Source organism: Leptodactylus fuscus, chromosome 1 (genome assembly GCF_031893055.1).
Source record: "Leptodactylus fuscus isolate aLepFus1 chromosome 1, aLepFus1.hap2, whole genome shotgun sequence".
Classification (NCBI taxonomy): Eukaryota; Metazoa; Chordata; class Amphibia; order Anura; family Leptodactylidae; genus Leptodactylus; species Leptodactylus fuscus.
Window position 1 is genome coordinate 185,705,539 of NC_134265.1, and position 144,179 is coordinate 185,849,717.

At 42.7% G+C, this 144,179-nt stretch overlaps 2 protein-coding genes across 4 annotated transcripts; one reads left to right on the forward strand and one right to left on the reverse strand.

Moving 5' to 3' along the window:
• Positions 1-14,878: 14,878 nt before the first annotated feature.
• Positions 14,879-34,127, reverse strand: LOC142212569 (THAP domain-containing protein 2-like). 2 transcript variants are annotated; one of them, XM_075280533.1, is made up of 5 exons: positions 34,002-34,113; positions 31,970-32,115; positions 30,555-30,645; positions 21,229-21,424; positions 14,879-16,905 (listed from the first exon to the last, which is right to left on the reverse strand). In XM_075280533.1, the coding sequence occupies exons 3-5, from the start codon at positions 30,620-30,622 to the stop codon at positions 16,615-16,617; spliced, it is 555 nt and encodes a 184-aa protein (XP_075136634.1). In that variant the 5' UTR covers positions 30,623-30,645; positions 31,970-32,115; positions 34,002-34,113; the 3' UTR covers positions 14,879-16,614. The 2 variants fall into 2 exon arrangements, with proteins under 2 accessions (XP_075136634.1, XP_075136641.1); XM_075280540.1 differs by lacking the exon at positions 31,970-32,115 and having other exon boundaries at positions 34,002-34,127.
• Positions 34,128-34,298: 171 nt separating this feature from the next.
• Positions 34,299-79,352, forward strand: LOC142212174 (uncharacterized). Of its 2 annotated transcripts, none has more exons than XM_075280438.1 (6): positions 34,299-34,346; positions 52,516-53,642; positions 58,190-58,359; positions 76,286-76,412; positions 76,535-76,643; positions 78,910-79,352. In XM_075280438.1, the coding sequence occupies exons 2-6, from the start codon at positions 52,582-52,584 to the stop codon at positions 79,249-79,251; spliced, it is 1,809 nt and encodes a 602-aa protein (XP_075136539.1). In that variant the 5' UTR covers positions 34,299-34,346; positions 52,516-52,581; the 3' UTR covers positions 79,252-79,352. The 2 variants fall into 2 exon arrangements, with proteins under 2 accessions (XP_075136539.1, XP_075136538.1); XM_075280437.1 differs by lacking the exon at positions 34,299-34,346 and adding an exon at positions 44,790-45,201.
• Positions 79,353-144,179: the final 64,827 nt, after the last annotated feature.

The window sequence follows — 144,179 nt, forward strand, 5'->3', positions numbered from 1 at the left end:
CCTCTACCTCCTCTTACCCAACAGTCTTGTCCTCCTTCCACCCAAAATTCCCAATCTTCTCAGAACAATAACCCCAACTGTCCCTGCTCCCCAGAGCTGTTCTCCCTTCCTTTGACTGTACCGCAACCTGCCCCTCCATTTCGCGATTCCACGGACCTAACAGACGAGTATCTGTGTCCAGATGCTCAAACACTAGAGTCTCCTCCATTCCATCTCCGGTCGATTTGGTGGCGGATGACCAGCAACCCACCCTCATCGACGACGATGAGACGCAGTTGCTGTCAGGGCAGCCAGTTGACATGCGCATTGTGCAGGAGGAGGAGGCGAGACAGGAGTTGGAAGAGGAGGTGGTGGACGACGAGGACACCGACCCCACCTGGACAAGGCAGATGTCAAGCTGGGAAAGTAGTGTGGATGTTGAGGCAGGTGCAGCACCAAAAAGGGTAGCTAGAGGCAGAGACATGTCCAGAGGCAGAGGTCAGCTGCTTTGCCGAAGCCAGGCCAGACCCGGAATGTCCGAAGATGTTCCCTTTTGTACCCAGCCCAGAAAAACTCCCCCATCGAGGGCACGTTTCTTGAAGGTGTAGAGTTTTTTCAAGGAATGCGCCGAGGACAGATATAGTGTCGTCTACACAATTTGCCTCTCGAAATCGAGTAGGGGCCCTGAGAAGAGCAACCTGTCCACCACTTCAATGCACCGTCATTTGGAATCCAAGCAATGGAATCAGTGGCAGGCAGCAACGGCAGGACAAACGTCGCCCGCCGTTCATGCCACTGCCTCTGCTCACAGTGCTGGCGATGCACTCCAGAGGACGAGCCAGGACATCACTTCATCTGCCTCCGCCACTTTGTTGACTTCTCCCTCATCCTCCCCTGTTTCTGTCTTATCTCCTTCTCCTGCACCATCAAAGGCACCATCAGGCGCTTCTTTACAACAACCCACCATCTCTCATACATTGGAGCGCCGGCAGAAATACACCGCTAACCACCCACCCACGCAAGCCTAGAACGCCAACATCGCTAAACTGCTGGCCCAGGAGAGGTTGGCGTTCCGGCTTGTTGAAACTCCCGCCTTCCCGGACCTGATGGCAACTGTGGCACCTCACTATGCCGTCCCTAGCCGTCTCAACTTCTCCCGGTGTGGCGTCCCCGCCTTGCACCAGCACGTGTCACTCAACATCAGGTGGGCCCTTAGTTCCGCGCTTTGCTGCAAGGTCCACTTGACCACCGACACTTGGACAAGCGCCTGTGGTCAGGGATGCTGCAGTGCTTATCTTTAATGACAGGCAGGGTGAATGTGGTGGAGTCTGTTCCCCGGGTGCAAACTGGGGTGGCCTATCTCCTCTCCCAGGCCAAAATTCATGGCAGGAGTAGACTGAAACCCTACGACGCTGCAACCTCCACCACAGCTACTAGCGGCAAACGCTAAAACACTGGTGTGGGGAGACGTCAGCAGGCGGTGCTGAAGCTCATCAGCTTGGGGGACAGACAGCACAGTGCCTCCGAGGTCAGGGATGCCATCCTGGCTGAGATGGCATTTTTTTTTCCCTGCTACACCTGGGGCCTGGCATTTTTACGCCTGTGATAATGGCTGGAACCTGGTAGCGGCTCTGGAGCTTGCCAGCCTCCAACACGTTCCATGTTTGGCCCACGTCTAACCTAGTGGTGCAAAGTTTTTTAAAAACATACCCAAATGTACCGAAGCTACTGTTGAAAATGCGGCGCTTGTGCGCCCACTTTTGCAAGTGCACAGGAGTCGCTGCTAGCCTAAAAACACTCTAGCAAGGCCTACATCTGTCCAAACACAGGCTGTTGTCCGTCATTCACACACGCTGAAACCCTACAATACCATATCTTGAGCAGGGTGTGTGAGCTGCACAGACCTTTGATGGAGTTCCATCTACAAAACCCAAGGGTTCCTCAAAGTCAGCAACCAAAGTTTCTGCACCATGAGTTTCCAGGGGTGGCAGAGTTATGGCTAGGGGAAGAGGCATGGATAGGGATGATGTCTAGGGGCAAAAGCAGTGTGGATGTGGAGGCAAGCTAAGCAGGAAAAACTGGGGGTACAAGCTAAGGCATGGACTGGGGTGATGTCTAGGGGCAAAAGCAGTGTGGATGTGGAGGCAAGCTAAGCAGGAAAAACTGGGGATACAAGCTAAGGCATGGACTGGGGTGATGTCTAGGGGCAAAAGCAGTGTGGATGTGGAGGCAAGCTAAGCAGGAAAAACTGGGGGTACAAGCTAAGGCATGGACTGGGGTGATGTCTAGGGGCAAAAGCAGTGTGGATTTGGAGGCAAGCAAAGCAGGGAAAATGGTGGCTAGAGGCAAAGGGATGTCCATAGGCAGCAAGGGCAAAGATGCAAAACTCTCCCGTTTCAAGAATTTTCCTGACTTGTTTCCCCACAAAACATTCCTGGGAGGAGGGCTGAAACACCACCCTCCTCCTCCTCCGCTGTTAGATTTACCCCAGCTACGAGCTGAAAACGCTGCAACACTGGTGTGGGGAGACGTCAGCAGGCTGGGCTGAAGCTCATCAGCTTGGGAGACGGACAGCACACTGCCTCTGAGGTCAGGGATGCCATCCTGGATGAGATGGCAATTTGTTTATCCCCGCTGCCCCTGGGGCCAGGTTTTTTAGCTTGTTGGAGGGCTCTGGAGCTTGCCAGCCTCCAACACGTTCCATGCCTGGCCCACATGTTCAATGTAGTGGTGCAATGATCTTTAAAAACATACCCCAAATTAGCTGAGCTAAGGGTGAAAGTGCGGCACTTGGACACCCACTTTCCCAAGTCTACAGTACCTGGAGCTAGCCGCAATACACTCCAGCAAGGCCTACATCTGCCTGAAGCACCTACTGTTGTGCGAGGTCACCACACGCTCTAACCCTAGATACCGTATGTTCAGCAGGGTGTGTGAGCAGCAGAGACCTTTGATGGAGTACCAGCTACAAAACCCAAGGGTTCCTCAGAGTCAGCTCCCTCACTTTCTGCACCATGAGTTTCCATGGGTGGCAGACTTATGGCTAGAGGCACAGGCATGGATAGGGGTGATGTGTAGGGGCAAAAGCAGTGTGGATGTGGAGGCAAGCTAAGCAGCAAAAACTGGGGGTACAAGCAGCCGGTGACATCATCACTGACAAGCACAGCTGTCTGTCAGCTGACAGGCTGACTTTCACCAAAATGAACAGACAATGGATAGACTCATCATATACATGTCAGTTACATGACAAATTTAGTGCAATTTGCAAGTCCAAGATGGTTTGGAGATCTGCGGAGAGGAATCTCACCACCTCTTGCGGGTGCCATCATTTGGAAGGCAAGCCCTGGGCTCAGTGGGTGAGAGCAAGCGCAGGATAATCGTCGTTTGGCCTGGCGGCCACTGCCTCTTCCACTGTTGACAGGGCTGGCGCTGTAGTCCAGACCAGGAGCCAGGACACCTCCACATCTGCCTCTGACACTTTGGGGAGTTCACCCTTATCCTCACCTTTTCCTGCCATTTCTCCTTTTGCCCGCGCCATCATGCGCCTCTTCCCAGCAACTCCCCATCTCCCAAGCCTTTCATTTCATGCTAAAGTACAGCGCAACCCACCCACATGCCCAAGGCTTCAACGGCCTCATCTCAAGAAATCTGGCCCAGGAGATGTTGGAATCCCGGCTGGGGGACACTCTGCCCTTTTTGGGCAGAGTGTCTACTGCGCCACTGCACTGTGCCGTCCACACCAGCACTTTCCCCCAAACATGAGGCGGTCCCTAAATTCAGCGCTTAGCCCTAAAGTTCCATGTGACCAGTTACGAATGGACAAGTGCATGCGGACAGGGACGCTACCTTTCAATTTGGGCACAGTGGTTGAATGTAGTTGAGGCGTGGACCGGGTCGCAAAATGTGGTGGCCTGACTTGTCTCCCCACACAACATTCCTGGGAGGAGGGCTGAAACACCACCCTCCTCCGCTGTTAAATTGACCCCAGCTACGAGCTGGAAACGCTGCAACACTGGTGTGGGGAGACGTCAGCGGGCCGTGCTGAAGCTCATCAGCTTGGGGGCCAGACAGCACACTGCCTACAAAGTGAGTCATGCCATCCTCGATGAGACGGCAATGTGGTTTTTGCCACTGCACCTGGGCCCAGGCATGTTGTCATGTGTGATAATGGCCGTAACCTGGGATTGGCTCTGTAGCTTGGCAGCCTGCAACATATTCCATGCCTGGGCCACGTTTTTAACTCATTGCTGCTAATCTTTTGAAAAAGGTACCCCAATGTTCCTGAGCTACTGGTGAAAGTGTGGCGCTTGTGCGGATAGTTTTTAAAGTGTATAGTTGCCGCTGCTAGCCTCTATGCACTCCTACAACGCCTGTACCTGCTGGAACAACGGCTGTTGTGCGACGTCTCCACACTGCTGGCACTAAACATATCATGTGTTGAGCAGAGTGTGTGAGCAGCACAGACCTTTGATGTAGTTCCAACTCCAAAACCCTCGGGTTCGTCAAAGTCAACTCCCTCAGTTGCTCAACCATGAGTGGCCATGGGTGGCAGACTTATGTGAAATCCCATCCCATCCATTGCACTGGACACGAAACATTAGCATGCGCTCAGCACAACTTCGGATATGGCAGATGCGTTAAGCAGGGTGCAGGGTACAACACAGACCAGGCCCGAGCACCAGGAACAGGTGTTAGAAATACTGCAGCATCTGCCATTTCCTTCCAATTTTGGGGTTTTGGACCCGCCACCGACTTGTCTGGACCTAAGTGGGGATCATGAGACACAGTTGCCATCAAGGCAAGCTGTGGTCATGTGTGGTTTGCAGTAAGGGGGCAGTGCGCAATTGGAAGAGGAGTTGGTGGATGACGAGGCCACCGACCCCACATGGACAGGGGTGATGTCTAGGGGCTAAAGCAGTGTAGATGTAGAGGGAAGCTAAATCAACAAAAAACCTGGGTAGAAGCAAAGGCATAAACTGGGGTGATGTTTAGGGGTGAAAGCAGAGTAGATGTGGAGGGAAGCTAAGCAGCAAAAACAGTGGGTAGAAGCAAAGGCATGCAAAACTCTACCCTGTTGGAAGACTTATTCCTAGGTCTGGAACACGTTAATGGCCCCCCTGGACAAATTACTGCCACTCAGGGGCCTAGTGTCACCAGGAGGGACAAGTATAGGCGCATGTTGTGGGAATACCTGGCCGACACCAGCTCTGTCCTCTCCGATCCCTCTGTGCTCTACAGCCTAAACTTATTTTCTCATCTTTTTTTCTGAACTGCACATCTCTTGCCTGCTTCCTTTGGGATCTTAGAAATGGTGGTCCACTTCCACAGATGGTAACTTCAATAGACAGTGTAACGGGAGTAGCTGAGGGATCGCTGTCTTAACCACTTTTTGGCACAAAATTAACTTCCAAAGCCAAATATGGTGCAAGTATATGATGCAAGGACACCTACACACCTATCTCTGACACATTGGGGAGTTCACCCTCATGCGCCCTTTTGGCCTGCACCATCATGCGCCTCTTCCCAGCCACTCCACATTTCCCAAGCTTTTCATTGCAGGCAGAAGTACAATACAACCCACCCCCATGCCCAAGCCTGTAACAGCCTCATCGATAAACTGCTGGCCCTGGAGATGTTGGTGTTTGTTTATGCTTCTGGAGACCCAGGCCTTCCGTCAGCAGATGGCAGCTGGGGCACCTCCCTATGCTGGGCCTAGCCGTTACTACTTCTCTTGGTGTGCTGTCTCTGCCTTGCGCCTGCATGTGTCCCATAACATCAGTCGGGCCCAGAGCTCTGCGCTTTGCTGCAAGGTCCACTTGACCACCGACACATGGACAAGCGCCTGTGGTCAGGGATGCTGCAGTGCTTATCTTTAATGACAGGCAGGGTGAATGTGGTGGAGTCTGTTCCCCGGGTGCAAACTGGGGTGGCCTATCTCCTCTCCCAGGCCAAAATTCATGGCAGGAGTAGACTGAAACCCTACGAAGCTGCAACCTCCACCCCAGCTACTAGCGGAAAACACTGTAACACTGGCATGGGGAGATGTCAGTAGGCCGTGCTGAAACTGATCAGCTTGGGGGACAGACAGCACAGTGCCTCCGAGGTCAGGGATGCCATCCTGGCTGAGATGGCATTTTTTTTTCCCTGCTACACCTGGGGCCTGGCATTTTTGCGCCTGTGATAATGGCTGGAACCTGGTAGCAGATCTGGAGCTTGCCAGACTCAAACACGGTCCACGCATGGCCCACGTTTTCCAACTTGTTGGTGCCATGTTTCTTTGAAACCTACACCATTGTGCCTGATATACAGGTCAAAGTGGGGCCATTTTCGTAAGTGAGAACTAGCCTCTGCTAGGCAGAAAACATTCAGAGCACACTCCTCTCATCTTCGCACCGTTGGCTGGCGGAGGAAGACGAGGGGGTTGGAGTGGCATCTGATGTCCCTATCCCACACGAGGCTAGAGGGTGCACTTCAGTGCATCCCATTGCTTCACCACAAATGGTGTGAAGGGGAGTGGAAAATGGAGGAAATGGAGAGTGACCCTTACAGTTGGGGCCAGCAAAGGCATGCCAAGTAACACACTGGCACACATGGCTGACTTCATCTTGGGTTGCTTTTCAACACATATTTCACATCATGAAGAACAAATAATACTGGATTTTTTCAAGCCTCGAACCCCGGTCTAGGTCTAATGTCTGTTCCTTTCTTATATTAGGGGAGAGGGAAAAAAAATTACTTCAGTGATACGTTTAGCGTACATAGACTGACTATTAATGTGTATCCCACTTAGTGTTGTTAGGGTTACACACCGTCACAACCTGGCTAAAGCTTCTATAGCTGTTAATAAAGTCAACATAACTTTACGGTATCCAAAAAGACAGCTGGTACCGACAGAGAGCAAGACAAATGTCACCCAAAGCTGTGAGCTCTGAACACCCACAGTGACTTTGGCGTCATCATCATTATAAGGGAGTGGGTGGTAATAAATAACTTGGCAGTGCCTAAAACCCAAAAAGCTTATACAACTATATTTACATTAAGATACACAAATGAAACTTTTCAGTAGCATGTCATGAGACAAGCTGATAAGCTCTTCCTTTGTGCAGTGCTATTTGAAAGTTAAACGCTGCCTTTATTTTAATTCTGGAGAAGGTGCAGACATTAGATTTAGAACATGTTGTCTTCATTGTCCAAATCCTCTATATAGGTAACGCGTTTTTCGGGCCGAGCTGTCTGGGAACGAGCTGGTGCAGCACTGACAACCTGGGTGAATATGGCAAGAGCCTGAGATGTAGGGTGAATGAATCCCCAAATTATTTGTGGAATTCCCAGTGAGACAATGGCACTGTATACCAGTATTAAAAATTGTGGGTGCACATAACCCCCATATATTCTTTGAATTCCCAGTCAGACAATGGAACTGTATAGCAGTAGCAAAAATTGTGGGTGCACGTCACCCCAATATATTCTTTGAATTCCCAGTCAGACAATGGCACTGTATACCAGTAGTAAAAATTGTGGGTGCACATAACCCCCATATATTCTTTGAATTCCCAGTCAGACAATGGCACTGTATAGCAGTATTAAAAATTGTGGGTGCACGTAACCCCCATATATTCTTTGAATTCCCAGTCAGACAATGGCACTGTATAGCAGTATTAAAAATTGTGGGTGCACATAACCCCCATATATTCTTTGAATTCCCAGTCAGACAATGGCACTGTATACCAGTAGTAAAAATTGTGGGTGCACATAACCCCCATATATTCTTTGAATTCCCAGTCAGACAATGGAACTGTATAGCAGTAGCAAAAATTGTGGGTGCACGTCACCCCAATATATTCTTTGAATTCCCAGTTAGACAATGGCACTGTATACCAGTATTAAAAATTGTGGGTGCACGTCACCCCAATATATTCTTTGAATTCCCAGTCAGACAATGGCACTGTATACCAGTATTAAAAATTGTGGGTGCACGTAACCCCCATATATTCTTTGAATTCCCAGTCAGACAATGGCACTGTATAGCAGTATTAAAAATTGTGGGTGCACGTAACCCCCATATATTCTTTGAATTCCCAGTCAGACAATGGCACTGTATACCAGTATTAAAAATTGTGGGTGCACATAACCCCCATATATTCTTTGAATTCCCAGTCAGACAATGGCACTGTATACCAGTATTAAAAATTGTGGGTGCACATAACCCCCATATATTCTTTGAATTCCCAGTGAGACAATGGAACTGTATAGCAGTAGCAAAAATTGTGGGTGCACGTCACCCCAATATATTCTTTGAATTCCCAGTCAGACAATGGCACTATATACCAGTAGTAAAAATTGTGGGTGCACATAACCCCCATATATTCTTTGAATTCCCAGTCAGACAATGGCACTGTATACCAGTATTAAAAATTGTGGGTGCACATAACCCCCATATATTCTTTGAATTCCCAGTCAGACAATGGAACTGTATAGCAGTAGCAAAAATTGTGGGTGCACGTCACCCCAATATATTCTTTGAATTCCCAGTTAGACAATGGCACTGTATACCAGTAGTAAAAATTGTGGGTGCACATAACCCCCATATATTCTTTGAATTCCCAGTCAGACAATGGCACTGTATACCAGTATTAAAAATTGTGGGTGCACATAACCCCCATATATTCTTTGAATTCCCAGTCAGACAATGGCACTGTATACCAGTATTAAAAATTGTGGGTGCACGTCACCCCAATATATTCTTTGAATTCCCAGTCAGACAATGGCACTGTATACCAGTATTAAAAATTGTGGGTGCACGTAACCCCCATATATTCTTTGAATTCCCAGTCAGACAATGGCACTGTATAGCAGTATTAAAAATTGTGGGTGCACGTAACCCCCATATATTCTTTGAATTCCCAGTCAGACAATGGCACTGTATACCAGTATTAAAAATTGTGGGTGCACATAACCCCCATATATTCTTTGAATTCCCAGTCAGACAATGGCACTGTATACCAGTATTAAAAATTGTGGGTGCACATAACCCCCATATATTCTTTGAATTCCCAGTGAGACAATGGAACTGTATAGCAGTAGCAAAAATTGTGGGTGCACGTCACCCCAATATATTCTTTGAATTCCCAGTCAGACAATGGCACTATATACCAGTAGTAAAAATTGTGGGTGCACATAACCCCCATATATTCTTTGAATTCCCAGTCAGACAATGGCACTGTATACCAGTATTAAAAATTGTGGGTGCACATAACCCCCATATATTCTTTGAATTCCCAGTCAGACAATGGAACTGTATAGCAGTAGCAAAAATTGTGGGTGCACGTCACCCCAATATATTCTTTGAATTCCCAGTTAGACAATGGCACTGTATACCAGTAGTAAAAATTGTGGGTGCACATAACCCCCATATATTCTTTGAATTCCCAGTCAGACAATGGCACTGTATACCAGTATTAAAAATTGTGGGTGCACATAACCCCCATATATTCTTTGAATTCCCAGTCAGACAATGGCACTGTATACCAGTATTAAAAATTGTGGGTGCACGTAACCCCCATATATTCTTTGAATTCCCAGTCAGACAATGGCACTGTATAGCAGTATTAAAAATTGTGGGTGCACGTAACCCCCATATATTCTTTGAATTCCCAGTCAGACAATGGCACTGTATACCAGTATTAAAAATTGTGGGTGCACATAACCCCCATATATTCTTTGAATTCCCAGTCAGACAATGGCACTGTATACCAGTATTAAAAATTGTGGGTGCACATAACCCCCATATATTCTTTGAATTCCCAGTCAGACAATGGCACTGTATACCAGTATTAAAAATTGTGGGTGCACGTCACCCCAATATATTCTTTGAATTCCCAGTCAGACAATGGCACTGTATACCAGTATTAAAAATTGTGGGTGCACGTAACCCCCATATATTCTTTGAATTCCCAGTCAGACAATGGCACTGTATAGCAGTATTAAAAATTGTGGGTGCACGTAACCCCCATATATTCTTTGAATTCCCAGTCAGACAATGGCACTGTATACCAGTATTAAAAATTGTGGGTGCACATAACCCCCATATATTCTTTGAATTCCCAGTCAGACAATGGCACTGTATACCAGTATTAAAAATTGTGGGTGCACATAACCCCCATATATTCTTTGAATTCCCAGTCAGACAATGGCACTGTATAGCAGTATTAAAAATTGTGGGTGCACGTAACCCCCATATATTCTTTGAATTCCCAGTCAGACAATGGCACTGTATACCAGTATTAAAAATTGTGGGTGCACATAACCCCCATATATTCTTTGAATTCCCAGTCAGACAATGGCACTGTATACCAGTATTAAAAATTGTGGGTGCACATAACCCCCATATATTCTTTGAATTCCCAGTCAGACAATGGCACTGTATACCAGTATTAAAAATTGTGGGTGCACGTCACCCCAATATATTCTTTGAATTCCCAGTCAGACAATGGCACTGTATACCAGTATTAAAAATTGTGGGTGCACGTAACCCCCATATATTCTTTGAATTCCCAGTCAGACAATGGCACTGTATAGCAGTATTAAAAATTGTGGGTGCACGTAACCCCCATATATTCTTTGAATTCCCAGTCAGACAATGGCACTGTATACCAGTATTAAAAATTGTGGGTGCACATAACCCCCATATATTCTTTGAATTCCCAGTCAGACAATGGCACTGTATACCAGTATTAAAAATTGTGGGTGCACATAACCCCCATATATTCTTTGAATTCCCAGTGAGACAATGGAACTGTATAGCAGTAGCAAAAATTGTGGGTGCACGTCACCCCAATATATTCTTTGAATTCCCAGTCAGACAATGGCACTATATACCAGTAGTAAAAATTGTGGGTGCACATAACCCCCATATATTCTTTGAATTCCCAGTCAGACAATGGCACTGTATACCAGTATTAAAAATTGTGGGTGCACATAACCCCCATATATTCTTTGAATTCCCAGTCAGACAATGGCACTGTATACCAGTATTAAAAATTGTGGGTGCACATAACCCCCATATATTCTTTGAATTCCCAGTCAGACAATGGCACTGTATACCAGTATTAAAAATTGTGGGTGCACGTAACCCCCATATATTCTTTGAATTCCCAGTCAGACAATGGCACTATATACCAGTATTAAAAATTGTGGGTGCACATAACCCCCATATATTCTTTGAATTCCCAGTCAGACAATGGCACTGTATAGCAGTATTAAAAATTGTGGGTGCACATAACCCCCATATATTCTTTGAATTCCCAGTGAGACAATGGCACTGTATACCAGTAGCAAAAATTGTGGGTGTATATAGCCCCAATTCTATTGCTAGGGGACTTGCAGGGTATTTCTGAGGTGAAGGTGGGGGGGCACACCGTTGGAACGGGGATTTGGGGTGTATATATGGGGTATACGGGAATACACTGTCAGTGTGTTCCATTCAGGATCCTGGGAAAGCTGGGTTGCGGCGATTGAGCCCGTCAGTGCCATGTTACACTGACAAGCTTCTCCCTGGAATTGAAGTTATATGTAAGCCCAATATATTCTTTGAATTCCCAGTGAGACAATGGCACTATATGGCAGTAGCAAAAATAGTGGGTGTATATAGCCCCAATTCTATTGCTAGGGGACTTGCAGGGTATTTCTGGGGTGAAGGTGGGGGGGCACACCGTTGGAACGGGTATCGGGGGTATATATCGGGTATACGGGAATACACTGACAGTGTATTCCATTCAGGATCCTGGGAAAGCTGGGTTGCGGCGATTGAGCCCGTCAGTGCCACGTTACACTGACAAGCTTCTCCCTGGAATTTAGCTCTTATAAGAGCTGTTGGTTGTCTTCTCCTTCCTATCCTAGCCTGTCCCTGCCTACCCAGAATCTAACCCCTAGCTAACTGGACGGAAACCTCCGTCCTCGGTGAATTGCAAGCTCAGAATGACGCGAAGCTGGGCGTCGCTGTTCTTTTAAATTAGAGGTCACATGTTTTCGGCAGCCAATGGGTTTTGCCTACTTTTTTCAACGTCACCGGTGTCGTAGTTCCTGTCCCACCTACCCTGCGCTGTTATTGGAGCAAAAAAGGCGCCAGGGAAGGTGGGAGGGGAATCGAGTAATGGCGCACTTTACCACGCGGTGTTCGATTCGATTCGAACATGCCGAACAGCCTAATATCCGATCGAACATGAGTTCGATAGAACACTGTTCGCTCATCTCTAATAAACAACTCTATTATTACAATCGTTTAATGTTGCATTTGTAATTTTGATTGCAAAAAGCCTAATAAACCTTCTCAAAATTAGTATGCCAATGACGGCCTCTCCTCAGTGGTTATAGACTTGCCATGTGCTTCTAAAGATTACATTCTGTACAATGCAGTTTTTGTGATGAATATGATGGCAGGCATCCATTTAGCAACAAAATAATCACAATGGATGTAAATTCTGTTATTGGCCTACTAACCAAAACAAGAACAAATACAATTTTACACATGTAAAACATAAATGTCCTGCATGTTCTCTTTTGATCTGCAGGGAACTCTGGAGCTCCACATTGTTTGTCAGAGTTTTCCGTTTCCATCATACAAATAATAGTATTGAAGTGATTTATCCTCTCCATTGGGCCTCGTCACAATTATAGAAGAGTAAAATGAGCTCAATATTCAACATCTTATGAATTACAGTTATTTGAATAAATATATTAATGAAATTTCATATATACTGTGTGCAATTAATAGTGGACATAAATATTTTGCTGTTCTATCACAACCTTTAACCCCCTCAAGACTGTGCCAACTTTTGTTTCTGCCCACATTCCTAAAGCCATAATTTTTTCATTTTTGGGGTTTTGTTGCTGTATTGTACAAGCTATATTGTTTTTATTTTTCTGGTGAGTTAGGTATATGATGGCTTTTTTGTGCAGGATGAGATACATTTTGTACATCATTCTGGGATACCTATAACTTATTGTCTACACTTTACGCTTTCTGGGTCAATTAAAAAAATATCAATCAATCATAGCATTTCTTTTTTTCTTTCAACTGTAATTTTTATTGAACGAATTTTGAGAATACAAAAAAACTAAATAAAAACAGAACAATGACCAAAAATAAGGCAGACACATAACCATTAGTAAAAACAAAACCATACTACATCAACCGTGAAATAAGTATACCAGGGAGGACAAACACAACAAAGGGAAAACATAGAAGGGGGGGGGATCAGAGACCATTCAGAGCACAATAAGACAACCATACAGCCTGAAATGCATCCAAGGTATTGTCGAGGCAAGCTGTCAGAAACTTCATACCACGGATATCTTTTATATAGGCCACTAAATCAGGGCCAAAGGGAGGTGAGGCCCTCTTCCAATGGAGAGCAAAGAGCGTCTTAACAGCAGTACACAGGTACAGGAATAATTTAGATGTCTGCTTACCCAGATAGACAGGGGGGAGATTTAGTAAGTAGGTGAAAGAATCCAAAGCATTTCTTTTTAGCATTTAAATTTTTTTTTGCCAGTCACTGTACAGCATAACCAACAAATTACCTTTAATCTATGGGTCAGTATGATCAAGGTATTACCTAATTTACATCGCTGTTTTTATGTGTTACTAATTTTAGCAGAAAAAAAATCTATTGTTTTTGCATTGCTATCTTTTGAGAGGTTTGATATTTATAGTTTTCAGTTGACAAAGCTAGTTGAGCGTTTATTTTTTATTTTTTATTGGATGACCGTTGCATTTTTTTAAAGGGGCTCTATCAGCAAAATCATGCTAATAGAGCCCCACACATGCGTGAATAGCCTTTAAAAAGGCTATTCAGGCACCGTAAATGTTATATTAAACTCCAGTCCCGTTTTAAAATAAAAGCATTAAAACATATATGCTAATCGTACCTGAACGTGCACCATGAGCGGGGATGCACGATGCTACGTCATCTTCGGGCATGCCTGCCTCTTCTGTCTTCTTGTAGTGACGCCCTCTGGTCCGTGTCTTCTTCCGTCTTCTTGTCTTCAAATCCCGTGCCTGCGTAGTAGCGCTTCTCTCCGAAGCACTACTGTGCAGGCTCACTTGCCAGTCCCTGTAGAACTACACGAGCATACTGCATGCTCGCGAACTGCCATTAGGTAAAATGGCGAGTGAGCCTGCACAGTAGCACTCCGGAGGGAAGCGCTACTACGCAGGCGCGGGATTTGAAGACTTTGAAGATTTAAAAAGGCTATTCAGGCACCGTAAATGTTATATTACACTATCCCCCATTTTTAAAATAAAACCCTAAAAAAGAATGTGCTCTACTTACGCATCGTGCACTGTGGGCGGGCATTCAGGGTGTGTCTTCTTCTTCATCCACGCCTCTTCTTCCTCCGATGTCCTCCGGTCCCGTCTTCCTCCGGCGCTCACGAGCTGACACTGATATAAAAAAATGACCTGGGCGCATGTGCAGTAGCATGCGGCTTCTACTACGGCTACTGTGCAGGCGCCCTGGCCATTTTTTCTTCTTTATCAATGTCACTTCGCGAGCGCCGGAGAAAGACGGGACCCAAGGACATTGGAGGAAGAGGAGGCGTGGATGAAGAAGACGGCGCACCCTGAATGCCCGCCCAGCGTGCACGATCCATAAGTAGATCACATTCTTTTTTAGGGTTTTATTTTAAAACTGGGGGGTAGTTTAATATAACATTTATGGTGCCTGATTTTGCTGATAGAGCCCCTTTAAGTTTCAAAGCTGTGACGACAACTTCTATGAATTTTAATAGCAACCATTTCTGACTGTCTTTTTAAAAAGAGAGCTAGGGAAGAAATAAACTAAACAAAGGTTTAATAGAATTCTTGCAAAACAAAACCAAAAAAAAAAGACAATTCGTTGATTTGTATTTATTGGTGATTGTTTTGACATTTACTAAAGACAAAGACATAGTACAATAGAATAGCATTAGATCAGATTTGTAGGAAAAAAAAAAAAAACTGTTATATTTGTGAGTAAAGGTAAGTCAGATTTGTAAAGTGGTTAGGTTATCCCATGGAGTACTAGGGCAGATTTATGAATACTATCTGCATAAAACAGCTGCTCATATCAAGCAATCCCAGCAGCGCCATCATTTCTTATAGTGCTTTGAAAAATGATAGCTATGCTGTTAATGGTTGCTGTGGGCAACCAAATTTAATTTTATTTTTTTAAAAAGAACATATTCATAAATTTGCCCCATGTTTAGTTGAATGAAGCACTAATATACACATAAATGTGCACAACTTTTGGTGCAAAAATGTTTCATGGGATAACCTTTTTAAGGCTAAGGCCCCATGGGGCGTCCTGCAGCAAAAAAAACAAAAAAACAAACCGTGGTGGCTACGCATCGCGATTCTTCCCGCAGCGCTTTAGACAAAGTTTGCAGAGGTTTGCTCTGTGGACTGTTTCAATTATACCAATTGGAAACTGCAAATGTTTCCGTAGGAATAATGGGCAAGTCCGCACTGCAGTTTTTACTGCAAAGTGTAAAACGCTGCAATTTTTCCCCATGGTGTTTCCACTGCAGACAAATTGTGGTGTTTACATCCTGTGGAGCCCCGGCCTAATACTGACTTAATCACAGAACGACGAGAAAAAAAAAAGGATGGAGGTAGTATTACCTTATATAGAAATTTGTAGTAGGTTATGTTTGGTACTGCAGCTCTGCTCCATTTAGGTGAAGTCAAAAGTTGAGCTGCAATACCAGATTCTCGCCACAGATAACTGTGGTGTCATTTTTAGGAAAAAAAAAAAAAGAAAAAGTCTGCTTTTCTTTCCCCAATCTAATACATTGCTTTAAATTCTGGCATAATTCATCACATTATTAAATATATTGTCCCCAAGTACATCAGGACAGACAAAAATATATACAGTATATATACCGTTCACAAAGATATATTGCCAAGTTTGTATTGTGAATGTACATTTGTTTCATGTATCAGTGTAATGCACGTGCAGATATTTAACGTGTACATAGACATTCACTGGATTAAATCATCAGATATTGATTTTTTTTTTTTCTAGCAGGGGCCTCAGACATAAATCTGTGTTATGGCAAAACCATAAGACTGAAACATATCCAAAAGGCAAAGAGAATTAGCTTGTTTTTATCTATAGGGTTATACTACAATTTTACCCTTAGACATAAGTTTGACTTTTCTACCTCTATTCACATTTTGGGCTGTTATTCAGTGCAGAGTTCAATGTAGGAAGCCATAGTAAAGACATTTAACTTTATTGCCTAGATCAGAATTAGACTTCCCGAACAATAGTTTAAAATGCCTTTACTTGTGAGATATCTAGTCAATACTGAGTAAAAGATAATGCAACACCTCTCTTCATACAGCAAAGACAGCATTATTAAATGGAGATCATGAAATATACCGTTATTTTCCTTCAACAAGTTTGAGATTTGGATCAATCCACACATAAAGTAAAGGATTAAAAAGTATAAAACTCTGTATGTACATAGCCTTACTAAGGAGTTTTGTTTTTTTCAACAAACGCATATAGATACAGTTGAAGCAGAGTATCAAAGCACTTATACACTCTAAGGACAAAAGGGGAAAAAAAATTAAAACAAAAATTATAGTCTCTACACTGGATCTTCAGTTAAGTCAAGTGACTGGACCTTGAATTTCAGTCTCCGGAACTTCTGCTGGGTGATCTTCAACCTCCTTTTCACATTATGAAGGCTACTTAAAGCTTCATCAAGCCTCTTTTTTAGAGCCTTGGGACTGTCTGTAATACAATAGTCATGTTCCACTGTAACACGTTTGTCAGCTGGCTCTGAAGTAGGGGTCTTCTGTGGAAGTGAAGAGGGTGGAATGGTAAACTTCTCCTCAGCCTCTTCAAACATTGGAGTAAAAATTTGAGATTTTCGATCCTGTAGGCATAAACGAAAGAAGCATACAAGCTGAATGCAGTAAACTTTTCTTCACCGTGCATGTTCCCAAAGTGCTTAAGCAGACTTGTGTCCACAATAAGACATAACTTAATTTACTACAAGGACAGGTCTGTATATAATATAAAGTAGACAACACATAGGATAGCCATCATGTTTAAAGGGATTCTATCATTAAAATGCTATTTTTTTTCTCACTAACACAGCGCCGTTCCAGATGAAGATGGAGGCGGCGCTGGAGAGTTCTCTCACAGCATTGGGGACTCCCCCAGTGCTGTTTGAGTGCTGGGGACCGCCCCCCAGTGCTGCAAGAGAACTCATTTGCATACCGAAGAAAACCGGGATTTCTACCGAACGGCGGCGCAGAGAAGACATCTAAAGGTAGGAAAAGAATAGTCTTTCTATTTCTACATGTTAGTCAGAAAAAATAGCATTTTAATGATAGAATCCCTTTAACGCACATTCATTTGACAGCCATGTTGTCATACACGTGTGCTAGATTTAGGCTGGTCGTACACGACCGTATTGGTTTTTGTGGTCCGCAATTTGGTGATCAGCAACTTAAGTGTCATTTCAAAATGTCATTCCACAGACATCCGTGTCCATCCGCACACGCCCATAGAGTTCTATGGGACAGTCCGTGCCTGATGTCCGTAACTTTGCGGACCTGCGGTATTCAGTGCGGACCATGGTCACGGCACAAAACACCATGGATACAATATCTGGTGGTATAAGAGGCCGCACTGAATATAATGTGTCCGCAAATGGTCCGCAATTGAGAACCCACAATTGCAGACCATTTGCGGACTAAACTTACTGTCGTGTAAGACCAGCCTAAGTCGAGAATGAATGTATGAGAAAACTGGTGTCAGATAACTCAAACCTTAAAGGGGTTTTCCCATCTCATCCTTTCAGCCAGGCTGGATGTAGTGTCTGCTTCTAACTTATTATATTTTTCTCCCTCCTGCTGAACAGGACAAACAACACTTATACAGATCAGACAATCTGCAGATTCTTGTACAGAACAGGCTCAGCGGTATCTGAGTCTTTCCTTAGAGAGATAACAGACCAGTCTTTATCAGCAAAACTGCAATTATCTGAAGCCGTGAGTGATGGCACTCATCCTATAGATCTGTGGTTATAGCAACACAGTGTAAACAATGGGAGGAAGAAATTCACATACCAGGCAAACAAAGCAGAATTTCTAAAGTAATATATTTAGAAAATGGCTTCAATTTACATAAGTTACCAGTATAGATAGGATTCTTGAGATGGGACAACCCATTTAAGCACAAAAGAATCTGGCCACGGAAATCCACCTGCCTGAACCTTATCACTTCCAACATTTGCTATTGGGGGAGAGTCAGAATAACCCCGCAAACATTAGACTGTCATAAGGTCCCACCAACATGTACCTAATGTGTATGGTCAGCTTAAAAGCTACATAATAGGCAGGAGAGAGTAGATTACAGGCACAAACAGACCTATAGGTGTCATGTGTGGACTACAATGCGAAGATAAGAGGACACATCCACAAGAACAATGGCTGATACAGAGATTTATTTATTGCCTTAACTGCATTTACATCATGGCCTGTGTACCTTAATATACCCAGGAGCACACAGTACTTGAATATCTCAGTTTGATTGTAAGGTTATTACACTTATTTCTCTGGACATAATGTTTGATTGCTTGATACAGGTAACAATATAAATCAGTCAGCATCAGCACCAATTTGGGAAATGTTTACTTTATTGATCAAGTTTCATTAACTTTTCTTGCCATCCTTTTCCTGTTACGTTCTAAATTTAGCAAGGTGCACTGGACATTATAAATTAAGTTTCCTTTATTCTGCAAGACTATACGATAATGATGATGCCAATTATATTCTATTTGTTTTTTTATGTTGCTCTACTGTTACACAATAATCTCACTTATTTGACAACAAGTTGTTTTGCTTGCACCATATTGTGAGAGCCTCAACTTTTATTTTTCCATCATCAGAGCTGTGTGAGAGCTTGTTTTTTTCCAGAAACGTCTTTTCTTTTGGCACAATTTTGGGTGACTTTTCAGTACTTTAAAAAAAAAAAATATATATATATATATATATATATATATATATATATATATGAAGAGCTCAACGGAAAAATAGACTAAGTCCAAAAATCAATATTGTGAGAAAAACGAAATTTAAAGTTTTAGCCTAAAGCAAACGGGCATTATTGTGGAATATATCTATCCAATGTAATCAGCTAATGAACACCGTTAATCCTAATCATAAATTGTATTATTTATTAAAAAAAATTGCAGCTTCATGTATAAATATATATTATTTAATATTATTAATTACTACTATTATTTATTATTATTAATAATTATTACTATTATTTATTATTATTATTAATTATTAGTTTAAATTATTGATAGTTTCTAAAATGGAATTTTATTATTTATAGCACTAATGCTGTGGCTCTGAAGGAATACAGCTACTTCTAGTCTAGATCTTCGGAGCTGCTCGAACAGTCAGAGGTGGAGACTTGTTTTTGCTTCTTTTGTTTCTTTTGCACAGGTAATGAAGCAAAGAAGCACTGCGCATCTTTGCTGCAGAATTTCGACAGAGTTTGAAGGTCGTCAAACTTTGCCTTCTTTATTGGAATCAACCCACCATACAGCTGTTGTGGATTCACATGAGTCTGCTGCTCTTTTTTTCTCTTATTCTTTTTCTTCTCAGTCTGCTGAATGTTGCCCAACCATATAACGGTACTGCTCATGCAGCCATTATAGCCTTTTAAACAATAAGACAAAGTTTTTACACCAATATAAACAACAGACCGGAAGTCACGATTTCAATGAAAAAATGACCAACGAGAGTGAAGTAAGTAAGTTTGTATTGGACTTAGGCCATTATTCCATTGAATGTAAATTCTTCTGCATTGAAATATATGGACTTAGGTAATTAATCCTAGGTACCTTGTAAACCCAATGCATAGAACGAGGTACAAAGAAGCTTTCTAGGTAATAATTTGAAATATGACAAAATGTGGACTTAGGCCATTTTTCCGTTGAGCTCTTCATATATATAGTCAGGGTCTGGGGTTGCTAGGTGGGGTGGCATAGACACACAAGTCCAGTTTCTTTAGTCCAAAACATAGGTAGAGTTTTATTTTCACTCAAAAAGATAGTGCAGCAACAAAAGGAAACAATACAAAAATAAATACCTGCCCGGCTAGGCTCTAATGAAACATAGAATAGGTTACTTCACCTAGACTAAGAGAAATCCTAAATCCAGTTGAATCACTCAGGACACAGCTCCAAAAATATGACCTCTCTGGTTTGGCACTCCAGCCAAGCTCTGTCTCCAGTCTGTTGCTGGAGCTGACTTCTTAAGCCTCCTTGACAAGGAGACTCTCAACAGCTGAGTCGCTGCCGGAACATCCCCAAAGTGTGGACTAGAGGTGGGTGGAATAACAGGTCCCACTACCAACCTAGCTGCCATTCCTAAAAATCCAGCCCAGTAACCGGAACTTTGAAATAACACTCAGCAGACAGAATTATCTTCTGAGAACCAATCTTTCTGGAGTTTTCTCATCTCACCCACCTTAGTAGTTTGGGTGAGATCTACACCCCCTCCATTACTTGGCCGGCCATCGGCTTGCAATATATATATATATGTATATATTTTGGAGGCATTGTGGCCAACATCAGCAATTTTGTTGCTGTTTTTTTATTTTTTAGGGCATGCACCATGTGGGTTAAATAACATTTTTATAGTAGGGGTTGTTAGGATGCAATAGCACATATGGCTATTTTTATTTATTTATTATTTTTCAATTAAAAACATATATATATATTGGGAAGATTGCAATTTATTTGTTTTATATTGTTTTATTTATTTTTTTACATTCACACAGTCTCTAACTGGGACTACATAGCGCGATTGCTTCAATTGTACATTAATATGCGGCAAAGGCTTATAGATATAGCTAGAAGGCTGATGTGGGATACTTCACTGGATCCCCTATCACCATGGCAGCGTATTGACACCCCACATTCCCTTGGAGAAAGCACACAGAGACCCCTTAGATGTTATCAACATTATTGAATATTCAGTGGCACAATTACAAATTACAATTTGTCCTGCAAAAAAACAAGCCCTCATTTGACTGAGAAGAAAAGTAAAGTCACGGCTTTTGGAAGGCGAGATGTAAAAATTCTAAAAAAATCTATCTACCCTTTTAGGTTTCTTGGCACTATACATTTACATAGCTAGGGGTCATAAGGAGTTAGGAACATACAATTACATACCCTTCTGATTTTCCCAGGGAAAGCAAACACAGTTGGCACAGCATCCACCCTAAGCCGAATGGTCTGACCTGTCCGGTCAAAGCAGTATTCTTCGAAGTGATCAGAGCACAGCACTGCTTTAGAAGATGGTTTAAAGGTATCACGTCGCATGTTTGTAACCCATATTTTCAGAATCTCTGGTCGTCCATGTGGAAACCTAAAGAAAAGATGTATTGTTCAGTTGCACTATACAGAAATGTTGCAGACTAGCGATGAGCGAACACTGTTCGGATCAGCTTATCCGAACAGCACGCACTCATAGAAATGAATGGAAGCACCTGTGACGCCGGACGCCGGCAAAGTCAGCGTCACAGGTGTTTCCACTCATTTGTATGGGAGCGTGCTGTTCGGATCGGCTGATCCGAACAGTGTTCACTCAACTCTATTGCAGACTTATGTGACATTGCAGAAATTTCTCAACCTTCACACACCAACTTTTTAGTGTAAAAAAGCAAACACTGTTTAATTATTTCTGTTATTGCATAGAGGCAACATATTCTGTAGCACTTGACAGTTTTTGCAATATTTTGTGGTTTACTGTTATCCATGGCACTTTCTGAAATTAGAGTGGATATCCTACAACCAATAATATTTCTATAGTTTACTCTGGAAACAAAAATTATAGCTTAACCGGTTCCCGACCGGCCCCTGTATATTAACGTCAGCACGGCATGGGCTCCTTGCCGTGCCGACGTTAATTAACTGATCCTTGAAGACTGGGGATCGCGTCTCCCCAGGTGTCGGCAGCTCCGTGAACACAGCGCAAGATGCTGCTGGTGTTCACGGAGACTTGATCTAAACCTGATTGGTTCAGGTCCCGGTCACGTGATCGCTGTGAGAACCAATCAGGTTTAGCTAAGGGAAAGTTTGTTGTAGTAACAAACTTTCCCGGGTTCCTGATTGTGTAAAGCACTTTCTCTCCTCTGATCTCTCTGTCAGAGAGAGATCAGAGGAGAGAAAGTGATATACCGTTACACAAGCACTCATCCCACACATCCCCCATTTTAATTAATTTCATTAATAATTATAATAATAATACATTTTATTTATCTAGCGTTAACAATTAATTTTTTTTCATTCATTTAGGTAGGATTTAGGGCTAGGGAGATTAGGAATAGTATAGATTAGATAGGGTTAGTAATTAATTACTTTATTAGTATAGTTAATTAATTATTAGTATATTTAATTCATTATTTATTAGTATAGTTATTAGTATAGTTAATTAGTATAGTTAATAACGTAGTTATTAGTATAGTTAGTACTTAGTTTAGTTATTAGTTAATTCATCATTAGTATATTTATTAGCGTAGTTAGTAATTAATTGTTAATTAATTATTTATTAGTACAGTTATCAGCGTAGTTATTAATTAGTATAGTTAGCAATTAATTAGTATAGTTAGTACTTATTAGTGTAGTTAGTAATTAGTACATTTATTAGCGTAGTTATTAATTAGTATAGTTAGTGCTTAGTATAGTTAGTAATTAATTAGTATAGTTAGTATTTATTAGTGTAGTTAGTAATTAGTATAGTTAATTGATTATTTATTAGTACAGTTATTAGCATAGTTATTAATTAGTATAGTTAGTACTTATTAGCATAGTTAGTAATTGGTATAGTTAGTACGTATTAGTGTAGTTAGCAATTAATTAGTATAGTTAGTATTTATTAGTATAGTTAGTACTTATTAGTGTAGTTAGTAATTAGTATAGTTCATTATTAGTACAGTTATTAGCGTAGTTATTAATTAGTATAGTTAGTGCTTAGTATAGTTAGTAATTAATTAGTATAGTTAGTATTTAGTGTAGTTAGTAATTAGTATAGTTAATTCATTATTTATTAGTACAGGTATTAGCGTAGTTATTAATTAGTATAGTTAGTACTTATTAGCATAGTTATTAATTATAGTTAGTGCTTAGTATAGTTAGTAATTAATTAGTATAGTTAGTATTTAGTGTAGTTAGTAATTAGTTTAGTTAATTCATTTTTATTAGCATAGTTATTAGCATAGTTATTAGCATAGTTAATTATTTGTATATTTATTTATTTGTGTAGTTATTAATTAGTACAGCTCGTTTATTAGTATAGTTATTGAATAGTTATTAATTAGTATAGTAATTTATTATTAGTAGAGTTAATTTATTATCTTAGTTAGAGAAATGGCGCAGAAATTTTACACTGCAGAAGAAGCTTATGCCCTTTTATGTTCTGACACTGAAGAAAGTGTGTCAGAAAGTGATGATAATTTTGAGGGTTTTTCTGACAGTGACAGCTCAGACATTAGCGGTCACTCTGGTCCATCTTCAGCAATGACCAGGACCGGAGAGGCAGAGATGGCTATTGGAGAAATGTCTCCAAATCAAGCCGTGATGCCCAGTACCAGTAGTACGCCTACCAGCAGGGCACATTTACAGGGAAGTTTGCCGCTGGATGTAGCTTTTCCCAGCTGGGCAGCTTCTGATTCTGCCACTCCATTTATCCCTGATTTTAAGGCCACCCCGGGTACAAATGTGGATGTGGAAGGTTTTATACCATATAAATTTTTCAGTTTATTCATTACAGATGAATTTCTAGAGTATATTGTTGCCCAAACAAATTTATATGCCTCCCAATTTATCTCCCAGAATCCACGATCTTATTATGCCAGGCAAAATATATGGACGCCCACAAATCTATTTGAAATTAAAATTTTTTTAGGCCTCACACTAACTATGGGGCTTGTTAAAAAGCCGACCATTCGCTCTTACTGGTCGACCCGTCCTGTACATGCCACCCCAACCTTTCCTGCCATTCTTACCAGGACCCGTTATGAAATACTTATGCGATTTTTCCATTTCAATGATAACAGCCAATGCCCACCTAGAAGTGCCCCAGAATATGACCGATTGTACAAAATCAGGCCCATCCTCACGATGCTCAGTGACAAATTTTTAAAACTTTATTCCCACAACACAAAACATTTCTGTTGATGAGTCCCTTGTAAAATTCAAAGGGAGACTGCACCTTAAACAGTTTATTCCATCTAAGAGGGCAAGGTTTGGAATAAAATTCTACAAAATGTGTGAAAGCTCTACAGGATACACATCAGCTTTCCGCATATATGAAGGGAAGGATAGGCAGCTAAATCCACCTGGATGTCCGCCTTATCTGGCAACAAGTGGCCGAATTGTTTGGGAGTTGATTGGGCCATTTCTACAAAATGGCTATAACCTGTACGTGGACAACTACTACAGTAGTATACCCCTTTTTAAAGCATTAGTTCAACAGAACACAGGGGCTTGTGGGACCATTCGGAAGAATCGCCAGGGATTTCCACAATCACTGGTTAATGAAAAATTCAAAAAGGGGCAGTCAGGTGGTGTTCGCAGTGGAGAGCTACTTGCCCTAAAATACAAAGATAAAAAAGACATCTTTCTTCTTAGCTCAATCCACACTGATGCCACAACCTCAGTTACAGAGCTAGGTTCCACAGCCCCAAAGCAAAAACCAGTAGCAGTTATGGATTACAATAAACACATGGGGGGTGTGGACCTTGCGGACCAGGTGCTACAGCCGTACCAGGTATCCAGAAAATCATATACCTGGTACAAAAAAGTAATTGTTTATTTGTTTCAGGTGGCCACATATAATTCGTTTGTTTTATATAAAAAGGCAGGAAATTCAGACACTTTCCTTGACTACCAAGAAAAGGTAATTGAAAGTCTTATTTTTGCAAATACTTGCCCCCCACATCCTCTTCAATCTGAAGATGTCAAAAGACTGACAGAACGACATTTTATTGCACCAATTCCCCCAACAGAATCAAGAAGGTATCCTCAGAGAAGATGCCGTGTATGTGGCAAGAGAGGAATGAGGTCTGATACCCGCTATTATTGTCCAGATTGCCCGTCACAGCCAGCCTTGTGTATCAATGACTGTTTTAAAATCTTTCACACGGAGCCACGCTTTTAAATCACTTGTGTTAAAAATGCACGCTATATACATTTCTTGAGAGGTATAATTTATAAAATGGGGTGACTACAAGAACCTTTTGGCGTCCAAAAACTTGTTTCTTTAAATCTACACTTCAGAAGCTAAAAAGTGTAGCACCCCTTCCTTTCTGAACGCTACTGTGCACTCAAACAGAAGTTTACACCCACATACACAACTTTTTTTTTACCTGGCATAACCCACTTAAGATTTTAAATGTGCATGTCTTTTTAAACTCAATGGGCACTAAAATGGCATATTTTTTACTTTGCATATACATTTTTGGGAAGCACGTGAGCACAAAATACTAATCATACCCCTTGATAAATTCCTTGAGGGATGTAGTTTTTAAAATGGGGTCCTATTTTGGGGGGGTTCTTATTTATTTGGAATCAGAGCCTCTCCAACTGCCCGCCAAACAGATTCCAGCAAACTCTGCCCTCCAAAATTCTAACAGTGCTCCTTCCATTCTGGATCCTACAGTGTGCCAATACATCATTTCACATCCACATGTGGGATATTTCTGTAGTCGGTAGAAAATGCTTAACAAATTGTGGGGTGCATTTTCTCATTTAATCCCCTGTGGAAATGCAAAAATTGGGGTTAAAGCAACATTTTATGTGAAAAAATGTCACTTTCCGTTATAAAGGCCCAATTCTGTGAAACACATGAAAGGTAAAAGTGCTGACTATACCCCTTGATACATTCCTTGAGGTGTTTAGTTTCCAAAATGGGGTCACAATTTGGAGGTTTCTACTATTTGTGCACCTTGGGGGCTCTGCAAATGGGACATGGTGCCTCATAATTATTCCAGCAAAATCTGGCCTCCAAAACCCAATTAGCGTCTTTCCGTTCGGAGCTCTGCCATGTGCCCATACATCAGTGTACCAGCACATATGGGGTATTGTTGTGTTCAGTAGAAATTGTGTAGCAGTATGTGGGTTGCAATTTCTCCTTTAACCCTTTGTGAAGATAGAAAATTTGGGGCTAAAGTGATATTATATTAGAAAAAAAATCATTTTTAATTTTCACGTCCCAATGATAAAAAAATCTGTGAAACACCCGTAGGGTGAAAGTGCTCACTATACCCCTGGATACATTCCTTGAGGGGTCTAGTTTCCAAAATGGGGTCATATTGGGGGGGGGGGTTTCCACTGTTTTGACACTTCAGGGGCTCTGCAAATGCGACATGGTGCCTGAAACAGATTCCAGCAAACTCTGCCCTCCAAAATCCAAATAGCTCTCCTTCTGTTCTGGACCCTACAGTGTGCCCATACATCATTTAACATTCTCACATGGAATAGTTTCATGCTTGGGGGAAATTGCTTAATAGAATTTAGAATGCATTTTCTCCTTTAACACATTGTGAATGTGTAAATTCTAGGGCTAAATGAATATATTAGTGACAAAAATTTAAAAGTGTAAATTTGACCTCTATTTTGTTTTAATTGCTGTGAAATGTTGAAAGGGTTAAGAAACTTCCTAAATGCGGTTTTGAATTCTTCCAGGAGTGAAGTTTTTAGAATGGGGTGATTTATGGGGGTTTCTATTAGAGAGGCCTTTCAAGACCCCTTCAGAACTGAACTGGTCCCTTGAAAAATGTGTTTTAAAAATATTCTTAAAAATTTGGAAAATTACTGCTTGACTTTTAAGCCTTATAACATCTGAAAAAAATGAAAGGGCAATTAAAGTTTGATGCCAATATAAAGAAGAGATATGGTAAATTATATTTAGGAAGTAATTTGGATATTATGACATTCTAGATGAAAGGCATGCAATTTCAAAGTTTGAAAACTGCATTTTTTTCAAAATTTTCACCAAATTTTCTATTTTTTCATAATTAAAGACAAAACATATCGACCAAAATGGACCACTGACACGAAGTACAATGTGTCACGAGAAAACAATCTCAGAATCACTATGATAAGTTAATGCATCTCAAAGTTATTACCACTTAAAGTGACACATGTCAGATTTGAAAAATGAGGCCTGGTCACGAAGGTACTTTTAGGCTCTGTCTTGAAGAGGTTAAAGAGGACCTTTCATGGTTTGGAGCACATGTAGTTTTATATACTGCTGGAAAGCCCTGAATTCAGCGCACTGTCGGCTTTCCCGACACAAGGGCGTTACCTTACCATCAGAAGGGCGTTTCTGACACTCAGTCAGGACCATCCTTCTGTACAAGCAGCGCCAATAGCGCTGTGCTCTGAGACCGGGGAGGAACGCCCCCTCCCCTCCTGATAATACTAGTCTATGGACGAGTACTGTGAGCAGAGGGAGTGGGCGTTCCTCCCCGCTCACACAGTACAGCGCTATAGGCGCTGCTGTGGAGGAGGACGTTCCTGACAGACTGTCAGGAAAGCCCTTCTGACTGTAAAGAGCTACGGTACCAGCACCGCTAGCTCTTCACCTGTGGCACAGATCGGGAAAGCTGACAGTGCGCTAAATTCAGAGCACTGTCGGCTTTCCAGCAGTATATAAAACTGCATATGCTCCAAACCATGAAAAGTCATCTTTAACCACTTAGCGACTGACTTATAGACTTTCTTCATCTGTCATTAATGCCTTTATGCTATTTCACATACATGCACGTCAGGGAATATGGTTCGTTCCCGCATTCCCACGTGCCTGTAAGAAATGGAGATCGCACGGGCTCTGCTTCGAGCAATCACCATGGGAGCCCGGCTGTATCTGACAGCCAGGCTCCTGCTATAACAGGGGGGATCCCCGCTGTTTAACCTTTAAGGTGCAGGCGGTCAATAGTGACCACCCCATCTTAAGTGTTTAAAAGTGGAAGTAAAAATGCTGGCGACATCGTGAGCCGGAGTTAGCTGTAACACACAGCTAAAATCCTGCTCCTTAACCTCCGATCAAAGCTGCACTTCAAATCAGGGGTTTTAACCCTTTGAAAGCAGCGGGCAAACATGTCCGCCATATCCAATGGGCTCTGCCGTCTTAAGGGGCCCCTGGGCACTCCCTGCAGTGAGATCGGAGGGTGTGTGTGGGGGGGGGTGCCCATATGAAGTATCTGGGGTCTGTATATATATATATATATATATATATATATATATATATATATATATATATATACACATACACATATACACACACACATTTTGAACTTGCTATCATTCGACTGCAAGTCCCATAGACTGCAATACAATTGTATTGCAGTCTATGGGAGATGCTCAATATTATAATAATAATAATAATAATATAATAATAAATTTTATTTCTATAGCGCCAACATATTCCGCAGCACTGTACAATTTGTAGGGTTCAAATACAGACAGCTACATAACAAAGAACGTCATTTCACACAATGGGACTGAGGGCCCTGCTCGCAAGAGCTTACAATCTATGAGGTAGAGGGGGTGACACAAGAGGTAGCAGGGGCGGTATTGCTTATGCAGAGGTCAGACACTTTTGTAATAGAGGTTACTGTCATTACACAAACATAAAACTTTATGAGCCGTCAACAGTCGTGTCCTTTAACATGTGGATGGAGCTTGGACATATAAAGTTATCCTGAGATTACATCACATCATGTGGGGAAATGTGGGAGCGGGAACAGAGGAAGGTTAAGGGTTTACATTAGAAATTGTGATAGGCCTGTCTGAAAAGATGCGTCTTTAGTTTGCGTTTGAAGCTGTAGAAATTGGGAGTTAATCTGATTGTCCGGGGGAGAGCATTCCAGAGAAGTGGTGCAACTCGGGAGAAGTCTTGTATACGAGCATGGGAGGTTCTGATAATAGAGGATGTAAGTGTTAGGTCATTGAGTGAGCGGAGAGCACGGGTTGGGCAGTAGACAGAGATGAGGGAAGAAATGTAGGGAGGTGCGCCATTATGGAGAGCCTTGTGGATGAGGGTGATAACTTTATATTTTATTCTATAATGAATAGGCAGCCAATGTAGCGACTGGCACAGACCAGAGGCATCGCTGTAGCGTCTAGCCTGATAGATGAGCCTGGCCGCTGCATTCAGAATAGATTGTAGAGGGGAGAGTTTAGTGAGGGGAAGACCGATTAGTAAGGAGTTACAGTAGTCAAGGCGAGAATGAATCAGAGAGACAATAAGTGTCTTTAGTGTATCTCTGGTAAGGAAAGGGCGTATTCTGGAGATGTTTTTGAGGTGGAGGTGACATGAACGAGCGAGTGATTCAATATGAGGGGTGAAGGAAAGGTCTGCGTCAAACATGACCCCGAGGCAGTGGGCCTGCTGCCTAGGAGTTATAGTAAGGCCTGAGACTGCAATGGATATATCAGAGACAGATCTATTAGATGGTGGAAACAGTAGTAGTTCAGTCTTGGAGAGATTTAGTTTCAGATAGAGTGAGGACATGATATTTGAGACAGCAGAGAGACAGTTGCTGGTGTTCTGTATGAGTGCAGGGGTGATGTAATGGGAAGATGTGTATAATTGGGTGTCATCAGCATAAAGATGGTACCTGAAGCCAAATCTGGCAATGGTTTGTCCAATGGGGGCTGTGTAGAGAGAAAAGAGGAGGGGGCCTAGGACTGAGCCCTGAGGAACCCCAACAGCAATATTATTATTGAGGCTGGTCAGGGGAGGCTCCCGTGTAGCACAGTAACAAGTGGGCTAGTAGTAACACCAGTAGTAGTAATGCCTGATCGCGGGCATTAGCTCTTAAGACTTGTGGCTGCTTTTGCACAGCGATTGCCATAGCTATCGGGTCTCCTGTACAGTGGAGACTCGGTAGCTATGGCAACCGCTCTGCAGGAATGGCCGCCATCTTTAAGACCCCCGGGTTCCGCTTACCTGCACAGCTCTTCTTGGTCCGGTCCTCTGTCTTTCACATGTCTTCAGAGCTGCGCCCCCCCCCCCCCCAGACTAGTATTGTAGAGATGCAGGGAGTAGGCGGGGCTTGGTGCAGCTGGAGAGTGTGGGCAGGGAGATGTGAGTACATCACTCACGTCTCCCCTCCCAGTACCCGCTCACACTCTCCTAAGCCCCGCCTTCTCTATAATACTAGTCTAGGGGGGCGGAGGTGGGGCGCTCTGAAGCCACATGAAGGACAGAGGACCGGACCAGCAGAGGGCAGCGGCAGCAGGTAAGTTGAGCGAAGTTCACGAGTAGATAGATATTACTGTACATAGACAAGTCAATGTACAGTAGTATCTATCTACTCTTGAACTTGCCTCGTCGTCCTCACAGCAGCGCAGCAGACAGATGCTGCATTCGGACTATAAGACGCACCCCCATTTTCCTCCCATATTTGGAGGAAAAAAAGGGCGTCTTATAGTCCGAAAAATACGGTAAACCATAAGAGTACTATCAATTTGTACAACATTACACATACCGGTGAAAGGACTTTCCACATCCACGTGTCTGTCGGCTTGTGCAGTTGATTGCAGCACACGCAGGCATTGTTAGATGCCATATAAAGCAACCTGTTGTGACAAAATGGAAAATGTACTTAGCAATCAAGTAATACATTTGTCTAAGTGTGGGCTGGATAATTTTAAGGGGTTGTCCAGCCAAGAAATATTACGTTGACAACAGCATATTTCACTATGTGCGATATGGGTTACCTCTCTTATCTAGTATACAGCAATTTGCTCAGAATCGTGACCATCTTCTGCCTCTCCGCGGTGAGTCCTACATGTTTCGCCGTGGAGAGGCAGAAGACGCACACGGGTGGTCTCTTTGCAAACCCATTCAAGTGAATGGGTTTGAAAACTGACAGCCGGGTTTCTGTCTCCTGTCCAGTTTGTGCAGAAGACAGAAACCCAAAAGCAGAGACCGGATGCAGGTGTGAACCCGCCCTTATATTTAAAGAGGAACTTTTTTATGTCCTCAGGCATATTTTGTTTTATATACTTCTAGACTAGAAAGCCGACTGCGCTGAATTCAGTCCACAATTCCATAGCGTTTCCATCCGGTGTACCATCACAGTTTCCATGCACATGACCTATTGGGCCTTACTATGAGGATTCCCTGGACTCTAGTGCCACTAAAACACTAACCTAGAACCCTTTCATCTTTTTTCATGGAGCTAGGAAACATAGACTTCAAAATTATGCCAAACAGCTTGAGACTTCTAAGGGTATGTTCACATGGTGGAATTTGCATTCCACGTGTGAACATTATGCGTGGCTATAGCTGCAACGGGATGACGGTGCAGTGCAAATGAATGGGCCTAATCATAAGGGAGCCTCGTATCACGAATGACACAGCTGATTCAGCCACGGAATCCGCAGCAAGAAGGGTCATCTCACTTCTTTTTCCACTAATAGCTAGCGGAAAAAAGAAGCAAGCGGCTCCCATTGAAGTCAATGGGAGCCGGTTTTGGCAGCGGATTTTGAGGTGGATTCTGTGAACAAAATCCACTGCCAAAAAACTCTGTGTGAACGAGCCCTAATTGTGAGAAGTACCTCTATGCAATGAATCTGGACATTGGACACCTACATCACACATACCCTATGATGACCATTTCAGACAGACAATGAAAAAATTTATAAAATATATCTGGGGTGGCTAAGTAAATGAAACTTGTCTCGTGATTTACAGATGAGCACAAGAGGTTAACACAAGATCACCACCTTCTTCCCACTAATCTAATGAGAATGTATGAACAAGTTACCATTCTTGCATTTCATTTGCAGCAATTTCAGAGACTAAAATTCCATATCAGTCAGAAAGATTCAGAAGTCAGAAGATTGCCTTGATAAATGTAACTGTGTCATTATATAGCTGGAAAAATCAAATACTAACCGGTAACAAAAGGTATTTAGAATTTTTGCTGCTCTTTCTCAAGAGCAGTCATAACTTTTGCTCGCTTTCGTAGGTAGGCCAGAGTTGGTAGAAGACTCAAATCTATTCAACAGCCATTAAATGGGAAAGGGTAAACTTTACCGTTCCTGCCAAAATAAAAGAAAGTCGCATAAAAGAAGACATTCCAAGCACATGTGAAGATTTGATCCTGAACAGTGTTTAATGTGACCCTATACACAATATCTCCTAGTCACCCATTTTTGCGGTTCGTAAAAGTCATCTCAAAATGATCCAACAACTGTCGTTTAAGGGGGCTCAGTTTCTCTTTCTTGTGCTATCTATATACAAATGCCTACAGTGCTGATACATATATATGTGCTGTACAATAGGACTTGAAGCCTTAATACGTCTCTGCTATTGTACTTGATTTGCAGTAATCTGGTGTGGTTGTGGAACACTGTAGTTTCTGTTTGATGCAGAAGACACTTGCGCATGTTTTTTAACAGATGAAAGCTGAAACTTTCTCCTCTCTTTTGTACCCATTTCAAGTTTAGGCTTTAAAAACTGAATGCGCACTACCCTCATGAGGATGGATTTCCACACAGCGTCTTCTGGAAAAAAAATATGGCTCGTTTTTATCTTTCTTTTTTTCTTTTTATAGCCAAAAGCAGAGGTACATTCAAATGAAACAGGAGATATATATGAAGGACTTTTTCTTCTTGTTGAATCCACTTCTGTTGTGACTCAAGATGCCGATTTTCCAAAAAATGCTGTGTGTGAAACCATCCTATGGCTAAGGTCACACATCGCAAAAATGCTGTGGAATGTCCACAGTGAAATTGGGAGGTTTTTTTTTGCAGCTGATGGCTGCAAGTGACAGAAAGAGTTCACAAAGAGAAGGCAACAATGCTTATACCTATCCTTGGCTTCCTGATAGCTGTATATGCTGTGTTTACAGCTATGGGAGCTGCCATATTGACTCCTCTGAGCCTTGCAGTGACATGTACGCTAGGAGGGAAAACTATTTTAAAAATTATTTGTGAAGCACTTTGTGCTATAAAAAAAAAGAAAATACAAAGAACATTTTCGCAATATTAAAAGAAAAATGCAATAAAAATAAATCCCTACAGATCACCAAAAATGCTGCAAAAATTATTTGAATACCCCAAATTACAAGAAAGCACACGTACCAAAAACCCCCCCAAATTTGTCCTGTCATGAAGTGATTAAAAAGGAACTGTTGTGGTAATCAGCTGATCCTTGTGGGTTTGGCTTTTCAGAACAAAATCTATGTTTTCAGCACTGATGAAGGTCACTCACTGTAAGGCTTAATGCATTTGGGACCATTCACAGCTTCTGATCTGTTTGTTTTTCTCATCTGTTTCTAGGAAAGTTGGATGACAATATTATGATTACATAAACCCCTTTGGCTAGAGAGGGGTTTCTGCTGTGCAATTTATTTGATGATACCCAGATTTGCTGGTGCTGCTATAATATATATATATATATATATATATATATATATATATATATATATATATATAAATAAAAAACACCATTTCCTTTCAAGAGAGGCTGGATGAAAATCTCTGCTGGAGAAGGTCTGATAACCAAATTGGGTGTCACCCAGCTTTTCCAGAAAGAGAACTCACTAAGAAATGGTTAGCTAATAGAAGGATTTCGGGTCCTTTTAGGGAGATGGTAGCCACTTGTGTTTATCTTCTCCAGTACATGTGTAACATAATGTAACTGTTTGTAGCAGGATGGAACATAAAAGCGACATGTAACATATGACCATCCTTCCTATCCGTGGCAAGCTGCAGAACTGTCTCCACCAGCTCTGAAAGCATCGTACAGGGCACATGGCTATAGGATAGGCATCTACTAGTCTGCTTCATTGACATACACATAACTACACTTGCAATATTAGCAGCGGGACCCGTATATTCCACTACACATTACATACGTCTACATATATATATATATCCTATATGGCGACCGCACCTGCTGTCCCCAACCTCAGCTAACTCACCGCTGTCACAGTCGCCTCGTATGCTTTACAATCTGTTTCCTGCTGTATTACGACAAGACATTACATTTTGGGGAGCCTCGAAGCAGGGTCAGGGTGTACCAAAATGGCGACCGGGATCAACTAAAAAGACCCAAATGAGAGGGCAATGGCGTTATCACGTCCCTTGACGAAATCAACCAATCAGGTTCTCTGACGAAGTATCACGTCCCTAAGCAAAACATCTTTTTTTTTTTTTTTTACCCCCATACTGAACTTTATTAACAAGCACACCAAAGGAACAACTCGCGTCAGATTGCGTCAGCATGTCTGGGGTGGGAGCGAGGCTGCAATGGGAAGTGAGCAGAGGTGAGAGCCTATAACATATAACATGTGTGTGCTCTGATGCTAGTGGCTAAGGGAATGGATCTGCCTGTATGTAGCGTGTTTGTGGCGGGTAACACTGGGTTCGTAGCGATTCAGTCATGTGAAAATATTTTAGGGATGAATGAATGTTTCATTGTGCATATACTTCTATTAGTCCAGATACAGAGTATATTTATTTTTAAACATGCCTTCTGTGAAGGATTTATAGAGTAAACAGGAGCAACCAATCAAAATCCAGCTTTCATTTTTGGCAGGCAGATTGGAAAGTGTAAGCACTCGCTTGATTGGCTGCTATTTCTTCAGTTGATGTCTGAGTTAGTACAAAAAGCTTAATATAAGTGTTTATTCACACAGCAGGTGTGTGCCGGAGTATTTTTTAATAGTCTGTGGATTATGGATATATTCACTCAAATTTATTTATTAATGTTTTGCTTGACCAGCCTGTTAAATAAATGAAGCCAAGTCTATGAGAGATCTGTAAAACAGATTAAACTGAAATGTGCGCTCAGCTATGAAAAACCTTCTTTTTCACAAGCGTGCACACAGCCTTATTGTGAGTGAGCTCTTAGGCCAGGGCTAGACATCAACTTTAGTTACAAACCCTGTTGCACGACCGAAGATCGCTGGGTTGCTTGGCAACTCCTTGAAGAATGTAATTGAATTGCGTTACATTCTGACCCTTAGTGTACCGCAAACATTGTGCGACTATTTTATGACTAGAAGTTGCAGTTGCAGCACGATAGGAGTCGTACAGACAGTGACCTCTCAGGCCGTTCACTGAGGCAGCTGACTGTCCTCAGCAGTCACGTGTTGCTGGGACTTTTGCCTCTTGTCTACGCTGCACCAAGAAGACCAGACCACACTGGGAGGCATCGGAGCATTGGGGAAAGGTGAGTATAAATGTTTGTTGTTTTGTTTTTTTTTGTACACTTTTTTTCATTTTCTTTGGCCTATTTTAAGATTAAGTTTAATGTCCAGTTTTGCCTCGACAACTCCTTTAAGGGTGCCTTCACACAGTGTAGCGCGCCGCTCCTTTATACAACTGTCCGAGCGCGGCGATTCAAAACAGAGCCCATTAATTTCAATGGGTGCCGATATACGCGCGCTAACCATTGAAATCAATCGGAGGCTTTTTTACCTATTGATTTCAATTGTTAGCGCGCGTATATTGGCACCCATTGAAATCAATGGGCTCTGTTTGAATCGCCGCGCTCAGACACACGTATACGTGTCTAAAGGAGCGGCGCGCTACGCCGCGTGAAGGCACCCTTAGGCCGATAGTTTCATAACTATCACCAGTTGAAAACACATATAAATATCTTAATTCTGACTGTGTTTTCAGATGATGACGATATCTAGAAGAACTGCATGTGACGCTGGGTTCACACCAGCATTTGGTCTCTGTACTGAGGTTTCCGTCTTCTACCAGCAGAAGATGGAAACCTGTCAGACCGGGTCCGGCCATGACCGTGGTTTTTTAAACCGGACACAAAGTCCTGCATGTCCGACTTTGTGTCCGGTTAAAAAACGGTTTTGCTGAGGAGAGTATAAAACACTCGCTGGTGCTCACGGCCGGACACTTTCCAAACCCATTCAAATTAATGGGTTTGGAAACTGACTGCAGTTTTCCGTTTCCTGGCCAGTTTCGTGCAGGAAACGGAAACCTGTATAAACGGAGACCAGGCGCAGATGTGAACGAGCCCTGAAAGGTTTGAATCTCCTTTTCAGTACGAGGTCGGAAGCACATTTCTATGCTTTATATATAACTATTTTAAATGACTATTCCTGACCCTCATTTTCATTTCATTATAAATATTTTTCCTGGTACACAGGGAGAACGAAGGGAAAGAATAAATAAATGCAGGATTTCACAAAAAGGAGCAAAAATTTCTTATCCAAATAATTTTGTATGGGGCACAACACATTTACTGCTCCCTTCATGTTGGGAGGTAAAACACAATAACTCCCTATTGAAGTATTTTGAAGTGTACAGTTGTATATAGTATTCTTTATGCATGTGGCTGGTTAATGGGGTTGCCCAAGAGTTGATATTGAGGGCCTTGCTCAATATGAGATTGTTAGTGCACTCACTCGTGCTGCTGTATATGTACAGTGTGCGTAGCTTGATGGAGTAGCTTGATGGAGACAGCTCCCTACACTGTGTAATGGCCCTGCTGCTTTATTTCAGGATGTCTATAAGACTGATGCAGAATCATGCAGAAAATGTTTGAGTGACAAACAGTGAGGTCAGCTTACAATACTATGCAAAAATTTAGGCAGGTGTATAAAGTTCTGTAAAGTAAGAATTCTTTCAAATATGAAAGTAATTATTTTGTCAATTGATTAAAAAAAAAAATTAACCGGTTAAGGACCGCTGGCCGTAAAATTACGGCCAGTGATCCTGGTACCTAAAGACCGGCCGATTGTAAAAATACGGCCGGTCTTTAGACTCCATTTTAGAGGGGATCGCGCGTCCCCCCGGCGACAGTCCCGCCCCCACTACCGGCGTGGGACTTGGTGAACATGCCGGGGACCAATCTGATGGGTCCCCGGTTACGTGATCGCTGTGACAGCAAGTCACAGCGATCCGTTCTATTTACAGTAGTGACAGCTGCTTCTAAGTCTCCTCCTTCTCCTCTTCTTCTCACACTTAGTTTCTTTGTGAGGAGAAGAGAAGAAGAAGCGATATATATAGAGCAGCAGCTGTTACAAATCACTTATACTTTGTTTCCACTGCCCAAAAACCCCTAATTCCCACCCCATATCACCTTATACATAGATCATATACTGTATATACAGTGCCTACAAGTAGTATTCAACCCCCTGCATATTTAGCAGGTTTACACATTCGGAATTAACTTGGCATTGTGACATTTGGACTGTAGATCAGCCTGGAAGTGTGAAATGCACTGCAGCAAAAAAGAATGTTATTTCTTTGTTTAATTTTTTTTTTAAATTGTGAAAAGTTTATTCAGAGGGTCATTTATTATTCAACCCCTCAAACCACCAGAATTCTGTTTGGTTCCCCTAAAGTATTAAGTAGTAGTTCAGGCACAAAGAACAATGATCTTCACATGTTTGGATTAATTATCTCTTTTTCCAGCCTTTTCTGACTATTTAAGACCCTCCCCAAACTTGTGAACAGCACTCATACATGGTCAACATGGGAAAGACAAAGGAGCATTCCAAGGCCATCAGAGACAAGATCGTGGAGGGTCACACGGCTGGCAAGGGGTACAAAACCCTTTCCAAGGAGTTGGGCCTACCTGTCTCCACTGTTGGGAGCATCATCCGGAAGTGGAAGGCTTATGGAACTACTGTTAGCCTTCCACGGCCTGGACAGCCTTTGAAAGTTTCCTCCCGTGCTGAGGCCAGGCTTGTCCAAAGAGTCAAGACTAACCCAAGGACAACAAGGAAGGAGCTCCGGGAAGATCTCATGGCAGTGGGGACATTGGTTTCAGTCAATATCATAAGTAACATACTCCACCACAATGGTCTCCGTTCCAGACGAGCCCGTAAGGTACCTTTACTTTCAAAGCGTCATGTCAAGGCTCGTCTACAGTTTGCTCATGATCACTTGGAGGACTCTGCGACAGACTGGTTCAAGGTTCTCAGAACTGATGAGACCAAGATCGAGATCTTTGGTGCCAACCACACATGTGACGTTTGGAGACTGGATGGCACTGCATACGACCCCAAGAATACCATCCCTACAGTCAAGCATGGTGGTGGCAGCATCATGCTGTGGGGCTGCTTCTAAGCCAAGGGGCCTGGCCATCTGGTCCGCATCCATGGGAAGATGGATAGCACGGCCTACCTGGAGATTTTGGCCAAGAACCTCCACTCCTCCATCAAGGATGTTAAGATGGGTCGTCATTTCATCTTCCAACAAGACAACGACCCAAAGCACACAGCCAAGAAAACCAAGGCCTGGTTCAAGAGGGAAAAAATCAAGGTGTTGCAGTGGCCTAGTCAGTCTCCTGACCTTAACCCAATTGAAAACTTGTGGAAGGAGCTCAAGATTAAAGTTCACATGAGACACCCAAAGAACCTAGATAACTTGGAGAAGATCTGCATGGAGGAGTGGGCCAAGATAACTCCAGAGACCTGTGCCGGCCTGATCAGGTCTTATAAAAGACGATTATTAGCTGTAATTGCAAACAAGGGTTATTCCACAAAATATTAAACCTAGGGGTTGAATAATAATTGACCCACACTTTTATGTTTAAAATTTATTAAAATTTAATTGAGCAACATCTTTTTGGTTTGTAAGATTTATGCATCTGTTAATAAATCCTGCTCTTGTTTGAAGTTTGAAGGCTCTAACTTATTTGCATCTTATCAAACCTGCTGTTAGGACTGTGCGGAAACTGCGGCCGAGGGGTCGGGTCGCAGCCCGTCTCTCTGCGGTAGCGTATTGCAGCCTGTCACTTCCCCCTTGTGCCGGCACTCAGGTTTAGCAAGGGTTAAACCCACTTGCAGCCGGATGGTGTGGTCAGGCTGTGACTGACAGTCGTATCGACCAATAACCTCCGCCTTGGGCAGCTGGCTTGGCCGAAAGTGGACCGCCCTTTCCCTTTATAAAGAGGGAGGTTCCTCAGCCCGCTGCCCTAATGTCAATTCACAAATGCACTGCGTGTGCTTAGGCTAGCTAGCTAGGTAGAAACTTTGTTAGGCAGTTTGGTAGTTCAGGTAGAACTCTATTTCAAAGAAAGATTTATTTCAAGAAAAACGTTAAGTTGGTAGCTGCTAGGTGTGCCTCAGGAAGCCACTGTGTGCACACTAGCTAATTGTGGGCAGTCTAGCACCAAAGTGCTGTCTAGACTGAGTCCTTGTGCGGCTGTTCTGACCTGCACAGGCCGCTGTGATTTAACAGAACGAACTAGGGTGTGTAGAGGGCTGGCAGTGACGTCTAACTGTCAGACCCTGTTCACACCAGGGCGCTTCTGGGGTCCAGAGCCCAGCGGGCTCCTTTTGGGTTTCTTTTGTTAGTTTTTTTTAATAAACCCAGCAAACCATAACACCTGTTAAATCTGCAGGGGGTTGAATACTACTTGTAGGCACTGTATATGTATAAATAAATAAAAAAAAATATATATATATATCTGTATATCAGATCTAGATAGGGAGATATATCTATATATATATACCCGCCATATAGGTATATAATCTGTCCCCTGTATAGCGCTAACATATTCTGCGGCGCTTTACAGCCACTGTGTCAAAGAGGGCTAGCAATAATCAGCTCTCTAGCTAAATACATATACATATATATATATATATAATCTACCGTATAAAGATATATATTATACCCGCCATATAGGTATATATATATATATATCTGTCCCCTGTATAGCGCTAACATATTCTGTGGCGCTTTACAGACATTGTCAGTCAAAGAGGGCTCGCAATAATCAGCTCTCTAGCTAAATACATATATATATATATATATATATATATATATGTGTGTACCGTATACAATAAATATATATATATATACCCACCATATAGGTATATATATCTGTCCCCTGTATAGCGATTATGGCGAGGAGGTTTTATACTAGTGAGGAGGCATACGCCATTCTTTGGTCAAATGCGTCTGACACTGAAACATTTGCAGACAATGAAAATGACAATATAAGTGTCAATTCCGATATGTCTTCAGGGGACGTTCTCTCTGATGACATTGACTCTTCAGATGGTGAAGGTGCAGGAACTAGCAGTGCGGCAGCACACAGTGACACTTTCCCACTAATTGATGTGTGTTCCCTCCAGTGGGTACCTGCTCCATCTTTTGCCCCTAGAGTCCACCCATTTACTGCCTCTCCTGGCATAACAGTGGATGATTCCCAATTTACCCACATGAATTATTTTAGTTTATTTATAAGCGACGACCTCCTCAATGAAATTGTCCTTCAAACGAATTTATATGCCATGAGTAAGGGACGGATGTCCCAAAACGCGTAGGCTTGTCTGTCTTCAACCATACATGCATACTTGGAATTGACCATGTAAGTTTTTCTACATCTTTTTTTCCTATGTCTGGTACCTATTTTTTATATTTTTCCAATAAAAGTCAAGTTTTACTATAGACCTCTTGTGCTGAAGGAATATTTTTCTACTGGGTTCTTGCATTGTTCCACCCCAGCCGGGGGTGTATTTTTTTCGTGCACTCTTGGTCTAGCTGATTCTCTTCAAGATTTATGGTGAGCTGTGGACTGTGTTTTTTCTTGTGCACCCAGTACATAACCCAAAAACCTTCCTCTGCCCATGCCAAAGATTGGACACCCACAGATCTAGTGGAAATGAAAAAATTTTGGGGCCTTACCCTAAATATGGGTATTGTAAAAAAGCCCTCAATCAGATCATATTGGTCAAAAAGTCCCGCACAGTCAACCCCAATATATTCGGCAGTCATGTCCAGGCTTCGCTATGAGCAAATAATGAGGTTCCTTCACTTCAGTGATAATTCACAGGCCCCCCCAAGTGATGATCCAAACCGTGATCGGTTATTCAAACTGAGACCCCTCATAAATTATTTGAACCACTCCTTTTTACAACATTACACCCCAGAGCAAAACGTCAGTGTGGACGAATCCCTCCTTAGTTTTCACGGCAGACTGAGCTTTTGCCAATATCTCCCAAACGGGCAAGATATGGCATTAAGCTATATAAGCTTTGCGAAAGCAGTTCTGGATACACCGCCGCCTTCAGAATCTATGAGGGACGAGATAAAAAAATTAATTCCCCAGGATGCCCCCCAAATTTTCCCATCAGTAGTAAAATAGTGGTGGAGATAATGCAGCCCCTGCTACACAAAGGGTACCACTTGTATTGTGATAACTTTTATTCAGGTGTGGCCCTATTTAGACACTTGCATTGTGCAAACACAGGAGCATGTGGAACCATGCGCAAAAACCGAATTGGTTTTCCGCAGCAGCTAGTGGGGAAGGGCATACAAAAGGGGGAGTCCTGTTCTTATTCTTGTGAGGAGCTGTTGGCGGTGAAATACAGAGATAGGAGAGATGTATATGTGTTGAGCACAATACACCCCACAGGAACAGTGGCAGTGAGGGAAAGAGGGGCAACAGCAGACAAGCATAAGCCAATAAGTGTGTCCGAGTATAACAAACACATGGGGGGGGTGGATTTAAGTGATCAAATCTTACAGCCCTATTTGATAAAAAGGAAAACCAAAACCTGGTACAAAAAAGTGGCCATTTACCTAATACAAATTGGAATTCACAATGCCTTTTTACTTTATAAAAAGAAGGGAGGCACCGACAAATACCTGGATTTCCAGGAGGAAATAATTCACAACCTCCTTTTTGACCCTCAGGACCCCATAGAGAACCCCCAGTCTGAAAATGTCAAACGACTCACTGAAAGGCATTTTATCAGTCTAATTCCCTCCACAACAACACGAGCTAACGTGCAAAAAAAATGCTGTGTCTGCGCCAAAAATGGGCGACGCAGAGATACCCGTTACTTTTGTCCCTCATACCCCTCACAACCAGGCCTGTGTATTTCTTGTTTTGAGAAATACCACACTGTTCTTCATTATTAGAGCTCTTTCCCAGAAAATATTCCACTTCTAATTTTGTGATTGCCACCAAGCCCCATTTTTTGCATAAACCTGCAAATTCCTATTGTTATAAACTCTAAATTCCCTAAATTATACCCCTAGATGAATACATTGGGGAACAAAAATACTAATTAAATTTTTTGCATCTTTTTCAACATTTCACAAAAAATCTGGATACTCTAAGAAGATGCTAAAGCATTTATTGAATGCCTGCAAACTATTCTAGCAAAATCTGGCCTACAAAATCCAATTAGCGCTCCATCCGTTCGTACATTAGATTACCAGCACATATGGGGTATTGTCACGTTCGGGAGAAATTGGGTAACAAAATGTGGGGTGCAATTTCTCCTTTAACCCCTTGTGGAAATGCAAAATTTGGGGTTAAAACAACATTTTATAGCAAAAAATGTCTTTTTCCAATTTGCTGGGCCAATTCTGTGAAACTCCTGTAGGGTCAAAGTGCTCACTATACCCCTTGATAAATTCCTTGAAGGATCTAGTTTCCAAAATGGGGTCACATTTTGGGGGTTTCCACTATTTTGGCACCTTGGGAGCTCTGCAAATGGGACATGGTGCCTGCAAACTATTTTATCAAAATCTGGCCTACAAAATCCAATTAGCGCTCCATCCATTCTGAGAGCGACCGTGTGCCCGTACATTAGGGTAACAGCACATATGTGGTATTGTCGTGTTCGGGAGAAATTGTGTAACAAAATATGGGGTGCAGTTTCTCCTTTAACCCCTTGTAAAGATGAAAAATTTGGGGCTACAGTAACATTTTATTACGAAAAAAGTAATTTTTCATTTTCACGTCTCAATGGTAAAAAAATCTGTGAGACACCTGTAGGGTCAAAGAGCTCACTATACCCCTTGATAAATTCCTTGAAGGGTCTAGTTTCCAAAATGGGGTCACATTTTGGGGGTTTTCACTATTTTGGCACCTTGGGAGCTCTGCAAATGGGACATGGTGCCTGCAAACTATTTTATCAAAATCTGGTCTACAAAATCCAATTAGCGCTCCATCCGTTCTGAGAGCGACCGTGTGCCCGTACATTAGGGTAACAGCACATATGTGGTATTGTCGTGTTCGGAAGAAATTGTGCAACAAAATGTGGGGTGCATTTCCTCTTTTAACCCTTAGTAAATGTGTAAATTCTAGGGCTAAATGAATATATTAGTGATAGAAATTGAAAAATGTAAATTTGACCTCCATTTTGTTTTCATTGCTGTGAAATGCTGAAAGGGTTAAAAAAAACTTTCTACCTGCTGTTTTGGATTCTTTCAGGAGTGCAGTTTTTAGAATGGGGTGACTTATGGGGGTTTTTATTACAGAGGCCTTTCAAGTTCCCTTCTGAACTGGTCCCTTGAAAATTGTGTTTTGGAAATATTCTTGAAAATTTGGAAAATTACTGCTTGACTTGTAAGCCTTATAATATCTGAAAAAAATTTAAAGAGTGATTAAAATTTGATTGCTACATAAATGAAAGACATGGTCAATTATATTTATGAAAAAATTTGGGTGGTATGACTTTCTATTTGGAAGACTTGCAATTTCAAAGTTTGAAAACTGCATTTTTTTTTAAATTTTCGCCAAATTTCATATTTTTTAATAATCAAAGACATAACATACCGACCAAAATTTACTATTGACATGAAGTACAATGTGTTACGAAAAAACAATCTCAGAATCACTTGTCTATGTTAAAGCGTCTCAAAGTTATTGCCATTTAAAGTGACACATGTCAGTTTTGAAAAAAAAAGGCCTGGTCTTTAACATACTTTTGGGCCCGGTCCTTAACCGGTTAAGGGAATGAACAAAAAAAAATCTAAATCAAATGAATATCTGGTGTGTCAACTCTTTGCCTTCAAAACAGCATCAGTTCATTTAGTTAACCTTGCACATAGTTTTTGATGGAACTTGGCAGAGCGGTTGTTCTGATCATATTGGAGAACTAGCCATGGATGTAGGCTTGCTCAAATCCTTTTGTTTTTTCATGTGATCCCAGACAGGCTCCAGATCAGGCCTTTGTGGGGGCCATATCATTACTCAATATCAGGACTCCTACATGTGGTGGACACACCAAATTTCTGCTAAAATAAGAAAATCTTTCCTGTAAAAGTTGCGATGAACAAATGATCAAAATGTGCTACAGCAGGGGGATTCCCTCACCTCCGGAACAGCATGGGTTTGTTTAAAACTGCATGCATTAACTTCTCAACATCTGCCATACTTTTATGATGGATGCTGGGTCTTTAAAGATGGCAGGTACACTGCTGCAGAGCGGCTGCCATAGCTACCGGGTGTCCACTGTAATGTGTAGTGGAGATTCAGAGCTAATAGCCGCAGTCATAGTCTACTCTGATCACAGGCATTGCCAACTGTGGTCCCAAACGGCCCTGTACCTTTCCCGTTGCAGGCCGGCTGCAGTGTGGTGAAATCACGGGCGCTGACCCGTTCCTATGACAACCGAGAGCCTTATGAAGGCTCCCAGGTTTGTCATAGGAAAATTGCTATTGAGGCTGGTCTATGACCAGCCTTAATACTACTGTAGTGAATCTACCATAGACTACAATACTGTTGTATTGCAATCTATGGGACTTGCAATCAAGAGACTTCAAATATATGTGCATCAAAAAGCAAAAGATTGATAGAATATATTAAATGGTCACTAACTTTTCACACAATTTAGTCTATGAATAGTTCAGGAGATGCAGAACATAATTGTAAATTTTTGTTATTAAAAATTCTGAAATTTTACCTGTAAAGGTCTGCAAGTACAGCCACTAGGGGGCTCTTATTTTTTGTAACATACTGCCCACTGTCTGTTACTGATCTATTCCTGTCCATAGCAGCAGATAACAATGAGACTTTTGTGCAGGTAGCTTGCTATCTGTGACTTCTCATGGGCGCTCCAGTCTGCTCTTCCAGCCCCGGACTTCTCCATAGCTCTTGCTGCAGAGGTGAGATAGGTAACAGAGCTGTTACCTCCCTCCTCCACAGCTCAGTTCTGCACAAATGACAGGCAGAACAGGCTGTTCCAGATACCTCTGTCTGCTACAGCTTGGTCCTGTACACAAGGCAGGCAGAACAAGCTGTTCAATGCACCTCCCTCCTCCACAGATCCATACTGTAAGCTTTTTATTAAGAAGGCATCCATTCCTGGCACTTCCACAGCTCTGTGTAGTCCCCTTCTCTTACCCTGTCTTGTCATCTGTCCTTTACCCCTATGTTTGGCAGACAGTTACAGAAGAGTAAGTATACTTCTTCCTACTATATTTCACTAGGTTAGCGGGCTGTTTGTTGTTGTCATCTGTTTGAGGACCAAAATAACGGACAAAAGCACCATTAAAACAGTGGACACATATGGAGTCCGATGGACCCTATAAACTGTAATGTGGTTTATTGGGTGGTGTTTTTTTTAACTGAAACTGCCAGATGAGAGATGCGCTGTGAGTGGGAGTGTGGGAGAAGAAGACTATTAGTGTACATTGTATCGCAAACCAAGACAAAGTAATTTCAGTCATGTGTCCATGGTTACCTACCACACCCCATGTCCCTCTTTCACTATAATAAATTTAATGATACCCCAGCAAAGCGTTCTTTCATTTGTGGACAGCAAGCAATATACTGTAACTATGTATGTACGTTTGCTCCCTGACTTGCAATGAGCAAGTCAGGCAGCAAATAGAAGGTCTCATGATAGAAGGTCTCATTGCTGTGCTCTAGAAGTAGTCCCTGCACATATATAACTCCTTGACCATGACACAGAGTTGTAGCAGATGGAGTCAATGTACTTTAGTAAAAGGAGCCCCCCCCCAAGAAGCTCCATACAGTGTCTTACTTCAGGCCTCCATGCACCAAAAAGAAAGGTTTACTATAGTTCATTACTCAATGATCTCTAGCACCCTTGCCAGCTCCTGTTTAGTAAATGAATGAGCTGTCATTGGTTGGTTTACAGCCTGAGAGAGAGGCAGACTCACTAGACCTAGGACAGGTCTTATATCATTTTGAATAACTTTCTTTTTTTTGTAATTTAGATCCAGTTTGTGTACTACACCAGATTCGGTGGACTTCATCGGATGTCAGTGATTTTTTATTTTTAATAAAATGGTCACTGAACGTTGTCTGTGTGTTTTATTAGAATAAAATATCTATATTTTGTATGTGTGTATTTTATTTTTAGTATCACTTCCTTAGTACCGGATACTGTATTATTGATAGTGTCCATTACTAAGGTGGGCTTTGTGTTGACCAATAAATAGGCTAACACCAATCCTCCATTACCACCCCAGTACCCAATGCCATCAGGAGCACCGGGAAGAGCCACATTCGGTCCAGTATATGACCATCTAGTCATGGCTTTATTGTGGGGCGGCTGCAGGCTAGTTTTATTAGGTTGGCATAGCCGAAAAAAACGAGTTTTCCCATTCTGTTAATTCTGTTGCTGCTTTATACGATATGACTTGTTCAGAAACATGGAAGGGGACCCCACATGGTTTTTATTTATTTATTTATTTTTTTTAAATAAACCTGTACTCCCCCTATTTTTTCCTTACCAACCAGATCCTGTACAGCAGGACCAGCCTGGCAGGCTGGGTCTGAAAACCCAATCTTTTTGTGGCTTTGCCACCACCATAAAATAACAGACTGCTGCTGCCCATCTGACCATTACTAGATGGACAGATAGTGGACTGCACCTAGAACTTCCTGGCACTTCGGATGGCATTGGTTATTGGGTTAATAATGGGGAAATGATGTTAGCTTAAGTAGTGGCTAATATAAAGACTATCTTAGTAGTGGACACTGTCCATTAGATAAGCTACCTTTACTAAGGCAGTAATAATAAAGTAAAAAAAAGAAAAAAAAAAACGCACATAGAAAAAAAATATTTTATTGGAATAAAATACACACACACTTGTTGACCATTTTATTGAAAATGAAAAACCCTTGGTATCCACTATAGTCTACAACAGGGGTAGGGAACCTTCGGCTCTCCAACTGCTGTGAAACTACAACTCCCAACATGCTCCATTCACTTCCATGGGAGTTCCAAGAACAGCAGAGCAAGTATGCATGCTGGGAGTTGTAGTTTTGCAACAGCTGGAGAGCCGTACGTTCCCTACCCCTGGTCTACAAGTTGGATAAGAGAAAAAAAAAATCACACACACAAAACCATAAGCAACATACACAGTTCTTATACTCTCCTCTTCTGGGTCCAGCAATGTAGGTGTAAGCTGGGTAAACAATGCAATTTCTGCCATAGTACTTGCTATGGGGCCCATGTCATTAGGGGGCAAAACCACCCTCTGCGATGGCAGATTTAACTTTAGTGCTGCACATGCATTTGGTTGGGACATCAGAGAACACATGGGGCCCCACAGCAGTGTGTAGCGTTATGGATTTTTAATAAAATTTTATAATAGGCAGTTCACCTAATGGATTATTCCAGGTAATGGCCAATATTCACTCAAACTAACAAACCAAAAATGAAATGCACTAAAACTTGACATTTATTAGTAACTATCAGTTACCCGCGACTTCGTCCGGGGGTTGGCGGTGGCGCCGAACCGCTTATATTTCTTGTTCTCCCATGTCTGCCCCGCCCCCCCATCTCTGCTTTTAGCCTAGGCCCCCCCCCCAGTTGCTTGTCCCCCCCTTAATCTGCCCCCAGTTTCTTGTTCCCCCATCTCTGCTCCCAGCCTCAGGCCCCCCCCCATCTCTGCTCCCAGCCTCAGGCCCCCCCATCTCTGCTCCCAGCCTCAGGCCCCCCCCCCTCCATCACTGCTCCCAGCCTCAAGCCCCCTCCCCCCCATCACTGCTCCCAGCCTCAGGCCCCCTCCCATCACTGCTCCCAGCCTCAGCCCCCCCATCACTGCTCCCAGCCTCAGCCCCCCCCACACACAGACATCGTCCCCAGTGTAGTTGGACTTACCTTGCCACGCTCCACCACTGCTCTCTCCGCTCGCTTGCTGTTAATCAGTGTCGGGCTCCTGGCTGCGTGTGGCGTATAGGAGGCAGAGTGAGGGCGTCAGGTTGCTATGACAGCCGGAGCCTCGTGCTGCCTCCCTGGCCTGTCAGGTGTGCGTTGTATTGCAGCCTAGGCAGGTAGACTGCAATCCAGGCGCCGGTATCATACAGTGCATTGCCGAATACCGGCACCTGTATTACAGGGTACCTGCCATACGCAGTCAGCCGCCGTACACCTTCGTGCAGCGAGTGAGCGGAGAGCGCATCGGGGGAGCATGGCAAGGTGAGTTCAACTACACTGGGGCCAATGAAGCTGGGGAATGCGGTTGCCCTCTCCCTCCCCGGGACACCCCAACCCCCTGTACCCGCTGCACTTACCTGTAGTATGTCGGGTGCAGCAGCCTCCTCTGTCCGAGAGCTGTGTCGGTGGGCTGGGACAGCTGCGGCGCCGGGACCCTGTGGGTTGCCGCCATCTTCCTTAGTGTTTCCCTGCTGAATCGCACGCCCAGCAACCTATGGTGCCGCAGCCCTGGCTCCAGAGCCTGCCCACAGCCTGCCATGCACCAATAGGAGGTGCTTGCACAGACCAGCGCTGACAGAATCCCAGCTTCTACAGCCGAGCCCAGAGGATTGTTTGGAGGGTCACGGTGGCAATTTGGGGTGAGTGACCCACATTTAAAGTAGCCTACTACCTTTTCCTGGCAAGTGTGTGTGTGTGAAATTTCCCCAAAATCAATTCAGCCGTTTGGCTGTGATTGAGGAACAAACATCCAAACTCACAAACTTTCACCTTTATAATATTAATAGGATTTTAAAAGCCCATTACAGCCGACATAAGCGACTACATGCTACTAACACATACTGATGCTATGCAACATTGCAGGCATTATTTAAATAGCTCGCATTGCCTCTGATGAACTGGCTTTTGTGTGGTGAAACGGACCGTCAGGCCGAGCTTTTAATCTACCAATGTGCTAACGATTGAGCGTGTGTGGGGTGGAGGGTCTTAAATAGGAGGGAGTGATAACTACATGCCCTGCTAGTGTGTATTAGGTCCTAATATCGGCTCAGCCCCATTGTATGCATGCCTGTCCTCTAGCATGTGGGGGTTGTGGGTGATTCATGGAACCAAATAAAAACCAGCTAGACCAGTAACCCAGCCTAAGGCTAGTGAGCCTATGTCAGGTGGATTTTATAGGTCGAACATTAAGGCCTTTTCCTGAGAGACTTACATATTTAGGACGTTATTACCACTCCATTCCACCTTTTAATATCTCCTATTATTGGTGGTAGTCAAACGGTACCACTTTTTTGGGGGGGCTTTTAAAATTACTAGTAAAGGTCAAGTTTTAGTGCATTTCATTTTTGGTTTGTTAGTTTTATAATTAGTGCTCATATTTTTTGCATTTATATTTACTTGTTGGTCCAATATTCACTCAATCATTTGTGTTGCACATTACTACCCATAATAATTTGATCCTTATTGTCATAAGTTTCACTATCCAATTTCTACAACATGCTAATTGTGCATCAGTACAAGGTCTAAAGTTTAAAAGCAGACCTTTCTTACCCTCTAACCTGCCATCTTACATACTGCTGCAAGCTGACGGTGCATTCATTTCAGCACACTGTCAATTTTGCAGGGATGTGCCAGAGATATTGGTACCATTATGTTCAATGCACTGTCATACTGTCACTGTGATCGAAACGATTCTGTCCGCAGCTTGGAATCTGTTCCTTTTGGAATAGAAATACTAGTACTAGTTTGGCAATAATACTCGCATTATGTTATTAGACTTTTTCAACAAGTTATGCATGATGTTAAGGGGACTGCCTCTAGAGGGCAGCAAACAGAGGCACTGTTCTCTTAATTAAATCCTGGAGAACAGATTTGCATATTTTTTTCCTGTGTGCAGTAATAATAACAGGTAAAAGAAACAAACCATCAATCTATACATGATCATCTAAAACATACAGTTAGTGTATAGGCTTCAAGAGTGTATAGTAATGTTAATAGACTCAGGTTGTTAATACATTTTTGCATAAACCCTTAGTCATATCGCAACCTAATTTCCAAAAAAGAGTTTATTTTTATCCATATTTCTGCATATTACTGTAAGTGAGAGTGACGTTTGTGAAGGCCTACTACTGTACTGTAGGTGAGACTAATGTGTATGTCTATTATAAATGAGACTACAGAGAATACATGTGTGCCTACTATTGTTGGTGAAAGTTCCTTGTGTACCTACAGTAAATGATAGTGACTTGTGTACATGGGTGGATTATAGTATTTGTGAAATAAGTGGTTATCTGGGCCTACAGGCTGTAAAGTGGCCCATTGCCATATAACTGCACATTTGCCCCATTATAATCCAACCTTGTAATAAACTACATTGGCATCCAATTAATGTGTTTATTAAAATTTATTAATAAAATAAATAATTGAAAAACAGAACATGGAGTACCCCCTATTTTTTCATAACCAAACAGATCCAATATAGCAGCAGCCTATCAATATCCATGGCTAAAACTGGCCAACAGACCACTACTAGATAGATAGATATTAGAATTAACTGGGGTTTTCCTGGGACCCCTGATGGCGGTGGGTACTGCGGTAATAATGAGGGGGTTGTTAGAGTTGATCTATTTAGTGGATAACAATAAACCCTGTCTTACTAATGGTCACTGTCAGTCAGACAGCGGGCATTACTAAAGTGTTATTAATGAAGTAATAAAAAAAAAGACAATTTTTTTTTTTTTTAATTAAAACTGCCCCATACAATACTTGTCCAAATCTGTAGTATCCTAAGTAGTCCAACAAATCCATTGTAGTCTAACAAATGGTAATAAATTAATAAATCTTGGGTAACCCTAAGTTCAGGCAAAGATGAAGGAATACTTTCAAAATAAAGGGTTAAATACAGTCCGAACTTGACCACAATTAACCCCATCTCTGCACTGCATGGGTTTCCTACAGTTGTAACTTGACCAAGGGTAACCCCAAGTTTAGACACTTCTTAAGAGCTGAAGGAAAGCCTGGGTTGTTAATCAAAGGGTTAAACCTCTTCTAGTCTAGGCACTCCTTCAGCCCATCTTTAAAGGGGTTGTCTCATCTCAAGGATCCTATCTATACTGGTAACTTATGTAAATTTAAGCCTTTTCCTAAATATATTGCTTTAGAAATTTTGCTTTGCTTGCCTGGTATGTGAATTTATTCGCCCCATTGTTTACACTGTGTTGCTATAACCACGGACCTATAGGACAAGTGACGTCACTCACCGCTCTTGCCAGCAGGGCAATCTGTTCAGATAATTGCAGTTATCTGATAAATCTGAGGGGTTTTTTTTATCTCTATATAAACACACAGATAACCCTTTGTTTGTTCTGTTCAAGAGTCAGAAGATTATCTGACCTGCAGAAGTGTTCTGTGTCCCGTTCAGCAGGAGGGAGGGAGGGAGAGAAATACAGGAAGTGAGAAGCAGACACTGCATACAGCCTGGCTGAAAGGCTGACATGGGAAAAGACCTTTAATATGGGGGTAGGGGATATTTGTTATGGGGCAGGGATACAATACGTTAGAAAGGTTAGAAAGTATCAGTGGAGGAGAAACAGGTTTATATCACCCAAAATAGCCAAATTACCAAATGGAAAAATGTATTCTGATGGACAGTTGCACCCTGCCAGATGCATGCTGTACAGTAACTAGATCTGCAGGACAACTCAGGTACCCTTTAAAATTTATTCTTGCACGATGTCAGACTTAGGGGTCATTCACATGGAATAAAGTGGCGCTGATTCTGTCACGATAAGTCACGGCAGAATCAGCGCTGATAGAAAGACTCCCATTGAGTTTAATGGCTTCCGTCTTCCGCGCGGAACACTTTGAAATCAATGGGAGGATTTTTAACCCTTTGATTTCAATGTGTTCCACGCGGTAGATGGAACCCATTAAACTCAGTGGGAGTCTTTATCAGCATTGATTCTGCCGCAAGTTATCATGGCAGAACCAGCGCCACTTTACTCCATGTGAATGACCCCTTAGAGAGTTGTCCAGGATATTTTTTATTTCTAAATTAGGCTGGGGTAGGTAAAATAAAATGTAAAAAAAAAAAACATACTCACCGTTCCTGTTGCTCCCAGCACGGTCCAGTCCTGCTGTTTTGATATTTTCTTCCGCCGGAAGTCCCTGCTGCATGTGACCACTGAGGTCAATCAGCGGCCTCCACAAAGGACACGGGACATGAGCTGCCTAAAGAAAGGAACCCAGGACGTCACATCCGGTGAGGACTTCTGCCGCAAAAAACCATTGGAACGGCAGGACTGGACCACTCTGGGAGTATGTTGTTTTTCTGTTTTTTTTTGTACTCTCTTTTTTTTTTCACCTTCCCTAGCCTATTGTAAAAAAAATATCCTGGACAACCTCTTTAAGTAGATACTGGATGGCTGGATCATTCACCAAATACAGTCTAGTTCTGTTATACATAAAAATACAGCGGACTGTGTTGAAATATATGTATGCAAAATTTTTATACAAAAGCACATGTATAATATGTAATAATATATGTGTATTAAAAATGTAATTTGCTTTTTTTTTGTAGGATTAGAGCTTCATTTTTATCTGAATGATATTCATGTATTCATCTTCCTGAACCTAGACAAATAACATGATGGACCCTATGTCTCCAGAAGCACATGGCTGGTCTATTCTCCAGAAACTGAATGAACAGAAATCAATGGGCCTTTTTTGTGATGTTTCCTTGATGGTGGAGGGTAAAATATTTCTTGCTCATAAAAATGTTCTTTCTGCTTGTAGTGAATATTTTTATGCTGCACTAAGCAGAAATGAGCAGCAGCAGTTTTTAGTTCTAGACAATGTTAGCTTGGAAGGTTTTAGTCATCTGCTAGATTTTATATACACTTACAAAATCCCGACTTGTCATGTTCAAGACTTTATGCAGGCTGCTCAACTCTTGCAAGTTAGTCTCCCGCTCACAGTTCAAGTGGTCAGTGTATCCAGTAGTCCACATAACAGTAGTCCAAAAGAAGAAATCTGCATCCCAGATGATGACTATGTGCCAAATCAGGATTCAGAGTTGAGAGAAACTGAGAGCCAAACAAGACTAGAGAGAAGCCGACAGGATAACCTTCACAGTATTAACAACAGTCTGCAAAGAAGACGGTTGGAAAACATTACTCAGATAAAAGAAAAAGCAAAAATACACAAAAGGCCAACGTTTTATAAAGAAACGTATGTTGTTCGAAAGCCTGGATACTTTATGAGGAAATCGCTATCAAATAGTGAAAGATTGGGGAGAGAGAGCCCTGTGGATAGCTGTATGGATAACTCCTTTATTGACACTGGTTATTCCAGACAGGTGCCTATTACAGTTCACAATGATGGTTCTTCAGAAGAAGCAGACGATGAAGCTGCAGATATTTGCATTGATTTATGTGATGAGCCTGACACACCTGATAGCTTAGAACCTATGAATGACTTGAGATTACGTGGAGAGTCACTCAAACCTAAGATCTATTCTACTATAGTTGGGTTAGAGAATGCAAATGCGATGGAAAGAGTAAATGGGAACGAAAACCTTGCTGAAGTAGTACACAAGTGTGACAGATGTGAACTGCTATTGACGTATCCAGAGTTTCTAAATCACCAGGATGATCCAGGAGTAAACATTCTCCAATGCAGCTTTTGTGATAAACAGTTCAATTACAGGTGAGAACTATGTATCATTCATAATCCTGGTAATGGACATGTCTGTAGTGTATTGTACGTTTGTTATATTGTTTTGCAAATGTCAGAATATGCAGAACATGACATTATATTATAACAAATGTTACCCTTATAAAAAGTAAAAATAAAGTGTAAACCTACATATTTCTCTATATACAAGCAATCTAAGGGTATGTTCACACAACGGAATTTGCATTCCGGGTGTGAACACTTCCGCGCGGCTAGCCATGACGGGATGCCAGTACAGTGCACCGGCATTCCGCTCTGGATTAGGCCCGAAGAATGGGCCTAATCGGGAGGGATCCTCTAATATTGTAATAACTTACATATATACTTACTATCACACATACAAAAGTTTCATGTGATCCAAACAACTCCTTGTTGTGTAATTTTTTTTGTCAATGAGTATATAGTACTATTGAAGGCCTGGAAGCTTTCTGAAGACTCCTGGCTGCTATGGTAACAGAACCATAGCTCCCAAGCATCCCGCATTTAGCAGGGAAGTCCCGCTTTTATACTTCTGTCCCACAGTCACACACAACTCCCTGCATGTCCCGCTATGCCTCTTTAGTGTTTTACTTAAGAAAACTTTCCCCCGATTAACCCTGTTCTTATAACAGTGATAAGAGCTGTTGTGTGTGTGTGTCTCTCAGTAACCTAGGGGCAGAGATGGAAGGGGAACGTTATACTGGGGGCAGATGGAAGAGGACATTAAACTAGGGCCACAGATGGAAGGGGAACATGAAACTGGGGGCAGATGGAGGGGGATATGAAATTGGGGGAGAGATGGAGGGGTAGATGAAACTGGGAGTAGATGAAGGGGGATATGAAACTGGGGGAAAAATGGAGGGGGGAGATGAAACGGGGCAGATTAAGGGGGAACATGTAATGGGGCAGATGAAGGGGTATATGAAACTAGTCTGCCTCTAGTTGCCCCCCAGTTTAATGTCACCCTCCAGCTACCCCTACGGTTTAATTTCTGCTTCTACTTGCCCCCAGTTTAATGTCCCATTTCATTTGCCATTCATTTATTGTCCCCCACTGTTAATGTCGCTCTCCAGCTGCTCCAGTTTCATGTTTAAACTGGGGCACCAGGAGAGGGACTTAATACTATGGAGCAGTTGGAAGGGAACATTATAATGTGGGGACATATAATGTATGGGTGACTATAGGAGAATTATACTGTGTGGGGGCACATAAAAAAATTAACGAAAATGGGCTATGCGCGCCACACATTTTGTCCCTCATTCTGTTCTTCCAAAGTTGGGAGGTATGCAGAACAGGTCCTGCAATCACCCTGCAGGAGACCTGTTGTACTACTGAACATAAAAATGAAAGTGAAAGTAGCCACTCAGATTCCATGATTGCATTGATAATGACATCTAAGGTGGTTAAAGAGATTCTATCATTAGAATCTTTTTTTTCAGGCCTACCACGTCGGAATAGCCTTAAGAAAGGCTATTCTTCCCCTACCTTTAGCTGTCTCCTCTACGCCACCATTCTGGTGATTTTCACGGTTTTCACTGTATGCAAATGAGTCTACAGACAGCACTGGGTGCGTGGTCCCCCTGCACTCAAACAGTACTGGGGGCGTCCCTTGTACTGCCTGCAGACTCTCCAGCGACACCTTCCATCTTCTTCTCGCTATCCCCTCTATTCCGCATTTTCAGCCAAAAGCGCCGATTGCGCATGCGTGACAGCCATTTTTCTGTGGCCGAATGGACAATTGCGTAAGAGGCCACAGAAAAATGGCCACCGCACATGCGCAGTTGGATATACTGCATAGTTATCTATTAACTGTGTGGTATATCCTGTCTGTGAGATTGTAGTGATAGGGATTTATTTTCAGGTTTAAGTATCCAGGAGGTGTGATACAGGTTCTGTTTTATTTTTTATTTTATTTTTTTCAAATGTAGATTGCGAGCCCCACATGGAGCTCACAATGTACATTTTTCCCTATCAGTATGTCTTTTTTTTTTTGAATATGGGATGGAAATCCATGCAAACACGGGGATAACATACAAACTCCTTGCAGATGGTTTTTTGCCCTTGGCGGGATTTGAACACCAGGACTCCAGCGCTGCAAGGCTGCAGTGCTAACCACTGAGCCACCGTGTGGCCCCTTACAGGTTCTGTTTTAGCCATAGCCACTGCATCTTTTCTATTAGCTAAGGGTACTTACCTGTTCAGTTGTATTCAACACTACTTTGGTCTCATACGTGTGTAGTTTTTATTCACACATTTACCACATTTTTATCTTATCTTATGTATTAAAGGTTAAGTTTTAGTTCCCTTTTTTGTTTTTGGTATTACATAGACATCAATCCATAAGAAATATATTCAATCATGTTGGAGACAAGTAAAACATATTACGATGTTAGATAAAGGAAAGGAAACATAGAAGAAAGAGACAAAGAAGCAGAACAAAGAGGCAGGAAAATGTCAAAGTAACAAAGATAAGACAAACAACAAACAAAAAAGGGGGTTAAGGAAGAAGAGGAAGAGAAGGAAAAGAGAGGTGGGAAGCAAAAGGCTAAGTAGAGAAGAAACCAATAATTATGAGTGTCTTTCAGCAGGGGCCGCCAACAGGAGGAGGTCACAGAGGCTGTTCTCTCAATTCATGAGAGCTAAAGGGCCAAATCAGGCCCATCCCTGAACAGTATCCAACAGAACCAGGTCTGAGGAAAGGCATCCCAGTTTGTCAGAGTCTCCAGCCAGAAGGTTGTCCATACGAAGGAGATGATTCATTTCATGCACCCAATTCACAATGAACGGGGATCTATCAGATTTCCATTGACGAGGTATGACGTCCTAGCTGTAGTAAGGACATGGTAATGGAGACTCTATTTCAGTTTAGAAAGGGACTGTGGCATGATTATGAGCAATGCAATTCTAGTTCACACGTGAACTGCCCGCGCAGGTTTTGACACCGAGAGAGACACGGCGAGCCACGTCTCTCTCTGGTCAAAACCCGCCTGCCGCGACCATCGCGGTCGCGGCTTTCCCCTCCGCTGTCCGCCTGAAGATAGGGCAGGTCGCTTCTTTTCTCCGCTAGCAGCAGCCCGCCGCTAGTGGAGAAAAGAAGCCTGGCGGTCTGCATAGACCACCATTGTAAAGGGGCGGATTTTGAAGAGAAATCCGCTGTCAAAATCCGCCCCTTTGCCCATGTGTGAACTAGAGTTCCCCGTCACATGAGAATATATCCAAAATATTTTATTCCAAAACAATCAATAGTTAGACAACCCAACCAAATGTGTAGTGTAGAGCCTAGGGCCTCACCTCCATAAGGCATCTGCTATGGTGGTAAAGAATTTATGCAAGTAAGGCACCATACCATCATGTAACCTATTTTATAGGGTTTTATTTCTTCTTCTTGCGCCGCACAGGCAGTTGGTAGTTTATTTCACAGAATGAAGGCTTTAGTCAATTCCTCAGTGGGTATAGGAGTTCCCCAACTAGCAGCCTATGAAGTGTAGGAGTTCCCCAACTATCACCTTTGAAAAGGTGATAGGGTGGTATACTCAGTTGAAGAAACAACAGATCGCATTGTGGAAAGTAAGCGAGCCAGAGGGGAATTCTGTAATAGCAGAGATTCTAAGGAGGTAGGAGATCGAGTAAGTGGTTGCAGTGATGCAATGAAGAAAGGAGCCCAACGTATGTAGGATATCCACGATAGACACTTCCCCAGGCAGTGGATGCGGAGATCAGAGAACGCTGGAAGACCAGATCTCTCATTTAGCACCTGGACAATACGGGTGTTGTCAGAAGATGATCATATAAAATTGTGTCCTGTTTCCAAATAATGTGGTCATCAGCCAAATTTCATCACCAATAATGTTGTGATAAGTAACCTCTCCAATACTTGAAGGAAATGTCCTATCAGAGAAGGGGGAGGGGTAGGCAATCCATCCATGCCAATTAGATGCCATTCCATCAATGGCAGTAAGGTAGGAGAGACCAGTGATAGTTCACTCTCTGTTCTGACCCACTGTTTTGTAGACTTCGAGTGGAACCAATCACCTGCTTACTGCAAACTGGTAATATTTATAGAAATTCAGTAACCCTGCCCCCCTGACCAGGCCTTTATGTGACATAGGATTTGGAATCTGATTTGTTATCTTCTATGTATTAATTGACTTTGTCAACCATTAAAAATAGGATATCCATGCATTTATTTTCAGTATAGAAAGTACACAAAAACAAAACAAGACATCCATTTTTATTGCAGTGTTCTTGCCAAACCACAAAAGTGCCTTTCTGGTGTACTCGGTGAGGTTCTGAATAGTGACATGTAATTTAAAGAAGGTTGGATCAGATATACCAGTGATCCAGTCTACCATCTAAATGGAAAAGTGTGTCTAAAACACTTGATAAATGTGGAACATAGCACAGTAGACAGTTTTTGGTGCAAGTTATGATGAATTCTGGTCCATTTTCTTAGCATATCTCCTTCAATGTGTTTACAAACAGTTTTATAGCGAGAAATACTTTTATACACTTCTGTAAAAAAAAATTTTCTTGCTCACTAGTTGTCAGCTATCTTTGCACCAATCAAGCCACCATGACAAGAAGTTTTACCAATGTGACCAATGTGGGAAGGAACTGACTACTCTGAAGAAGTTACATGACCACATCGCTTACCATTCTGATGCCAGACCTCACAAATGCCATCTTTGCGACAAGGCATATAAAGTAAAAAGTATGTATAGAAAGAGATCTAAGTTTACCTTATTTATCTGTGTTTTCTTGTATGCAGGGGAGATATACAATACAATATAGAGTGGATACATTATTTTGTTAATTAATTATTATTATTGCAGAATTGTTCTGTTAGACCCATATCAGAGAATGTATTCAGTGCTTCATATTTCGCTGATGTTTAGGTTTTCTGCCGCTGTCAGACATTTTGCAATGGTAATGGCTTTTGATTACAATTAGAGATGAGTGACTACTGTTTGGATCAGCCGATCTGAACAGCACGCTCCATAGAAATGAATGGATGCACCTGTTACTTCCGCTTTGACAGCGGACGGCCACTTAACCCCCTGCGTGCCGGCTACGTCCATTCATTTCTATGCGAGCATGCTGTTCGGATCAGCTGATCTGAACAGTACTCGCTCATCTCTAATTACAATACTTCTCATTTGTGTGTTGTTATAGGATGCAAATAAGATTGTTATTCATACGTTTTTTAAAGGTTCCATCTTCATAAGGCTAGTTTTATACATAGACCAAAACGTGTTACACTTTCCATATGTGCATGGGTCAGTTTGACTGACCATATTTGATCTCCATGCCAAATCCATTGTATTGGTGCCTTTATTGTTCTTCATCAGATAGACAACTTATATGTTTCTGGTAATATATTATTGTAGATCAACAGTGGTTATTTCAGAAATGTATACTAACTTCAGTGATATATCTATATAACAGGAGCTTGAGATAACTCATAGAACAAGCATATAATTTTACTATTACACGGCCAAACAGGTAAATGTTAGATTAGAGTTGAATGAAGGCATACATCTTGATGGAGGAGTTATTTGAGTATAGTCACATGTGACAAATTTGTTGCAGAAATTTCTGAGATTGAACATCAGTTCCATTCATCTGAATAGGATTGTTTTGCCAGCAAGCAAATGGATTTTTGCAAGCCTTCCAGATAAATGGGACATTTGCCGTCATTTCTACAATAAATCTACCGCATGGGAATTCACCCAAGTGAAAACTGTCTAAATGAAAACAGTTTTGTTGTGATTGGTTGCTATGGGCAACAAAGATGTTACTTCTTTTAAGATTAAGGTCACATGGAGATTTAAAAAAAAAAAAAAATTAAATTTTTTTATTTTCAAAGAAAAAAGGAAAAATAGACAATAATAAAATTTAAATTTTAACTGTTCCTCGTTGAAGAGATATCAGCAAACTAGCTACATTAGTCTGCATTACAATATAGATGCCAGGCCGACCAAACCACAAGAAACTTGTCCATGGAGTCATGAATAGTACCTGTAAGGAACACCAAGGAGCACAAGTCCTAAATCCTCGATTATAGGCTTAGTCTAGGGGAACTGTCATCTTCCAAAACAATGCAATAAAGCACTTTGAGGAGGTGAGGATATGGAGGAGCAGCCTGACAGCATTCCTTCCCATGTTCCTGGGAGGAAGATTGAGGAGGTCAAGCTCTGGAGTTAGAGGGAGCTGTCAAGCAAAGATCTTTTTTTTTTTTTTTTCTTTTTTTTTTTTAGAAGGAACAAGCGGATCTCACCCCAAAACAGGGTAATGAGAGTGTAAGTCCTATAGATGTGGTATATGGAACCACCCGGGGAATGACATCCCCAGAAAACATTCAGGATTGAGGGATTCAGTTTATGAAGTACTTCTAGAGTATGGTACCAAAGCATGTGGAGTTTAATTTGGTTCTCTCTGTATTGAGGGCACCAAGAGCTTTTCATGGCCTGTGACGAGACAAAGAGGGAATTTCTGTACCTAACCAGCGTTTCCACCTGGCCATGGATGTTTAGGAATAAAAGAAGCATCCATCTATGAAGAAGCATTCAAAAGTCGTGGGGTGTGGCCAGGAAGATGTACCTGACATGGAGGAACTGAACTGTAGTATCTATCAATAACTAAGGGCCGCTGAGGGGAGAAGGCTATTACATGATTGCAAAGTTTCAAATAGGAGGACATAGCTTGACAAGAAGTCTGCCAAGTTACCCAAGCGAAAAAGAGTATGAGATGACCCAGGGTCTCACCTCCCCTGAGTTCTGGATGATATGGATGGTAAAGAAGAAGGGTGTCAAGGTTGATATCATGGTAGTCAATTGGTATCTAACTCTACAGGTGAACTAGATGGCTCTAATGAATGCAATAGGACCGAAGAGTTGTTGGGATAGAACTTTTTCCTGGGGGCCCAGATAAGAGTGTATAGATGCTAACCACAACTTTTCCACCTCCGCCCAATGGTTAGAAGCCAAAAGCATAGATCAGGAAGCCAAGTGTCTCAATTGGGTGACGTGTTAATATAATAGGATGTCTTGGAAATTCAGGCCTTCACGATGGGTCAGCGTAGTCAACACTGCTTTAAAAATTGCGATAACACTTATAATTCCAAACTAAGTTTAGCAGGTGGGATTCAACCCTTCACAGGACTGATATAGGTACTCATGTCGGCAAAATGGTGCTGCAGAGTCCATAATGTATAAATCCTGAAAATAAAGACCATAAATAGTCCCAAAGCCAGAAAAGAGGAAGGCAGGAGATCCAGTCAAACCATTAGTGGACAAAAGGTTAATGAGCATAACAGTACAAAAGAAAGAAACAATCAAAGAGGAGGATAGCTCTTAGTGAATATTTTTAAGTTTGAGTTGAAAAGAGCTATGGGGTGGTAGCTGGAAAACTCCTGAGGGTCTTTGCCCTGCTTTGGAATAACTGAGATGTGAATGCTAAATTATATTTCCCAGCACCTCAGAGCCTGACATAAATGTATTAAGCAGCTTAACCATGTGCGGAAGTAAGATGTCTGCCCAAGTTTTGTAGTAGTAATAGGTCAGGCCATCAGGACCTATTCATCTTAAGCACAGTCCATCTGGGCCTTGTCCCTCTGTAGGGGATCGAGGAGGAAGTACAATGCTTAAAGTAATCTAGTTATCGTGTAACAGCTTAGCTATCGATTGTGGGTCATAGCAAGCCGGGGTGAACTTAGCCTGCTGCCTGAGGCAAACTATAGAAACAGAGAAGGAGTGGGACCTATCTCTAGTATCTGAGAATGACATTTTGAACCCCTAACCCCCTCCTAACCCCCTCCTCTGAATCAGGGTCACACCTTGCTGCAAGGGGAGGCATTGCAAAACAGAGTTTAAAAATAGAGGTTGTGCAGAGTTGGGACATACATTTTGCAAAGTACCACAGAGAGTCCATATAGTCCATAGGGAGTCATGGACTATAGGATATCAGCCCTCTGAGTCTTGTTTTACTATATGGGTCTGGAAGGGTCAAGTTTTCAAAACCAGGGGCAACATGGTGGCTCAGTGGTTAGCACTGCAGCCTTGCAGCGCTGGAGTCCTGGGTTCGAATTCTGCCAGGAACAATATCTGCAAGGAGTTTGTATGTTCTCCCCGTGTTTGCGTGGATTTCCTCTCATTCTACAAAGACAAACTGATATGGGAAAAAAAGTTCATTGTGATCCCTATATGGGGCTCACAATCTACATTTAAAAAAAAAGTTTTCAAAACCAAAATCTCCACTCCAGCTCTTTTGGAAGGTGCGTCTGCCATGTATCATAAGTTAGAGGCAACCAGCATGATGCAAAGTTAAAGGAATCTTCTGGGCCTAGGTGAATCTCCAGTAGGAAGGCTTTGTCTGCACAAGATCTGCGGAGCTCCTGCACAGCTAGGCAGCAATTAATGTTAATGTTAAAGAGAGTCTATCACTAGAAAATCACATTTTGATCTATTGGCACGTTGGAATAGCCTTTAGAAAGGCTATTCTACTTCTACCCTCCATTGTATTCTTTTCCGCGCCATTTCTGTAAAAATCTGATTATTGCAATATGCAAATTATGCTCACAGAGCACCCCCGCGTCATAACCTCCCATCACCCCATAGTTAATTCTGTTCATGCCCCTCTTCATGTTCTCCTGATCATGACGCTGCACTATACGCCGACTGCGCATGCTCTGCCACCATTTTGTGGTGGTCTGCGGTGGTCTATAAGTAAAGAAGCACAAGATATAGAATTCTGTACATAAGAGTTAAGAAATGTATAGAGGCAGAGATGGAGTAATAGATTTCTGTTTGAGAGAGTTTAAAGAAACATGCAAAAAATATTTCACATCCTAGAAAATCTGCTATGTCCTCCTGGAGCATAACGCTGGCATATTAGGTTGAAAGACTGAGAATCTTGGGAGATGTCTTTCAGTTCTAGGATTAGTTAAAATGATTTTATAATTACATTGCCATTCTCTAATGACTGCAGTTTAATTTAGTTCTGCTGTATCCCAATAGAACATCTGTGCAATGTTATGTGGAACTCTGTGGCAGTCAGTAAAGTTCTTGTCGTTCCATCTAAAAGGGAATATACGGTATATACAAATACTTCTATTCAAATAATAAAATATGAAAGATGAGAAAAATAGGCCTTCCTTCCCAGAAACAGTAGCACTCTTGTCCTCTATGTCTGGTAATGTACTTTGGTTGTATTGTACACTTTAACAGGGGTGGTTCAATTTTGTTCTGTGAACAACTCTTTTATAAATATTTGGCGAGCTAAAACATCCTTATTAAAAGAAAAAAAAAATCCTGAAATCACATTGGAAGATTAACATTTGCACAGCATACCTACCATTTCAGGTGTGTGTACATGAGAACCAACACTATTTCTTATGTACACTATAACACTATGGCCAGTATATCACATATATATTTTGTATTATTTAGCTGTTTTTGCCTCTACATGTCCCATCTATATTTTGCAGAGCTACCTAGGCTAGGAGGTAGAGACTAGCTGTAAACACTGAGGAGGCTTAATATGCAGTATCTGGCAAATTCCGCAAGCGGCAAAAAAACGCTAGTGGAAAAAAGAAGTGAAACAATTCTATTGAAGTCAATGGGAGGCGTTTTTTTGGAGCCAGATTCTGAGGCGCATTCCGTGTCAAAATCCGGTCCAAAAAACCCCGTATGAACTTACCCTAAAGATGACCTGGGAGTTTTTTCTGCCTATTGAACTGGTCTTTCATGGTCAAGTTATTGAAACAATTGACAAAATGTGTATTTAACCCCTTACTAAAACCACTGTTGTCTATGGACACTTTGGCAAAAACTAAGAATAAAACCGATATATAGAAAGTGACCTATATTTAAAGATATAAGTACAGTTAGAGGGAGAGGCCTATGGTAAAGTAGCTAGGATCACCAGCTAGTAGAGGGTAACTGCCTTGAATATTGCATGATGATATTTTATTAAGGCTGGTCTTACACGACCGTAATGCTTTTACGGTCCGCAAGTTGCTGATCAGCCGATCCGAACAGCACGCTCCATAGAAATGAATGGATGCACCTGGTACTTCCGCTTTGACGGCGGCCGGCCGCTTAACCCCCCGCGTGCCGGCTACGTCCATTCATTTCTATGCGAGCGTGCTGTTCGGATCGGCTGATCCGAACAGTACTCGCTCATCTCTAATCAGCAACACTAGTTGCTGATTATCAACATAGACTCCGCAGATGTCAGTGTCCTGCCACACTCGCCCATAGAGTTCTATGGGTGAGTCCGTGCAGTGCCGCAATTCACGGCCATTACGGACATGTTCTATAAAGTGCGGACCTCGGTTGCGGCCCGGCACACCACGGATAAAATATCCGGTGGTGTAAAAAGCCGCATTGAATATAATGTGTCCGCAAATGGTCCGCAATTGAAAACCCTCAATTGCGGACCATTTGCGGTCTTAAACTACGGTCGTGTAAGACCAGCCTAAGGGGTTAGAAATGCTTACACCACATGGTAACAAGCAGAGGAAGATGAAAATGTTCCTGAAATTTTCTATATTTATTGTTACAATATCATGTATTTAGAAAATCATGTTTCTTGGTCTCCAGTGGAAGATGGCATGGGCATGGCTCTCTAGCTGAAAATCAAGAAAATGGACTTGATTCTGCTAAGGGATGTCAGTCACCAAGAAAGCCATGTGGGGAAACATTTTCTTGACTCTTGCCATTCCTTAAATAAAAAGAACTGCTTTTCTAGTCGGAGGAGCTTGCATACTCTCCTCTGCTCTTCTCTAGCCTATCCTTCCATCTTTACAGATATATCTACAATTCTATATCTGTATGGTGTCAGCCAAGCTTTTCAGTTCCCCTTTTCCTTATGTATGAGTTGACAGAAAATGAATAAACATTTGTGGTAATGTGTTACGACTTCCTCTAAAACTCGCAGTGATTTTGATTTAATGTCTCCATACTTGTTCTGCGTTCAAGGATTCCCAGGATGCGGAATTGTAATAGATTCGCAGACACACACAAAAAACCCTCCTTTACATTGCTTTGGAGGAGCAGTCCGGCTTTACATGGCAAAGGGCAATTAGACACAGTCAAATATTGTCCAGGTTAAAGACTATTTATTTTCCCACATCTGTCACAGTGTAATCTCGCTTTCTCTTGCCTATTTAAACAATAATTCATTGTTAGACTCCGACTGCTTTTTGATATTTAAGAATTAAATTTGCTTTGGTAATGAACTGAGAAGTTAATAATCATTTTGCATTGCAAAAAAAGGCAATTACAGGCTGTCAAGATGTTTAGTGTCGGAGTTCATCTGAGTACTGCAGATGTCTTAGAAGAACATTTGGTAGGTGAAAGGGTGAATTCTAATTAGAAATAAAAAAAAGAGGTTTTTGCTGCAGACATTATAGAGTCGCGAAGACAAAGAAAGCACCTACCCCTCCCCAGTCCATTTGTCAATTGCATGGTATATTCACTTGTCATGAATGCAGGTTCTTTAAAACCTGGAGCTTTGGCATAGGAAAGAATTTGTTCTCTCTGTGAAATTCAGTGTAAATTGTAAAAGGAGGTTATCCGCATGTATTTCCCTCTCTGCCCTTCTTATGTGGGCTTCTCGTGGGAGTTTATATGACAGCCTCTTGGAAGCAGTTGTTTACATTCTTGAAGATTCAGTATTCTAACCAAATGAAATGCCAAGGGTTTGCTTAGTTTTTCTGTAGCATATTCCGGCAATGCTACTACAAGATTGGGAAAGCTGCCAGCTTGTTGACCCATTAGCAATGGCTAGTTGCCACAAAGATCCACGTCTTTTATTAGGAGCATGTTGGCATCAAGTGATTTGAGAGGTCCTATTGTTTTAACAAATAATGGTGTAGGGATAGAGCACGTGTCTCACATTTTAGTCTCCATGTGTTGATCTTGTAATGATCGGGTGGGGAGATAACACATTGTTTACAGCACATAAATGCCTATGCCCAATATGTACCATCCCTCTGCAACTTTCTTAGTGGACCCAAATAGTGTATTTCTATAAAATTTACATCTTTTAATAAATGCTTAGTAGACATTTATTAAAAATACACTCATTGACAAAGAAACTCACCCAAATAGAAAATGTCAGATTGTTTCATAACTTAGCATGCTGTTATGTCTCTTGCACATATGTAAATGACATGTATGATCTTGTAGACTTTGGAGCTTGCCACAAGAGGGCCTTGCCTCACTGAGCTATAAAAAGGTTCACAGAGGCTACTTTTGGGTGAGACATCATAGACATCAGGTATCACCCTGGCACAACACCCCTCCATAGACAAGCGTCACCTATATGATGACAAACACCTCAACAAACAGGGAGTCAGCCTCCTGGCCAAAGAACTTAAAGACATAGTGCTCAACAGAGACCCCTGGCCCATACCCCATACAAGACAAAAACCTGTGGAGAAGTCACCTGTGGAGAAGTCACCTGCCAGGAGACAGACCCAAACACCATACCCCCCCTCAACATACAAGACAAAGACCCATGGGGAGGTTGCCTGGCTGGAAAATATCTCAAACACAATGTCTCCCCCAAAAAACTGGAAATGGGGACTACTATAAGCCAGGGCGGAAGCCACCTGTGCCATACAGAACAAGGCAGAGCACAGACATGGAGGAGATAAGAACCATGTTCAGCACCCTGTGCAACACACTGATTCAGACTGGGATCCACAACATGGCCACCAGTCAGGAACCCAGCCCGTCCTCTGCAGGACAGCTCATTACAAGGTATACCCACCAAAGATGACACCATTGACTATCAGTAGCTGGAATATCCAAGGGCTGAACACCTCAGCCTTTGGATCCAAACCAAACAATCCAGACTTTATAGACAGACTAAAAAATATCGACATCCAAATCCTCCTAGAGACATGGACCTGGGCAGAAGATGAATCCCTAACACCCATGGGCTACAAGGAATTCTCTGTTGCTGCCCAAAAAAGCAAGACCTCCAAACTAGGCCGCCACTCAGGAGGCATACTAATATGGTTCAAGGAGGAGCTTAAAGAACATGTGAAAGCCATCAAACGCGGTGACAACCACATGTGGATAAAAATAAGCAACTCCATCCTCAATGGCCAACACCACATCTATCTCTGTGCAGTATACATCCCCCCCATCAGAGTCCCCCTACCACAACCCAGACATCTATAAGGTCATACAAAGGGAATCTGCCCAGTTCCAGTCCCAAGGCAGAGTGCTGATCTGCGGTGACCTAAACGTCAGGACTGGCACAGAGAAAGACTTCCTGTCCTCTGATGGAAACCTGCACATCCCGGTAAGCGAGGTCCACCACCTGGAGTCTGCACAGAGAAGAAGAAATAGCTATGACATAGTCGTCAACAAGCGCGGGAGACAGCTGCTGAACCTGTGCCGGAGTCTGGGACTGTACATAATGAACGGGCATACCAGAGGGAACTCTCAGGGATGCTTCACACTAAACTCCCACGTGGGCAACAGCGTGGTGGACTATGTCATCACAGACGCAGACCCAGAAGACATAGATGCTCTCATAGTCACCCCTGAGACACACCTGTCAGACCACAATCAGATCCTGCTGTACATGAGATCCACTGACAAGCCACTCACACAGCAGCCCCACCAGATTGGTCTCTACAACCTACCACCATCCTTTAAATGGGCCAGTCACCAGGCCACCGAATACACCAATGCGGCTAACCGATCTGAAATCAAGGAACTGCTCACAAACTTCTATATGAGTTCCTACCAGCTAGACCAACAAGAGGTCACCCGAGCAGTGAAGGACTTCAATAACATCCTGTACACCATAGCAGAACTAGCGGGCCTGAAACAGACAAAGCCCAGGAGATCGACTAACAAACAGTCTCACAAACGGTTTGACAGCGACTGCAAGGCTCTACGCCGTCCTCTAAGGGCAGTGTCCAACCAGAAACACAGAGACCCCAACAACAGAGAGACGAGGGAAGCCTACAACAATCTATGCAAGCAATACAAAGGCACCCTCAGAGTGAAGAAATAGAGGTACCTCTCCCACAAAATAGAGCAACTAGAGGACTCCCTCCAGGACAGCTCATTCAGGGAGACCTGGCACCACATGGGCACAAAGCCCAAGAAAAACTCTCTCCACATCCAAAATGGCAATATCTGGCTCAACTACTTCAGAGGTCTCTACAAAAACATCCCAGAAGAAGACCTAACCCCAGAACAGCAACAGATAATCACCCTTTAAGTTTTTCATAAGAATAAAAATAATATGGAAGTGAAATTTAGACATTTCATTTTTTTTCATTAATACATTCATTTAGACCTAAAATTAACACATTCACAAAGGGTTAAAGGAGAAAATGCATCTCACATTTTGTTATGCAATTTCTCCCGTGCACAGAAATACCCCACATGTGGGCGTAAACTGATTTTTGGGCACACAGCAGTGCATGGAAGGGAAGGAGCGACACTGGGTGTGTGAACAGCAGATTTTGCTGGAATAATTTTCAGGCACCATGCCTCATTTGCAGAGCCCCTAGAGTACCAAAACAATGGAAACCCCCCAAAAGTGACCCCATTTTAGAATCTACACCCCTCACAGAATTCATCAAGGGGTATAGTCAGCATTTTGACCCTACAGTTGTTTCACAGATTTTACTAACATTGGGATGTGTAAATGAAAAATTACTAAAATGTCACTTTATCCCCAAAGTTTTAATTTTCACAAGGGGTTAAAGGAGTAAAAGCCCCCCACAGTTTGTTAAACAATTTCTCCTGAACACGGCAATACCCCATATGTGGCCATATTCTGCTGTATGGGAACATGGCGGGGCTCAGAATGGAAGGAGCGCTATTTGGCTTTTGGATGGCAGATTTTGCTGGAATAATTTTAGGTGCCATGTCTCATTTGCAGAGCCCCTAGAGAACCAATACAGTGGAAACCCCCTAAAAGTGACCCCATTTTGGAAACTACACCCCCCACAGAACATATGAAAGGGTATAGTGAACATTTTGACCCTACAGCTGTTTCACAGATTTTATTAACATTGGGGCATGAAAATGAAAAATTACTTTTTTTCCAATAAACTGTCAATTTAGCCCCAAATTTTTCATTTTCACAAGAGGATAAAGGGGAAAAAGCTCCATAAAGTTCATTAAACAATTTCTCCTGAACACAGAAATGCCCCATATGTGGTCATAATCTGCTGTATGGGAACATGGTGGGGCTCAGAATGGAAAGAGGGCTATTTGGCTTTTGAAGGACAGATTTTGCTGGAATATTTTTCAAGTCCCATGTCGCATTTGCAGAGCCCCTAAAGTATCAATATAGTGGAAACCCCCTAAAAGTGACCCCATTTTGGAAAATGCACCACTCATAGAATTTATCTAGGGGTATAGTGAGCATTTTGACCTCACAGCTGTTTCACAGATTTTATTAACATTGGGACGTAAAAATGAAAAATTACTTTTTTTTCCCAATGAATCGTCCATTTAGCGCCATATTTTTAATTTTGCAAGTAGTTAAAGAATTAAAAGCCCCCACAGTTTGTTAAAAAATTTCTCCTGAACACGGCAATACTACATATGTGGCCATAATCTGCTGTATGGGTACATGGTGGGGCTCAGAATGGAAAGATTTGGATTTTGGAGGGCAGATGTGGCTGGAATAGTTTTCAGGTGCCATGTCACATTTGCTGAGCCCCTAAAGTACCAATACAATGGAAACCCCTCAAAAGTGACCCCATTTTATAAACTACACCTGTCAAGGAATGAATCAAGGGGTATTATCATTTTGTGCCTAAAATGCTTCCAAAAAATGAATGTCCAAAATGAAAATTGAAATTTTGAAAGAAATATGCCATTTCGGTGCCCAATACGTTGCACCCACTTTGTGTTGTCAGAGACCTGCACTCCTAAAACTATTAAGGGGCCATCCCGAGGGGCAAAAAAATATATATGTGGGTGTAAACTGCTGCTTGGGCACACAGCAGGGCTCAGAAGGGAAGGAGCACTGCGCTTTTTAGCTTTTGGGGTACAGATTTAGAGGGACTTTCTGGGGGCCATGTTCCTTTTGGAGAGACCTGGAGGTAACTGTAAACCCCATTTTGTAGGGGCAAGTTTAGGGTCTCTGCAAAAGTGTCATGGCATCCAAAAACCAAACCATCTGTGCTCCAAAAACCCAATAACCCTTCTGTGTCCGTCTGTGCCCTAATATCAGTTTATAACCACATATGACATTACGTCCGTTATCCCGGGTACACCAGTGTCATACATGTGCCCTAATATCAGTTTATACCCACATATGACATTACGTCCGTTATCCCGGGTACACCAGTGTCATACATGTGGCATAAACTGTAGTTTAGGCACACAGCAGGGCGCAGAAGGGAAGGAGCGCTATTTTGGTTTCTGGAGCACAGTTTGGTTTTTGGACGTCACTTTTGCAAAGCCCCTGAATTGTCAATAAAGTGGAATCCGCAGACATGTCACCCCATTTTGGACACTAGCCCACTGATGGGATTTGTCAAATGGAGTAGCGAGCATTTTTCACCCTTGAGTGTTGCACTTATTTAGTTTCCAGAAATGAAATCGAAACTGATAATGAGAAGTTAAAAATGAAAAATTTCCAGAGATTCGCCATTTCAGTACCCGATATGTTGTGCCCAACTTATGTCAGCAGAGACACTCCAAAATCTGGTAAGTGGGTATCCCGGGCACAACAGCTTTTAGAGCGTTCATCTCTGATACAAGTCGGGCACTACATATTACGCACTGAAATGACGGATTCCTGGAAAAATGGTCATTTTCACCTCTCACAATCAGCTTCGTATTCATTTATGGATAATAAGTTATAGCAACATTTGGGGGTTAAAAATGCTCTCTTTACCCCTGGATAAATCCTTCAGGGGTGTACTTTCCAAAATAAGGTCTCATATCAGGGGATTCCACTTTACTGGCGTTTCAGCTCTACAAAAGTGTCATGGCATCCAAAAACCAAACTGTCTGCGCTCCAAAAACCCAATGACCCTTCTTCCCTTCTGTGTCCGGCTGTGCCCTAATATCAGTTTATTCCCACATATGACATTACGTCTGTTATCCCGGGTACACCAGTGTCATACATGTGGCATAAACTGCAGTTTGGGCGCACAGCAGGGCGCAGAAGGGAAGGAGCGCGATGAGGCTTTTGGAGTACAGATTTAGATGTTTGGTATCTGGACGCCATGTCATGTTTGTAGAGCCTGTAAGGTACCAGAAAAGTGGATTCCCCAAAGGAGTGACCCCATTTTGAAAACTGCACCCCTCAAAGAATTTATCAGGCGATGTAGTGAGTATTAGTATCCCAGACGTGACTGCGCAGCGGATGGCGAAGAGGGAATATATAAGCGGTGCGGAGAACATTGCAGACACCAAATTCCCTACTATGTCCCAGTAGCTCCTATGATTGGGGGAGTCACTCTGGGGTCATTTTGGGGGTCACTTCTGGTGTCTTTCCCTTGTAAGCTGTAAATCTGGGGTGTCTCCTGAAGTACACTGACACAGCTTATACATTCCCTTCTTAATAATTTGGCGATTTGGGTTTTTTTTGTCTTCACATTGGTAGATGCTATATTTTCTTTATTCTTTTGGTGACGCGGCCATATAAGGGCTTGTTGTTTGCGGGATGTGATGTATTTTGTAATGACACCATTTTTGGGTGCCTACAACATACTGAATACATTTTATTAACTCTTTCTTGCTGGATTTAAAAAAAATAAATAAAAATAAATCAATCCTGGCATTGAGTTGTACCCTTTAAATTTTGCGCCATGCAGCGTACAGTATAAGTAACATGTTCCCTTTATTCTGCGGGTCGGTACGGTTACGGCGATACCTCATTTATAGTATTTTTTTATGCAATACTAATTCTGCAGAACAAAAACACATTTGGGGACATAAATCAGTGATTTTTGCATCGCCATCTTCTGAGAGGCGTAACATTTTTATTTTTTGGTTGACAGTGTTGGTTGAGGGCTTATTTTTTGCGGGACAACCTGCGCTTTTTATTGGTACTGTTGTGGGGTGCATATGATTTTTTGATCACTTTTTATAGCATATTTTGTAAGGTGATATGGTGAAAAATCATTACTTCCGGCGGGTTTTTTCCGTTTTTTTTTTTCAGATGTACACCGTATACATTAAATATTATTTCAGTTTTATTATACAGGTTGTTACGGATGCGGCGATACCAAATATGCATTGTTTTTATTAATTTTTAGTACTTTTTTTTATATAGTTCATTTTGTATAGAGAAAAAGGGATTTTTGGGCTTTATAACTTTATTACTTTTTTCATAAACTTTATTTTTTTTTTAAACTTTTTTTTTAACTTTTTCATGTGTCCCTTTAGGACACTTCAATCAGTTGATGCTTTGATGAAAGCATCAACTGATTCTGTATAGTAGCTTGCAGGACACGAGCAGGACACAAGCCTGCTCGTGTCCTGCAAGCTGCAGAGGAAGTGAGACACATCGCTCGCTTCCTCCATCGGTCGGCAGGATCAACCAGGTATGTGGGGGCTCCGGTAGTCTGGGGTCACTGGCCAGACCCCAGACTACCTTTTACTGACATCGGCACCCCCCGATCTCGCCGCGGGGGGTGCCGATCACATTCAATTGCCGGCGGATCCCTTTCGATCGCACCGTGATGTTTCACGGCACGATCAAAAGGGTTAAAACGTTCAGTCGGAACTGAGTCCGACTGAACGTTGTTGAGGGGGTGGTTAGGTGTCAGTAACACCTAACCCCTGCCCTCCCCCTGCCCCACCCCCTACCTAGTGAGTCTCTGAAGACCGGCCGTAAATTTACAATCGGCTGGTCTTAGAGACCAGGACTGCTGGCCGTAAATTTACGGCCAGCGGTCCTTAACCGGTTAAGAAGGCGTTTGACTCAGTATGGCACCCAGGCCTGCTCCTAAAACTCCTAGAGAGTGGAATAGGAGGAAGAACATACGACATCATCAAGAGCTCCTACACTGGAAACCAGTGCAGTGTGAAGGTGAATGGGAAACGGACAGCATACTTCCAACAGGCCCGAGGGGTCAGACAAGGCTGTAGCCTGAGCCCAACGCTCTTCAACATCTACATCAATGAACTGGCTACAGCCCTGGAAGCCTCACCAACCCCAGGCCTCACCCTGAACAATCGGGAGGTGAAGTTCCTGCTATACGCTGATGACCTCCTACTCCTGTTCCCCACCGAGAAAGGCCTCCAAGAAAGCCTGTCAGTGCTGGAAAAATTCAGCACCACATGGGCCCTACCCATCAACCAGAAGAAGACCAAAGTCCTGGTATTTCAGAAGAAGGGACACAATAAAGCCTCCACCCCACAATTCACACTGAACGGCTCCACACTGGAGAAAACCAACAGCTACACCTACCTGGGGCTGGAGCTCAGCCAATCAGGAATCTTCAAAGCAGCAATAGAAACCCTGAAAGGAAAGGCCTGCAGAACCTTCTACGCCATCAGAAGACAACTGTACAACCTCAAACCACCGGTGAGGGTCTGGCTGAAGATATTTGACGCAGTCATCTCCCCGATCCTTCTCTATGGCAGCGAGGTTTGGGGCCCAGCCACCTACCCAGACCAGTCAAAGTGGGATTGCAGCCCAACAGAGAACTTCCACCTGGAGTTCTGCAAATACCTGCTCCATGTCCATCGCAACACCTCCAACATGGCCTGCAGGGCAGAGCTAGGCAGACTCCCCTATGGCTCACCATGCAGAAGAGGGCGCTATCATTCTGGACTCACATACAGGACAGCAGTCCTGGCTTTTACCACCACCAAGCCTGGCTGAGCCACAGAGCCCAGAGAAAAACTGATACCCCCCAACCAAGCATCAGCCATCTGCCAAGCCAAAACCCCCAACATGCCCTGAACAAGGTTCAAATAAAAGGAGTCATTGAGAGATACAGAGAGCGGTACATCGAGGAATGGAGAAGCGCAATAAATAACACCAAGAAACTCACTGTGTACCAGTCACTGCAAAGGGACTACACCATGGCCACCTACCTGGAGAGAATACGCCACCCCAAACACAGACAGACCCTGAGCCGGTACAGACTGAGCGCCCACAACCTAGAGATAGAGACGGGGTGACACAGGCAAACGAATAAGCCACGGGAGAATAGACTGTGCCAGCACTGTGACCAGGGGGCCCTAGAAGACGAGACCCACTTCCTGCTACACTGCACCAAATACTCAGCTGTCTACTACCAAAGACTCTCTGCCCACATCCCAGACTTCATATCTGCAGACGTGAAGAGGAAACTCTACATCCTACTGGGAGAAGAAGAGGCCACTGTGGAGATCGCTGCCCAATACGTGTCCAGCTGTCACCAAACAAGAGGAAGATGAGACTCCACGGACTGTTATACCCCACCCCACCTCCCCATATAGCGGTCACCAACTAAGAGGAAGATGAGACTCTACGGACTGTTATACCCCAAACCACCTGCTCCACCCCACCTCCCCATACAGCGGTCACCAACTAAGAGGAAGTTGAGACTCCATGGACTGTTATACCCCAAATCAGCCCCCCCCATACTCTCCCCCTCAACTCCAACTCCCCCCCCCCATTTTTACTAGCTTTGGCAATGCCAAATATCCATTCGGACGTGCCAATAAAGCCTATTTGATTTGATTTGACTGCTGAGTAGACCTCAAACCCCAACCCCCATTTAGACCGTTCTGACATAGCTGTATGTGCTGTTGGTAGTAGTGGTTACGTGAGGGCATGGACACATGGTGAACAGGCTCCAGACAACCCAGACAGAACACCAGTAGAGAGGATTGTTTATTACTCTGGCAAGCATGAGCAGCTCCCAGTTTCCTTGTCCACCATCAGGGCTCAGGTGACACCTGTCTCTGTCCAAACTATTTCCATTCACTCAGCAGATGGAAATTTTGGTGTCACAACCCCCATTAGGTGTCCCGTCATTGCCAACCACTGTTGGGGTGGCATTTTTTTTAAATTGGCCCCTACGTATTGGTTTATTATTAAGTAGCGGGCAATATTTTACTCATCAATCCCCACTCCTGCCCAGTCCAGCCTTCACTTCTTCCTCCAGAGGGTGCTGCAGCATTCTTCAATGTCTGCTCCCTGGAGACAGAACCAGGAGAAGTAGGCCAAGGCAAGTGTTTGTTATTTTTCCTCACTTCCGCTTTTACACACTAGGGTCTGAGGAGACCCCAGAATATAATACTGGTCCAAGTCTGAAACTTCAGGCCTATCACTGTGTGGGGGTCAAAAAGGGGGCAATATACTGCATGCTATCAGGCCTGCCTGCAGTAGCAATGGTCCAGATATACTATTGTAGCTACGATTAGAAACTGATGGTAAATTGACTTATCTAATTTGGTCTAAAAAATTTTTAACATCCTCAGAATTTGAATAATTGTACTGTATTTTATTCTCTATTACTCCAGTGATAACTTATATTAATTAATTAATTAATTTATAGATATTTTTAAGTGATAATAAAGGCAGGTGTCTATATGGTGATATATACAGTACAGATGTGTCCTTCCTTAAAGGGATTCTATCATTAAAATTTCATTTTTTCTGTCTACCACATCGGAATAGCCTTAAGAAAGGCTATTCTTCTCCTACCTTTAGATGTCTTCTCTGGGCCGCTGTTTGGTAGAAATCCCAGTTTTTGTCAGTATGCAAATGAGTTCTCTCGCAGCACTGGGGACGGGCCCCAGCGCTCAAACAGCACTGGGGGCGTCCCCAGTGCTGCAAGAGAACTCTCCAGCACCGCCTCTATCTTCTTCTGGAACGGCCTCTCTGCGCTTCTTCTTCTGGAGCTGGGTTCAAACTTCTAGGCCTCGGGCAACTGCGACTCCGACTGCGCGTGCCCGTTGGCCATAAGAAAATGGCCGCTTACATAGTAATTGTAAGCGGCCATTCTCTTGTGGCCGGCGGGCACGCGCAGTTTGAACCCAGCACCGGAAGAAGACGGGAAGAGAGGCCGTTCCAGATGAAGATGGAGGTGGCGCTGGAGAGTTCTCTCGCAGCATTGGGGACGCCTCCAGTGCTGTTTGAGCGCTGGGCCCGCCCCCAGTGCTGCGAGAGAACTCATTTGCATACCAATGAAAACCAGGATTTCTGCTGAATGGCGGTCCGGAGAACACATCTAAAGGTAGGAGAAGAATAGCTTTTTTTTAAGGCTATTCCAACATGGTAGGCAGAAAAAATACTATTTTAATGTAGAATCCCTTTAACTTTTTTTTTTGGTTACACCCTATATGTGTCATTAGATGACCAGCTTGTCAGAACAACATAATTTTTGATATTCTGTCACATGATGCTACATCTAGTACTCAACTATATAGGCTGTAGATTGCTAGAACTTTATTTTTGATGGTGTACTTCTCTGATACCTGCCTTAATATGTAACTAAACGTTATTTGCCTACTACAAGGTAGTCATGTTTATTAGCACTTTTAGTGGGTTAGACGTGTAAACAACTGTGTGTGTTGTATTTTCAATACTGCACCCATAAGACTATATTTACAAGATTAAATATTTTTTGAAAAAAAAAAGTTTATCTCCGATCGAAGTAAAAAAATTTTTTTTCCTTTTTTTTTCTCCAGATGATCTCACCCAGCATGTACGAGTAAAGCACATAGAGGCCTCAACAGGAAAACCACCACTGCTCCAACTTTGTGAATTTTGTGGCCAAGCTGTTAAGCATTACAAGAGTCACAAAATCTTTTGCAGGTACTGATGGCGCAAATAAAATTTTTCCAAAATACATGTTATATATATTTTTCTTATTGTTGTTATTATATATTCCCTAAATAGGTATCACTGCTTGCAATAACTTTATTTTTCATTTACAGTGGAGTGAAGAAATTTAAATGTGAATTTTGCGTACAGTCATTTCATCGGATCTCAGAGTTAAAGCGGCACACTTGGACACATACTGGAGAACTTCCATATCGCTGCAAAGTAAGTAAGCTAGTGAACATCAACAACATTGTGGGCTCATTATAGCCTATGGGGTCCGTGTGCATTCACTGAACACCGCTTGCCAGTGCGTTCGGTAGTCCGTTCGGGGAGTCCCCATGCGAACTCCCCGAACGGATTACCAAATGCATATATGAACTAGGCATAACTCATTTAATTCACAATCGTGGCAAACATTAGTCCACCAGAACCTAAAGCAAGAAGTTGGAGTCAGACAGTGAATGATACAGAGCAGCCACTCCAGCAGGCACACGACCAGGAACGTAACTTTAGGGGGTATAGACAGTGCAGTCACACCTAGGCCCAGGAGCTTAGGGGCTCATAAACACAGGCATTACTACAGGGTTGGTAGTTTTTGCAGATCCCCACATGACACCCTCACCACACTAAGGCTAGTTAAACTTCTTTGATCTCTTTTCTGATTTCTTTTGGTGGTATTTTGTTGACACACCGCTCCTGTCCTATACTGGCCATAAGTTTTTTGGTGGACTACTTAACCAGAGAGATTACTCTTGCCCTAGACTGCTTTGTTCAGAAATGCCTGATGAAATGACCCAAAAAGTTGCATAAGCATAAAATAGTGTGAAACAGCAAACACATCAAGCGGAGTATCTTTTGAATGTATACTATAATATTGAATTGGACGTATCCATTGGAATAAACAATCATGTCACAAGAAGAGTCCTGTTCCATTTCTACTGCTTACTAGATCTATGTTCTTGGAAGCATAAAGAGCCATTGAACTCATCTCCAGAACGAACTAGATTTTCCTGTCACTAGTTCAGTGTGCGAACATTGAGCAACAAACTCTTAAACACCTAAGAGCTCAGACACCCATACAGATAGTAAGAAATTAATAACTACAGCATTTAGGACATAATGACTAAATTACAAAAATCAAAATGATGGGTATTCACTATAAAGTTGCAAGTAGATAATAAAGGAGTGGACTAGTAATGCTGCGAAAGCATGAGCTGTGTAATATAACAGGCTACATGTTTCTGGTAAACTCTGCATAGCTAAACTAATGACAATGACAAACATTTGTAATTCACGTTTCTCAAAGAGACTTAAATCGCAGGGAGTCTAGAGGAGTAGGAAAGTTAGTGTCTGCTGTACAAGGTCAGTTGTTTGTATGGGGAGTTGGTTTGCCTATCAGGATATTTTTGGCATGTGGAGGGAAGCCATATTACCTGGAGGAAACCCATGCAAATACAGGGAGAACATACAAATTTCATGCAGAAAGCTGTACATTTGTGAACAATCTCCTCTAAAAATCTATCCCTGGCCGTGGGTGCAGTTCCAGCAGTCAGCCGACTTTATCAACACCTTCTCAATTCTCCCTTCCTGCTCCAGGCACAATCCTACACCCTCACTTTCTATGTCATGTCTCCCCCTTGCTTTTCCCTCTTTGTTGTCCTCTCTCTGTATTGTGAACCCCTGTTCGTTTGGTTTTGTTTGTGGCTCGGCTCTCAGGAACAGGTTCCTTAGCACGACCTTCTCTGAAGGACTTTGGGCCTCTTCCCACTACCTCTATGTGTTACTGGGACCCTTGTCCCATCCTTGTTCGTGCCCATCCCTTGTTTACTTTTCCTGGGCCCTGCGGCATTTTGTGATTTTCTTATTGTTAGATTTTTGAAAAAAATTAATAAAGCTTGAATAACCCCACAAAGTATGGGGGCTGTGGTGTAATTCCTCTGCTACACAGTATACTGCCCCATCCTTGAGATCAGCTATACATTCTTTCTTGCTTGAAGGGTAGGGGATGGTCTGGAGTGTCTATATGTTTTTCTAACGTGTCTTGATGCGTCTCCTTTTTATATGATCCCACTTTATTATTTGGATATGTTACTTAAGATTTTCTTTGGAATATTTGATTTCTCTGACTTTGGGATGGAACGCTGGCAAGCACTGGGTCTTATAGTCCACCCAATATGGATTGGGAGGTGGCGAAGTGACAGGTTTTTCCTTTCTTTTTTTTTTTTTCCTCTATTTTGTTTTTCTTATTTTCTTTGTTCTCTTTCAGGTGTGCTTCTGTTCATTCATTCAACATTCATGTACCTCTTGCAGTTTTCTATTTGCTACCTGTTTCGTACTGTACTGTATTATTACGTTAATTGTATCTTTTTCAATAAAACGAGTTAAAAAAAAAACAATAAAAACTTGAATAACCATAAAAATCTAACCCTGTCAGTAGATAGCATAGTTTGCCTAATACCTGTCTTCTGTAATTTTTCTTTGTTCATAGATCTGTGGAAAAGGATGTAGACATCCAAGTAATATGAAGAAGCACATTCGTACTGTGCACAAAGCAGATATGCGGGTGCAAATCAACAGAGAACATGCGTCGCCACGATTCTTCAAGAATAGGAGGCCAGCAGCTAAATTTTCCGGTGTACCACAGGGCCTGCCTTCAAATCAGTCTCTGCCAATTCCTGCCTCTACCGGGGACCACAGCATCCAGATAGACTCCTCAGTATCTCCTATATCACTTTCCTACATCTCCATTTTTACAGGTGATGAAACTGCCACCAATGATTTTACTCTCTGTGACGCACAGAACTCATCCATTCAGTCTGCGAGATCTTAGTAGCATCAACTTCATTACTGTCTGTCTTATGTCTTTACATATTCAGGGCATTTTACTACATTCATTATTACAGGACATTATCATGCACTTTATGCTGCTTACTTTGGCTAAACATTTGTGTTTTCTATTATGATCAAAGGAATAGGATGTTGTCAAATATATTCATCTAAAGCCATTTTACAGTTTATATGTTGATGGACTCTATGTAAGAAGTTGAGCAACTATGTTAATACATTACGTATTACATTTACATTGCTTATCCTAGAGCTGCATTCACAAATCTGCAAGATACACATGCAAATGCTTATCTGTTCTTTATAGAATTCTTATAATACAGTTAGACTGTAAGGATTAGATTAATGCAGACACTTCTTACAATGCAAATTTCCCGTGGAGGAAGATTTCAGCTCTGAAGTCAGCAGAATTGAAGTAAAGCGATGTATATATTAAACGTTTTATGTAGGTTATATCTACGTGTACCAAGAAATCAATTTTATTAGCAAACATAAGTATGTATAAAATCTTGCATCCTCTTGCAGATTTCCGTGTTCCATACTAGATATATCAGCACTTTACATTGATCAACACATAAATTATTGTTGTAGAGAAACAAACTCTCATTTAAATAAATTGTGTTTCTTACACTCATTTCAGTGTACCTACAGTAAAAGAAAAATTCCCAACATATGTTAAAAATGATTTCAGAAGTTGTCATCATCCTATGGCAAATAAGAGTAATGGACATTGAATAGTGGTAGTGTGAACCCACCCTTATCCTGACCATTCACCTCTGTTAGCCTTATATGGAAGAGACAAAGATGGGTCATACATTGTAATACAATTCAATGGCCTGTCTTCAGCCCTCCTGAATGAAAACCAGTGCCAAAGGTACACAGCACTGTACAGAATTCAGTAGCTAGTTTGATGTAAGTTTGAGTATCAGTGCAGACACAAAAGAATTAAAGAGATGGGCAACACGGTGGCTCATTGGTTAGCACTACAGCCTTTCAGCGCTGGAGTCCTGGGTTTGAATCCTGCCAGGAACAACATCTGCAAGGAGCTTGTATGTTCTCCCTGTGTTTGCGTGGATTCCCATTCTACAAAGACATACTGATAGGGAAAAAAAGTACATTGTGACCCCTATATGGGGCTCACAATCTACATTTAAAAAAAAAAAAAAAAAAAAAGAGAATTGAAGAGGAACTTTCACCTCCTGGGGCACATGCGGTTTTATATACTGCGGTTTAATATATGGCTTTCCTGTTCTGTACCCCCGGAGAAGAGCTATCGGTGCTGGTACCATAGCTCTTCAACGTCAGAAGGGCGCTTTTGACAGTCAGTCAGGAACACCCTTCCTCACAGGAGCGTCTAATGCGCTGTGCGGTGAGGAACGCCTCCCTCCCCTCATAATAGTACTCGTCCATAGATGAGTACTGGGGGGGGCGTTCCTCACCGCTCTGCATCATCACTGCACGGTAAGCAACGCTCCCTCTCACAGTACAGCGCAATAAAGTGACCATTCCCCATCCGCCTCTGTGCCCCACCTCTTACATGACTATGATTTAGCTGAGAAGGCTGTCATCGATGGTTGAGCTTTATGGAAACAGTGCACCGTATCCATATCTCCTTTAGAAATGAATGGGAGATATGAAAACAACGTTGAACAGTGAACTACATTGACAGTCCCAACACTACTTTGCACCAAGGACCAGTTTGATTGAGAATTTTTTTTTGACCCGGCAGAAGGGAGTGGTGGAGAGCTGATTAGGAGTGAGGGACGGCTTTAGGGCTGCAGGTCTATTCCACAGGTAATATTCCCTCACATAAGTAATGCTATTACCTGTGGGGACATTATTACTGTATCCCTCACAGGTAATATTCCCACCCCCCACACACACATAAGTAATGTTACCATTTCTATGTTTTTCAGTATATTATTCAATAGCCACGGAAAACTCTTACGATTCTGCAGCTAAAACTAACGTGCTTTTAAAAAATGCAGCTTTTCTGCAAACTCATTTTTTCCCCACAATGTGGGAACCAGATAACCGGTATCTCTTACACTTTGCTGGTACCATAAAACACGTGAGGGATGAGAGTGACCGATTATGATGATGGTAGTGTGAATGCTCCTTAAAACTAATCTGGTTTAAACAACTTTATTTTACGGATGTCCTGTTCTGTACATATGACATATTCTTGAAACTTTAACACAAATTTGTCCATGTTACAGTTAGGGAAGGGGCACAGAAAGTGTAAAGTGTATGGCATTGTCCTCACCACAACCGCACAGCCAGTTGAAACATCTCAAATGCACATTATACCACTTCTAAAACTAGTTTTGTTACATCTTAGAATCAGGCAGATTTGACAAAGAACGTTTTCTGTTTGTCATCATCAATAGTTTGTAAAGGTACAAGGTACTTTAGCTTTATATGTCAGGCATTTGTAAGGTCAATGGTATATGTAGGTTTTTTTTAAGGCATTGTACTAAACATGAAAAATCTCATTAATCATCACTGGATATGGATAGAATTAGGATTAAATCAATCTACCAAAGATTGTCCTACTGAAAGCAAGACGTGGATAAATATATGTGAAACATACTCATCAACGTTTTCATAAGCTAAACCCAAGATTGTATTGAAAAATCTGTTTATGTTCTGTGAATGTATGCACTAGTGTACTGTATGAGGTGTTGGCTGCATAAAGTATAGATTTTCTTTTTTAAGCCACATTTTGTGCAACAGGTGTTAAAGTGACAGTCCACATTTTATACCATGTTCTTTTTTGTAACAACATTCTGCAATCATGAATTTGTGAATTCTCTCTTATAACAGTCTGAGCTCCTAGAGCCATAGAGCTAAGGGTTGGTTCACAGTAGCGCTTGTATTCCGTCCACAAGGAGTCCGCATGGAGACCCCCCCGGACGGAATACCAGTTCATTCGTGCAACCAATTGCGTGGCAAGCACACGGAGCCCATTATAGTCTATGGGCTCCATGTGCTTTGCAAGCACATCGCTTGCAATTGTGATTGCATTCCATCCGGGGGGGTCTCCATGCAGACACCTTGCGGACGGAATAGAAGTGCTAGTGTGAACCAACCTTAAAGGGGGGCCTTCAGAGCTAAGTGCACACTGCTTGTGAATTACACATCAGAATAACAGTATAAGAAGTAACCTCCTATGCGACATCTAATGCTCGCTGTAGGTGGCAGGATTTTTATGCATAATTATGTACATTTATATTAAGATACTACAAGAATCAATAGAAAATAAATAATAAAAGTGAAAGTGAACTTTACATTCTGTTGCATTAAATGTTATATTTATTATGATAACGCTGTCAAGTTGGAACCAAAGAGTAATATTTCATCAAATAACTAAACTGTATCAGTGATGTTGTTGTATTTCTTGTATTTTTAGAGAGTTTTGGCAGCAACTATGTAATATGAAGAATTAGTGCAAGATGCAAGTGATGGCTCTTGCCAATAGAAATGGGTCTACGGTAATTCTGTTGTGGTTTACAGTGTACCTGTTAGAAATAAATTAAAATGCAGCAGTAAATGAAAGATGGAATAGTTTGTACAACCTTTGTTTTATGATATTATAGGAGGAATTTATTACTCTAGCTAGGCCAGTTTTCAGACACAAAAGTTGTCATTTTTGGCAAACAGCTGTTCGGATCAAAAATGTGCCACTTTGTCCATTTTCCAACCTGCTTGGCACGTTAAAGAAAAGTGGGTAAAACAGGGCATAGATTGGTGTCACCCTGCCTAAGCCCAACACATGTACTATGACTCATGCTAGAAAATTAGCATGAACTAAATCTGAAATCTATACCAGTCCCTAACTGGCTTGGATTTTGCTTCTAGTACACAAGACCTTCCATGGTGTGCCAGAATTAAGACGCTGGAGCCTCTTAAAGGGATTCTATCATTAAAAAACATGTTTTAAACTAAAGACACATAGGAATAGAAAGGCTATTCATCTGTCCCTTTTTATCTTGAAGGTCTGTGCCACCGTTTTTGAATTTGTCTTCTTTATGCTAATTGTGTTTAGGATGCACAGAGGGCGTTCCCCCTGGGCTCTGAGCACAGCCTTGTCATTTATCCATCGCCACCTTTCTTCTGCTCTGTTGGCCATTGTTCTTCTCTTCTTACATGAAACCATACCTCCCAACCGTCCCGCATTTGGTGTGAAAATCACACTTTGCTACCCCTGTCCCACGGTCCTGCGCAGCTCCCTACATGTCCCTTTAATGTTTTACTGTACAATCATTCTTTCAATCAACGTCTGCTCTTATAACAGATAAAAGGCTCTGGTGATCGGAGGAACACTTGATTATGATTCAAGGACCTCGTGTGACATCACACGGTCACATGACTAGGCGGGCGTGTCAGTGCCCGTGCATGCGTGTAAGGTACTGAGAAGGGGGTGAGATGCAGGAGGGAGAGAGAGTGTGAGTGTGTGTCTCTGTGTGTCTGTCTGTGTGTGTTTGTTGTTATATTGGGGGCAGAGATGGAGGGGGACATGAAACGGGCTGAGATGGAGGGACATGAAATTGGGGGCTGAGATAGAGGGGGACATGAAACTGAGGGCAGATGAAAGGATATGAAACTGGGGCAGATGAAGTGGTTATATGAAACTGAGGGAGAAATGGAGGGGGGGAGATGAAACCAAGGTCAGAGATGGAGGAGGGGACATGGAATGGGGCAGATAAAGGGGGGCACTTAAACTGGCGACAACTGGAGGGGAGCATTAAACCGTGGGAGTAGCTGGAGGGGGACCTGTCTGCCTCTAGTTGCCCCCAGTGCAATGTCCCCCTCCAGCTACACCTGCGGTTTAATGTCTGCTTCTAGCTGCCCGAGTTTTATGTCCCCCTCTAGTTTCCCCCCTTTCAATTTCCCACTTCATCTGCCATTAATTTATTGTCCCTCTCCAACTACCCCCAATACTAATGTCTCCTCCAGCTGCACCAGAGACTTAATACTGTGGGGCAGTTGGAAGGGAACATTACAATGTAGGGGCATATAATGTGACTGTAGGAGGATTATACTGAGTCGGGGCACATGGAAAATGAATGAGAATGGGCAGAGTCAACTTAAAAGTGGGTGGAGCTAAATTTGCCATGGTGCCTTATGCACGCTGCACATTTCATGCCTCTTTCTATTGTTCAAAAGTTGGGAGGTATGCACAAAACAACCACAAAATGGCTGACGGACAAGCGCAGTCAGCTGTTCCATTAGCCATTTTGCGGTAGTCTCGTGTAAAAAGGAAGAACAATGGCCAACAGACCAGAAGAAAGGTGGCGCTGGATGAATGACAAGGCTGTGCTCAGAGCCCAGGGGAACACTCCCTGTGCTTTCTGAGCACAATTGGCATAAAGAAGAAAAGAAGACAAATTCAAAAACTGCGGTGCAGACCTTCAAGATGAATGTAAGATGAATAGCCTTTATAAAGGCTATCCCTATGTGCTTTCACAGCTATGGCCAAAAGTTTTGAGAATGATACAAATATTAATTTTTACAAAGTCTACTGCTTCAGTTTTTCTAATGGCAATTTGCATATACTCCAGAATCTTATAAAGAGTGATCAGCTTAACAGTAATTACTTGCAAAGTCAATATTTGCCTAGAAAATGAACTTTATCCCCAAAACACATTTCAACATCATTGCAGCCCTGCCTTAAAAGGACCAACTAACATTGTTTCAGTGATTGCTCCATTAACACAGGTGTGGGTGTTGATGAGGACAGGGCTGGAGATCAATCTGTCATGATTAACTAAGAATGACACCACTGGACACTTTAAAAGGAGGCTGGTGCTTGGCATCATTGTTTCTCTTCTGTTAACCATGGTTATCTCTAAAGAAACACGTGCAGTCATCATTGCACTGCACAAAAATGGCCTAACAGGGAAGATTATCGCAGCTAGAAAGATTGCACCTCAGTCACCAATCTATCACATCATCAAGAACTTCAAGGAGAGAGCTTCCATTGTTGGCAAAAAGGCTCCAGGGCGCCCAAGAAAGACCAGCAAACGCCAGGACCGTCTCTTAAAAGTGTTTCAGCTGCGGGATCGGGCTACCAGCAGTGCAGAGCTTGCTCAGGAATGGCAGCAGGCAGGTGTGAGTGCATCTGCACGCACTGTGAGGCGGAGAGTCTTGGAGCAAAGCCTGGTCTCAAGGAGGGCAGCAAAGAAGCCACTTCTCTCCAGAAAGAACATCAGAGACAGACTGATATTGTGCAAAAGGTACAGAGAGTGGACTGCTGAGGACTGGGATAAAGTCATTTTCTCTGATGAATCCCCTTTTCGATTGTTTGGGACATCTGGAAAACAGCTTATTCGGAGAAGACGAGGTGAGCGCTACCACCAGTCTTGTCTCATGCCAACTGTAAGGCCGGGTTCACACGGAGTTACGTCCCGCGAGATTTGGCACGTGTACGCCGCGTGACCCTTTGCGTGCTGTACACGCTCCCATTCATTTCAATGGGAGCGGGGATCGTATGCACCGCGCTAGTTTGCGGCCGTGAATAAATGCACGGCCGCAAACTAGCGCGGCGCATACGATCCCCGCTCCCATTGAACTCAATGGGAGCGTGTACGGCACGCAAAGGGTCCCGCGGCGTCTACGTGCCAAATGTCGTGGCACATAACGCTGTGTGAACTCCCCCTAAAGCATCCTGAAACCATTCATGTGTGGGGTTGCTTCTAAGCCAAGGGAATCGGCTCTCTCACAGTCTTGCCTAAAAACACAGCCATGAATAAAGAATGGTACCAGAATGTCCTCCAAGATCAACTTCTCCCAACCGTCCAAGAGCAGTTTGGCGATCAACAATGCCTTTTCCAGCATGATGGAGCACCTTGCCATAAAGCAAAGGTGATAACTAAATGGCTCAGGGAACAAAACATAGAGATTTTGGGTCCATGGCCTAGAAACTCCCCAGATCTTAATCCCATTGAAAACTTGTGGTCAATCATCAAGAGACGGGTGGACAAACAAAAACCTACAAATTCTGACAAAACGCAAGCATTGATTGTGCAAGAATGGACTGCTATCAGTCAGGATTTGGTCCAGAAGTTGATTGAGAGCATGCCAGGGAGAATTGCAGAGGTCCTGAAGAAGAAGGGTCAACACTGCAAATATTGACTTGCTGTATTAACTCATTCTAACTGTCAATATAAGCTTTTGTTACTCATAATATGATTGATATTATATTTCTGTATGTGATAAAAACATCTGACAAACACACATAAAAACCAGAGGGCAGCAGATCATGTGAAAATGTAATATTTGTGTCATTCTCAAAACTTTTGTCCATGACTGTAGTTTAAAATGTGTTTTTTAATGATATAATCCCTTTATAAATTCCAGCTCATCTGAAGACGATGCTGCTTTCTCTTTAGCTATTGTGAGAACTTAGTGTTTTCAAATGTTCTACGGTCTTGTGCAAAAAACAAGGCAACAGGTACACTTTAACCCAATAAAATTTACATAGCCTATTATTCTCACCATGTCATTTTTTATCTGTTGTATAGTATGTGTGATGTTAAATTTACTATCAAATTGCAGTCATCTATTATACTTGTGTTCTTCTGGTGAAAACTTACAGTGATTGTATCTCACATTTTTTATAAACAAATTTGACTTTTAATCTGCCATTAAAGTGGAATTAATACATTTATTCTAGATTATCAATTTGTATTATTGAAATTGAAAATATTGCAAGTACTTTTGAGTTGTATGTTGTACAATAAATTTGGCTAACTTATTTTTCATCACACTAAATTTTGTGCTAAGTCTGCCTTTTTAATAAATGAAAGTATAAATAGATTAATTGTATTTTTTAATATACATGTCCAGTATAAAATATTCACCCATTTGACCTATTTTATGTTTCATTAAGTAACAACAATGGTTTTAGCTGGAAAAAGACTTTTTAATTTTAATGTATAGAAATATCTACAAATCATAATTATCATATACTTGAATATATAACAATTACTTTGACACCAAAGTCAGTGGATCTGCCAACTGGGTTCAGAAGACACATAGTTCACCTAGAAAAAGACACATTAAGACAAAAGAGAGCTCTTCAAGCTGCAGAAGAAACGTTCAAGCCAGGGAATAGATGGAAAAATGTCTAAGAGACCAAATACCCCTCAGAGTATAGTGAAGTAATAGCCAAAAAAAATCTAACAAAAATGAATTAGCTGTATATATGACTAGAATAGGTTATTTTTAGAAACTGCACTAAAAGGGAACTAGTGACAGAAGCCACCAAGATAAGATAAGATAATCCTTTAATAGTCCCACAATGGGGAAATTTCAGTGATACAGTTTCATAGATGGTACAGTAGTATATAACAAGAGAGAAACATATATAAGCTCATGGCAGATAGAGAAATACTAGGAATCATAGCAACTAAAAAGAAAGAAACACAGACACACTGCAGGATCATTTAGTTCTCTGTGTGAAGTGATGTTAATATTACAGCCTACTGCGGTTGTAGGACATGGGGGGGGGGTGCGTCACAGCATATAGATATACCAGGTAGAAACGTTTTTTTCAGAGGTGGGGAACGTATGCAGCATATGCATCATGATAACATATGGCAGTTCCTTTGGTAGGTAGTGAGATCTCATGCTCACAGCTGATAGTTCGGTATCTTGCATCAACACTAATGTCCATTAACCACAAAAAATGCCCCAAATGTCCTTCATCACAAGCCCTCCTCCTTTCTTCTTACCACTGTGTTTTACTGCCCAAAGAAGCCTGAAGCCATCCAGGTATACAGGGTGCTGCTCTCTTGCCAAGCCTCCATAAACTCATGGGGTAGGTGGGTGATGGTAGGTTCCCAGGCTGTAACAGAGTCCCACGTGTCCACAGTAATAGAAAGAAATACCAGTCAGCTGTAGGCATCTTCACACATCAGCAATAGACTCCAGAAATCATCTCCTTGAGAGAAGAAGTCCACATATCCATGTAGGTTTCTCCTCCATGCCGCATGGTGACCATGCTGTCCTTTGCTCCTGGGGGGATGGTAACAGGCACATGTGCAAACAGGAAAAATCCAGCTGATTCAGGTCTTGAGTCTTGTCCATGCTTTAACAATAGAAACAAAAGGAAAAATATACTCCACAGGGTCTTCCATTTGATTTATAGTTGCTAATTCATAGTGCTAGTTTGCTTGGTTAAAGGATTCTTGAAGATACAGACAAAAAGAGTGAAGAAGAAAGTTTTAGCCTTCATGTTATAGGCACACATAAAAATGCTTGCTGCGGTGATAAAATGTATTTTATAAAATTGCAACAGAAGAATATGCATTGTGTATTGTCAATATGATTAAGAAAATCTCACTGATTTAAAATACTACTGTATTACGCTGCAAATTTGCCACATGAAAATCCATGCATAATCCACAGCCTGTGCATGTGGTGTCATTGCTGTTGCCTGTGTGCTTCACAAGTGTTGGCAATGAAGCCAAGTTTAAAGCTTGTAAGGGCAACATTATTCAGTGGGGATGCATCTGTATATCAGTCTCTGGAAGGCTACCTGGGTACAATGAAATAGAGATGAGCGAGTAGTGGAATATTCAATATTCATTTCGAGTAGACCCTCAATATTCGACTATTCAACCGAATATCGAATCCCATTATAGTCTATGGGGAAAAAAATGCTCGTTTCAGGGGAAACCCAAATTCGACTAAAGAGAGTCAGCAAGTCCACAATGACACCCCAGGAAATGATGCCAACACCTCTGGAATGCAACTGGGACAGCAGGGGAAGCATGCCTGGGGCATCTAACACGCCCAAGTCCCAGTATTACCCCACTATCACAGCCTATCAACTAGACACTTTCCAAACTCAATAGAACCTCTATGGAAAGTGGAAAAATACTTGGAAACCTTCTTTCCTCTACATTGGTATGGACAGAAAGCCAAATTTTAAGCTAAAGAGTCATTAGCAAGCACCCCTTTAAATCACGTTGCCCATGACAACCACAGGTGGCATAGGCAATGGGAAATCGAACAGCCCCCACCCTTAACTGGCCCTTGAGGTGAGCCCTTCCAAATTAAGTTAGAGGCCCTTGAGCTGAGCCAGACATAAATTTCCATCTCAGGCCCTTGGGGTGAGCCCTCCCAAACTTATCTTCAAGCCCTTGGAGTGAATTGAGTCTTTAACCAGCCGAGTATTAGGCCCGTAAAGTGAGTTGAGCCTTGTACCAGCAGAGTTTTAGGCCCATAAAGTGAGTTGAGCCTTGTACCAGCAGAGTTTTAGTTATTGGCCTTTTGGGTGAGTTGAGCCTTTAACCAGCAGTGTTTTAGTTTTTGGCCCTTTGGGTGAACTGAGCCTTGTAGCAGCAGAGTTTTAGTTTTTGGCACTTTGGGTGAATTGAGCCTTTAACCATCAGTGTTTTTGGCCCTTTGGGTGAATTGAGCCTTTAACCAGCAGTGTTTTTGGCCCTTTGGGTTAACTGAGCCTTTAACCAGCAGTGTTTTTGGCCCTTTGGGTGAATTGAGCCTTTAACCACCAGTGTTTTTGGCCCTTTGGGTTAATTAAGCCTTTAACCAGCAGTGTTTTAGGCCCTTTGGATGAATTGAGCCTTTAACCAGCAGAGTTTTAGTTTTGGCCCTTTGGGTGAATTGAGCCTTTTAGAAGCAGAGTATTAGACCCATAAAGTGAGTTGAGCCTTGTACCAGCAGTGTTTTTGGCCCTTGGGGTGAGTTGAGCCTTGCACCATCAGTGTTTTACTTTTTGGCCCTTCAGGTGAATTGACCCTTTAAACAGCAGAGTTTTAGTTTTTGGCCCTTGGGGTGAGCCCTAAAAAATTAGTTTTCAGGCCCTTGGGGTGAGTCCTAAAAAATGATTTGTAAGGCCCTTGGGGTAAGCCTTAATGGGGTGATTTTAATTGGTTTTTAACGGTGATGGTGGTGGTGTTGGAGGAGGAGGAGGAGGACGAGGAACTTGTGAGCTGGCACAGAAACATGGAACTGTGTTTTCGTCATTAGTACTGTTGATGGGACATGCTGCTTGCAGGTCCACAGTCACTACATCGCCAGGAGAGGCAGACTGTTGTGTAGTAACATGCCTGGAGGTAGTGGCTGACTGGCTGGTGCAAATGCCACTGGAAGCAATATCCGCTATCCACTGTAACATTGGTTCCTGGTGCTCGGGCCTCGTCAGCGAGGTACCCTGCACGCTGTTTGACGTTGTCGATGAGGGTACTGCTGGCTGTCCCTCTCCAGTATCCATTGGATCTGCAGTAGCTCGACTGCAACCTGGATCCCCAGCTGGATTTCCACGCCCCCATCCTCGTCCATGTCCCTTTGTGCTACCCTGACGCATTTTCAGATGTGTACAGGTGATGACAATATTAAGCTTCTTCTCACCCCTATGGGACAGGTATATAGTGTATACCAGTTATAAGGAATTTGAGCCCTAAAAAGGGCTTTTGTGAAATTTTGGCAGGATGAGTGTATATACGGTATATATTCTCTCCCTGCAGTATAGCTCTGAAAATAGCTGTTGGTTTTCAGTTTTCCTGCCTAGCAGAAGCTAATCGCTATCTGACCCTCACTATGATGTCTCTCCCTATCTCACCAAACCGCATCTGACACGAATATGGCTGACACTATTCTTATAAATCCGAGGTCACCTGATTTCACCAACCAATGACTTATTCCTATTTTATTTCGATGCCTATGTTTTTCTGCTTCCTGTTCCACCTTACCTGCACAGTTATTGGTGCAAAAAACGTGCCAGGAAAGGTGGGAGGGGATACGAATTTTTACTTCATTTACCACGTGGTATTTGATCGGAATCGAATATGTCGAATACTGTTCTATCAAGTAGGTATTCAATCGAATATTATTTTGCTCATCTCTAAAGGAAAATAGAACATTTGTAGTTCACAAGAGAACTCAAGAGAAAATTAGGTAATAATTCTACATATAAAGATTTAGTTACAGTACTCTACAAAAGATTTAAGCAGGTGTAGAAAAGATGCTGCCGAGTAAGAATACTTTCAGAAATAGAAGTGTTAATATATTTATTTTTGTCAATTAACAAAATTAAGTAAATATAGAAAAGGGAAATCTAAATCAAATCAATATTTGGTGGCGAAATCCTAGAAGTGATAATATGGCTGCCACAGAGCCCTGACGTTAACATCTTCACATTAGTGGAGGACACTTTGAGATGAGCCCTGTCTATAGACTGCATTGCTTTACAATGGTTACTGCCGTTTTGATGTGAAAACACACTCCTGTATTCTTCCCATCGAATCTAAAATAACTTCTGACATAGGCTTTAAAGGGGTTGTCCCATGAAAAGCATCCTATCTATACTGCTAGTTTATGTGGATTTAAGACTTTTCCTAAATACATTGCTTTATCAAAACTTCTTTGTTTGGCCACTATCTTAGCTGAGATAAGGAGTCCATTACCTCTGTATGTAATGCAAGCTCAAATCCAGCTCTGCTATATCAGTTTCCACATCAGCTTCATACTGTGGTAATGCATAGCAGAGCAAGTGAAACCCCGCCCACCAATGTGTTGAGAAATTAGGAAGTGAAGAGAGCACAGAGCCTTCAGGCTTTGATAACATTTAGGTTAGGGCCACATGGCAACTTTGGCTGTGACTTCCATTACACTACCAAAAGATTGTCAAGTCCCCCTACAACTCCTTCACTCATGTTAGTGAATTGAGGCGCATTGCGACCCCGAGGGTGCCACAACTACATCTTCTAGTCACAATAAGAACATTGCTTATCTTTTTTGCAGTGGTAGTGGAACCCCCAGGAGTCCCAGCCAAAGTCGTAGTGTAACTTTAGCCTTATTCTGACTGCTACCGTGAATAGAAGTATATTGGGAAAGTTCTTGAGAACTACACGACTAATATAATGCATCTGATAAAGCAGGTTGAATATAACTATAGTTCAAATGTTACTCCTTAGGCTTTGTAGAACTGGATGTGATCTCTTCTCACAATCAATATTTTAATGTGAATATACTTGTGAAGTTATAACGTGAATATAATATAATGTGAAGTTTCAGTTGTCCCTTTACTCATTGCCTTGTTTATATCAGTGGCATACGGCCAAACTGCAATGTGCTAACTCATTTGTCTTACTTCATACGCTTCCATGAAAAGGATTTGACAGGACAACCCACTAATGAGCAGCTTGGATTACTTTATTTGTACATGGTCACTTGGATTTGATGGATTATTAAATGTGTCCAGATTAACGGCAGTGCAGTAATTGACATGAAGTGTAATGAGGTGTATGGAAGAAATACCTTGTACTGAACAGTCAGGCATCTCATTGCCCTGTGACAAATAACAAGCAAAGATAATAACAACTAGCATGAATACATGATTTTATATTTGACTACTTGTAAAATTCTCTACTAAACTCTTAGATACTATTTGTAGAGAATTACTCATTATAAAACAGCGGCTGATGACATTTACAGCCTGTATTTCATTCATATATATATATATATATATATATATATATATATTAGCATCTGCCCGCGACTTCGTCTGCGGGTTGATGTTGGCACTGAGCCGCTCATATTTAGCCAATTGCTGTTGTGGATGATCTGCCTGCTCCAACGTCTCGGCTCTGCTACATCGCTGCATATGCGCAGCATACTCAGTTGTATGTACATCTCTGCATACGGAGAGCGTACTCTGCTGTGCTACAGCGCTGCCTATGCTCTGCTACATCTGACCATTTGGATTAGAGAGGTGTTCTTATTTCAGTGTCTGAGCAGCTTCTGTGTTGGAAACGGCTGAACGGATGTTGCAGAAATTTGCCACAGTTCGATCAGCCTGCTCCCGTGTCTCGGCTCTGCTACATCAATGCATATGCATAGGATACGCGGCTGTATGTACATGTTTGGATATGGAGAGCCTATAGAGGTGTGCTACAGCACTGCCTAAACTCTGCTACATCGGGCAATTGTGATTACAGGGGTTTTGTTATGTGCTAAAAAGTATATAAATTTTTTCAGCTCACCCCATTAAATGTCCATCATTGTATGTCGGTGTGCATGGGATCTGGTGGACCTGAGCCAGCTGCAAGGTATCCAAAAATAGAAGAAATTCAGCACCTTCCTGACGTTGCGTTAAAAACTTCATTCTTTTATTCAAACATGCATTTAAAAAAGGAAGCTGCATGGCAACCATGATGAGATATATACAGGCGGCTACGCGTTTTGGGACAAGTCTGATCCCTTCCTCATGGCATTGTTATGTGACTGTGTGAGCAGCTTCTGTGTTACAAAGGGCTGAACGGATGTTGCTGAAATGTGCCAAAGTTCTCCACCATCAGAGGTAGAACAACACATTCCCTGTAGTACTCACTGAAACTTTACACCCAATATAGTCCTCTTGCCCTCACACAGCCTGCATGTTCTGTAGTCTCCTGATCTTCTATGAGACTCCATTTTCTTCAGTTTTACATTGTCCAGCTTCATCCTTTATAGCTCCGTCCACAAAATAGTGTGTAGCTCCGCCCACTGTCTAGCATGATCCTATCTGAGAATGGCTCAAGGACCTGTGATGACGTCATAACAGGTCCTTGAGAATGGCTCAAGGACCTGTGATGACGTCATCACAGGTCCTTTAGTGTAGTGTGAACATAAATTCCTTCACTGCGGTCATGTAGTGACGTCATTTACTGGGATAAAAAGTAGCCTATGTTTTAATCGAGGTTCCTATCTATGTATGTGGCAAATTTCATGCAAATCCGTTCAGCCGTTTTTGCATGATTGAGGAACAAACATCCAAATTCACAAACATCCAAACACACAAATAATATTAGTAGGATATAATACTCTGTTCCTCCCACTTACAACCTGTATAGCAATATATAAGACTCTGTTCCTCCCAAAAGCAGAATTCTAGGCTGTCTGCGGCTGCTCACTGCGAAATCCCACCTATAATAAGTATTTTCATTAAAGGGATTAGCCAACTTCCAGAAATTATCTGCAAATACATCCACAGCAGTGCTGAATAATCACTGTTCCCTTGTGCACTTTACTTGGCTTTATTTTACTTGCTGCTCCTTGTATCACTGTTATTTACATGTAGTAAATTTGTAGACAAACAACATTTCTCATGAGTCATCTGCCTGCTCTCATACTCTGTATACCCCTCCCTTCTCCACCCTGACCTGTGACGCAAAAGCGTCCAGCGCCGATCATATCCTTTCCTGAAGTTTATTCATTAGGAAACGGGTGACCTGAAGCAGGTGAGCTATTTTACTTACTACTACTTTACTTATTAGGAATACGTCATTATTGACTTATATGTAGGAATTTTTTACCCTGTAATAATAGGACACATACACTGTAAGCCTGTATCCTAGCCTGGACTTTGGACTTATGCACCGACGGAATAGGAGCACTGCAGATCCCCTATATTCAGTAGACCGGGCACTTTCAGACACAGGGATACCTAATGTGTATGTGTTTCACAGTCATTTTCTACTTTGAGGGCAGGTTCACACCAGCGCCCGATCTCTGTTATGCAGGTTTCTGTTTCCTGCCCAAGAAACTGGGCAGGAGACGAAAACTGGCAGGCAGTTTTCAAACCCAAAAAGTTTGAAAAGTGTCCGCTGGTGAGAGTCTTCTGCTCTCTGCAGTGAAAGCCGTTTTTTTTTTAACTGGACACAAAGTCAGACATGCAGGACTTTGTGTCCGGTAAAAAAAAAAAAAACGGTTTCGCCGCGGAGAGCAGAAGACACTTACGGGCGCTCACCAGTGGACACTGAATGTCGGTTTCCTTCTTCTGTCGATAGAAAACAGAAACCTGCATAACTGAGATTGGGTACTGTGAACCCGCCCTTATATGTATTCTAGGGAAAGGAGTGATTTGCAACTTTTATTTGTTTTATTTTTTATTATCAGAGATCGCAGGCATAAGCTTCAGTATCTCCGCTGTAAGTGTTACAGCAGATGTGCCGGTTTCTATGGCGAACACTCTGCAGAGCAGCGCCATTACACTTACAGACCCAGCATTCGGACCCGGCATACAGACACCGAGGCGGGTACTTACGGTACTTCTGCTTGCACTCCAGGAAGCAGACACACGCCAGGTGCGGGCCTGAGCTTATGTGGCCACATCACCCGGTGTGTGATGGAGCGGTGGGGGGCAGCGGAGACTGCTTTAATGGCCTGCTAGCAGAAAATTACCGTAATGACTCTAGTATAAGCCGAGGAGCACTTTTTCAGCACAAAAACTGTGCTGAAAAACTCAGCTTATCCTCGAGTATATACGGTAACTATTACAAAGAATACAAAAGAAAGGAGAGAATATTAAGGCAAGGAAAAGGTCCCAAGAGAAGGAGTATAAAAGAAGGTCTGAAAAGCTGTGGGACACTTTAGACCCCAGAGTATTATAATCAGAGGTCCAGGGAGACCCTAAAGTATAATAATAGCAGTTTCAGTTTGGATGTATATGGTCTAAGCGAAAACTCCGGTGAACCTCACGAATGGGCAAACCAACTTTTACCGAACCAGATTCAACCCCAATATTCCAAATTGAAGAGACCCCAAAGTATAATAATTTCACTTTCACTTTGACATAAGTTCGGCTGAGTTTGCATTAGAAAGCTAGATATTGGATATATAGGTTCCTAAGAGCCCTGAGATTGTTCTACATTATGTTTTAAGCCAATTGAAGGTGTGAGAGATTTGGCCATCTCTACTTGTGAATAATCGCAAAACAAATATTGCAAGGTTCGCTCAACAAATACTCACCTCCTGTATACTCCCATGGCCCCTTGGGGGATGCCAATACAATTGATTAGAAGGTCGGGAGAAAAGTACAATTACTTGCCACAGGAACTACTTGCAGCTTCAAGTCCTGGGCAACCAGACATTTCAACCTTATTATGATATCTTCCCTGGCTATAATAGCCTTGCTGTACCTTGTAATACATCTGATACCGGACAATCAAAATATTGCCTACCTTAATGATGCTTGATATTGTTTTGGATCCATTGCCACCACTCAGGTGAATCTTACACGATTTAGGTGTGCAGGGTACATTATGTTCAGCAAAATAGTAATGTTATTTTCTTCCTTATATAACCAAGCACCCATGGGAGCTACTATTATAAGGCCCATGACCCCAGGACTGAAGAGTAGCCCTTTATTTATTCATACTATGTATGCATCCTACAATTCCTCCCAACAGCGTACATCAACTGTGACCCTGAGACATTGCTCCTCTCTGGAGACCAGAGTGCTTCTCAGTCCCAGGCATCTCTGGAGTGAAGACTGACAGGTCTTTAAAGATGAAAAGAAATATATACAAAACACAGTGGAATAATATAGCTTGCATTTTTTTTAATAAGGTTAGATTGAGGCTGTCACATTTCATGCTTGATTTTGGATTGAAAGGTAAAAAGAAAACAATTTCCTTTTGGTGTTTATGTCCAGAAATAGTAAGATTTTAGAATTTTAGACTTCCTCAACAATATGTGTTATCAAGATGTATAGAAATAATTTTTGAGGATGAGTTCTGCTAAGCAATGTTTTACTTACAGATATCAAAACCAAAATATGCCTTCTTTTAATTCTATGGCTTTAAGTAAAGGGAGATAATTACAAAAATGTCTGGTCCTTAAAGGGTCTTAAATTAAGGTGAACATAACCTCAGACAAACAATAGTACGTGATAAATTGCACATTAGGTATGACACAAAGTAGTTTGTCATTAGGCAAAATTACAGAAGAAGTGTGTGAAAAATGAAGTCTACCCTTACTGCATCCATAGAAATTAAGAGAGTAAGTAGCACACAGATACAAATAATCAAATACCCTTGGATGTTTCATACTTAGCAAGTGTGACCACCGTTACAAAAGCAGAAGTTTGGGCAGTTTTCTGGTGTAGAGCATTAAGGAGGAAAGACAACAGCAGTGATCTTAGAGAATAAATTGTTTCTACCCATCAATTTGGAAACCATATAACAATTTGAACAAAAAGTTTGAAGTTTTAGTGGAAACAATTATTCACAAAGGGAAAACTTTCAAAATAGTTGACAATCTTCCCAGAAGTGGATTCACTCGTAAGGATAAACCACAACGCAATGCTGCGAAACTGCAAAAACCCAAGAGCTACATCTATTGCTCCATGCACATGACTGTCTGTAGTCTATTGGTCTGTAAAAGTTCCATGTAGTGTAGCTAAAGAAAAATGTAAAATAGGGAGGAATTACCAGAAAAAAAGTTCATTTACACCATTTTCCTATAGGTCGTATAGTTTTCATGCTGTGCCAAAATAACATTTTTGGATTTTTTTTTTCACACAGAGGAATTTGCCATGGATTTGGAGGCGAATTCCTCCCAAATTCTGCTTCCCATTGATTTCAACTTTGCATTAATTCTGCCACCAAAATGTGTGCACAACCTACTCACTATACCACTAGGTGAATACCTTATAGAGTTTAGTTTTCAAAATGGGGTCACTTCTGGGAGTGTTACATCATTTTGCCAGCTCAAATCCTTTACAGGTGAGAAGTGGAACCTATAGATCATTTAAAGGGTACCTGAGTTTTCATTAAAAGTTGAAATATGTGCAGAGTCTTGCTGGGCAGTTTGTTCTATGACTAAATAAACCTTCATAAATGGTGTTTAATTAGTTTTTCTGTTGCTAATCCATTACCGATACTACTGGTTTATATGCAATTCTACCAGGAGTGACTGTACAATAGCAAACAAATAGCTGAGAAAAGCCCAAGTGACCATAATATGACAGATACAGAAGCACTAAACTGTAAATACAGGACAGATACAAGCAAGCCTATAAAACACAGATAAACAAACACACAATCTATGAGCACAGAGTTAGGTTGCTTGTTGTCTGAATATCATGACATCTGTAATCACAAAAGCTACCAGAAGTACATACAAGTACATAGAAGACTTTTCTTACCCTTCGTTCACATCTGTGTTTGGTAATCCATTTGGGGAATCCACATGGGGACACCCCGGACGGAATACCAAACGCATTTGCAAGAGCTGTGCAGTGAAAGCACAAGGACCCTATAGACTATAATGGGGCCCGTGTGCTTGCCGCGCGCTGCCCACACAAATCATGCAGACAGGAAAGTAGATTGTGAAGTACTTTCCTGTACGCATGTTCTGTGCTGAGATCTGGCGGCAAGCACATGGACTCCATTATAGTCTATGGGGATCTGTGTGCTTTTACTGCACAGTGCCTGCAATTGCATTAGGTGTTCCGTTCGGGGAATCCCCATGCGGACTCCCCCAAACGGAATACCAACGCAGATGTGAACCAACCCTTACATTGTAAGCTGTGACATTTTTAGAGTGTTGTGTCCTTTTCAAGCAATTTGCAAACATGTGAAGGCTGTGAGCAGAATCAACCCCCCTCTATTCACTGTGAGAAGACAGAACAGAAACGTCCCCTCCACTCATTATAAAGACATATTCATTTTGGATAGTATTTATGGGTGGACCTTTGAAAGCAATCGGGAGTAGCTAAAAGGGAGAAACGTTTTAACAAGAACTTTAGAGAGGTTTTTCAGGCAGAAAGCAGTCACATTTTTAATACGATGGACCAGAATCACATGCTCTATGAAATTACATTGAGTTGTCTGAAAAGATAGTGACTAAATCTGGTTTGGTTCTTAAGGCTAAAGTAGGCTCACATATCTTTATTTTATCTGTGCGTTGATCCATTTTTAGTCCTGTGAATCCTGAAGAACTGAATAGAACTAAACATTACATTCAGTTATTTGTCCAGCAAACAAACATGGTCAAAGTTATTTCCAATTGTAGGTGTTGCAACAAGGTGTCAGCTGTCAGTTATAGCCAACACCCACTGCTAAGGCTGAGTTCAGACAGGGTTTTTAAGTCCGGAATTTGAGGCGGAGGCCGCCTCAAATTCCGGACCAAAAAACGGGTAGCCACGACTGGATGCTGGTACAGTGCATCAGTATCCAATTGTGGCACTCTGCTCCGGATTAGGCCCAAATGAATGGGCCTAGTCTTCAGGTGGATGTGTGTGGCTTAATCGGCTGCTGAATCCGCCTGAAGAAAGAGCATGTCACTTCTTTTTTCTGCGAGCAGGAACAAACCGCTCACGGAAAAAAGAAATGACTGGATTCCGCGTCAAAATCCTGACCAATAAAACCCTGTCTGAACTCAGTGTAATGGTGCCAGCTCAACTCCTTAGAAAGCACCGTGTCCATACTTATAGGGATCGTAGATTGTGAGCTTTATATGGAACACTGACTAATAATACCTGTAAAGCGCTGTGGAATAGGTTGGTGCTATACAAGTGAGAAAAATAAGTAACTAAATAAATAATGATATAATAATATGTCATGGTGTGCTTACTTGCCACTTGCCATGCTGTGTTATTGTGCCTTCAGGAAGGGGTTAATGAGAAGTTACAGTAGTTTAATATTGTAATTGCAACAGTCATACTTCTGCATATCCGATGCAGGTGCATTGATATTACACAGATATCAGATGTATGAAGTTACAATATTTCATCAGTTTAGGAATATACAAGTGATTTGACCAATTAAGATAAAGTCAGATGATGAACTAAGAGTACATTAAAGTCATTCTGCATTTTAAGTATTACCACATGAGGATACCAGCTGGTATTCCTAAAACTTAGCATCTGTTCATTGAAATTAATCGTACCATACCCACCACTGTGAATAGATGAAAATGTAAATGTACACTAGCTTTTAATGAAAGTACACATCGTAATAACCCATAAACCTGAAAATCCAAAGTGCTGAAAATTATTACAAAATAATCCTTTAATTGGAATTACATTGCCCTGGCACCCTGAAATGTTATGATATATGGGATGTACTGAACATCTGACCATCTGGGGAACTTGAAATATGAAACTTTGGTTTATATACTGGTCCTCCATGTGTTTGTATAGGTTTTGTAGAGGTTCATTAGCTTCCTATGCAATTGAAAATTGTAAATGAAACTGTTGGGGGCATGCACTGTTATAAATGGTGGCCACAACTGAACTGGAGTTAGCCCTTTTTGGACATCTGATGTAATGGTATGTCGTAATGTCAGGGGGATGTATGGAGAGTTGATGGTGTCTCAGCTGAAAACACAAGATTTATTGCAATGCACATCAGACTCTGTTAATGAACCCCCTTGATCAAACAGCAAGCTTAATCCAGAATAAAAAAATATTTAATATTTGCATGTAGCTATACGGTGGACCCTAGACACCCCAGTCTGACACAGAACACATCATTTATCAGAACGTGACCATCAGGCCCAGATGATTTTTTTTTTTTTTTTTAATTGTGAGATCTTGCATATTTCCAAAATGAGACACCGTACATCATTGGGGCACAATATTTGTTATTCCTAAACACTAGACTAAGTATGGGTCATAATATATGTATACCTGGGAGCAGGAACACTTCACCCCTGTAGCCAGCATCATACAAGTACATTAGAAAATGGTCACCCTCTCTTTTCAATCTTGCCAAACTACTTTTTATGTCAAAGAACTGAAATGCTCAGCTTCCTCAAGAAAGTCGTAAAAGCTGTGAAGTTCTAGATGACAATTTTTATAGGGCACGAATTGTTCTAAGAGATGATGCACAAAATACTTCCTAAAGTTGAGACCAACAGTTGGGTCGCACTTCTTCCTCTGAGGACCCACAGACAATGCCTGTATAATAATACAACAGTTGTACACAAACAGTAAAGTGGTTTTACTTCTACAATGAAACCCGATGATCCTATGGTAACAACAATGATTGCGAATTAGGAGATCCATCCAGTCAAAGCAATTGCACAATGTATCTACAACCAGAATTCTGCAGACCACACTAGTAGCTTGGTTGTCTGCAAGTCACCCCAAAAAAATACCATACACTGATGAACAAAAGGGTAACAATGTATTGAACGTGTAACTTTCAGGCTCCATATCTCACCATCCACTACAGTTTAGAACGTGAGACCACCATCATTTTATAGACAATCTTGACTATCTCATACATAAATTTGTCTTGCAACTATTTAGCATATGATTACTTATGTAGATTTATGTCACATGACTGCTTTGTTGCTTTGGCTCCTAAAAATCTAAATTTTTATTTTTATTATTTTGTAAATCCACATTTGGTTTTCAACACTGCCTGAATCCTTCTGGGTCAGGGGACACTCGTCCACATCAGGGACAGTGTGTGCCTACATAGGCACTATGTAGGCACACACTCTCCCTGATGTGTACGATTATCCCCTGACCCTGGTCTATAGTCTCTCACTCTGCCAAATCAGTATCCCTATGCTATGCTGAGGATGCTACACAGCGCTGTCCATAGCTGGGAATCTGTTCCTTTTGGGACAGAAATACTGATTTGGCAATTAAATCCACATCATGATTAAAAAGACTTTATAACTGAGTCGTTCATGATGTTAAGGATGCCGCCCTCTATAGGGTGGTGTACAGAGTGCACTCTGTTCTCCTAATTCCATCCAGGAGAATAGATGTGCATATTTTTTACCCATGAATCCTTCTGAGCATGCTCTTGATCAGATTCAAGCATGTCTTGACTGACATCTGACCCCAGGTCTCTTCTACACATTCCCTATATTGGTGCATTCTGGTCGACTCACTTTTGTACATATATAGCTTTTTCTTCAACTGTACCCACAAGTTTTCAATTAGATAGAGGTCTAGGGACTACGGGGGGCCAATCCACCATCTCTACTTCATTGTCATTGAGACATTTCTAGCTATCAAGACCAACATTTTTGTATCACACCAAATACACTGCCCTTGAGATCTTTGAATTAGTAAATGCAGATTGGGATGTTGAAATCTGCCCCCCAGGTATCTACACATCAAATGTAAGCAATCTCAGATATTCAACTTGGATGTAGAGTTTCTAGAGTCTCAAGTCACAAGTCCACACTCAGAGGTATCACAAACTATAATTTAAATAGATGTAAAGTCTGGCATCTCGATAGTTTTTGTGAGTGCTGCACGGTAGTACTCAGTTCAAGAGGAACCATCGATTAAGAAACACAGATGCAATTGAGCAGAAATGTAACTAAATGGTCTTTATGAGGAAAAAAAAACAACAACAACAAAAATACCTTTCATAAATGATATTTAATATGAACATAACAAACTCTATAATATAGTGATAGGGAACCTTTTATAGCCCAAGTGCCCAAACTGTAACCCAAAACCCACTAAATTATCACAAAGTGCCAACACGGCAATTTAACTTCAATACTGTGTGGATCCACAATTACGGACAGTTACGGACCCACAAAATACAGTGGTGTAAATGGGGCTTTACAGAGCTTTCAATAATAGAAACAACTTTGTACTGAAAGGTAAAGGTCTCTGCATTTGGTACTTTTGAGCAATTAATATTAGGATAAAGGATATGTTTTATAGGAACTGTGCAACATTATTACAACTTGTACTAATATCAAGTTTGCTATAAAACAGATACTGTGTGATATAAATAGTGAAGGGACCCCACGAAGTACAATCTGCCCCACAATGGCCCTACACAATACAATACAATGCACTCCACAGTGGCCCCCAGACAGTATTATATGCTCCATAGTGGCCCCCAAACAGTATTATATGATTCACAGCAGTCTCCAAACAGTATTATATGCCCAGTGGCCCCCACACAGTATAATATGCTCCACAGTGGGCCCCCACATAGTATTAAACATACTACAATGGCCTACATACAGTATTATATGCTCCACAATAGACTCCCTTACAGTCTTATACGGTATACAATAGGCCTCCCCCAACACACAGTATTATATGCTACATAATGGGCCCCCACACAGTATTATATACTTCTCAGTAGCCCCCACACACAGTCTTATATTCTCCACAATAGCCTCCCCCCCACAGTATTATATGCTCTACAGTACGACCCTCCCCCCACAGTAGTATAAGCTGCTTACCCAGTGTGCAGTCCCATGAAGAGCATCCTCCTCCTCCTTCTCACTGTAGGCACCGATGACTTACGTCATCACGCCTGCGTCAGAGCAGAGGTCACACTCTACAGTCAGTGTAGGCCATGGTCGTACGCAGTGGCGTAACTAGGAATTGCGGGGCCCCGTGGCGAACTTTTGACATGGGGGCCCCCCCATCCCAACTGACGCCGAAGACCTCGACCGACCCCCTCCTCCGCACTCTATTATGTCCCTTACTTGCCTCTGCACACAGTATTAACCCCAATAGTGTTCCCTGCACACACTATTAACCCCAATAGTGTTCCCTGCACACAGTATTAACCCCAATAGTGTCCCCTGCACACAGTATTAACCCCAATAGTGTCCCCTGCACACACTATTAACCCCAATAGTGTCCCCTGCACACACTATTAACCCCAATAGTGTCCCCTGCACACACTATTAACCCCAATAGTGTCCCCCTGCACACACTATTAACCCCAATAGTGTCCCCTGCACACAGTATTAACCCCAATAGTGTCCCCTGCACACAGTATTAACCCCAATAGTGTCCCCTGCACACAGTATTAACCCCAATAGTGTCCCCTGCACACACTATTAACCCCAATAGTGTCCCCTGCACACACTATTAACCCCAATAGTGTCCCCTGCACACAGTATTAACCCCAATAGTGTCCCCTGCACACAGTATTAACCCCAATAGTGTCCCCTGCACACAGTATTAACCCCAATAGTGTCCCCTGCACACAGTATTAGCCCCAATAGTGGCCCCTGCACACAGTATTAACCCCAATAGTGTCCCCTGCACACAGTATTAACCCCAATAGTGGCCCCTGCACACAGTATTAACCCCAATAGTGTCCCTCTGTGGACACCCATAAACAATTATTATATTGTGGGGTCTTTTCAGACCCCAGAGTATAATAATCGGAGACCCGGGGAATAAAAACATTAAAAAAAAAACCCCACTGTTGCTTCTTACCTGTTCCCCGGCTCCTGTGCTGTGCTGTCCTCCTGTGCTGAACAGCGCTCGCGTCCTTCGTTAATGACGTCGGACGTCACATGACCCGGGAAGCATGCCGGGTTCATGTGACGTCAGAGACGTCAGACAACAGTAGGACGGAGGCCTAGCAGGATCACGGAGAGGTAAGTAACAGTTTTTTATGTTTATTACCTCTCCCGATCCGCCGGTCATTATACTCGGGGGTCTGCAAAGACCCCCCCGAGTATAATGATAGCCTTTGTGGGGCCCGCAGTGTCACTTGCCGATCCCGGCCCAGCCAGGATCGGCAAGTGAATAGGGCCCGTAACTGCCTATTGAAAAATACCCGCAGCGGGCCCTGTGACAGCTGCTACTGCTGCTACCGCGGTAGTTACGCCACTGGTCGTACGGACCTGCAGCCTGCACTGACAGCTTTCAGCTGTATGTACATTTGCACATACAGCTGAAAGCAGCGATTGCTCACTAATGGGGAATCCTGTCACAGATTCCTAGTTAGTGAGTGATCAGGGCAACGGTGCGCATGCCAACGGAGTGTACTCTGCGTGCCCTCTCTGGCACGTGTGCCATAGGTTCACCATCATGGCTCTATAATATATCTTCCCCACTTATTAAATTGCTTTCCTCCTCTGTTTCTTCACTCAGGCTGTTTATTTATATAGATCTCATCTCCGTATTTCGCTCACACACAAGTCTATGGAGAGAGAAGGAGGGGGAGAAGATTGCAAGTAGCATCAGAAAAGCATGCTCTCACTTCCAATGCAGCCTTCTACTCTGACCTCCATTGACTTCTATGTAAAAAGTAACATAACCTGGTAAATGGAGAAGGAAACATAGTTCTTAAATAAATTCTACTTCACAAAACAGAAGAAATAGATCATGGCAGTCTTCATTATGAAGATATTTTCTGATCGATAATGTTGGGGGAACACCCCAGGTAATGGATGCCGTCTGTTCCAAATCAAAACAAAATGGCTGACGAGCTCGGAGAACACAAAGATAGGCATACTCAGATGCTGTGTATCAAAATGTTCTGAAATTTATTACATGTTATCTAGCTTTTATAGAGGAATAACGGCTTTATGCCAATTTAGGCATAACAAACTACGTCACATAGAAATATGAATTATCATTCGTCAGAGTATAGAATGAGCGTTTACAAATTATAAATAGGTGCATACATAATCCATGAGTTAACACATGATTGGCCATGTCCACCATCTTAGCTCTAATCATGTTAGCACAGTCTGCCAAAATGGATGCTATGGCCTTCAAGGTTTCATGTTAGCGGATGCTACACAAAACAAGAGATTAGAACTGGTTTCATATCTTGTGAACATTCTGTGTCTTGTTATAGGACATGATAAACTTAGGAACATTCTGAACAAAATAACAGAGCAGCAATTTCTCTCAAGGAGAATAATAGGATACGTGCAAAACGTCTTCTAACATAATGGAGGATATTCGAACAAAATGGAGCATGCAGACCAAGATGGCTGAAAACTAATCTCTCTCTCTTTACACAGATTTTTTTTCCTTCACAATAATCTGTGAGTGCCACAATCTATTTGCATTCTTCTATTTTGTGAAGTGTATTCTCCGAGTCTGGATGTTGTTACAATGAGCACCAACTAAGTATCAATGTATAAATAACACAAAAAATTCTTTTGATTTTAAATCTAAATTTATTGTTACAAAAATGTTTTTAATTGTAAAGGAAAACACAAACACAAACACACAACAAGAGTGGAGGTCGCACTGGGCTGAGCAGCTCCAGCAGGTGTATAATCTGCTAGTGGTGTAGGGGATGAGAACAGCCACAATAAATGTGTGTATAGAGAGGCCCAGTATTTTGTATATATAAATGTAAATAGGCTCCTATTGCCCACAATATCACAAGATCAGGGCACTTAATTGAAAAAATATATCTGTAGCATTGCAAAGATCATACCCATATCACCACTATATAGTAAGAGCATATAAGGTAACAGAACCAATGTAAAGTTACACACACATGCCAGTATTACATAAGCCAACCTACATAGGACAAAATGTGAAGCATATATATAAACCACTGCTCACCAGCTGCGACCTCCACTCTGAGCCCCGACGGACCGTTTCGCCCCTGCTTCTTCAGGGGGCTACAGAGTGGAGGCAGGAGGGGAAGCTTTTATAGGGTACACAATAGTAATTAATGGCGCCATTAATTCATTCAGGTGCGGCTCCCGCATCACAATGGTGCGAGAGCATCACATGACAATGCTTGAGCTAATCAAAACAGTAGGAGTGTCCAAAGGGGACACACATACAGCGTGTATAGAAGGGAAAACCACAGCCACCGCACATATAAACCAAGAGCAATATCTTATATACGCCTGTGTATAGCCACCAGAGAAAAAAAAAAAAAAAAAGGTGAACTATGGATGATGTTAATCTACACAAAAGGTTTTCAAAAAGATATGAACTATTGTAACAATACTACATATAAGATATAAAGAGGTAACCCAGCAAGGTTTTTTTCAAGATAAATGTGATAAAGGTGCAGGAAAAAAATGTGAAAAGTCAAGTGAAATATGCACTTGAATAAAACAAATGTGAAAACGTGAATTGAAGGTGCCAATGAAATTTAATAAGACGATGGCAATAAAGTGAATCAAATAAGTGACAATATAATAAATAGTGAAAGTGTGCAAAAAGTATGTCTGTATAGGTTAACAAAATATTTAAAAAAATAAAAAATAAATTTGGAAAAATTAAAAAAAAAAAAAAAAAATTCATTCTTTTTATTGCAAATCTACAAATATGGAGTCCATATGTAGAAGGCTCCGATGGTAGAGAACGATGGCTGCAACTCTCCACATATGTGATCCCTTCCGTCTCATGGCAAAAACACTGAAAAAAATGTGTTTTATTTATTTACATGAGAAAAAAACATAATATTTACACTTTACTGCATCAAAATAAGCTCCAAACAGACCCCAATAAAAGGCCCCCCTCCCCAAAAGGTACAATACAAAACATCACATAAATCATTCAAAAACAATAAAAGCCAGAGAATGAATAACCTATATTAAAGGAAGCATCCAAAGCCCACCTTATCATTTAATCCCTTAGGTGATACAGTTTGCAACATTGTTATCTACTTAGTTTCCAATTGTAACAACCTCTTCTTAATGTCCCCCCCACGTACACCCAAATGTACTTTGTCAATTGCCCTTACCTGTATGCGGACATCCCCCATGTGGTGGTCACGGAAATGTTTCGCAACAGGTTTTATGTTCAGTTGCAAAGATACATCATTTGGATCCTGAGCCCTCCTGATGTCACGGATATGTTCCAATATTCGTACACGTAATTGGCGTGTGGTCATACCAATATAGATTTGTCCGCAGGGGCACGTCAGATGGTATACAACACCCTCACTGCGGCAATTCATACTGTGTACTATCTTATATTGGCGAGATCCTTGTGAGTCCTGAAAGGAGTCTGTTCTTATCATAAATTTGCATGCTGTACAGTGACCACACTCAGAGGAGCCCCATTTCGGACCTTTGCTAGAAAAGATAAATCTTGATGGTGGAGGGACGTAGTGGCTTCGGACAAGGTGATCCCCTAGAGTTTTGCTACGTTTAGCCACCATTAGGGGTTCTGATGGCAATATCTTTTCAAGTGTCTTGTCCTGTTTTAGAATCGGCCAAAATCTGGACATAGCATTACGTAGATCTTTCCACCTGTTATTGTAGTTGGTAATAAACCGTATCTGATTTCCTGCTCGTTGAAGTTGAGGAGATTACTCCTAGGTTCCTCCACTGCTCGGTTATATCCCCTTTCGTTATCACTGGGTTGATAGCCCCGAGCCAAAAATCGTTGTCGCAGAAGGTTGGATTCTTCTTCAAATTTGTCAGGTAAGTCACAGATACGTTTAGCCCTGAGGAATTGTCCAGTCGGTATTGCTCTTATGACATGATAGGGATGAGCTGAGTTAGCATGCAGGAACGCGTTCACACTGGTTTCCTTACGGAAGATAGTAGTATGTAGATTTCCTGTATCATCTACACTAATTTTTAGATCTAAAAAATCAACTTCCTTCTGAGAGATATTGTAGGTAAGTTTAATATTCAGCGTGTTATTGTTTAGTTCCGTCAAGAATTCATCCAGGTGATGTCTGGTACCCTGCCAAACAAAGATGATATCATCAATAAAACGCATCCAGGACAAAACCTGTCCCCCATGCTGGTAAGTATGATCGACCGCCTCCCTCTCCCAGAATCCAAGGAAGAGATTGGCGTAAGAGGGGGCACAAGCCGCCCCCATAGCCACTCCTTGGATCTGGAGAAAGAGGCGGTCCTTGAAAACAAAAAAATTGTGATTGAGGACATACTCCAATAGTATAAGAAGAAGATCCATCAGCTCAGCTTCCATGCCACTTGATCTCAAATAGAACCTGATCGCTTGCATACCCAAGGAATGGTCAATGGAGGTATACAACGATTCCACATCTGCTGTGACCAAATACATATCATCCTCCAGAGTAATATCCTCAATCCGCTGCAGAACCTCCGTTGAATCCTTTATATATGATGGCAAGGTGAGTACGATTGGTTTGAGGTAATAATCAAGGAATTTACAAATCGGTTCACACAATCCACCTCTCCCAGAAACAATGGGTCTCCCAGGTGGATTGAGACTGTTCTTATGTACCTTTGGAAGGAAAAAAATAGTCGGTATTATGGGATGTTCTACCATTAAGCCATCATATACTTTTTGTGTGATAAGGTTTTCACTCAAAGCTTTCCTTAGAATATTTTCAATTTCCTTCCTAAAGGTAGTTGTTTTTTTCCTGCACCTTTATCACATTTATCTTGAAAAAAACCTTGCTGGGTTACCTCTTTATATCTTATATGTAGTATTGTAACAATAGTTCATATCTTTTTGAAAACCTTTTGTGTAGATTAACATCATCCATAGTTCACCTTTTTTTTTTTTTTCTCTGGTGGCTATACACAGGCGTATATAAGATATTGCTCTTGGTTTATATGTGCGGTGGCTGTGGTTTTCCCTTCTATACACGCTGTATGTGTGTCCCCTTTGGACACTCCTACTGTTTTGATTAGCTCAAGCATTGTCATGTGATGCTCTCGCACCATTGTGATGCGGGAGCCGCACCTGAATGAATTAATGGCGCCATTAATTACTATTGTGTACCCTATAAAAGCTTCCCCTCCTGCCTCCACTCTGTAGCCCCCTGAAGAAGCAGGGGCGAAACGGTCCGTCGGGGCTCAGAGTGGAGGTTGCAGCTGGTGAGCAGTGGTTTATGTATATGCTTCACATTTTGTCCTATGTAGGTTGGCTTATGTAATACTGGCATGTGTGTGTAACTTTACATTGGTTCTGTTACCTTATATGCTCTTACTATATAGTGGTGATATGGGTATGATCTTTGCAATGCTACAGATATATTTTTTCAATTAAGTGCCCTGATCTTGTGATATTGTGGGCAATAGGAGCCTATTTACATTTATATATACAAAATACTGGGCCTCTCTATACACACATTTATTGTGGCTGTTCTCATCCCCTACACCACTAGCAGATTATACACCTGCTGGAGCTGCTCAGTCCAGTGCGACCTCCACTCTTGTTGTGTGTTTTTAAATGTTTTTATGTGTTTGTGTTTTCCTTATACCAATATTTTTTACAATTATAAACATTTTTGTAACAATAAATTTAGATTTAAAATCAAAAGAATTTTTTGTGTTATTTATACATTGATACTTAGTTGGTGCTTTGAGTTTTTGCGGGTATCTTTGTTTTTTATCTAGTATTGAGATTGCTTTGGGTTTGATCTTGTTACAATGAGCACCACTGTCTCATCTAAGTAGATGGCTTACTCTTAGACCTGACTGTTTAATATTTATGAGGGAAGGAGCCAGTGAGTAAGTGTTGTCATTTCCTTACCCTTGGTTCACATCTGCATTTGGTAATTTGTTTGGGGAGTCCGCATGGGGACCCCCCCCCCCCCCCCGAATGGACTATGGAATGCATTGGCAAACGGTGTACAGTGAAAGCACACGGACCCCATAGACTATAATGGGGTCAGTGTGCTCTCTACACACTGCCCGCACTAATCGTGCGGACAAGAAAGTAGATCACAAAGTACTTTCCTGTCCGCATGATTCGTGTGGGCAGCGCACGGAGAGCACAAGGACCCCATTGTAGTCTATGGGGTCTGTGTGTTTTCACTGTACACCGTTTGCCAATACGTTCGATAGTCCGTTTGGGGGGGGTCCTCATGTGGACTCCCCGAACGGATTACCAACACAGATGTGAACGAGGCCTTAGTGTCTACCTATGTTATATTACAAAGTTTCTTATAGTCATCTGTATTATCCATATATGGAAAGTTATTTTACAATAGGAGGTACACTTTAATAATTGCTCATCTCTACTCTCCATTTACATGTAATAAGGGTACAGCCAGTAATAAGGCAAAGTAGATAACCAATACTTCACAATGACTGTATCTGTGATGTGGTCAGTACCATCTAGCAGTACCCTAAATGGGAGCCAAGTGACATGCAACATATGCTCATTATAAGGCTGTAACCTCTCGTTCACATCTGTGTTTGGTAATCCATTCAGGGAGTCTGCATGGGGACTTCCCGAATGGACTACCAAACACATTTGCAAGCGCTGTGCAGTAAAAAGCACACAGACCCCATACGCTATAATGGGGTCTGTGTGCTTGCTGTGAGATCTCCGCACGAGTCATGAGGAGAGGAAAGTAAATTGTGAAGTACTTTCCTGTCCCCCATATTTGCTGTGGAGATCTGGCGGTAAGCACACAGACCCCATTATAGTCAATGGGATTTGTGTGCTTTCACTGCACACCACTTGCAAATGCGTTCGGTATTCTGTTAGGGGGGTGGGGTCTCCATGCGGACTCCCCCGAATGGAATACCAAACGCAGATGAACGAGGGGTAAATCTACATGTGCAAAAGATTGGCAGAAAATATCAGTTTACAGTCTTCATGCTCAGTGAGGGTTAATTCTCAGACGCTCCAAATGTATGTAAATTAATTCTTCTCACACCCCAATATGCTTTGTTTTATCTCATGTGATGTTTGCAATTCACCCAAGCTAACACAAAACTTAACAGTTCATTATCAGAAAATTACTGGTTGCTTTGTCAACCATATATTGTATTTGAATCTGAGGTACAGTAGTGATATTTCATTTGCAACAAACAGGAAAATCCAAAACCAAAAAAATAATTAATAGCAATTAAAATGCAAGATGATTTTTTTCCAACACAAAACCTTCTGAAAAGCATAAAATTAGGAAGCTGTCATTTTACAATAATCAAAACAGCAAATGATGAGCGGAGAATTAACTTCTTAGTTTTACAAGTATAGCGCATAGTGATAGACAATTTTATTTTCCATGGTGTGATTATAACTAAGATCATTCCACCCCCACAACAGTTTTGTCGGAGCTGCTCTCGGACACTGAATATAGGACCTTACAGCTCAGGCAGATGTTTCAGTGCAGGGAGATTTGCCATTGAGGAGGAGTTTTCGGCTGATAGGAAGTAAAATCTATCTTGGACAAAGAATTCCTGAGGATTACTTTCCCCAATTAAGTGCCTTCCCCATCTCCTCTATTCTGTGTTCTCTTTGAAAATAGAAACTATACTGCTCTGCCCTGGCTTGCTTCTTCACCTCTGTATCTTACTCCCACCACCAAAGTATACTCCAGTCCTTTAACTTTCCTTTCTGTGCACGTTCAATAATAATTTTCCTCAGGTTCTCTTTACTTCTCCAAGCTCCATTCTTTGCTGGAAAAGACGCACCCTTCTTTTCACTGCTAGCTCTATAATAAGATGTTCAGAAGGCCATGCAAGAGTTAACCTTAAACTCCTGTACTCTGGACTGTTGCATTGAAATAAATGGGAGGCTTTTTAACCCATTGATTTCAATGTGTAGCGCGCATAAGACGGCACCCATTGAAGTCAATAGGATTCTGTTTTACAGCGCTCACTCTGACACATGTTTATGTGTCAGAATGAGCGGCGCCTTACTCCGTTGGAGCAGAGCCTAATACTAGCCTCTTGTCTCACATCTACATTAGCACCATCATTCACACAGAAAACTGCCTGATGCGTTTCTGCTGCCTATCGCAGCTCATCAGAGGCAGACAAACACACAAATGGTCTATAATTTGTTTAGAGCATTTAGCACACTATAACGAGCAGCATATTCGCATGCCCGGTCAGCTGTAATGTATGGCCGCTGCGAGCGCTCAGCGTGACCTGATTAAATAGTCTAAGGTCCCGCCCATAGATCAACGTCACTCCGGAAGGAGTGGTCCAATGTCGCTCCTCAGCGAAACGCACACCCTCCGGGTGACCACGCCTCTCTTCCCCGCCCTCCTTGGGCGTGACTCACATCGGCGCTAGACACCACGTATCAACGTGTAAGTTACAGCCAGTAGACAATAGTCATGCACTACACAATACTTCTATCCTATGCATACCTCCCAACCGTCCCGATTTCCGCGGGACAGTCACGATTTGGGTGACATGTCCCGCGGTCCCGGTTGGAGGGAGGTATGTCCCGATTTCAACTCAGATCTGCGTCCAGAGGACGCAGATCTGAGTTGAACACATATGCGGCTGAAGCAAGGAGCTGACACAGGTCAGCTCCTCGCTTCGCCGCTGCCCGCCTCTCTCCCTGACACATGCGGCTGAAGCTGCTCGCGTGCTCGCTTCGCCGCTGCGTCTCTCTCTCGCTGACACATGCGGCTGAAGCGAGGAGCTGACCTGTGTCAGCTCCTCGCTTCGCTGCTGCCGCTGGCTCCTGGCTTGTAGACGCGATGTACAAGCCAGGAGCCGGCGGCAGCGGCGAAGCGAGGAGCTGACACAGGTCAGCTCCTCGCTTCAGCCGCATGTGTCAGCGAGAGAGAGGCGAAGCGAGCACGCGAGCAGCTTCAGCCGCATGTGTCAGGGAGAGAGGCGGGCAGCGGCGAAGCGAGGAGCTGATCTGTGTCATCTCCTTCCTTCAGCCGCATGTGTCAGCAATAGAGGCGGGCAGAGAGCGGCGAGGGAGCGGAGGCGAAGGTAAGTTTAATGTGGAGGTGGAACGTGAATCTGGGGGCAGATGAAGGAGAGGACGGCATGACACTGGGGGCAGAGATGGAGAGGACATGAATCTGGGGGCAGAGATGGGGGACATGAATCTGGGGGCAGAGATGGGGGACATGAATCTGGGGGCAGAGATGGAGGGGACATGAATCTGGGGGCAGAGATGTGGGACATGAATCTGGGGGCAGAGATGTGGGACATGAATCTGGGGGCAGAGATGGAGAGGACATGAATTTGGGGGCAGAGATGGAGGGACATGAATCTGGGGGCAGAGATGGAGGGACATGAATCTGGGGGCAGAGATGGAGAGGACATGAATCTGGGGGCAGAGATGGAGAGGACATGAATCTGGGGGCAGAGATGGAGGGACATGAATCTGGGGGCAGAGATGGAAAGGACATGAATCTGGGGGCAGAGATGGAGAGGACATGAATCTGGGGGCAGAAATGGAGGGGGGACATGAAACTGGGGGCAGATGAAGGGGGTATATGAAACTGGGGGAGAGATAGAGGGGGGACATATAATTTATGGGTGACTGTAGGAGGATTATACTGTGTGCGGGCACATGAAAAATTAACAAGTGGGCAGAGTCAACACAAAGTGGGCGGGGCTAAATTTGCAGCGGCGCGCTACGCGCGCCACACATTTTGTCCCTCTTTCGGTTCTTCAAAAGTTGGGAGGTATGCTATGTGAGAAGTTGGCAGGTAAGATACTGGAAGGTCGCTGAATCACCCCCAGATTCCTCATTTATGTGTGGTGAGGTTACAATTCAGGTAAAGCCTTAGCTGTGAGATGGCTTCTTCTGTTAACCTCTTCTTGTCCTACTAGGGAGGAGCCATCTTGCATAGGTCTGGACATCATTAAAGGCCTATAAAAAGTTGGTAAATTCTCACTCCTGAGCAGTTCCTGGGGAGAGAGGAGGAGTCGGGTTCTATCCTACCTTATGAAGACTGATGAGACTCCAATGTGAACTGCTGCCAGAGTGTTGACCTTGTAGCTGAAGCAAGCCACAGTATAGTTAATATATCACCTGTTTAGTTAGAAGCTCAGACGAACAAATTTTCTGCTAGTTTTTCCAAAATAAACATACAAGGTAAAACCCTGTTTATCCCTGCATTTATGTGTCTGTCTCTCTCTGGGTCCGTCGCTTCTACCACTGAGACAATCCTCACACATTTGGTGCTTCAGATGTGGGCAAACCCAGTTTAAAACAGGTCTTAAGGAGACAGGCTACCCCCCCCCCCCAAAAAAAAAAAAAAAGTGGTAACCAAAAGTAGTATAAAAATATTAAACTGGCAATGAAGCCTGTGCGTGGCGAAACGTGTGTCAGGGTGACACACGTTTCTTCTGGGATTTTTCAGCATTGGTGCTGTACTTTAATCTATTCAACATCATGAATTCAGGTATAATTCTGGTGCATTTATGGTACTAGTTTTGTCCAGTATTCTAATATTATTTGTGCATACTTGTTTACCATGTTAGGGGGCATTCACACAGAGTAACGCCGGGCGTGTATTACAGCTGTACACGCCGGCGTTACGGCAGACTGCCGAACACTTCCCATTCACTTCAATGGGAGCGCTCGTAAACGCCGCTGTTACGAGCGCTCCCATTGAAGTGAATGGGAAGTGTTCGGCAGTATGCCGTAACGCTGGCGTGTACGGCTGTGATACACGCCCGGCGTTACTCCGTGTGAATGCCCCCTTATTATGACATTGTCTTTATATGTGGTTTATTTACTACTGCTTATTTGCACAATCTCCCATAGTATTGGTTGCATTGCTGTGACCCTTTCACTGTTTGTTTACCCTATAGTACCATATGACATGATAATATTGTTTGATATGTTGTAAAAATAAAGTTTAATATTTTTATACTACTTTTGGTTACCACATGATTTTTGGGTAGTTAGTATATATATATATATATATATATATATATATATATATATATATGGTTCTTGGCTCTAGCTTTCTTTAAGGGAGATCTTTTTTAGTCATTTTTAAAGTGATGGTCAACTATTTTTTCCATTTTTTCCTCCATCACCTTATGTCCTGGGTGAAGGCGGTAGGAGAGCCCAAAAAAAGAAGCAACTGCCATGGAGTACTTGATTAAATTACTTGGGCAACCCAGCTGGATGCTGAGAAGCGTCGACAGCAAGCCATAGAGGCAGCCGAAAAATGGCAGCGAGAGATGACCGCCATGTTCATGAAGCAGCTGTCTGTATTGTGTGAGATCTTGGTTGCTCAGAAGACAGTAGGAGAATCTTCTGCTGAGACCCCATCGGTGAGATAGAACTCAAAGAGGCCAAGTAATATATAATATGACTGTTACCCCGGTGGCCTGGAAGATTAACCGTGACAGTGTGTATTGCAGTTGGAATATGAGTGAGACTTGCAGGTTTGTATTGGTTATTGCTGCATTAATTTTAAACATAAACATGAACGTGACTATAGCTACTGAAATGATATATAACATACATAATTATATGATAAACAAAAATTCAGCTTGAAGTCTAATATCTGTAAAATATGTGCAAAAATTCGTTAAACATGTTCATGGTTTAAATTTCTTGTCTGTGGACTTCTGTTTATACTGATGAATTGACAAATCACTCTGAAGCGTCCAACAGTAGTCCGCCAACATCGGTGCACTCCACCGACCCTGATAGCGTGACTCCATCACCGAAATGTACTGGTGCAAGCGCTCGCCATGTTCATCGCTGACTGTGCCTAGGTTTTCTGGGAAGAAATCCAGATGCGAGTCGAGTAAATGAATTTTCAGAAACATGTTGCAGCCAAGATGTTTGTACGCACTAATGCATTTTTGTCAGCAGCGGTATTAATAAGCTCCCAGTCTCACTTGAGTAGCAAACAATGTGCATTTATTTAGCACAACAAACAGCTTACAACTTATAGTGGAATCCAGTTCTGTGAAGAGAGACTGCAGCAGCCTGTGCAGCCATGACATGTGGAGAGAGAGAGAGAGAGACACAGGAAGAAGGGGAGGAACATCCTATCTGTGAGTGTCTTTTTCTTTTCAGCAGAACTTTGTTAACAACTTAACAATATGAACACAGACAGAATGTCTCATCATATAATACAGCAGTAGTAGTTGTTGCCTTACATATAAACAAATATGCATTATGCCAACAAATTTTGTACAACATTGACATAGTCAGCACTTTTCTTATTTCCAAAGAAATTGATCATGACTGACTTGAATGCCACCCACGTATCTTTTTTAGCAGCACTTAGAATGTCTTGAAAGTGTTCATCAGCCATGATTTTTTATATTTATGGACCTATGAATACACCTTCTTTTACCTTAACTCAACCCTGGGAACTTGTTGCGCAGGTACAGAAATGCATCAGTGCCGCTGTCTAATTTCTTGACAAAATTTTTCATAAGTCCCAACTTTATATGAAGCGGTGGCATGAGAAGCTTGTCACGATCAACCAACGGTGGATGAAGAACGTTTTTATTTCCTGGCTGCATTCTGTCTCTGATTGGCCAATTCTTCTTGATGTAGTGTTGCTTTCTATCTCTGCTGTTGCATTCGCAATGATGTGATTAGTTAAAAATGACTTTTGCCCCTTTAATAAATGATTATAATGCAATATTTTTATATACTGTATATATATATATATATATATATATATATATATATATATATATATCTTATCGAGAATATATATATTATATAATTTAGTATACTGCCAGAAGCTTGTAGTCCTATTTAAGCAAAATAAAAACTAGAGATGAGCGAGTAGTGTTCGATCGAGTAAGTGTTCGATCGAATACTACGGTATTCGAAATACTCGTACTCGATCGAACACTACTTGCTGTTCGAAGTTTAAGGTTCGATGCAGAACCAGCGTTGATTGGTAGAATGCTATACATTCTGCCAATCAACGCTGGTTCTTCTCTTACCTTTAAAAGTCTTCTCCGTGCAGCGTCCCCGTGGCGTCTTTCGGCTGGAATTCACTCTGCCTAGGCATCCGGCCTAGGCAGAGCCTACTGCGCATGCACGGGCATGCCCTCGCATGCGCAGTCGGCTCTGCTCAGGCCTCGGGCCAGGCAGAGCCGACCAAGCATGCGCAGTCGGCTCTGCCTAGGCCCCGATGCCTAGGCAGAGTGAATTCCAGCCGGAAGACGCCGCGGGGGCGCTGGGCCAGGAGAAGACTTCAAGGAGAATCCAGCCCGACCGTCACTCGTGGACTTGGTAAGTATAATTTTATCGAATTTTGCGTACCCCTGAAACAAGCATTTCCCCCCATAGACTATAATGGGGTTCAAAATCCATTCGAACAGTCGAACAGTGTGCGGCTGTTCGAATCGGATTTCGAACCTCGGACATTTTAGTGTTCGCTCATCTTTAATAAAAACATTTATTCGACAATATCTTGACAATTTCACCTGATAGAGCAAAACGGTTTTCAGATTTGAAATCAGCATAAAAAACTACTTAAAAAACACTTAATGACATTTAAGATATCCACATCGTGTTTTCCAATCTGTTTTCTCTTAGTCCAAAACAGCAGCACAAGCTAGCCTCCCGTTATATCTTCTTCTGAATAAACATATTTTGTCTAAATTTTTACTTTATAATTAACACGAGGGGGGAGGGGTCTCTCTGAACTCTTATAGGGGAAGCTTGATTGATTAAAAGTTCTACCTGTCCTGACAGCACACAGGGGCAGGAATACGCCAAGTGTTGTGCTGCTGTTTCGGACTAAGGGAAAACAGATTATCTATATAATCTTCCATTATTTTACAGGTTGCTACATCTATAAGCTGCGAGATGTGAGAGGAATAGCTGTAGAATAGCCACAGCTACTAATGTATATAGTACAGAAAATGGGGTTACTTCATAGCTCCCAAGTGTCCCGCATTTAGTGGGATTTTCTCGCTTTTATATTCCTGTCCCATGGTCCCGCGCAGCTCCCTGTATGTCCTGCTATGTCCCTGAGGTGTTTTACTTATTAAAAAACTTTCCCCCGCTTTTATAACAGATAAAATGTTGTAACTGCGATAAGAGCGGGGGAAAGCTTGTACTACTGGAGGACGTGTAAGGGGGGAGGAGGAAGGGAAAGACACGGCAGCCGACTGGCTACCGGGGCTCTTGCAGGAACTTTTAGGATACAGCGGTTCCACGGACAGGCACAACCACACCAGACACGAAGTAAGAAATATAAATTTTACTCTATACCCTTTTGGGGTGAACTCCAGGCTAACAGGCCTGATGAAATCAATAATTACAAGACACTCAGCCGAGGGCTGAGACCCCTGAGTGACACTGCACCGTGACCTAATATGTCAGAACTAGTGAACTATGCCTTTAACTAGCGGCTACATATATATAGCAGCTGCAATTTACCTATTAATACCAAGCTAACAAAACAATGTAAGTATGCAGAGGAAGATCACCTGCGGTGTCACACTGGGGTTAACAATATCACAGTTTACTATTTAACTTACCCACTCCCCAATATCCACATTTCAACACACTACCCCAACCCTGCAGGGAAGACTTCAGCAACCGGTTTTGTTTTATCAGAAGTTGGTGCTTAGCTGCACAAGTCTTAGTGAAACAAATAACTCCTCTTATGACATACTTCTGGTACTATAATCCAGGATATAGTATCTCTTTTGAATAGCAGGACAACACGTGCTGTATCTCCGTTTAGATAGAACTCGCTTTAAAGCAAAATGGCCGGAACCAGTCTATGCTAGGTTTTTGGCGCCAAAAAAAAAAAAACTATTTACTGCGTGTATACACTATTCACCCTTATGAAAGGTGAATCGGAGCTCCGCTTACCCGGGTTAGCAAGGGGGCGAACAGTCAGATGGACTTTCCGAAGGAAACAGGAATTTCTTTGCCTCCAGGCAACTGGAACACGGTGTCACAAGGGCTGGTCCTTCTTGTCATCCGCTCCGCGGCGTCTGCACAGCAATCGTCTCCAACTCTCCTGACATGGGAACCAGCAACAGGTTCGGGCTTCTCCAGAGCTGGCCCTGGCCTGAAACAAGCGTTGCAGGGCAGCGGATGGCAATGGATTGTCCCTCAGCTCCCTCACTGCTCACAGCCAGCTTCTTCTCCCCCACTACAGCAGTCCACTTCCTGAACTCGTCACTTCCTGGTTTTTCCTTTACCTAACACAGCAGCATCTTGTGGTCAAAAAGAATTACTACAATAGAATTTTTCATTACAGAAACATCTCCTTTTACCACTGCTATTATCACATCACACACTTGTCAGTGAGAAGTGTTCTGAGACTGTATAGCATTAGTCACCCCGTGACACACCACCCCACTAGAGGTCGGCGTCCTCGACAGACCTCCCCAGACAAACTCATCCTGGGCGTATCGCTGTGGGGGAACCCCAGCATTAGACCTTGGCGTTCTGCGTAAAGTCGGGGCATCAGTCACTTCATTCCCACAGGTCGGCTCAGGTTCCTGTACAGGAGCAGCCATTAGTGTCGTCCCCTCCCGTGGAGGTAAGATCACCACGGCTGGAACCGTTTCAGACATGGGAACTGGTACATCCCACCACTCATCGGGATCAATCTGTGCAGCAGGTGTGAAGGTTGGGGCTGTCGGATTCAACCGATGCACCTCAGTCTCCGTTGTGGGAGTCTCTGAATTACAAGGTCTGAGCATATTACGGTGAAGAGTCCGGGTAACTCCTTCACCCCTTTCAGGCTCTATCTCATACACTGGTCCGTCAGGGATGACCCTTCGTTTTACTCGATATGGCATTGCCTCCCACCGATCATCCAACTTTCCCGAGGGTCTCTTGGCCCTTACTAACACCCTGTCCCCAGGTTGGAAGGGTTCATGTTGAACCGGGGTCTTGTCTGGGTGACTGGACAGTCGGGTTTTGTCAATCACCAATCGGTGTATGGTCTGCAGTTTTCGACGGTGTAGTTCTACCCAGTCATCGGGCGAGCGAGCGCCCCCTCTCTCAGGATTTGTCAAGTTCAATTCTTCAATCTCCCGTCCGGGATGCCCAAAGAGCATCAGGTATGGCGTGTAGCCGGTGGTACTATGGACCCGATTATTATAGGCCCAGAGCAACTCAGCTAAGCTCTCTGGCCACCGAGCTTTTTGATCTTTCTCCAACGTTCGCAACATCTGAAGGAGGGTGCGATTGAATCGCTCACAGGCCCCATTCCCCTCTGGGTGATAAGGAGTCGTCCGGGATCTGTGGATACCATACACCCGATACAACTCCGACATGAGCCGCCCCTGAAAACATGCCCCCTGATCTGAGTGAATACGAGTGGGGCACCCATACACTTGGATGAAGTGCTTACACACAGCCCTGGCGGCAGATTCGGCAGTCTGATCTTTCGTAGCTACTGCTACTGCAAACTTGGTAAAGTGATCGGTCATTACCAAACAGTACTGATGTCCGCTGTTGGAGTGTCCTATCAGGACATAATCAATCATCAGCACCTCCAACGGCGCAGTGGTCCTAATCGTCTGAGTGGGGGCCCTTTGTTCTGGGGGTTTAGCGAGCTCACAGGCCCTGCAGGCTTGGCACACGTCCTGCACTGTCTGCTCAAGACCAGGACAATAGACAAATCGCTGGAGCCACTTGAACGTTTTATCAGGACCAAAGTGGGCCCCTCTCACATGAGCCTCACGGGCAACTTCCCTGGCACTGGTACTTGGTATTACTAGTTGCCATCTCACCTCCAACTCAGTCTCTAAATATACTTTACGGTACAGTAACCCATTCTCACACTTCAGTCTATCCCACTGTTGCATTACTCTTGCCCCCATAGGTGGCAAGCGTTTGCGCTCCATCGGGGTAGGCCACTCCTTTGCCATCACCCACTGCTTGATCTTTCTTAGGGTCACGTCATCATTCTGAGCATATACCCAATCTCCATGGGTTTTCCCAAGCAACACTGGTCGGTCTGTCACCACCCCACTTGTCCGTGCCAGTATCACAAACAAGGGTATTCTACCCAAGTGGGGAACCTCTGAGTCTTCCAACTCTCCATCCTTATCTCGTCCGGAGTCATCCGGCGTCACTCGAGACAGGGCATCCGCATTTGCATTTTCTCTACCGGATCGGTACTTGATCTTGTACTTGTACCTGGACAACCTGGCCATCCATCGCTGCTCCAAAGCACCCAACTTTGCATTGTCTAGGTGCGCCAAGGGATTGTTGTCGGTCATAACAGTCACTTCCGCTCCTGTCAAGTATTCTGAGAATTTCTCCGTCATGGCCCACACTAGGGCCAGTAGTTCCAGCTTGAATGAACTATAGTTGTCAAAGTTCCTCTCTGTCTCCCTCAGGGACCGGCTTCCATAGGCTATGACCCTCTCACGGCCATCTTGTTCTTGGGCGAGCACCGCACCTAGGCCATGGAGACTCCCATCTGTGTATAACATGAAGGGCTTGTCAAACTGCGCATAGGCGAGTATTGGTGCACTCGTCAGGGCTTCCTTCAACTCCTCGAACGCCTGTTGTTGTTTCTCTCCCCATGGAATGGGCTGGTTCTTTGGCCCCCGGGAGGTCCCCCTCAGCAATTCGTTCAGCGGTCCTGCCTTCTTTGAAAAATTTCTTATGAAGCGCCGGTAATATCCAGCTAGGCCCAAGAATGCGCGAAGTTCCCTGAGGGTTCTTGGGACAGGCCAGCGTTGTACCGCTTCCACCTTGCTGCTTGCCGGTTGCACCCCCTCAGCAGAGACAATATGCCCCAGGTACTCAATCTGTGTCTGGAACAGCTGGCACTTCTTGGGCTTGACCTTGAGCCCATGCTCCATCAGGCGCTTCAGGACTTGTCTCAGCCTCTGAAGATGTTGTTCGAAGGACGATCCGAAGACCACAATATCGTCCAGATAGATGAGCACTGACTCAAAGTTTAGGTCACCAAGACAATACTCCATGAGTCTTTGGAACGTGCCGGGGGCATTGGACAATCCAAAGGGCATCCTTCTGAACTCATACAAGCCCATCGGCAAGATGAACGCTGTTTTCTGTCTGTCTTCTGCTGCCATTGGCACTTGCCAGTATCCGCTCGCCAGGTCTAGGGATGAGAAGTATTTCGCCTTTCCCAATGCGGATAAGGATTCCTCGATCCGCGGCAAGGGATAAGAGTCTCTCACTGTCTTTGCGTTCAGCTTCCGGTAGTCGACACAGAAGCGTAAGGTGCCGTCTTTTTTTCGGACCAGCACCACCGGGGCAGCCCACGGACTCTGACTTGGTTGTACCACGCCATTATCCAACATTTGATGTAACATCTCCTTCACTTCTTGGTACATGTTTGGTGGGATCTGTCGATACCTTTCACGGATTGGGGCCGTGTTCCCGGTCGGTATTCGGTGCTCGATAGCAGACGTACAGCCAAAGTCTTCGTCATGCCTAGAAAATGCAGCTTGGAACTCCCATAGGGTCTCTTCCACTAGCCGTACTTGGTCTGGACTCAAAGAGGGACGGTTTATTCCCATCATTTCCAGGATCTTCCTCCCATTCCACTCGGGCGTGGGTTTTTCAGGTTGATCCATCTGTACCGCCAAGGTCCAAACGTCCCCTCTCTCTTCCCTAAGAGTAAAGGGTCTTCTCCGGGCTGTCTCACCCTGGTGTAGGAAGACTCTGGCGACCTTGACTCTCCTTGGTAGGGTCACTTCATGATCCTGTAGATTCACGCACCGCACCGGCACTCGCCCGTTTCGGACTGTGGCCACCACTCGCCCAAACATCACACCAGTTATCTCTTCACACCGCTCTACCGGTTCCAGCTCGACATCCAATCCGTCCACATTCAGATTGGTCCCCACAGGCAACATCAATGTCCGTTCCTGCCGGGGAGGTATTTTTACGGGCGCACCATTCGGGGTATACACCGCCCCCAGCCGGTGGTTTTCAGGGAGTCCCTTCTGGATTCGGCAAGTCTGGACAATTTGCCGGAAAACTTGCTGTGTTGGCCTATGTGCCGTAGTCCGCTTCCAGTACTCCGGTCCTTTCTTGGTGAAAAGCACGTGGTTCAGGTCTCGCAACACATTCATGCCTAGAATCACCGGGACCTCCGGCAAGTAGGTAGACTTGACAAGGATAACTCCCTTGACTCCTAATTCTTGGCCACAGGCCCGAAGCCGCATCCAGACTACCCCATGTACAGGGATAGTTCCATTATCTGCCGCTCTCAGTCGGATAACCATTCCGGTGTTTGGTCGCATAAGGTGGCCATGATGCCGTTCAAAATAGTCTAAGGGCATTGTTGTCACTTCAGAACCCGTATCCACTAGGCAGGGGACCTTCTTTCCCTCAAAACTCACTTCCAGCACGGGGCTTTTTGCGATCAAATCATGTGGGCTTTTTGGAGCACTTGGGCCCCCTGATACCCCCGCGGTGCGCCCTCTTATCGCGGAGGTCTCCCGTTTAACGGCGGTGAGTTGCTGGGCCTGGCCCTTCTCGGTCCTGGGCAGTTCCTTGAGATATGCCCGAACTCTTGACATTGCCAACATTGAACATTGCTATAGTCCCACTCCCGAGGTGGTGGCCTTTGTCGCAGTTGGGGGTCAGGAGGAGAGCGATACCACGGCCGTGATGGAGATGGCCTTCCCTGTGGTTCCTCTGTTTGCCACATGGGGGGTCTTGCTGAGCATTGACATGGGGGCCCGTCTGAGGGAGTTGGTAATGGGTTCCCAGCAGCAGGAGTCTGTACCCTACTCTGCACCTGGCTCAATTGTTGGGTTAGCGCATCTATAGTACGCTGCATTTCTCTCATCTGGGCCTCTGTCTCACCCCCTACAGCATTGGTCATCACCCTTCCAGCTCTCTGCATGGCGACCTGACCCACCTCTGGCTCCTCCATTTGAGTCCTGGCGATGGTCTCCTCCAGAATCTGGACAAAGGTCAGGGTCTTGTCCGCCAGCACGCGGTTCTGTAGTTCCCGCCTCACCGTACTCAAACATAATCCCCGAATAAAATAGTCCCTCAACAGCTCGTCATCTTCCTCAGGGGCACGCTGGGCGTGGGATTCGGCCCTCCGGACATCAGCTAACAACCCCTGTAGTTCATTAGCATACTCAGGGACGGTCTCCCCCTCCCTCTGTCTCCGATTAACAAACCGGGCAAGTAAATCAACTGACGGGGCACGGTTCCCGTAAACCTTCTCCAACCTGTTTACTATGTCTGTCACCGTACTCCTCTGGGACTCTGGCAGTAATGTGATTGTCCGTCGGGCATTCCCTTCCAGAGCATTTATCGCTACCTCCGGTTGGAGTTCGGGGGCTAGATTACACAGTTTAATCGCACTCCTCAGTCGTTCAGTCCAATCGGTCAGCAACATGTTATGTCCGTCAAATTTAGTCAGTTGGTTTAAGATGGCACCTGCTGGTAAACACCTGACTGGGGCTGTCGGTGCAAGGGTAGGTGCAACAGGCGGGAGGACAGCACCTACAGCCACCCCGCCATTAGGCACACGGTCCGCGTCCACCAAGGGCGCGTCCCCAGATGCGTTGTCCATGTCCATGGTGGCACCGTATCCTGCCGACTACGCCAAAAATGTAAGGGGGGAGGAGGAAGGGAAAGACACGGCAGCCGACTGGCTACCGGGGCTCTTGCAGGAACTTTTAGGATACAGCGGTTCCACGGACAGGCACAACCACACCAGACACGAAGTAAGAAATATAAATTTTACTCTATACCCTTTTGGGGTGAACTCCAGGCTAACAGGCCTGATGAAATCAATAATTACAAGACACTCAGCCGAGGGCTGAGACCCCTGAGTGACACTGCACCGTGACCTAATATGTCAGAACTAGTGAACTATGCCTTTAACTAGCGGCTACATATATATAGCAGCTGCAATTTACCTATTAATACCAAGCTAACAAAACAATGTAAGTATGCAGAGGAAGATCACCTGCGGTGTCACACTGGGGTTAACAATATCACAGTTTACTATTTAACTTACCCACTCCCCAATATCCACATTTCAACACACTACCCCAACCCTGCAGGGAAGACTTCAGCAACCGGTTTTGTTTTATCAGAAGTTGGTGCTTAGCTGCACAAGTCTTAGTGAAACAAATAACTCCTCTTATGACATACTTCTGGTACTATAATCCAGGATATAGTATCTCTTTTGAATAGCAGGACAACACGTGCTGTATCTCCGTTTAGATAGAACTCGCTTTAAAGCAAAATGGCCGGAACCAGTCTATGCTAGGTTTTTGGCGCCAAAAAAAAACTATTTACTGCGTGTATACACTATTCACCCTTATGAAAGGTGAATCGGAGCTCCGCTTACCCGGGTTAGCAAGGGGGCGAACAGTCAGATGGACTTTCCGAAGGAAACAGGAATTTCTTTGCCTCCAGGCAACTGGAACACGGTGTCACAAGGGCTGGTCCTTCTTGTCATCCGCTCCGCGGCGTCTGCACAGCAATCGTCTCCAACTCTCCTGACATGGGAACCAGCAACAGGTTCGGGCTTCTCCAGAGCTGGCCCTGGCCTGAAACAAGCGTTGCAGGGCAGCGGATGGCAATGGATTGTCCCTCAGCTCCCTCACTGCTCACAGCCAGCTTCTTCTCCCCCACTACAGCAGTCCACTTCCTGAACTCGTCACTTCCTGGTTTTTCCTTTACCTAACACAGCGGCATCTTGTGGTCAAAAAGAATTACTACAATAGAATTTTTCATTACAGAAACATCTCCTTTTACCACTGCTATTATCACATCACACACTTGTCAGTGAGAAGTGTTCTGAGACTGTATAGCATTAGTCACCCCGTGACAGACGTGTGACGTCAGACGTCACGTGACTAGGTAGGCATGTCTTTATAGCCCGTGCAGTCCTGGAAGAGATGGAGAGATGTGGTGTAAGGTGAGAGGGGAGGGGGGTGGGAGATGCAGGATGGCGAGAAACTGTGTGTGTGTGTGTGTGTGTGTGTGTGTGTGTGGAGCAACTGAGGAGCAACAGTAACCTAGGGGCAGAGATGGAAGCGGAACATTATACTGGAGGCAGAGATGGAAGGGGGACATGAAGCTAGGGGCAGAGATGGAGGGGGGATATTATACTGGGGACAAAAATGAGGGGAGGACATGAAAATGGGGGCAGATGTAGGGAGGACATGAAACTGGGGGCAGGTGGAGGTGGGACATGAAACTGGGGGCAGGTGGAGGGGGGAGATGAAACTGGGGGCAGAGATGGAGGGGGGACATGAAACTGGGGGTAGATGAAGGGGGGCACTTAAACAGGGGGACATTAAACTGGGGACAGCTGGAAGGGGCATTAAACTGTGAAGGTAGCTGGAGGGGACCTGTCTGCCTCTAATTGCCCCCAGTTTAATGTCACCCTCCAGCTACCCCTATGGTTTAAGGTCTGCTTCTAGCTGCCGAGTTTAATGTCCCACTTCAGCTGCCATTAATTTATTGTCCCCTCCAACTGCCCCCACTGTTAATGTCCCCCCTCCAGCTTCTCCAGTTTCATGTTTCTACTTTCCACCAGTTTAGACTGGGGCACCAATAGAGGGAGTTAATCAGAATTGTAGATAGAAAAATCCAGCGTCAACCAGGCAGTATAAAATGTAACCTTTATTTTCTTCTCATAAAATCATTCAATAGCAACCCGAGGGTCATAGTAGATGACAAAGCATACTGAACAGCTACCCATTTCGGAACTTGAATTGTTCCTTCCTCATGCCATGAGGTTTATTTTGCTGGATTACGTCAGATAACCAGCACTTTCACATTTTTTTTTTAGAAAAATTGTCAATGAGAGATGTGTAGGGGAGACTACTTCATGTTTTATGTTTTTCTTTTCTTACAGGTTTAGCTCTCATGAGTTTATTACACAGACACGGATGGAAGTATGGAGATGGATGTACATTGATGGCTGTACAGAGAGAGACGGATGCATGGAGACGGATGGTTGGAGATGGATGGACACACAGTCATAGACATACAGCCATAGATAGGCACACGGACGGATGGACAGACATAGACAGTCAGACACCAGTAGGCAGCAGGCGAGATATGATCCAGGGATATATCCTATCGCCATATCTGGGGTAAGGAAGGAATTTTTTGCCCCCCTCTGGGGGGTTGTTTCGCTTTCCTCTGGATCATTGGGTCGGTGGCTTTCATCTCAGGACAAGGGGGGATTGCAGCGAGTTCTGTGCTCTCCACCAGGCCTGACCTCTCAGTCACTGTAACCTTTATTTTATTTAAAGGGCCAGCAATATTTCACTACAATGTTGCCAATTCAATAAAATACATAATACATTTAAACATATCTATATTGTGTTTGTGGTTTTTGTCTTGTGTCTGAATTAGTTCTTAGATAGTGACCATGATGATAGTAATGACTGTCGCTTAATATTCCAATATCTGTATATACAGTAATATAGTGAATCATCTATATATGTGGCAGCAGCTCCTGCAGGACAGGGAACTATAGGGGGCGCCATATACAGTGAGTAGATCACTCAGAACTCTAGTCATTATGATACCATAATGTCATCTCCTGTCCCAGGTTACATTACATGTGTTATGGGGTTCAGTCTCCCTGATGGGGGACAATAACATTACAAGTATCCTCACATCTATTCACAACATCCTACCTGAAAGAGAACTGAAGAATCCACAAGAGCATCTGGAGAGACAGGGGGTCTTGTATAATAATAGGGAATAGACTAAAGAGGCTTCATATCCGCAGGGCCTTGTAACAAAACTTGGAAGAGGGCCCCAACCAGCAAAGAGTAGAGGACTCCAGCATGTGGGCGCAGGTTACATGATAACATCACAACCTAACTCACTTATTGGTTTTGCTTACACAGCACTAACATATTCCTCAGCACTTTACAGACATTGTCATCACTCATTGTCCCAAGCAGAGTTCCCTACTAGTGGGTTTTTGAAGTGTGGGAAGGTATCAGGGTCAATATCAGGCGATATCTAAGGGACACTATCTGGTTATTAGGGGTCATAGTAACCAGGACCACTCCTGCCATGAGTTGACCTTATGATCTCCTGACATAAACTGAGGGGTGCAACAAAGGACCAGCAACACAGATGGGTGGTGGACATCCCGTTGAAAAGGAACCGCGCTCACCATGTAAATTGAAATGAATGGTTTTATTTAAACAATTCTAGCACAACGCGTTTCGGGCGTATAACTCGCCCTTCCTCAGGTGCAATAATTCTGCTATAGCCGTCCATTCATATGTAATTTATTGAACAGTCAGTTGACCCACCAGAGATTTTATCCATTCTGGCTCCTGAAGGAAGTTACAACGCTGTACCTTCCTTCAGGAGCCAGAATGGAGAAAACCTCTGGTGGGTCAACTGACTGTTCAATAAATTACATATGAATGGATGGCTATAGCAGAATTATTGCACCTGAGGAAGGGTGAGGTATATGCCCGAAACACGTTTTGCTAGAATTGTTTGAATAAAACGGTTCATTTCAATTTACATGGTGAGCGTGGTTACTTTCCAACCGGATGTCCATCACCCATCTGTGTTGCTGGACCTTTGTTGCATTCTTTGTACACCCGTGAGGTGCTAGGAACCCTGCAGCTGTACCCATTCCAGAGAGGGAACCTCTGTTAATCGTTCCCACCGCTGCTTAGAAAGTTGTGTAATCACAACTCCCAAAGGTGAGTCCCATTTCTGCCACTTACAATTGTTGTACAACAGTGCTACACTAAGGGCCGCTTGGTATCTCTTGTTTTGTTTTTGATAAACAGAGGGGTGGCATTTTTTTAATGGGCCGCTTCCAGTTGGATTATTCCAGCAAGTAACCTCTGATATTTTACTCACCGATCCCTATTTCTGTGCAGACTAGCCTCCACTTCTTCCTCCAGAGTTTGCTGTAGTGTTCTTCAGTGTTTGCATCCTGGAGGTGGAAGCAGAGGCCAAACGCAACAGGAGCGGGGATTAGTGAGCAAAATATCAGCCACTACTTGTGGAAATAATCCAATAGGTAGTGGCAGAACTTGTGCAGCACCAGGGGAGGTGAGTAGAAATAAAAGCTATACTCACCCAGGGACGGTTTTAGACAAAGTGTTGCCCTGGGCAAAATTAAAAGTGGGGCCCCATATCCTAATATACCAACAACACATATTCAGTCATTTCAGAAATCAGTGCTGCACTTACAGCGGCATTGATATAGTTGTAAAACATCAGGAATACATAAAAAAATTGTAAAGATATATTTAGTTGTGAAACTGCTATGTATGTACCATAGAGATGAGCGAACACTATTCGAAACAGCCGTTTCGAATAGCACGCTCCCATAGAAATCAACGAACGCAGACTTTGCCGGCAGCCGGCCGCTTAATTCCCCCACGTGCCGGCTACATCCATTCATTTCTATGGCAGCGTGCTATTCGAAATGGCTGTTTCAAATAGTGTTTGCTCATCTCTAATGTACTGCTATAAAGGGGGGAATTATTACTGCTATACAGACAATTACCAAACAATACACATCATATAAAGACCAATAATACTTCTATACAGATAGTACACGACCTCCACACTGTGACAACCTCCATTACATTACATAGTGAATCAAAGACAATGGTCGTGCACTATACAGACTTCTAACCTAATAAACATCACATCAATTAAAGTGTTTTCTGGCCCCAAATTGATTTTTATATACTGATAATCTATGCACAGGACAGCTCATCAGTATGTCAGGGTCAGTGGTGAACCTAGCCTCTCTGCTGTCTGAGGCGGATGATCAAAAGACACCTTTCCCGGTATTGAGACCGGAGTGTTGGTGGTGCGGGGTTGAGGTGTTCATCTTTTGATCGTCCGCCTCAGGCAGCGGGGGAGTTGGGGGTGCTAGCGGTAACATTACAATCAATACAATACAGTAATATTTTGTGCAGTATCAAAATTCAGTTTGTGGCTAAAAACTCCATTTAAAATAGACATTTAATAATACTCTTTTCTGCCCCCAGTAATAATAACCCCTTTTTTTGCCCATACATAATACAAATTACCACCTTTTGTATCGTCCTATTGAGTTATTGTGCTGCCCCCTTATAAATAATTGTCCCTGCTTATAAATAATAGCGCTCCCTTAATAATAGTTCGTTCTTATAAATAATACTTCCCCCTATCAGGAATAGTTTCTCTTGTATGACATTTCTCCCAGGTTCCTTTCATATACAATCTAGATGCAGCTGAGAAAAGCTGGGTTCCTTGCAGGAGGGTTTTTACCAAAACCCTGATAAAAACGTCTGGCTGCGTCTCTACTCCATTCAGCCACTCCAGGTTTTGGGATGAGTAGGGTTAAATCCTGTTTTCTTGAAATGTGTGTTTAAAGGGGCAGACAGCCCACAGGAATATGGCTCTCTCTGCTCCTGGGAAACCACTTGTGAGTTAACCTGTTGTATTTAGTGCTTAGGGTGCTGTGTAGTAGCCCAGCTCTCATAGTTAGGATACCTGTGTTGTAGGTTGAAGCCAGGTGGCTAGGATTTTATTTTGTATTGTATTTGTTTTGTTTTTCTGCACAAGTTCTAAGGGCTAGTGACCACGTATTTTGGTCCTGATTTTGATGCGGGAAGCGCTCCAGAATCAGGACCAAAATGCGCCTGCCGCGACTAATGTGGTTTCCGACAGTCACGGCTTTCTGCTCCGGAGTAGGTCCAAATGAATGGGCCTATTCCGGTGGGCTTGTCTTGATGCGGACGCGCCGCGACGATTTCCGCCTCGGCATCCGCCTCAAGAAAGGGCAGCTCACTTCTTTTTTCCTCGTGGAAAAAAGATCACTAGCGGTCTACATAGACCTCTATTGTGAGGGAGCAGATTTTGAGGTGGATTCTGTGCCAAAATCCGCCCCCTCTTGCCGCATGTGAACTAGCCCTAATAAAACTGGTTGCGGGTAGTTGCACCACATTCTGTTGGACTGGGCTTTCATTTTTGTGCCAAAAAGTGCCTCTGAGGAAGGAATTTGGGGGGGCGGGGGTTATAGGGAGGATCAATTGTTAATAAAGCTAAGGGAACGATTCCCCCTCTTCCTTATATAACAGCTCCCCTAGGGTTATTAACAATAAGTCTTCCTTATAAATAGCCCCCTTACCCTTATAAATTACCCTAGACTTATTAAAACTAATTCCTGTTAATAAATATCAGCCACCCTTATCAGTAATAAAGCCCTTTAATTTCTCAGAAAATAATAAAACTTTTACTCACCTTACCCATACCTCCCAACCGTCCCGATTTCCACGGGACATTCACGTTTCTGGTGACGTGTCCCGTGGTCCCGGTTGGAGGGAGGTATTGTTAAATATTATATATTTACAATATTCTCTAGCAGACATGGGGTTAACACTCTACTGACATCATAGTCTTATATTCTTGGAACATGGGTGCGGTTAGAGTACACTATTTTAGAAATCTCCTTACATAGCTACAAGATGGAAGGTAACACCCACTCTCATGAATATAAATGAGTAAGAAATACACATGTCTGGGTCTGTCTTTGGGAAGACCAGGGGAAGACCAGGAGGTCTGTCTTTGGGAACACCAGGGTGGGTGGTCCAGGCAGATGGACATCCATGGACGTCGTAACCAGCCCAAGTCCACCAACCAGATGACAAGCATGAACCAAGCTGTAACTACAAGATATCCAGATGATTTAACTTCTCTGAAGATGTAAGCTATTGACAATTGACTGATATTTGTGTTATTTGGACATTTTCCCTGTTCCTGTGTTTTCCTTCAAGATATTAATAAACCTCTACACTGATTTATAACAAGCTGACTTCTTCCTATCGTGGACAAGGCCAGGTCCGGATATTTAACAGTGGACACAAGTCTCACCGGCAAATACAAGATATTTAACAGTGGCGAGCCCAGCACGGTCGTTTTTTTCCTGTTTTTCTCGTTCCGTTCACTTGCAATTAAGGGGGAGGAGAGGAGTATTTTGCAAGTTGTATGAATTGCAAGATTCAGGAAGACTTCGAAAAGAAACCTATATTGGTGAGATACAGATGACTGTTGCACGTGTTATATGATACGGAAGCCTGTGTGAGGAAAGCCTGTGAGGAAATACAGAAGGACCACAAGTGCCAGACGTACTGAGACGTTCTGATGACAGGGACCAACTGTTCCAAGGATAAGCTGAAGATGAAGCTTTCTACAGTGGTGAGTAAAGATTTTACTTTTAAAGTATGGAAAAATTTGAGTCATTGTCTAAAAAGTGTAACGTTGAGTTTAAAATTGTGTCTAGTGACAATTTAGCGAGTATATGGCAAGATTTGTATACACAATGTGAGCAGGCAAATTCTAAGATTGAAAATAGAATTTGTTCTACAAAAGAGAAGCAGGTATTTAGGAATATAGCTTCTTTGGTAAAGATTTTTAATGACATGGTAACAGAAAAGAAATTAAGTAATAGTATGCATAAATCTGTTCAGACAGATAATGAGAAATCTCAATATGTTGATAAAGAGCACCACGTGGCAGTAATGGCCATAGATGGTGAGGAACAAATGATACAAGAAACTAAATTGAAATTAAAATCTCAGGAATATTTGATCAATCTGAGTAAAGCCATTCCCACATATGATGTAAAGATCCATGTGTGTAGAAACTCAGAAATTTTTGAAAGCCATGCAGAGAAATTTGATCTAAATATTGAACAGAGAAATAAACTGTTTAAATTATGGCTTCCTATTGATTTTACAGAACGTTTGTCTGCAAAAATGTCTTATGATAACGAGTCAAATGATTGGTTAAAAGACAGTGATGTGGAGAGATTAAAGAAATTAATCTGGTGCACTAGAGGTGACAGCATGCCAACACCTGACATACTGAATGAGATAAAGATTGGCAGGAAAGAATGTACATATGCATTCATGTCTAAATTTGAAAGGACATACAAAACTGTCATTCAAAAGGTGAACTCTTCATCTATGGTGAAAAGTTTTGTTAAAAAGTTCAAATTCTTGGATGCAGTCACCCTTGCCAGTGCCTCAGATAAGAAGACTTTATTTGAAGCTGCTAGTTTATTGGACATGGCCAGAAGACATCAGAAACATATGTCAAATGCAAACCGAGTATGTCCAAAGCAAAAAGCAAAGCCTATTAAAAGGCATCTGTCAAATCCGGTTATAGTGTCCCCTATTTGTAGGAGGAAAGGTATTGGCCAAAGTGACAAAATCTATGAGAAACGTAGGAAATTACATGTTGCATATAAACCATATGCCATGCAGGAAAGTCCACAAATTGAAATTCCAGTATTAACTGAAATTAAAGAATTGCAGCCAACCAAATCTATTGATAGTCAAAAGATTGTATCTGGGAATGTACCAGTTGTCTCCAAAATGTCAGATCTTTTCAGTAACCCAATGGCATCTGACCTGTCTTATATTCTTAGGAAAAGGGCAAGCTTGGCATTCTCTCATGACCTGGCGAGGCTATTATGGATGGACGTGTTGACAGGAAGTTCATGGGTTTAACTTAAAAATATATATCTGAAAGGAGGTCAGGGATCAAATTTAAAAGTATCTCTGATGTAATGACTGTCTATTGAGTTTTAATTATGTATTATTTGGCTATATAAAGAGAAATCCCTTTTATATGAGGAGAAGTCCAATGATCAGGTATAACCCACATGATTATGTGATAATGTTTGTAAAATAATCCTAATTATGCTATAGTGAATAATACTATGGATCATAATCATAATATATATATTTACACACAGGAGGAGAGTCTGATGTGTGATGACAGATTTTTGTCATAGTCCATTCTCTAGATGCAGAGAGAGGAGGAACATGTTATATACAATATATGAATATGATCAAATAGTATTAGGAATTCATAAAGTTATTAAACTTTCCATTGGTTAAAATCATTATTGTATTAATTTGGTTTTTGCTAAAGTTTATCTATTTTTCTCTTCAGATAAGTCATATATGGAAAAATGGATCAGTTCAATCAGTGATTTCCATTCATTCATCATTCTTTCCTTATAGTCAAAAGAATGCATGGAGTGTCTAACTATTAATGAGTAAACAAATTAACATGGTGTGACTAATAACAATGCATGATAAAGTGGTATAAGTTATAACTTACCTTAAGCATGTTTTTCAATAGGTTCATGTAAAGTCCATGTTTTTAGGATTTTCAAGTTATAATCCATTTTGTTTAAAGGCATGCAACTAGGCATGGAGCTCTTACTTATTGTGAATTAAGTGTTCGTTCATGTGGTCAGTTGATTGACAGCAACACACTGTGACCTGTGACCCTGATGGGCTGGTCAGTATAAGTGTTATGTGTGTTATGTGTCCACTGGTGTATACAACAGATCTGTGACATCACAAATAGGCCTAAGAAAATCAGGATGCATCCAACAAGGAAAAAAGGAAAATATATCCAACAAAGAGACGTCTATTTTCTTTCTATTTTCTATTTCTTTCTATTTTCTATTTCTATTTTCTTTTTCTATTTCTTTCTATTTTTTATCTTATATGATCCTCTATATTAATTTGGGAAATTAGCAAATATATGTGAAATCCATTGAAAGGAACCTCATATGTTTATACCTACAGGAAAACCAAGTGTTTAAGTCACATGAGCTGAGAGAAAAGGTGACAGCTGCACTACAAAGCAAGGTTATTTTAGGTGAACATTCTGTAGGAAAAAGTAGCTTTTGAGAAGATACAGATAATCTTCAATATATTTGTTCAAACCTGACAAACAATAAAGGTTTATTGGGGTAATTGGATCATGGGATAATAAATATATTAGGTATGGTGGAAGAATCTAGTTAGCTATAACCAGTATTGTTTTATTATATTATTATTGATTATGTATTCTTACATGTACACACACACTTGCATACACTTACACACATCAACATCTACAAAGATTGGGAAAACAAAGATTGGGAAAATATGTCTTATATGCAAATGAGATAAGCTAATCATCTTCATGAAAGGAGAAGCATAATATCATCAAAGGATATGGGATATCAAGAGAGATAGTCTCTGGTTTATTCTTCAAACTTCTGATTATAGGATGTGACATATTTTGAAATGTTTATGTTTTATATACTTATTTCATATATATGGTGTTCACATACAGCCAGTACACAAGAATATATACAGTTAAGTGTAAGACAGAGTCAAGTGAGTTAAGTCTTGTCTCTCTTCTTGGTATTGGAGGTATCTGAAAGGTGAAAAAGGTCACAGGAGTCTGTGAAGAGACGAGGTGTTAAGAGGAAACTTTAGGCACATACGTTTTATGAATAAAGGGTTAATATTGTGTCTCAGATAAAGAACACAATGATATTTAATAAAGTAATGTTCAAAATAAAATTATTTCTTATTAAAAAAGGTAAATAAAGTGACTAAACTTTAGAAAATGTATGATAAGTATGATAACACATTCATATAGGAACATATGTTTAGTATAATTGGTGAAAAGTTCCAACTAAAGAATAAATATTGTAATTGTCTATAGAATGGTAATTAATAATGAAATCATATTATATTTCAGAGTTATGTTGCAATTTGTCATCACAAGTAAAGTACACATATATATTCATACATATAGATATAAAGATATATATGTTGATATATGATGTTTATATAGATTATTGTATCCAAAGTACTATTATCTGATAGTTTGATAAATGTATTGAATATCAATAGTTTTTATAAGTCGAATATAAATATTGATACAATATAAAGAGAAGTATGATATATAAATGAATGGTATGGTACACTGTGATATTATAGTTTAGTTAATTGCCTAGTTTGGCTTAGTTATTAGGGAAAGAAAACTTATCTTCAATCAAGTCCAAGATTATGAGAAAGTTTGATATCAAATGTTAATAAAAAGACTTTAACAGTTACAAGAAGAAGATGTGCGGGAAAAGACAAAATCTGAAGGTATGATGCTATATGCTTAAGCTTATGCCAAGGACTGTGTTTAAAAATTATTACTGGAGGTTGGAACCTTTGATCAGCTGATGATTGGACAGATATAAAGACGTCCTCATCAATGTTTGGTGGAATCTTCTCTATTTCAAGACTTCAAGTTGTTTGGTGAGCAAAAGGGTTGTGAATGATAAAACCCGAACACAGATATTGTGTATCCAAGAGACTGAGATTCCAGGACTGAACCTTACTGACAAGCAGCAGGGATGATGTCAGAATTCACACTTGCCTTGCTTTTGCAGTATTGCTCCAGAAGTGTCACATTGTTGTTCTACAGTGACAGGTGGTCAAGGGAATTACAGAAGGAAACTCCTCTACAGTCTATGTCTTGGTAAAGTGAAACATAACATATGGACTTTGTTATATCAATATCTTCATAATATGAACTTTAATGGACAATGTTATAATATCTGCACAACACGGAGGAAATCTAAAGGACTTTAAGTCAAGAACTACATTTGTGGTAATAAGCCTTCTATTATGATGGAAGAAGATGACCAGAAGACCAGACGATGAAAGAAGAGCCTTCATCAGGTGTAGGTTAGATAGTGTATCAAATTGTTTTCCTCTTTGATCACAGTTTACCATAACATACCATAACATTTATTAATGTCAAAATGTATTGCAAATTGATGAAATTATTGTTACATGAACAATCAATGAAAATTAAGTTCCAGCAAAGAAGAAAGAAGATATAATCTAATTGTATGAATATTGTTGTATGGTATATCTTGAGAGTTCAAACAGATATTTCACTCTCAAAAGGGGGAAATGTTAAATATTATATATTTACAATATTCTCTAGCAGACATGGGGTTAACACTCTACTGACATCATAGTCTTATATTCTTGGAACATGGGTGCGGTTAGAGTACACTATTTTAGAAATCTCCTTACATAGCTACAAGATGGAAGGTAACACCCACTCTCATGAATATAAATGAGTAAGAAATACACATGTCTGGGTCTGTCTTTGGGAAGACCAGGGGAAGACCAGGAGGTCTGTCTTTGGGAACACCAGGGTGGGTGGTCCAGGCAGATGGACATCCATGGACGTCGTAACCAGCCCAAGTCCACCAACCAGATGACAAGCATGAACCAAGCTGTAACTACAAGATATCCAGATGATTTAACTTCTCTGAAGATGTAAGCTATTGACAATTGACTGATATTTGTGTTATTTGGACATTTTCCCTGTTCCTGTGTTTTCCTTCAAGATATTAATAAACCTCTACACTGATTTATAACAAGCTGACTTCTTCCTATCGTGGACAAGGCCAGGTCCGGATATTTAACAGTGGACACAAGTCTCACCGGCAAATACAAGATATTTAACAGGTATGTCCCGATTTCAACACATATGCGGCTAAAGCAAGGAGCTGTCTCAGCTCAGCTCCTTGCTTCGCCACTGCACTCCCGGATACTGGCTGTGTAGACGCGATGTGATGACGTCACTTCGCGCCTACAACTGTGCGAGACAGAGGCGCGGAGAGAGCGGCGGGGGAGTGAGAAGAAGGTAAGTGTAATGTGTACACTGAGGTGGAACATGAAACTGGGGGCAGATGAAGGAGAGGACGGCATGACACTGGGGGCAGAGATGTGGGGGACATATAATTTACGGGTGACTTTAGGAGGATTATACTGTGTGCGGGCACATGAAAAATTAATGAGAATGGGCGGAGTCAACACAAAATGGGCGGGGCTAAATTTGTCCCTCTTTCAGTTCTTCAAAAGTTGGGAGGTATGCTTACCACGCTCCCCCACTGAGTCCTGATGCTGAAGCCTCTCCCTGCTTGTGGCTGCAACAGCAGGTCCTGCGCATGGGGCGTGATGAAGTCACTACATTGCGCCCTATGCACAGGATCTGCTCTGGAAGCTTCTGTGCAGTGATCTATGTCGGAGCAGGGACTACAGCTCCCTGCTCTGTGATAGATGTCCACAGTATCGGTGTGCATTACAAGCCAATATACTTGTAACTAGGGATCCCCTGATCCGGACTATCAGACCAAAGGTCTGGTGCTATTCCTCCAACAGGCTAACAGGTGCCATCCGGTCCACACCCACCAGGGGCACACTCTCCAAGGTCTGGGACACGTTAATGGCACCCCCAGGCCAAACTACGGCCACTGAGGGGCCTAGTGTCACCAGGAGGGACAAGTATAGGCGCATGTTGCAGGAGTACCTGGCCGACCCTAGCCCTGTCCTCTCCGATCCCTTTGTGTCCTACACTTATTGGGTCTCCAAGTTGGATTTGTGGCTGGAACTTGCGCTGTACGCCTTGGAGGTCCTTCCCTGCTGCCAGCGTGCTATCGGAAAGGGTCTTCAGCGCAGCCGGTGGCATCATCATGGATAAGCACAGCTGGATGTCAGCTGACAGTGCTGACCGGCTGACTTTCATCAAAATGAAAAGCCAAAGGATAGACCCATCATTTACATGTCAGTTACATGACAAATTTAGTGTGGTTTTCACACTTTGCAAGTCTAAACTGAGTAGGGGCTCTGAAAAGAGCAACCTTATCACCTTTTGTGTCTGTCATTTGGAAGGCAAACCCTGGGCTCAGTGGGAGAGAGCAAACGCAGGACAATTGTCACCCGGCGTTGCTGACAGTGCCTCTTCCACTGTTTACAGTGCTGGTGCTGCAGTCCAGACCACCAGCCTGGACACCTACACATCTGTCTCTGACACATTGGGGATTTCACCCACATCCTCCCTTTTGGCCTGTACCATCATGCGCCTCTTCCCAGCCACTCCCCATCTCCCAGGCATTTCATTACAGGCAGAAGTACAGCGTAAGCCACCCACATGCCCAAGCCTTTAATGGCCTCATCTAAAAACAGCTGGCCCTGGAGATGTTGGTGTTTATGCTTCTGGATACTCAGGCCTTCCGTCACCAGATAGCAGCTGGGGCACCTCCCTATGCTGGGCCTAGCCATTACTACTTCTCTTGGTGTGCTGTCCCCGCCTTGCGCCTGCTCGTGTCCCATAACATCAGTCGGGCCCAGAGCTCTGCGCTTTGCTGCAAGGTCCACTTGACCACTGACGCATCGACAAGCGCCTGCGGTTAGGGATGCTGCTTCTCTTTAATGACAGGCCGGGTGTATTCCTGCTATTTTGTGGTGGGGACACCCCAAAGAAAAGCTGGTTTGAACGTATATAGCCGGTTCTATCTGCTCTGTATTCCTGCTATTTTGTGGTGGGGACACCCCAAAGAAAAGCTGGTTTGAACGTATATAGCCGGTTCTATCTGCTCTGTATTCCTGCTATTTTGTGGTGGGGACACCCCTAAGAAAAGCTGGTTTGCACGTGTATAGCAAGAACTAACTGCTCTGTATTCCTGCTATTTTGTAGGGGGACACCCCTAAGAAAAGCTGGTTTGCACGTATATAGCCGGAACTAATAGCTCTGTATCCCTGTTTTGGGGGGGACACCGTCCGTGGAAAGCTCGGCTCCTCTCCCTGCAGTATCTAGCTCTGAGAAGAGTTTTTCTCTGCCTAGCTGAAGCTAATCCCTATCTAGCCCTCAGCAGCACGTTTGTCTCTATGCCTGAAATCCAGAAAATGAAACGAATATGGCGCTGTTTTTATGAATGCGAGATCACAGGTTTTCAGCATCCAATTAGTAAACTGTTGACATCCCTGTACCTAGTCTTCTGTACAGATTGCAGATACTTCCACATAGGATAAGTGTCCGCTGCTGATATCCCATTACAGGAAACCAGCAGAGGATCCTAATCTACTCCACAACAAAAAATGCTCAGAATTTCCCACCAGCGGTACTTCAAGCGGGGTAATAAACCCCATACGCTGCTGGCCTGGACCTTCAGAGATCATCATGCGGCCTTCACTCCCCACTCTGTCCATGATTCCTCTGGTGCCCTCCAGCACCATCTGGACGCTGTGGCCCTGGAATTGCACTCCTATTATTCTAAACTGTATAATTTGCCTCCCCCGTGGACGCTCACCCGGGTAGATGGACAATCCCAATTGGTTGAATACCTTGCTGTCACTTGCCGCGTCTCTCTCCAGCTACCTTAGCTTCCCTTAACTCCCCTATCACGGCTGAGGAGCTGGCGGATGCCCTGAAAGATCTCCCCAACTGTAAATCTCCAGGACCTGACGGGTTTACCTACTATTACTACAAGGTCTTCTAAAGGGAACTCTCTACCCATCTTTTGAATCTCTTTAACTCCTTTCTTTCGGGCTCCCCGATTCCTCCCTCAATGTCCTATTCTCTTACGCTGATTCCCAAACTGGGCAAAGCCCCTCAGGACTGTGCCAACTATCGCCCAATTGCTATGTTAAACACAGATTTGAAGCTTTTCACTAAACTTTTGGCCAATAGACTGAATGCTTGGCTTCCTCTTCTGGTTCACAAAGATCAGGTTGGCTTTGTTCCCTGTCATCAGGGCTGTGATAATACAGTCCTATGAAAAAGTTTGGGCACCCCTATTAATCTTAATTATTTTTAGTTCTAAATATTTTGGTGTTTGCAACAGCCATTTCAGTTTGATATATCTAATAACTGATGGACACAGTAATATTTCAGGATTGAAATGAGATTTATTGTACTAACAGAAAATGTGCAATATGCATTAAACCTAAATTTGACCAGTGCAAAAGTATGGGCACCTCAACAGAAAAGTGACATTAATATTTAGTAGATCCTCCTTTTGCAAAGATAACAGCCTCTAGTCACTTCCTGTAGCTTTTAATCAGTTCCTGGATCCTGGATGAAGGTATTTTGGACCATTCCTCTTTACAAAACAATTCAAGTTCAGTTAAGTTTGATGGTCGCCGAGCATGGACAGCCCGCTCTCAAATGATCTGAAAACAAAGATTGTTCAACATAGTTGTTCAGGGGAAGGATACAACAAGTTGTCTCAGAGATTTAACCTGTCAGTTTCCACTGTGAGGAACATAGTAAGGAAATGGAAGACCACAGGGACAGTTCTTGTTAAGCCCAGAAGTGGCAGGCCAAGAAAAATATCAGAAAGGCAGAGAAGAAGAATGGTGAGAACAGTCAAGGACAATCCACAGACCACCTCCAAAGAGCTGCAGCATCATCTTGCTGCAGATGATGTCACTGTGCATCGGATAACAATACAGCGCACTTTGCACAAGGAGAAGCTGTATGGGAGAGTGATGATAAAGAAGCCGCTTCTGCAAGCACGCCACAAACAGAGTTGCCTGAAGTATGCAAAAGCACATTTGGACAAGCCAGCTTCATTTTGGAAGAAGGTCCTGTGGACTGATGAAACAAAGATTGAGTTGTTTGGTCATACAAAAAGGCGTTATGCATGGCGTCCAAGAAAAACAGAATTCCAAGAAAAGCACTTGCTACCTACTGTAAAATTTAGTGGAGGTTCCATCATGCTTTGGGGCTGTGTGGCCAATGCCGGCACCGGGAATCTTGATACAGTTGAGGGTCGCATGGATTCCACTCAGTATCAGCAGATTCTTGAGAATAATGTTCAAGAATCAGTGACGAAGTTGAAGTTACGCCGGGGATGGATATTTCAGCAAGACAATGATCCAAAACACCGCTCCAAATCGACTCAGACATTCATGCAGAGGAACAATTACAATGTTCTGGAATGGCCATCCCAGTCCCCAGACCTGAATATCATTGAACATCTGTGGGATGATTTGAAGCGGGCTGTCCATGCTCGGCGACCATCAAACTTAACTGAACTTGAATTGTTTTGTAAAGAGGAATGGTCCAAAATACCTTCATCCAGGATCCAGGAACTGATTAAAAGCTCCAGGAAGCTTCTAGAGGCTGCTATCTATGCAAAAGGAGGATTTACTAAATATTAATGTCACTTTTCTGTTGAGGTGCCCATACTTTTGCACCGGTCAAATTTAGGTTTAATGCATATTGCACATTTTCTGTTAGTAAAATAAACCTCATTTCAATCCTGAAATATTACTGTGTCCATCAGTTATTAGATATATCAAACTGAAATGGCTGCTGCAAACACTAAAATATTTAGAACTAAAAATAATTAAGATTAATAGGGGTGCCCAAACTTTTTCATAGGACTGTACCAGGAGGACTGTGAACTTGGTGGAGGTAGCCAACCATTAAGTTACCCCAGCCCTTCTCTTAAGCTTGGATGCCGAGAAGGCTTTTGACCTCCTTGACTGGTCATTTATGCAGGCCACACTGAAGGCCTTTGGGTTTTCGGGGCCCTTTTTGATGGCTGTCCAGGCGCTTTACTCCCACCCTTCAGCAGCAGTTAAACTCCCTCACACCTCCTTGCTCTCTTTTCCTATACAGAACGATACCCGTCAAGGATGTCCCCTTTCCCCTTTAATTTTTGCGTTGTGCATTGAACTGCTGGCTGCTAAGATACGTTGCGATCCTGACATCAAAGGAATAAAAGTCCGGGACGGGGAATTTAAAGTCTCTCTTCGCTGACGACATCCTTCTTACTTTCTCCTCCCCCCACACCACCCTCCCCAACCTCTTGCGTTTGCTTTCGACCTATGGCGATTTCTCAGGATACAAGATGAATCAGTCGAAGACTGAGGCCCTCCCCCTTAATGTCCTGAGAGATGGCCTTGCGCTTCTTCGTGCAAATTTTGATTTTCAGTGGCGCTCGTCATCCATTCACTATCTAGGGATCCAGATCTCTTCCTCTTACTTGACCCTGTACTTGGCGAACTTTCCAAATTTATTTAGTGAACTAAGAGCCCTCCTTGATAAGTGGCAACCCTGGCCTATTTCCCTACTGGTAAGAATCGCTGCGGTTAAGATGACCCTCCTCCCAAAACTCCTATACTGCTTCGAGACGCTCCCTGTTGCAGTTCCGTGGGCTGATCATCGCCCCCTGCAGAGGGCCATCTTTTGATTTATCCGGAAAGCAAAGCATCATCACATCTTTTGTTCTGTTATGTTAGCGGGGAGGGAGTGCGGGGGTTTGGCTGTCGCGCATCTTGTGCATTACTACTGGGCGACCCACCTGCATTTTATCCCATTCTGGGCCTCTATCCTGGCGTACACCAGGTGGGTTGAGATGAGAGAGAAACCCTGGTTGGCCCCCCCATGCACCCCAATGCCTTCTAGCGGTCCAACTCCCCCCTCCCCCTATTTGCTCGGCCCTATTCATTTTACCCACTCTATCTGGTTGACATGTAGCGTCAATTTCTCCCTGATGTCCCAGCGATTGTCGATGGTGTCCACCCTATACAACCCTCTCCTCCCTGACAGTTTGTCTTTCGCTATGGTCAGAGTGTGGTCTCAGGCAGGTCTCTTCCGGATCGCTGATATGGTTGATCCCGTGATGATGGAGCTCAGGCCCTTTGCTTATTTTGTGACTAACTTAGGTCTTCCTCAGGCTGGTGGCTTCATTACGCTCAAGTAGAGTTGAGCGAGTACTATTCGAAACTCCCATTTCAAATAGCACACACCCATAAGAATGAATGGACGCAGCCGGCACACGAGGGGTTAAGCAAAGTCTGCATGCCGGTGGCTTCCATTCATTCCTATGGGTGTGTGCTATTCGAAACGGCCGTTTTGAATAGTACTTTCTCATCTCTACTCTCAAGTAGTCCACTCTCTCCATGGCTCCGCCAAAGTTTCCCTCCCCACGGCCTTTGAAAAGATTTGCCGTGCGGGCACATCTACAAGGGGTCTCATCTCCTGTTAGACACCACTATATGGTGTCCTGGTTCAACTGTTATACACCGCTATATGGCCAAATGGGAGGAGGCAGTGGGTGTGGCCATTTCCCCGGGACAGTTTCAGATTGTTTGGTCTCATGCTCAGAAATCTTCTCAGTGCAAAACCTCTAGAGAAATGCAATACAAACTTCTGATGCACTGGTACCACACACCAGCTCTTCTCCATGCCTT

Excerpts from the sequence above, each read along its gene's own strand:
- LOC142212569 (XM_075280540.1), bottom strand. The coding sequence starts at position 30,622 with ATGCCTGCGTGTGCTGCAATCAACTGCACAAGCCGACAGACACGTGGA. Across the intron at positions 21,425-30,554 it reads TGTGGAAAGTCCTTTCACCG|GTTTCCACATGGACGACCAG; the intron begins GTATGTGTAATG and ends TCTTTTCTTTAG. Across the intron at positions 16,906-21,228 it reads TCCCTGGGAAAATCAGAAGG|GATCGAAAATCTCAAATTTT; the intron begins GTATGTAATTGT and ends TTATGCCTACAG.
- LOC142212174 (XM_075280438.1), top strand. The coding sequence starts at position 52,582 with ATGATGGACCCTATGTCTCCAGAAGCACATGGCTGGTCTATTCTCCAG. Across the intron at positions 53,643-58,189 it reads GATAAACAGTTCAATTACAG|TTGTCAGCTATCTTTGCACC; the intron begins GTGAGAACTATG and ends CTTGCTCACTAG. Across the intron at positions 76,413-76,534 it reads AGTCACAAAATCTTTTGCAG|TGGAGTGAAGAAATTTAAAT; the intron begins GTACTGATGGCG and ends TTTCATTTACAG.